Genomic DNA, 138577 nt, shown 5'->3' with positions numbered 1-138577 from the left:
CCTCATGTGGGCCCGGACGTCGTACTCCTCGCCATTTTCCTCTTTTCCTCTCCTCTCGTGTGGCCTGGACTCTCCTCTCCTCAGCCTCTCAGTCCGCCTCCGGACACAGGGCACCAGATTGGGAGAGGGAGACTGGGAGCATCTCTTCTCAAAGTCAATTAAGAACTCATTAGAGTGTCCATTAGCGCACACTGGCCCTCGAGGCTCCCTCTCTTCCCCATCAGCTCCCTCTTTTCTCCCTCTCTCCACTCAGTCCCCCCCTCTCTCTATAGCCTCTCCATCATCTCGGGTCTCAACGCCATCATCCCTTTCCATTCTCTCTCCCTACTTCCTCATTGCCAGCTCTCTATATCTCTGTCCCCTCTCCGATGGATGTCTTTCCCTAGCTCACTGACCCAAAACTTGGAAAGAGCAGCCTTGACAAGAGCCCCTTCAGCCACAACGAGCCAGGGATAGTGATGGTTTACAAGAAACATTATTGGAACCAAGAACTATATTTTGGTCTGCTTTGGCTAAAAAGGCGGTTGGTTCTCTTTGCAATTACCTGAGGACAGTATCAGAAAGTGGACAGATGGTGAGAGGTAGTGCATAGTAGTCAGGTGTATATGACTTAACAGTAGCTTTACGAACCTGGTCCATGTGGGTGGGCCCTAGACTGTGTTGTAATTGGCTAACTGACTCCTCAATGGAGGTAGCCCATCAATCCTCCACTCCCTGCCCCGCTCTGAGAGCTCAGGCACGGGCTCTGAGACGTCCAGCTGTGCCGAGGCTCCACTTCAATGGAGAAGCTTTATCTAACAGCTCCAGTCCAGCGCAGGGTGAAGTCCTGTCTCTCTCTGTCTCTCTCTGTCTCTCTCTGTCTCTCTCTGTCTCTCTCTGTCTCTCTCTCTCTCTCTCTCTCTCTCTCTCTCTCTCTCTCTCTCTCTCTCTCTCTCTCTCTCTCTCTCTCTCTCTGTCTCTCTCTCTGTCTCTCTCTCTCTCTCTCTCTCTCTCTCTCTCTCTCTCTCTCTCTCTCTCTCTCTCTCTCTCTCTCTTCTTCCCACTCCTTCTTCCTTCCACTCCTCCGTTGCATCACTGCCTCCCTTACATTCATCTTCTCTCACTGCCCACTCCCCCATGCCCCCCTGTCCACACTTTTCCCTCCGCTGTGTCTCCCTCTTCCTCTCTTCCTACTCCCCCTCCATCGTGCCCTCTCCTCCTCTGCTCTCCTCGGCTCCTGTCCTCCCACTCCCACGCTGTGTGTTGGCTGCTGGGCCAGAGGGGCGGAGGGGTATTTTTAGCCAGAGCACCGTGTGCTGTAACAGCAGAGGGCCCAGTGCCCTAGCAAGGACAAACCCACCATCCGGAAGAGGGAGGGAGAGAGAGGAGGAAATTGAGGAGGGAAAGGGGGAATATGAGGAGAGAGAGAGCGAGAGCGAGAGCGAGAGAGAGAGAGAGAGAGAGAGAGAGAGAGAGAGAGAGAAGGGTGACAGGGATGGTGGAAGAGACCGTGGGAGAAAGGTAAGATGAGAAGGTAGAGAACGGAGAGGGGGGGGGAGCACAGATAAGACATTTTGTGAATAAAATGACATTTCTTTAGCCCCAGTAGAAAAAGGGTTTGTAGAAGGGCACTCTCTGAGTCAGGTCTTGAGATTGCCAGACAAAGACACATTTATCTGTAATGTATTGCAGCCCAGGCAGCTGTGGGAGTGAATTTCATCTTCGAAGAACATTACAATCATTATCCTATGCCTTTGACTCTTATTATGAAAAGTTTTTTTTGTACCGTGCCATCTAAAAGGGAGTCATGCTGTCGAAAATATATTTGAGCTAATGGTGAAACACAAAGAAAGTTATACACAAAAGCCTTCAGATTAAAAGCATCATTCGGCATGAATCTCAAGCAACCTTTCTTGTCCAATTATAGGGTTTTTGTCAGCAGCCATATGACAAGGTAAGTAGCTACCCAGCCAGACTTGACTGAGCTTTCATCAGTTTCGAGCTAGCCTAGCCTGTCACTAATGTGTGTCAGTGTGCTAATCTCTGTGCGAGGGAGGGTAGAGATGATGGGATAACAGCCCCTTAACTTCAACCTGCGGCCAGAGCTCATGGCTGACAGGACAAAAACAATACTAAAACCAATTAAATACTGCATGTGTTCAGACAGGGCAAACACTGGTTTTACATATAAATTATATCAACTCTTACCTACATATGGCCCATAGACAAGCTGTGGCACCACAGTGTCTTTGTGTCTGTATAATAACTAGGCACTCAGGAGAGAGGGAGAATGTGCACATTGTCCTCATTTTCAATTCTGGACTCTTCTGAAACCAATCTGTCGATGAACAATGGGTTCCTTAACAATGGGTTGGGAACAATGAGGATGGTCAGAGATGAGGGGAGGGGAAGTGTGTGGACATGTTGCTGGCTAGTCTGTATTATAAGTTAGCTTAGCTCGGCTATTCTCAAAACTAGAAACCTAGTCAGGGTGTGTGAGCGTGTGAGACCAAAAGGGAGGGAGAGAGACAGAGACAGAGAGAGAGACAGAGAGAGAGACAGAGAAATAGAGAGAGAGACAGAGAGAGAGACAGAGAAATAGAGAGAGAGACAGAGAAATAGAGAGAGAGAGAGAGAGAGAGAGAGAGAGAGAGAGAGAGAGAGAGAGAGAGAGAGAGAGAGAGAGAGAGAGAGGGAGAGAGAATAAGGCAGCCTTTGACTGTGTGACTTGAGCCACTCCAGATGTTATCAACCCTGGGGCTAATGCTAGTAAGACTGGTTAAGAAGCACGAGGTTGGCCCTCTCTTCTGAAGGTACTCTTAAACTCCCCTTTCTCTCTCTCCCTCTCCTTTTATCCCCACAGTGTGTATTAGAGGCCGGCGGCTGTTTGTGGTACAGGTTTAGACACACTCTGCATTTTGGTCCTTCATTTGTCATCTAAAAGAATAGTCCGCTTTAACACACAGGCTACACCGTTGAGAAGACATTCGCTTGGAACAGGAACTCAAAACAGACACTCGCTCAACACACTCGTCACGACAATCACATCCTACGTAGCCAGACAACAACAGCTGAAAACTGCTTTGCCGTATTCGTAGATCTTTCGAGCCAAGATCCCAAATCGAGCCCAGACGGACAAACTCCTTCGACAACGACGGCTTACAGAACTGTCCTTCCCTCAGTGTGTCCTCCACAATCAGAATAAACGCTGCATACCTCCACAGTGAAGTGAGGTTGCGGAGTGCTGCCATGCTGACAGGCAGAGACAGATGGAGCCTCGTCCTGCAAGTGTGCGGTTCAGCGGGTCGGTCAGCTCATTCTGGACGGCGGCGCTGCTGGCGGACGGACGGACGGACGGAGCGCCCGGCTGCAGAATCAGCATATCCCGTCGGCTCTGACGCGGCCGACATCATAAAGCACAGATGAAATAAATAAAGGAGATCGATCACTGGCTGCAGCTCTGGGGCTTTTCAGCCACCCTCCAGGGGCTTTCTGGTTGGCTACCAACTGTCTGTCTGAGGCCAGGATGAAGGATAATCACTGGGGCTTACTGATCCACCGCAGAGGCCCCCCACCCAGACCCAACCCCAGCAGCTACCCAGGAGAATTCCCTGTTCAAGGTTAAAGAGGACAGGGTAAGGAGAACAGCTTTACTGTCTTTTTCATGCAAACTTTTCAATTTCCTTGACCATGACCAGACTTAAGAACGTGTACACGATCTGAGTAAAGTGGGATGTGTGGAGGCGGGATCATCCTATCGCAGCAGCCTTGGAGGGTGTGGAACAGATTCAGGACAGAGAGGGGGAGAGAAAAGGAGGCATACAATATTATTGGCTGTCATTGCCTGTTCGGATGTGTCAAAACGATTAAAAGATTAAAGTAATTTGGAACTGGGCATTGTCCCTTCTTTCTCCACCTCTCTCTCTCTATCTCTCTCTCTCTCTCTCTCTCTCCACCTCTCTCTCTCTCTCTCTCTATCTCTCTCTCTCTCTCTCACACTCTCTAGTCTCTACTCTCCCTGGAGCCCATCCCTGCTCAGAAGCAGATCTCTGCTGTGAGACGTGAAGCCAGAGTGACTGGGCTCTCCCTATCACTGACAGCTCTCAAGGAGTGAAATAGCTCACCTCTGAGGGTTCAGGGTATGAGAAAAAGAGAGAGAGAGAGCGTGCGAGAGACAGAGAGACAGAAAGAGAGAGAGAGCGAGAGGTTGGGGAGGATGGGTGTGGAAAGAGATCTGGAGGAGGAGGGTGAAAGGGAGATGAAGGCCCAGAGAGAGAATGGAGCAGCCGGGAGAAAGTGAGGAAGCAGAGATCAGAAGACAAGACTAATGTAGGTGTGTACGGAGAGGACGGTAGTTTGAAGCAGATTCCAGGAAGCGGCCATGCAGCAGCCGGGAGTAACGACATGATGATTTATCTGAGGTGGGCTGCAGAGAAGGAGGCGGGATTTGGCCAGCTTGCTAGGTGCGTTCTCTTATCAGCCAGTGTCTCCTGCACGTAGAGCACATTGCTTCACGCACACAATAAGGCATCCTACAGACTCAACCTACAGATCTAAGAGCTTAAGTCTGCAATATGACACTCTACAAATAATGGCCTACCATTTCAATCGTGGGCCCGCGTGGTGTGGTTCAAGTTGTGATACATGTACCCTGTACATGTCCTAAGCCTGTGCCCTGTAGGTTGCAATGGTACATTCTCTTCTACGATCTTTCTTCCGACTGCTTGCTTTGCCCCAGGACTCACAGTCCTAGCAGGAGCGACGGGCTGCAGACCTCTTTCAGCAGGACAGGCAAGTTACACTCTGGCAGTTATCTTTAATCACACCACAAGTGGCCTTCATCGATCTGAGAAAAACCAGAAATGTGCCACAGGGAACTCTCCAGTCCCGGCAAAGCCACTACTACTGATCCACCAAACGAGAGGAGGGAGGGAGGACTCAGACAGACTGATTGGGAAATGATCGGAAATTTCTCCAGAGCTGAATGAAGGTTGATTGGGAGTTGATTAGAAAGTGCTTCAGGGCCTCGTTCCCCAAGGGCCCAGAAGATAGGAATCAGAGCTGACGAGGTCAGAGGAGGAGCTTGTTATCTCACACTGCTGTTCCAGCTCTTTCTGGGATCGTCGAAACCTGCTAGCCTAAGACGTGCTAGCTTAGCATCCGCAGCGAAACTAGATGTAATAACCTCAGTTGAGGGTGGAGATTCCCATTGTGATAAGACATTCTCATACCAGACCTGCTAGCGTGTCAGATCTGCTAGCGGACTGTAGAATCCGCTAGAATAGCTGAGGCACAGTTGAGATCCCTGGCTGTGATAACCGCTACGTCCGCTACGGCTAAAGAAACTCTTTTTCTCCAGATGTGTCCTCCAAGGTCAAGGCCTGGAGAAAACAAGAGTGACTACATGGTTCAGGCCTTCCCACTGACAGTGATGTCATCCAGTCATACACTCTCACAAAGCTTTTGTTCGCGTTTCACTGAAGTCAATCCAATTCTATCGGACTTAAATGTTGTTTTCGTTCCCGAAGCGTGCTTCACGCTTCTGCTGATTTAATCTCCGCTCTCTGGATCGCTTGCTTTGTTTTCCATTGTATCCAATTAAATTTAGTATAACTTCACCCCCCTCAGACCAACAATAATGACAGCCACTCAGGCCTTTTCGACACCATCCTTTTCAAATGACAGTAAAAGTGTTCCGTCATGTAGGCCTACTTCCGTTTCCCTGTTCACAGGAGTAATGTATTACATGTTTATATTACTACTACCCTGTTATTAATCTTTTCTTTCCCTCCGCATGTGACAGATAACTTCAGATAAAGCAGCAGCTCTTTCATAGGCAGCGTGGGATAAACAATGGTGTCTTTGTGCTGCTGTGCGCCATCCAGAACCAGGCAGAGGAGAGTAAACACTGAGGCTGCATCTGTCTAATCTAGGAGTAGAAGACACACCCTGCAACAGGAACAGGTGTGACACACACACACACACACTCTCACACACACACACACACACACACAGACGGCAGTTCCTCTTGCGTAAACACCTGGTGAGCACGTCAGGATGGTGTTCATGCCTCGGGCTACCTGCAGCTCCAACTGTGAACCAGAGTGTCTCATTGTTTGATTCAGAGCTGGATTCTCAAGCAGGAAACAACAACAAGGAAGAGGCAGCACTTCAGGATCCTCTTTGTGAACATGAGCCAGCATACAGTCTATCTGCTTCCCTATTAGCTACATGACATGAAATCCACAGCCAAGCACTCTGCTACATGGATCTCCATCCACCTCCTTCCCTCTCAGGTTATTCTCTTCCTTCGACTACTCTCCCTCTCCCTCTCTTTATTTTCCTCTCTCCCTGTCTCTGATTTCCCTTTGGCTTGCTTTTTCTACACCCTTATTGTATTTCTTTCCTAGCTCTATTATTTGCCTACTCTCTCTCTCTCTCTGTGTCTCTCTTTCGCTGCTTCTCTGTCTCTCCCCTTCCTCGCCCGCCCTCCGTCTCTCCTCCTCTCTGAGTGGGTATTGGGTGCAGGCTCCCTCCCTGTCTCTGGCATTTTTTTCAGTCCAGGCCTTTCTCATTAATTATACAGCAGTGTGCAGGCATCCACTGGCCCCACAGTAGGAGGTCATCATCCTCCTCCTCCTCATCCTCCTCCTCATCCTCCTCCTCATCCTCCCCCCCCCCCATTGTCTCACCAAAGAAATTGTCCTAATAAGGGCAAGCCATTATACTCTCTCACTGAAGTACAAATATGCCACAGCATGAGGTATGGCCTTACAATAGCCTATGCATGTGTTGCATATCTTTTTTTTAATCTAGTGTAAAGTGTACAGTCCTAGATGGGAGTGCTAAAAATGGAAAACAAAGGTTTCTTAAAAAAGATTCTCTCTCTTTCTCCCCCTCCCTCCCTCCCTCCCTCCCCGCCACCTCCTTCTTCCTCCTCTCTCTTTCTGCGTTTCTCTTGCGCTATCAGCGTCATTGATGTGTTGAGATTTTCACCACCAGATCCTTCTTCCTTCTTGCGTCTCCAGCGGAAGCGACAGAATGGGGACGTGCTGAAAGCCAGCCCCCCCCCCACCACCACCCTCCACTGAATAAACCTGCATAATAAACAGTGCTTGTTGGTCACATGGGCTGGCTGGAGGAGGTTCAAAGTCACTGATCACTGCATGCTTATGGAACGATAGGCCTTTAGGGAGCAGATGAGAAAAGGGAGTCGGGGGGGGGGGGGGGTGCTAGGGTTGCTGGCATAATGTGTGTGATAGCGAGCTGATGAGAAACGTATGGACGGGAGACTGTATGCACAGGGGAGAGAGGCTAGTGCTATTAGCTCAGTAATGGGCAGAGAGGAGGCTGGGGGGAGGGGGCAGGTAGCCAATGCATTTGGACACAGTCTAGTATAGTAGCATTGTACTAATGCTTTTCAGCAGCCATTTCATCTCTGTGGACTACACACACACACACACACACACACACACATTAGGCAGATGTGGGACACATACACAGCATAACCATCCATTCTAAACAACCGCATTGGAAGGGCACCATCCAGCCATTAGGTTCAGTGCCAAAGTGAGCCACTAAACCCTAAAAGTGGGTTGGCTCAGAGGAAAATCCATCGACATCACTGAAGCCGACTCGAATTGGCTTCGTCTTTTATTTCAGTGATTTTGTGTTCAGCGTGTGGGCCTACCTGCAGACCACCGCACACGTCTCAGCAGAGAGGAACAGTCCGATGGAGATTCTTTTCTCTTTATGATGCTATCCTTGAGGGAACCAGTAAATCAACATGTCGGTGCTACTGCAAGCTCAAACAGCTGTCTGTCTGGAGATGGTGTCTCTCTTCTATTATCAGCAAAGGAAACAGATGTCTGCTGCTAAAAAAGAGATATGGCCATTGATCTGTAAAAGAGGAGCCATGGCTGTCATTTCACTGAAAAAAAACTGCGTCGTTTTCTTACTTACAATCTTCAAAGGAGTAGTTAAAAGGTTGGTATAAGTCAAGGTGACAACATTTTTGTGATACAGTTTACACCTTTTTTACTGGAGCACAACCAAGCATAGTTCATACACCATAGACCAAAAGTCTTAGAAATCAAGCAAAACGAAATGACTCTCGGGATTAAAATGTATTTCATCTATTCAATCAAGTATTTTGCCTTTGTTCTACATGCCAATGACCACAATGGAAGTCTGTTACCCTCTCTGGCAAGCAGGGTGAAAGGTTACAGGACAGACATGTTGTAAAAATGGCAATAACTGTCAACTGTTACTGATGGGAAAGATGTGAGGCCGAAAGACAACTGTCTTCTTTGTCACCTCCCTGAATCCCCTTTGTGCAGAGTTCAGAGTTCAACCAGACCATTTCTCTGGCAGCAGTTTGCGGCATTTCAGCACAGAAACAGTTAAGTATGGAGCTCATCATTCTTTCTCTTTCACAAAAGCAGGAAGTGGTGCTGGCTCTGGATTCGTATCTGGTGGTGAAAGACACAGGGGCTAGGAAATGGTACGGAAAACACAGAGATGAATAATACTGGCCAGCCATGTTGGAACAGCGGGAAAATTGTAGCCGAGCTTTTGAACTCTCTTGCCCTCTGGCCAAACTGTCCATCACATACGGTCACTGTCTTCCCAGTGCCGGACGACCAGGAACGTCTGTTTCTGTGGATGTTTCCTATCACTCTGTCCCTCCCTACATGTCTGTCTGCCGCCCTACAGAGCAATGACAGGAATACAAACAGGGAGGGGGTGTGGACTGCCCACTCTCATTCAAGAATAACAGGAATTCATACTGTTTGATGGCGTCTGTCGAGTCCAGGGCGACACACGGCATCATGCCACCAGGGTTGTAATGAGAAACGGAGCTCAGGGGTGAGTGGGCGGGCGAGGAGAGAGAGGAGTGGTTCAAACTGCCTTCACCCATCTTTAGAGAGGACAGTGGTTAGGGCACCCTGCACATTACACTCCCCAAACACAGACCGGGCTGGATCGGACAACACTGGAGTTACCAAAAGATGCCATGGTCTCCTTGAGGCTCCTGCCTGTCATGGAGCTGCTGGATCAGATGACTGCCAGTACTCCTGGTCCACAGTTGCAGGCAAAACATAGGAAATAAGGCACAGTGTGATGTTTTTCAATTTCAGAAAAAGTTAAATCACCATTATTTTCCCTCATCCTCCTTGCCGAGATACTGTGACACATTGACGTGGCTGAATCACCACCCCGTCCGGCGAGTCCACAAGCCCCGATGCTGGTTGGCTTGCACTCATCCTCCCCTGATAACATTCAGGACGGATGACAAATCCACTCCATTAGGCAAACGATGCGGCCCAGTGAGAATGAGTGGCATGTCTGTTATGTCTCGTCTCCCAGGTGCACAGCGGGTGACACATTGCTGTGGTTACTGGACGGTTGTGTTGTTTGTTCAGTCGTCCGTTTCAATTAAACTGCTGTGCAACTGCATAAAATACACAGAGAGAAAAATGTATTTCTCCAGGATGAATCCTGAAACTGCAGATTGTGATGCTCCAACAGGCCTGGAGGCCTGACGCTCACAAAAAGCTGTTGTTTCCCCCTTCGTACCCCAGCTGTGGAGAGTGTCTTTGTGTTGTTGAGAAAACACCGCCACATCAAAAAGCCATAGATCATAGTGTCTACGATGTAGGAAGTGCTCGATAGTCAGTTCAAACACACAGCCTCATGAACTAGCATCCATTGTGGTCTAGGACTTGGTCTGGTGGGGACTTTTAGTACAAAATGTGAACTGAAAGTAAATATTCGCCAGGTATAATGTGGGATTACTAATGTTAAAATGATTAGTAAACACCATCTCATGTGGCACTAAGCAACTCTTCAGGGAGTGAACGAGCGATTGGCTTTGATCTTATCTTATTATTGCAGGGGAGGGGCACTGGCTGTGTGCTTTGGTAACCTCGCTTATCTAAACAGTCTCTCTGTGGATGGAGACTCTGGTTTCAATATCGGTTCTCAAAACAGGCAACAATACTGTGTTGCGACAAAATGGCTCATCTGTTTCTGCTCTGAAGGACCAGATCAGCAATGGCCTACATAGAAAAAACAACAAACGGAAGACATACAGTACAAGCACACACACACACAGGCACAAAACACTAACCCAACACACGCACACACACGCGTGAAGCCAATACAAACAGGCCATCTGCACCCAAATCCCTACGTGTGGTCTCGTGTCCCCCAGAACATCCAGGCTCCTTGTTAGTATTTTATGTTATTAGCCAAGCTGAGTGGTTCTGACAAGTAATTAAAAGTTGCCCACAGGAATGCTGCTTCGATGAGAGGAAAAAGTGAAAGATGCCAAACACACACACACACACAAACACACACAACACAGCTCACACACTGCATTCTTCCTCTACATCTTCCTGTCCTTTCCAGTCTGTCTGCCAGGCCAGCTGAATTGTGTCCTGAGGGATTGTGGGTAGTAGAATTGGTTCTGCTGGCCCCCTCTGGGTGAGGAGATAAGCGCCAGGCAGCCGCAGAGGGAGACCACCTGCAGGGGGTTGTGGGTAATTGAGGGTCAAGAAAGTGGGGCTGTCGCACAACCTCTCAGACACTGGCAGGAGTCCCTTCACTCCAGAAACTTCTAAATGTCTAAGTAGATGAGAACAGATCAAACGTAGTAAAGTTTTAGATAACTACCCCAGCTACAATTGTGGTTAATTCAGCCATTCAACACAATGTTCAAAGTGAGAGAGGTCAAATGTGTTTCCCCATGTCTTTGAACGTGAGCCGCTTTGAAGGAGGCCTTGCAGACACTGTAGAAAAAGATTGTCTGGTATAACTATAATAGCTTTCCAAACATACGGAAAGTCCATTTAGATGGATCTGAAAGCCCAACATGCAACTTACATGTGAGTCACCCTACATCACTGAGCTTAGCACGGCAACTCACAGTGTAATGCTTCTGGCAAACAAGGTAAATTCAAGCACAGAAAGCAAAGTCGGTTAGATGTTCCCCAACACAGACCAATATTTAGGCCATCCTGTGTCATTGGACTAGTGGCAAGTACAAATAAAAATTCCCAAATATCATAACCACTTCAAAGAAATAAATCAATCAAATATTTGTCAGCATGGGGGTCATAGGTTCATCCCAGTCGCATTAGTCTTCATGAACAATAGGTTGAAGACAGATTTGCCTGTAGATAATCCCAACCAGGTCAGTCTGTGTGTTTACTCTGGCAGCTGCTGAGCCACTGAGCAGCCAGATAATCTGAGCACATGCCAGGAGACGAGAGTGCAATAAAGGAGTCAGAGGACGAACATTGGACCAAAGACCGTTCAGACGTAGGCTATAAAAGCACTGCGGTGGAGGTTATAGGCTTAACCACACCGCCACATGAAGCACACTTCTGGTGTTTGAAAAAGGTGTCTGGTCTTTCAAAAATGAACCCTATAATAGGTAACAGTAACGCAGTAGACAGCAACACCTCATGTAATTTCAATAAACAAGTTCTGGAGCAAGAAGCATGATTGATCCCTGCAGTTTAAGCCATGCTTACACCTGAAGAGCCAACAAAGTCGTCAGAGAAGGACAGTGGCAGGTGTTTGTAGCATGTCGTTGATAAATGCAGCTCCTTCTATCTTATATTGGCCAGGCAGTAAACACACACACACACGGTAGATTATATCTTAAATGGGAACTGAAGGTGAGGCTATGGTGGTGGATGAGGGTGAGCTTTGCTGGGCATGCAACTTGCTGGGCATGCCATGCAGCAGGTAAATAAACACAGATAGAAAGCGCTCTGAATTTACAAAGATTCCCTGAATCTGAAAATCAGTATGGCAAACTGTGTTTATGCTTTAATTACTTTAAGCCCGCCAGTTATCCAAACCATTCCTAAGCACACTGAGTGAAGCATGAAAGGGCTGAGTGGTGGTTGCTCAACGGGACAGTTCTAAGTGGGAACAGCAACAACACCAGTCTAAATGCCTTTTTTGCTGACATCATTATTGCTATCAAAATCCATTGCAACAGCCTGAAATGTTACATCTATGAATTAAAGAAATTCGAAGGGATTCTATGACTGGAGTTATCATGGGAAATCTTTTGGGGGGTTTTTTTACCACTGAAGAGCTTGTTAGTTTAGACGAGCTGTGTGTTTTTCTATAAATCCGCCTTGACCAGAGCTGCATTGAAGCCTGCATTAGTGAAGCATCAAAACTGGCTACTGCAGTAAGGTTTTGGAGGAACGGGATAGCTAACCATTTTCAGGACTGCTGACTATGAAAGTAGGCTAGTTGCCAAAATCCCATTTATTCTTCATCAGATCTAATTAGCTTCCTTCTGCAGCCTGTAAATCCTTTATTCTTCCAAATCTTTTCACTCATTACAGGTTAGAAAGCAGAATTAGGCTTCCAAAGTAAGTAAATGTCATAAACCCATATGGCCTCTTGCCTGCTGTTTTAGTAAGGTCCCACCAGACCTATTCATCATAAGGATTCAACCACCCCAGCACAGCCGCTAAATCAATTGGCCGGACTTAATTATGATTTGGTTATTTCCTCGACAGACAACCCAATCCTAGATGATTCCATCATCATGATGCCCTGCTTGCCCGACGAGGCTGCTGAGGGAGACAGTTAAATAATTTGGGCGGTAGAGTACCTTGCTGAAGCCCTCAACCCCAGACCGCACATCCATTCCCCTAATCACTTTTCCACAGCTGCCCCAAGGCGTGTAAATGAAAGTTTGGTAGAAATGGCTGAGCGTCAGTCATAAAAATCTCACCCTTGGGCACGAGCCCCACTGTGATTATTTAAGTTGAGTGGGTCTAGCTAGTGGTATTAGCTACCACTTACTCACTTTCCTGTTTAAGGGTATTAGAATCATGACCTGGCTATATTTAGGGTTTTCTGCTAATCTTAAGGCTACATTGAAAGTCTGTGTAATTACAATGTAGTAATTATTCATGCTGACTCTTATTAGCTGTGCGGCATTTAGCCAATAGAGCAGTTTGCTCCGCAGAGCCCTTTCAATACGAGATAGACACGTTTCCAAATGGTAACCCCGTAGAGGGAACATTACGGCAGCCAACTGCATGAAGACACCGCATGAGCATGGTTGCTTCCCTGCTTCCTCCACCTCACCTGTCATACAGTCAGACATTCTAACATGTCTACCTCCGCTTGGCGCTAATGGCAAAGTGATAAGCCGAGTAATGATGATTGCATCCCGTCAGTGAACATGGGTCGTGTGAGATAAACCACTCAACCCGCACCCGTGCTCTAAAATCTGTGCGGGATCATTCAATTATTGCATAGCGATTCAAGGCCGGTTATAATAATATGCAAGGTGACAAAAAACGATTTGAGTTTTATCACCATGCACTTTACAGAAACAATAACCCAGTATTGACAGGATGCTGTTACAAACGTTCCTAGACTAGCCACACAGCTACTAAGCCGAGCAATCAGTCTGGACATTGGGCTTATCAGGGCGACATGATCGTCATATATTGGAGGCTTAATAACAAGTAAAATGCGCATACTATATTTTCTTATATGCAGCTATGAATATTGGCAGCAATGTGGACGACAGAAAACAGGTCAATGTCAAAAAGCTACAACTAACGTTAGGTAAGCTACTGGTACTGCAGTTAACTAGATAGCTAGACAAGATCCAGCCAGGGTAGAATACCTAATTGCGGATAGCTGGCAAGGAAACAGCTACTGCCTGGCGTAAGGTCGGACTCATCACGTCAAGGTGTAAACAAAACGACGGCGCATTGCCTACACACAGCACGTACCTTTCGTTTCCTCCTCCACTCCTGTAAATTTCCCGTTACAAGAAATGTCCAACAATCAACCGAACTGAACGTCCGGAGAAGGCAAATGGAGCTTAATACACAACCGTTGGCTGGCTTATCGAGGGCAGCTGTGTCTCAACAGAGCCTTCCCGAGCGTTGCTTGACTGAATGGGATACTGCACGCGAGTGTCCCTCTTCGCCTGCTCCAGCCTCCAAACAAAAAATAAATTTCAATTTGATGTAAAGTTCTAATAGCCACAAAGGAAAAGAAAACGTAGCACTGAATTGTACCTAACAAAACCGCATCAGTCTACAGGGACCTACTCAATTCCACGACCGAACAGTGCTGATCGAGTGCTCTACGGTGGCATGAGGTTTCTTCGGCGGGAGGTGCTTAATTATACATTATGGAGGCGGGCGCTCGACCTCGTTTGTATCCTAATGTAGCCTACAGACAGGGAAGATGCAGGTCAATAATGTGTTGTCTTCTGTTTACGGGATTTTTAGCATTTCATGCTGTAGCCTACACACTTAAAAATAAAATTACAAGTCATATAATAGCCTAAGTAACATCAAGATATCCTATCTGTGCATATAGGTTTACTTCACATCCACAACTGGTCTTTGCTTTATATTCCATTGGAAATGTAAGATATGATGTAATCTAATCTTTGAAAATAATTTTAGCACATTTGATGGATAGCCCATACACCTCAACACTAGAAGATATAGGCTATCACAAACCTAAGTCATTAAAATGCTTTTGCAGGTGGGGGTCTGTCAAAACTTCATGAATCAAGGGTCCTGTCACTTAAGGAACAGTCTATTCCAAGTTGACTATCCTACTAATCTATCGTCTGTACCAGGAACACATGCCTGTAGGGTTGTTTTGTCTAAGATTCTTGAGAAATAATGGCTTATCTTCTTGGCTACATGGTCATCACACATCCATGTTGTGACTTGTCCTGAAGATTATCAGAAGGTTGATGATAGTATCTGTCTAGCATACTCATGCCTTTCGTACATGAGCTTATCTCAATTACAGTTCAAACATTATTTTAAGGAATGGCAGTGCACACAAGGGAGTTTGTAGCCTAATTGATAAATTGTTTTATAATGACAAATGCAGACATACATCCCATTTCCCTCTCCTAATACCTTTCTATGGTTATGTTATCAGAACATGTGATAAGGGCATAAGAAATTACATCTTGCAACAACAACAAAAAACGCTTTGAATGTAAGAGAGAATGCAAACATCTGGGCCATTCTGAGGGTTGATCAAACAAGGCTGTTTTTTAGAAGTCTGCACCCGGACAGTCAGGGTTAAGGAGAGACAGATAGGCAGGCTACCAGATATAGATATCAGTCTCTCCTGGGCTACATGGGAGGTTATCCGTTGTTGGGAGTTAAGCAATCACTCCAAGGGAGAACCATTCCTTCTAAACCAGAGAAAGAGTAATGATGGATATTATGTTTTTGTTAACAAAAATTCTGCAGGTCTGCAGTTCCACACAGATATACAAACCCACACTTGCACACACTTGCACACACAGCCCATCCCCAAAAATAGACACCAGCTTATTGTTGTCAGACTTGTGGACCCGCCAAACCAGTCTTTCACACACAACCAAATCATGGTGTACCTTACCCCACACATTCTGTGTGAGTCAAATGAGTCACATGACAAGTCTCATCAAAGCTTTTACAAACACACACCCCCCTCCCCCCATCTGTGTCATTTATGTGTCTACACAAGAACAAAGAAGAGATGCTGTTTCTTCCAAATGCACAGATGTAGATTTAGCTCTGGCCTCAGAAGACACTGCATGGTCAAAGTAGTGAACCAAGTAGTAAAGAGGCCTAACACAAAATAGATTCAATTCCCAGTTGTTCAGTGCCAATGTTTAATTGAATAAGAGCCTAACAGATGTGATTGATAAGTTGCCATGGCCAGTTAGCTGGCCAGGGCTGAGAGCAGAGCCATACAAAGCAATGACCTAAGAAAAGGGATAGGTTTTAATGCCTTAACACTGAGTTTCCAGAACCAATAACCCTCTTAAGGTCAATGGCCGGTCCATCTTTGTGAAAGTCCCCCAAACCGGCTCAATGTACGCAATGTGCCATGTTAATGGAAATGTGTTTTGAACATAAGGATGTGATATTGATGAACAAAAGTGGATCATTTACACACACACACACCCTTACACACCAAATTGATGCATAAGGACCCTGGAAGTTTCATGGCTTGGTGAGAGGCTGCCTTTGCTGACTGTCTGCTTTTCAGTCCAGGTGTCAGGTCTGCATGAGGGGTGCAATATTGATCAATAACAAGTCACAGACAACACTGACAAGGTGCCATTTAAAACATATAGCCGTATGATTACCACTTGACAATAGAGCTTTTATGTTTATTCATATGCAATGTAATGAATGTAAATACTTTATGAATGCATTGTCATGTAGTCATGTGTACAGTATTCTTTCATCCTTCAGTAGGGCTGAAAGCCATTTCCAAATAGGAAAGTTACGACCAGTAAACAAATCCTTTTCTTTTGGCAGCAGCTTTGTGCTATGGAAGCACTCAAAAGCCAAACCGCCATATGCTTTCATTTTATCATGAACTGAACTCTAACCTGTAAACAAAGAACACACAGAGCGAATGGAAAAGAGGAACACTCAAGAGAGGTAGCCTTGTTATGATAAAAAAAAGAAAAACCCACATGATAAATAAATCTCATCCCAGCTGCACTGGGATGTGATTGATGAAAAATAATTATAAAAACACCCCCTTGCGTCCAAAGGCTAACGTTATACATTTTTTCATCTGAGAAAAGGTGACAGATGTGACTGAAATTATGTACTATTGCCAGGTGAAATTGAGGGACGTTTTCTCAATTTGGTTCTATAAGCTTTGCAATTCATGCAGTCTTGATTGTATATTGATGCTAGCATCCCCTGGAGGATCCTCTCTATTCAGCAGACACTGTCTGCCATCATGCAGCAGACAGCCATTCCATCACCGTCAGGCAGTCGACATTGACTCACCGTTCAAGTTGCTCCTCTTAATACAATTCATACCTGAGAAGGTCACAGGTTCCCATTTGCCTAGTTAAGGAGAGCCTTAACAACAGTCATTGCTCAGATGTGTGGGAAGAGAAAGCAGTCCTAATGAAAAATAGAATGGGATGTTTGAGGGATCTTCGACCCGTTCCTCCTACGTCAATACAACCTGAAGCCAAATTGAATTAACCTTCCTCACTATCAAGCATACAATAGACAGCACCTACAGATGTCACACAGGTGTTTGTTTTCTATGTGCTGGCTTTATGATGAAGCTGTCGCAAATCTCAATACTTCCCAGTTATACAGTTTGGTTTGACAAGTTGAACCATAGGGATTTGGGTTCAAAACTGCTCGATCATCTCAGATATGTAGCCTCTAGCGGGAAGAGATCAATGGGACATTATTGTGGAACACTGAAGCTTTTAAGCCTTGGTGTGAATGGCTTTGAACCCTAACTGTCTGTCTCTTTCTCACACACACACACACACACACAGACACACGCACACACACACGGGCACACAGGCATAAGCACATGTACAGCATGTATCCAACTCCTCAGCCACAGCCTCTGGAACAAAACAAACACATCTGGAAGGAGAACAGAGATTAGGTTGTTTGTGAGGTTGTGTTGATGACAGGACAGATTAGTCTTACTGCAGAGGCTCTGGACCCCTTGTGCCATTACGCACACATTTTTAACTTCACAAGCGCTATGATTTTTGAGCAATTCAATTTTTACTGGTTTTGTCGTCCCATGGGTAGGTATTTAGCCTTGTGAACCCCTCAATAATCTCAATTGGATTTCCTTTCTGCAAGGCCGTACATTTCCTTCCCTTGTCCATGTCAGATCTCTCTCCTGTCCGTCTATCTATTAATCTAGCACACCCTGTTCATTTATTCTATCTTGCTCTCTGGAGGGGGAGTGAGGTGAAAGACGCCTCCCCTGGAAGGAGGCAGCCATGCGTAACAGTGGAGAGGTTTGCTGTTTCTGCTAACTACATGTTGCTCCCCTCTTGGGTGCATGAGTAAACAGCACAGTGGCAATGTGCAGTGCAGCTGGGGATCATAAACAAACACACCCCGTTGTGTTCTGGGCACAGCAAGCACTGGAGGTTGCATACTCCTTCACTGTATGTACAGGATGCATGATGCTTGTTTCAAACTAAGGGGCCACTCAATACATGTGCATCATCCTCCAGTCTCCTACTATCCACAGTGAGTGAAACCTTACACTCCCGTGAAGGATGACTTACATTTACGTTTATGCATTAAGCAGACACTTTTATTCAAAGCGACTTCCAAAAGAAAGCTTTACAAAAGAGCATAGGTCACTGATCATAACAACGAGGTAGTCCCAAACACTGCAAGCAGCCAAAACATGAAGCATACAATGTGACAAATTAAACAAGTGCCAAAGGGAAGACACATAAGAGCATGCAGTTATACAAGTTACAAATCAAAACAACATGAACCCCAAAAAGTGCAAGAACGTACCTGTAGATTTGTTGAGATAGGTGTGGTTCTGTGGTTCTGTAGCAGTATACACACTCGGGACTGGAGCAACACATGGATGAATGTGGAGGGGATGCAGGGAGGTAAGGGGGGGCAGGGGGGGGAATGAGGCGGATGAGAGGGTGGGGAGTTGATAGGGCGGAGGGGGGGAGGCCACATTGGGGTTCAGAAGGGGCTGAGATGCCATTGGTGGAGTCCTTCTTTGTGGGGGAAAGAGATAGGAGGCTTATTGTGAGCCCCAAGCAGCATCTCCCCTATTGGCTCCTGGCAGCTAAGCACTGTCAGAATCCCAGAACATGCTGATTGATCCTGTTAATCGTTTTATCCTGTTCTGCTGTATTTGAAGAATTTGGGCCAGGCATCACTGTCAAATCAGCTACATGACTGAGACTGTGGGTCTTCCAGGGTGCCAAACGTTTGCCCAGTCTGTTGAATATTCCACCCTTCTCATTTAAACTGGTCAGGTGTCGCAAGTGTGTGCACGTGACACTTTGTAAAGGGCATAGTGGACTTATTGATTGTTTGATTAGCTGAATGAGTGATAGATGCAGAGTTTTCTTGACAGCCTCATTTCACACTGCTAAGTAGGGAATATGACTCTATTATTATTAAAACATTCAATGTGGAACGCCTGGGAGGGCTTCAAATGAGGAGAAAGGTATTTGAAGACTGCTGGCTGAGGTTACTGTGTCTACTGAACCATAACATTCTCTCACAGAAAGCTCTCACTTTGTGTCATGTCACCTTGAGCCAGAGCTTAGCTGCCCTGTCAGAGACAGGACAATTGCTAGAATCTGAAGTCTGTGAGCGTGCGTTCTGAGTGTGTCCGTAAATGTACATCTGGGTTGGGTGGACTCAACACTAGATCACCACCCACTCAAAAAGCATGGCACTCCCCACATGGTAACTGAACAGCATAGCAACCGGTTGCTAGGGAGTGGGGTTATGCCGAGCTCCCCCCCACCCCTCCTCCCCCCACCCCCCCGCTGGGCAGACGTGGCTGGTTGGCGAGTGCAACGCTAACGGGAGGAATTCCCCTGTGACTGAGGCTATCGCATGCATGTCACCTCCCCTGGTTGCCATGGTGACCGTGTGGAGGTTGGCTGTAAAGTGTACCGGTTGGTGTCGGGGTGCTGTAAGGCTGCTAGCTTCAATGGTTAAGAAGAGGGTGTCTCATTGGAGACATGGATGCCAGCTCCCACACACAGACATGGGTGTTCTGATGGATTTCCCTCCCCGATGTTAGATATTTCATACAGTACATGTTTGGAGTTAAACCACGATCAATTCAATGACAATGATATATGTACATATTAGAGGAAAAAAAGTATCAATCTATTGATAGGTTTCGCATGATAGGTTTTATAACTGAATTTCTGCTGCAAGATGTAGAATAAGGAGGCTGTCAATTGTATCAGGACTAGAAGTAGTTACACTTTACTGACCTCCACTGGTCTGAGGTGGAACACATTCAAACTCTACAAGGGGCTTTTAATGTACTCAAAACTGATGTATGCTATTCATTCATGCTAGCCATATGTTGTTAAATGTGTTATCTAGTTTTCACATATTATTCATGAAAGGCTCATTAGATCTCATGTTTAACATGCTGTGTCCACCTTTTCAGTGTGTTTTCAGATCAGGGCAGATGAGGGGAAGCAGACAAGAGGAGCTCACCTCTTCAGCCCGCTGAGACGCATATATACCCATCACGTCAGGGAGGCAAGAAAGCTCTCGTAACCAGAATATGCAGGACCTCATCATCCGTGTCCAAACATGGTGCTCTGTTTGAGAAAAACCACCAGTTATTTTGGGATGTAGGGCATTGTGTGCAGACTCGAAACTAGAGAAAACAAAACAGCAACGATTACCTTCCAGGGGAAGAATGTTGCTTTTGGCCAGCAAGCAGGTAATTGATTTACTACACCGAGAGCCCCCCGGTGCTGTAGAAGACAGCGAAAGGTAATAGTGTGCATGTGGCCTCTTATCAACTATACAATGAATGACTTGACCTGCCTTAGGAAAACAATGAAGTCTAAACGAAGCATGGTCACTGCCAGCATCTGTACCTGGGAAAACCAGAGGGTCAGCACAGGGCTTATGTAAGTACCCCCACAGCTGGCAGGGCTTCTGCCTCTGCTGTACAATACACCCAGCTCTTTGAAGCATCTTGGGAATGCAGGCTGTTATAAATAGGTGCTACTTGATGCAAAGCAGAACATTCCTGACCTATAAAAAGCCTGACAGAGAATATCAGAAAGATGGACCTGATGGCATATGCCCATCTGGCACGTGTGTCTATGAGGTGAATGTGTATGAGAGGCACATACGAGTGCTTTCATTATTATATAAAGACTCAAAGGTTCTGCTAAAGACAGAAGGTTTATACTTGGAGTTCACATTTAGAATGTTCAACCGTGCAAGAACTATCCTTACATGGACATGGTACAATTCTTCGCCAAAAGATTTCGACCTTAGACGTACCATCAAACCTAGTTGCTTCATCTCTAGCATTTCTTTTATTCGATTAAATTAGACAGAACTCTATTCATCCATGCAGGGAAATTCAGAAACCTAATCTACAACACAAGAACCTCTGTCAAAGCTACTATGTAATTATTTGTGTGTTTTTGTCAGGCAAGTGAATATGGCTCATTAGGTTAACGCACCAGTATGCAGCCACTCTCTGCCTCACTGGGGTCAAGGGCAGTTTGAGCCAAATGTATGCCTATTTGTAGCGGCTTCGCCTCAATTATATAGCTCTATTCCGTCCGCGTAAACAAAATGCCACGTAAACAAATGTATATATTTAGCCCCAAGAAAATAACTTGCTGGAATCCACATAAGTTGTGGATTTGCACTGTACTTTTTCTACTAATAAATAACTAAACTCACTGACTGATAGGACTTACAATTAATTTAATCTCTGTGATTTATGAAATATGATTTGAGTATCGATAGACAAAGCCGTATTGATGTGTGATCACTCTTTGGTAACCAGCTATCTGCTCTTATGAGGCCATTTTAAATATGCTGGGCTGCTAGACTTAATAACATAATGCTCCAACAGCACTAGACCCATCACATGCTGTGCATATACAATTCTTCATAGTCTTTGTGTCAATATTTAATTTGCATTTAAAATGATCAAAGACATATTATTATATTGTATTCTGTACACTCAAAGACAATTAACTGTTAAGGACATTTTGTTATTGCACATCAAGTTTAAGATACACGGTAATGTAAAGATTAATGTAGCAGCACTATAAATATCACTATTGTCATTAAATAAAACTATAAACAGGCTAAACTGGACCTGAGGCCTATTCTACAAGGCAAGTTTATTATTACACCGTTGCTGTTGCCAAAGGAAAGCTGGCAAATACATTGTGTAGCCTATTCCATTAAATTAGTGTGTTCCTTACATGTATTATTATGCTGTTAAGCCCCATTCTTTCAGCTGCATGACATTGTTAAAAAACTCTTGGTAACAAATACAGAAAACTTAATTCAAACCGCTAAATAGGCTAACTTACTAATCTTATAAGGTCAACAAGTACAAGGCTTTTGATGTTTTAATCAGTCTCTGTTTCAGGAGGACTCATCTGATCATTTAACCCAGGGTTAAATCTGTAGTTCCTTCGCTAACCCTAAATCCTGCTTCGTAGTATAGGCCCCTGAAGTCACAAGTAGTACATAACTATTAGCAGGAATCATTATTTTGTTCTTGACAACCAACAGTATAATCAGTAGAACTAGCTCAGTGAGGCATTGTAATGCTGCCCTCTAGTGGTTACAATCAAATAAATTGATACGGTATCCCGTCGACTGACTACCAACTCACAAACTGAACACAAGAGGTTAAACCAGCCCTTCGTTGAGCAGCATGATGTGTTCCACGGCGTTCATACTCAGACAACTCCTCCTCTTATTGAACACCTCCCCAGCCTTAGTGAAGAGGCGGTGGCAGGGCAGGGCTGAGGCGGGCACGCTCAGGTATTTCCTGGCAAGGCTGAAGAGGTGGGGGTACACCTTGCTGTGCCTCTCCCAGTAGTGCATGGGGTTCTCCCCGCGGTGCAGGTAGGTGTCGCTCAGGTAGCGCTGCACTTCCACCGCCGCGTCGGCCGTGCTGCTCTGCACGCTCTGCGTCTCGCCGACCTTGCTGTCGAACATCTCCCACAACCCCCCGCTTTGGCAAGCGGCGGCGCCACCGAGCTCGCTCGCGAGCCTCGCTGGCGTCGCCGTGGTGTCGTCCGCGGCCGTCTCCATCGACCAGGCGGCAGTGTGTTTGGCGGCGGGTGAAGCGGGAGAGGCGGAAGCCTTGGACGGGGACGACTGGGACTTGACAGAGTTGACCCTGATCAGGGCGGCACACTCGGAAGTCAGCTGCTTGACGGCATCTTGAGCACAGCCGGGGCTCCCGAACGCCAGCACTTTAAACCGCGGGTCCAGGAGGGTGGCCAGGGCCAGCACGGGCTCCGACTCTACTGAACCGCAGCTGGTCTGCAGTGCCCTCTGCAGGTGGGAGGACAGCTGTGCAGCTGTGGGGTGGCTGGGAACAGAGGCGGAGCGCTTCTCCATCAGGATGACCCTCAGCATGCGGACCAGAGGGATGATCTTGGAGGCAGAGACGCGCCTCTCTGAGGCCAGCTCTCCAGTGGCCTGGTGGAAGGGGTCCAGCACGCCCAGACACTGGTGGATGACCTCGTAGTCAGCCGAGCCCAGGGGGCTGATGTCTGTGTCCAGAGTGCTGAGGGATGCTGCCACAGCCTCGCGCTGGTGGAACAGGCACTGCAGCATGGAGAAGGAGCTGTTCCACCTGAACAAAGTCAAGCAAATACATAAACATACTTTTCAAGCATCTCCATCTAGGGATTTTAACCAGCAGACTGGGCTAGCTTAGCTGAGGCAAGCTACATCAATTAAACCTACCTCCCGGCACAAGACCTACTAACCTAACCTATCCGAGGCCTACCTTCCTGCAGTAGACCTAGGCTACCAACCAACGCAAGGCCTATGAACTTACCTGGACTCCACCTCCAGTAGCAGCTTCTGGCCAGGGCGATTAAGTTGTTTCTGCACCGCAGCTAGGCGCTCCTTGGCCACGGGGTTGGATTTGAAGAACGCCACGATAGTCCGAGCCTGCGACCGGATTTCCTGCAGCTCTGTGGTGGCCTCCATGGACATCTTCACCACCTGGTTCAGCACGTGAGCAAAAGAGGGCAGCAGAAGGACACCTAGCTTCTGCAGCATTGTGGACATGTTATCGCCGGTCTCTGTGACAAAGGCGGCTACTTTGCTGTGGAGTCCCCTGCTGGCCACCAGTTGGTTCCTAGCCTCTTCCAGGTGGACAGCCTTGTGGTTGTCTGGCAGCCTGCAGACCCCCAGGAGGAAGGTGCAGAGCTGGGAAGCCTCTGTCACTAGGTGGCCCGTTACTGAGACATAGGTGTTCATGCTTGTGGACGTCCAGGTGTCTGATGTCAGACTGATGAAGTCAGCACGCTCCACCTCTGATGCCACACTGTCATTGATGATGTCACACTGTGAAGCCACCCGAGTCTTCAGGGCCTTCTTAGTGGGGAGGACATAATCTGGGTCAAGCTTCATAACAAAAGCAGAGAACCCTTCATCTTCCACCAATGAGCATGGCTGGCAGTCTTTGATTAGCATGTTGATGAGGGCGTCATCCAAGTCCTCTTGTCTGGTGGAAAAGGCTGAGACAATCAAGGAATACATAAAAATAAAAAAAGTGTCAACTGTCAATTAATATATATTTTTTGAGAAAGTAAACATTTTAATGTTTTTGTTTCACTTGAAACAGGACATACCTAAGCCACCGTGTGCTGTCAAACTGTTGGGACTTAACGTTGGGTTAATCCCAGTTGAACTGGTCAATGGTGAGCTGAGTCCTATTGCGGTATTTGAGAACGTTGTGAAGGTTCCAGAGCTGTTAGAGAGCACAGGGAGGGTTCCAGAACCACTAGGGAATGTGGAGAGGGTTCCAGAACAGTTGGGGAACATGGCCAGGACTCCAGAACTAGGATTACTGGTGTTGTACCAAGCCTCACTGGGGTGTCTAGACCGCAGATGTCTGAGCATGGCCGAGGTATTCTTATTAAAGCTGAGGCACTGAGAGCAAAGGGAGCACTGGACTTTCCTGGGGTTCACCAGGGTGAAATGGTCCCACACCAGTGAGAAGGCTCTCTTAGCTTCAGTCATATTTTAGCCTGCAAAGCAAACAACAAAAAGCTACATTTGCAAATGTAATTAACTACCAATAGGGGAAACACAACGGGATACTAGATAGCTAGCTCTTTCGTTAGCTTTAAAAACAAAGCAAAGGAAGCGTTTACACTGTGATACGACGACGTTTGATTGAATGCTGCAGGTATGACAAGTCAGTACAGTTAAACGATTTATATTACATAACTGGAATAGGACAATCACTGACCTTAGCGTTAATAATTATTGTGAAACACCTAGCTGAGCTGTTCCAGAGAATGGTTGTTCATTCATAAGCAAACACAGCGCGGTTTGATGACGTATGTTTGAATATGGAATTCAATGGGTCACGGCCTAACTCTATGGTCACGGCAGACAGATTGGCCAACATTGTCTCCGTTTTACAGTACTTCTATCTGCGTAAACGCGTGAAACAATCATATTTGGGGTTAAATAAATAAATATAAAAAATCGGTAGGCTCCTTATTATAGAACAAGTCTACCTTTGATATTGACTAGCACTGGTGATGACCAACCATACAGGGACTAACCCTAAATATGACCTCTGTCTGACCGCCTGTTAGAATTCCTCAACAATGTAAAATATAATTATATAAACTGTGATTTTGCTGTGTTGTAAAAGAAGCGATTGTGGTAGGCGACAAATATTGCAGATGTCGGAACCTTTATTTTGAAAACCAACCATATCCGGGCTGCCACTTCAATTCTACGCGCGCACGTTGTTAGATACCGTCTGAAAAGTATGGATAAAGAAAAATACCTAGTAGATAAAAAACGAGCTTTCCCAGTCAAAGTTTTTTCGAGTCAACTAAGAGATGGTCAATGTTGCTACGGATACCAAGGAAAAATGGAATGTAATATAAAAAACCTGGGGCAAGCCAAAAGTAGTACACTTGTAGTGTCTGTTGTTTGGATGCAAGGAACAGTGCTAGAAATTAATTCGGAGAACTCGGCGCGCCTTTTGGATGAGACGGGGACTTTTGTTGTGAACGGAGTCAGAAATATTCCCAAAGGCAAATCATGTTTATGTCAAGGTGAGATTATCTTTTGCTTGCCTCTCTGCTGTTTAACAAGCAACGTAGCTAGTTTGGTGATCTTTCTCTTCCAGGGGAGTATTTTATGGTGATGGGTGTCATCCAAGCACTTTCTCCCGAACCTGTTTTGCGTGGAGTTAAGATGGCTAACCTTGGTGGACTTTCGGAGATTCACAGAAGAATGTGGAAGTTTGAGGTGGAAGACATTCAGAAAGTGCTTACACAATGATGCCTTTGTTGGGAGTTTTCTGCTAGACAATTTACATGTATGTAACTAGATTTTGTAACATATCATTAGTATGTGCTGTATTATGTGCTGTATATGTATTAGTGATCTTAACATAACTTGTCTCAGAAAAAAATATTAAGACACAGACATAAATGTATATGTAAACTATGTAAATTTATTTGTGCTTATCAGAGTTACATCATAATAAAATCTGAACAATTTGTATACTCATTTTTGTTCCATTTATGGCAATTGACACAATCGCAAAATGGGTTATTATACATTTGTCTTTTGGTGGTTAAGGAGGCCAAACATAAAAAGTACTATAACTTAAGACTATTACCGTTTAAGCTTGTATATGGCAATAACTGTATTGCTAGAAAAGACAGACATGACTTCAACTATGTACAGTCTTTTGTAATTAAATAAAAAGACAACAAAAATAATGTCCACAACACGAATTACAATGATTGGCTTACAGTGAATTATGATTATACATTCTCATCCCTATCATGCTACACATTTGGACTCAAATGACTCATTTAAGTAAACAATTATTTAAGGTGAGTCGACTTCAGCCGAGATGTGCTGTTGGATCTTAAAAACATGTTTTCAAAGTCGCTTGTAGACCCCAAGGGGTTTGCTGCAGCTGGGACACCGATGTGTCACATCTTTCAAACCATCCAGACAGAAAGGAATCAGGCAACATCCGTAGATACAACTACAAAAATAGAAGATTGCATTATACATCGTTGCACACGTCAAATGAAAAACACTTCAGAAGATCACAGTGCAACAAACTGCAGTGCAAGCTCATTATAAGTTCTGTAGCAGGACTTGTGTGTGTGGACATTGTTAACCCTACCCGAAAATGAACAGACCAGCACAAGTGAGCCAGGCCATTGTTCCAGGGTTGTGTTCCAAGCGAGTGACAACCATTTGGGCACATGCAGGACAGTATGTCTGCACTGGAAGATCCCCATACACCACACCAGGCTGCACGTAAATGGTCTGTACTGACACTAGGGAACAAAGAGTGTTAAACATACAGGCTTACAATGGGACACTGCTCCCATTAACATGTCAAATAGTTAATTTTTAATAGTTCAATATCCAGAGACAGGTAACACAACATATGTGAGTCAAGAGGACTGGCCATGATAAGCTCTAATGGTCTGAAAGGTCCAGACTATGGAAGGAGGATTACCTATTGGACTAATAGGACTATGGGCTGGTGGTGGATATGCTTGACTATGCACTTGTGTTGGGTATTGTTGGTGTGCCGTCTTGGTGTAGGCTGGAGGAAGCCCAGGACCATGTGTATACTGAGGAGTCATTGCTTCTTCATAAGAGGGTGGCTGAAGGTGGCCCCCAAATTCAGCTGTCTCCAGCGGTGGTGCACTTGCCATGTTTACAGGAGCTATGAGAACAAGATTTCCAAGAGAGAAAAACAAATGGCCTGAGGTATAAATATATGTAAATCAATGAGGCTAGGATATTCGTACCCGACAACTGTGACCAGTTTTTAACCTGAAACGAAACTAAAGATCCATGTAACAATTTCCTAATAACCAGCTGGCTCCTACTAGCCTACTGTACTATATATTAACTACAACATTATCAAATGTTAAGCCAACCATATGTATAAGACTCAGCAAACTAGTTTAAGGTAAAAAAAAATGCTAGCTAGCTAATGTTAGCTAGCCAGGCATTATGTTTTAAGGTATCGTTTGCTAGCTAGCGTTATTGTTAACTTCGTCAAAGGAAAATCTAGTACTGTCAAAGGCAATCAGCTATCACTAGAATTTAGCTACAATTTTGTTAGAATTAGCCATAGCTTGACTTGCCTTAAAACTCCGTTCCGATGGCTGCTACACTTCCTTTCCTTGACAAGTATTTGTTTTGCTAAAACAGTGGATCAAAAGCTCGACGTGGAATGAAGAGGTTCTCATTTACCAACTTCCTCTTTGCTTGACAAGAACGTCCCAAGCCTGCTTGCTTTCTTCAAAATCATTGGAGTAGAAGGTTCATGGGGTGTTTACTTTGATCTGATCATCCAATCATGTATTTCAAGTACAGTTGCAAGAGAACAATAAGTACACTCGGTTTGAAACCTTGAGAGAGCCAGTTCCAAGGAGTTGGACTTTTAATTATTTTAAGTTGGCAAGAGCAATTAACAGCCGTGCGATGAAAAACGGCGAAAGACATCAGTCTTTGTCGGCTAATGCTAAGTTGCAGTCCAAATATAAACCCCAGTTTAGTTTCAACAGTTTTGGCCAACGATTTTGTTAAATTGATGTTCACCCAGTGTGCCGCCCGCGAGCTCTACTCTCACATAAGAAAAGCCGCTGGCAGCATTGACATGTCAATGCGCACCTGTAAAATAGTAGACCGTGCTGTGAATGGTCTCACGATGTCTACATAAGTATTTTACTTCCCGTCAGATATCTACGCTATATTAAGGTCATTTCCTGCACACTGTAAGATTGTCTTAATTCTGCTACAGTCAGACATTCACACGGAGACGCATAATAGACCAGCTGGGATGCATAAAAGGGCAAGTACGAATTCGGAGAAGCTCTCGCAGTCATGAAATATCAGTATACTTGTTAAACACGTCGACTTACCAGATTTATCGATGCAAGACCACCGTTAATGGTAAGCAGTGCTGTTTTTCATAGGCTATTCTAAGTAATAAGCTATGGCTCACTCTTATTGATAATACTTGATTACTAGCATAGTGGTGCTCAAACCTGGTCCTCAGTCAGGGACCCCCTGTCCTGCACGGTTTATGTTTCCCTCTTCCAACACACCTCTACAAATGAATGGTCGTTAGGCTTTTGCTGAGATAATAACAATCCATTCATTAAAATCAGGGGTGTTGGAAGTGGGAAACATCTAAAACACGCAGGAAAGGGGATCCCTGAGGACCAGGGTGTTTTATGGGAATGAAACAAATAGGGCCTATGAAATCAATCATCTTATAGTGATTTTATTCACTTGCTTGCTTGATGTCTTTCTTTTGCTAATTCAGACAATCCGAAATATGTTGTGCAACGTGTGGTAAAACCGGCTAAGGTAATTCATGTTTAATACTCTGTTTTAGGGTTCCGAGGTCACTCTGAATTAGCTACCTACCTAGCAACCTTTCTGATAACGACATGCCCATCGTCGATCACAGGCCTACCACTGGGGTGGTTACAGTCCTCGTAATCCTCATAGCTGTCGCTGCTTTGGGAGCTCTCATCTGTGGATGTTGGTGCTATTTGCGCTTGCAACGTATTGGCCAGTCTGAGGATGAAGAAAGCATAGTGGGTGAGGGTGAGACTAAAGAGCCCTTTCTCATGGTACAGTACTCAAGAGACCCTCACGTTGAGCGCAAATCAAAGCTCAATCCTAATGGTGAGAGTCACAGCTAACTGAGCCAAAACAATTAACAATGACAAGCCATGCGTTTCCTTGTTTGTCTTTATTGTCTTTGTATCGCAGGCTATAAACTGAATTCATTGAATCATGTGAAGTAACGTTTGACAGTTGAGTTTGTGGTGATTTCCAAAATGACTTTTAAATTGTGAGACTTCTGATAGGCCAATGAAGTGAACACACGGCCAATGTGTATCACTCGAACCTAACACATACGATGAGTTAAATGCCATGCCTTGATTTTATAATGGTTTGCCTTTTATCAATAATTAATCTGTGAATATGTGTACAGTTATGACACACTACATAGTTTATGTGTAGAATACTTGCACTAGTCTATTGTTTACAAGCATTGTTTATCTCTAGTATAACCTAACGTGGGCTATTGCATGCATTATAAGAGCTTTCAAGTTGATGCAACTGTAAATTCCTATTTATGTTTCTCTGCATGTTGTGTTTACAAATAATGCATATTATTTCACTTGTTTGAAGCAGTTTGCCTGACAAAAAAAACATCCAGAAATTAAAGTTCTTAAATGGTTGGGTTTCAGTCATCTATGAAATAAATACATATAGTTTATAAAATAAAGCAAAGCAAGTGTTTAATGTTAGGCTTTATGTTTGGTTGGTAATTGGATTCCTTTTCTACAAATGGCATAATGCCTTACACAAAGTGTAATTACATGGACAGAATAGTGTGACAGGATGCATATAACTCAACACTTTATAGTACAAAACAATTACAGTATTTAGCTGTCAAAAAAAAGGAATACATTCTCAAATATATTTTCCATATTGTCCTGTAATACCTGCGCTGATTTGTCTGAACTTTAGCTTCTCCAAGTTTATCACACCTTTTATTTTGATAAGCAATCTTTGCAATAATTCAGTTTTCTAACAAAATGCTGCAGTCTTGTGTGTTTGAAGGTGCCATAGCTCTGTTAAGCTCAAAGCTGTGTTCTGAATCTCCATTTATTGCATTGACCAGTTCAAGGCTTGTTTTTTCTAGCCTTGTAACAGACAGCGCATGTGATTATCCAATTAATTGATGTCCTTAAGCAGAAAACTATATTTGCCAAAGTCATTATCATTTGGAGCTATAAGATGGTCTTTCCTTGCTTTGGCCAATTTCATCAATAGAAACTCCCTGCGTTCCTTCCATTCCTTTAGTTCTTCATTACCATGAGCCAGCTTACACATATCTTCCTCCATGCAGGTGCCTTTGCTGTACCTGTGGAAAATGTGTCAACCATCAGTACACCATACACAGAAAAACTTGAATTCAAGATGTAATGGATTGCCACCATCTTACCTCTCACAAACTCTAAAAGTGCCAGTGGGAAAGCGATACTGCCAACAGTTTTGCTCGTCTTCAGAGTTAAACATCTTGTCTTTGTGTTTATCTGACGTGATGTGCTGTTGCCACTGTTTATCACTGTTGCAATTTTTACCACATAGCCAACAGTGGTTCCCCGCCTTTAAAAAAGGAAAATTTAAATTGTAAAAGTTTATACAGTGGGATTGATTAATTTTATTTGAGAAGTAATATCACTAATAACATTTAAGTTTCCAAAATGAGTTTCCCTGGCAAACTTCTTGTCAAAGCCCATTGCACATCACTGTACACAGCAGTCATTCACAGTTGTCTCATGATGGAGAAGCAAGCATAACCCTGCATGGCTGTACTTTTGAATGTAAAAATTCTTAAATAAGGAACTGATATCAAAAGCCTCCAGATAAAACAATAATACTGTATGACCATGGCTGGATGCACCCATTTGGTGGACCATTTGCACAAATTTCCCTAAGGTGTTCTGGAGGCAAACTCAATTTGATAAATTTTTAACTGGAGACTAGACTTAAATTTTGATAAACCCCTCTGAGGTTTTCTTAAAAGGCTCTCACGGTTGTCTGCGACCTTCTGCAATTTTTGCAGTTGGGATTGTCTGCCATGCATAAATTAAAGATGAGAGCATCAGGGGCTTATGCATGTAAATACTTAAAATTCCACATAATAATTTTGCATTAATTTATAATCCTCTAAAAGTAAAATCATTTTAAAAGAAGACACATCCCCACTCCTAGGATGCAATCAAGCTTGTCAAGGATCATCATTAGAAAGATCAGGAATTACAAGTGTGACATTTTAAGTTTATCCACTATATTCCTTACCACTTCCTCAGCATAGTCTGTGGGCATGTGAATTGGCTTTCCGTTCTCTCTGGCACTGCTAGTTTCCTCGCTCCAACCAGGCTTCTGAGACAGCAGCCACTGCTCATACAACTGTTCCATGTCTGTAACTAAATGGTGAGGAATAATAAGTGCCTTTATTAACAGGTGCTAATGTCTGATTTACCGTTCCCATCCTTTGAATAAGGCCATTACACTAATCTGGTAACTAATGCCCTTTAAGAAATCCATTGCTTAACCTACTGTTATTATCCTTCATGTATGTCCAAATGTCTTTTTCCTCCGTACTGTGTGCAAATGTGCAGTTTCCGATATATTGGCACTTCTTGCCAGCTGTCACATGTATGCATATCTGTAGAAGGGGGGGGAAAAGTGTTTCATTAACTGTACAGGGAACTTCCATGAGTCACAAGTGCTGACATTGTGGTAAAACAGGTTGGTCATAATTTAGTAGCTAAATTTAGTACATATGAATGTGAGGAACACCTACGTCAAACTGAGATGGGATGGGCTTCTTTGTCGGAAGAGGTCGAATCGTCATCCACTTCTTGCGTTCAATGGAACTGACCAGTACCACTCGTCTGTCTTTCGCCCACCTGCACCAAATATCAGATGCAAATCAATATGCATGCAAGGCTCACCTGATTTTTTTTTACAAGGACTTAAGAGAAGCAGTCACTCACATATGCCTGGCCTTGGCAGTGCAATACTTCTTGCTTTTGTCAGCTTCACTTTGTTGGCCATTTCTCCAACACTGACCACAAACAAAGAGGATCTTCAGATTTGGTGGCCCAAATGTTTTTGGTGCATTAGAAAATGTCTGCAGAGACAATAGAGGTTATTGTTACAACATATAAAACAGAAAAGGCTTAAATCCTTGTACATCCAAATGTGATCTGAGACTCATGTAAAATAAGGAAGGTTGAGGGTTTTACATTATACTAATGTGCCAAATTTTACCTGGGTCTCCTGGGAGCTGGTCTCCATGCACCAAAACATATTTGCCTCCTGTACAATACTTTCATGTGTGATGCCTGTAAAAGCACCCCCAAATTAAATAAAAATAAGGAAATCAGATTATGTTGATAAGTCATGTAAAAATCACACAGATCATCCAAAAATCATTCATTTAAACATCTAAATGATAATCAAATTATATTACTACTTTTATTCGTTCTCTCACCAAACTCATTCTGCATCCTCCAGACCTTCAGCTCAACCAGGCTATGGGCAAAGAAGCACTCATCTTCCCGAACACAGCCATAGCGCACCTCGTGGCGACAGAGATCCATCTGGCAATGCTGAGTGTAAGGGCGGATTTTGGAGTAACGTACGGTGTTCTCCCTCAATACGTGGACCAGGCATCTAAAAAGCGACATGATTAGGAATCTTAAATGTGATGGAGAGATGATACATGCTGGCAGTGCTGATCCTCTCAATACTTCCAAATAAATAATTCAACAAACTTACTTATGATCTTCAAAGTCATGCTTTGTCACAGAGTGGGAGCAAAGAGAGGAGTTGTCCTTGTTGGTTTTGCTGATTATTCGTGGTTTATGATCAAAACACACCTAGATAAGATCATAGATGTCATATGTTGGAAATGCACATTTTAGATGCAGTGTTTCACATGTATATTGTTGTGATGATGTTCAATCGGTGAGTGAGGAATAGAGAGAAAGAGATGTTTGAAGTTCACCAAGTGACCTATTGACTTTGGAAAGAGAGATGGGAAGTCTCACTGAAAACTCATCCTATCATATAGGGTGAAAAGTACCAAGTAGGGTAACCTTCTGATATTGTTTAATGTTTAAGTCAATGTTGCATGAGAACAGGAGCAAGAAGGTGAGATAATTAACATCATTCAGAACCTGTAACCATGGTATTAAATATTAAGGCAGAACTTACGCCACAGAGGAACATGAACGTCCCGTGGTGTTCTTGTAAGATCTTTGGGACAGTCAGACTAATCTTTGGGACACGCCCAAATGGATCAAAAAGCTGATCTCTGCAGATGAAACCTTTGCGCTCCAGTGTCCAAACATCAATCTCCTCTTGGCAGTATGCAAAAGTGCAATGTCCAGGGTATCGGCACTCCCCTCCGTTGGAAACATCTATAAAGAGATAATACCAATTTACATTGCCACGTTAAACAAGAAAACCACGACCAATTCCACCAGTGACTAACTTTTGCCTGTCATTATGTCATCATTATATCTACATTCCTTAAATACAGATAATACAAAAATCTCATTACCCTTGCAGATATAGTATGGTCCAACATACTGAGTCTTGATGGGCTTAGGCCGAATAAGCTTCCATGTTTGGTCGTGGGTGTGCTTATACCGACCAAGTAACACATCCTTTTTGCATTTGTGATCCTCAGTAACGAGCTTGTAATCCAACACACCCTGCCCTGTGGACATTGAAAAACCATTTTATTTACATTAACTCTTTACGATAAAATCAGTGTTAAAACCTCCATGACAAGGAGTAAAGAAGAAAAAAACATCTTACCGGTTTTGATGAAGCATTGTAAGCATGCTTGTTTAAACTCGTGTGTTTCAACCAATGGATTTTTGGCTAAATCCAGAGCAGAGTAATTCATACCGGGCATACCCACAGCCATTCCCATTGGCTTGTCATCATTGCTCACCTTGAGGATTTAAAAAATATGAACAAATGTATCAATATGGTTCCAGATTGAAATAGTGAAAAAGTGAAATAACTAGAAAGACATACCTGCTTTATGAAGGAATGGTGAGCATATCCTGAATTTGAAAAAATAAAAAATGGTCAACTTAAAGGTACCCCATTTCAACAATTTATATAATGTCTGTAAACAGTATTAGCTACATGAACACTGATACCTGTTTGGGGTTCTGATATGGAAAGACTGTCCAGTGAATCCAAGGGCGAAGCAAAGGAATCCAAACCTAAAGAATATCCACTTGATCCTGCCTTGTGGTAAGGGGGAGGCAGATTGACGGTGCACTGAGGCACAATATGTAGGAACGGGCTGATGTGAGACGGCATCAGGAATGGACTAGGCATGGAATGAACTGAGGCAACGCTAGTCGGTAAAGGAATAGGTCCCTTTACTGTGGGAATGCCCTGAAAGAGAGTTTTCAGATCAAATGTGAAACTTTAAATGAGATTAAATGTTTGGGAAAAAACAGAAATAATTTAATTAATGGTGAACATTTCAGTTCACTGCTGACAACTTACAATGGAAGTGTCCGAGGGACCAGCTTGGTCCAGAAGATCATCAAGATCATCTCCAATAATTTCTGGATCATAGTCCAAGTGTGATTCTGGCACTGGATAGGAGTCACTGGCTCTAATACCATTCACCATTGGCATGGACACAGACACTGAGATGGGCTTCAGGTCATGTGCCTTAGTGGGTGAGACTGAAGAAACTCTGACAGGTACAGATTCAGCATCCACTTTCTTGTTACCGGAAGGATGAACCACCGGGGCTGCAACTGAGACTGGTACTGGACTCCTTTTGTTTGTTTCCTGAGTGCCTTGAGATAATTCTAGAGTAGATGGTAAAATGTTGTTGATTGAGCAGCATGTTGCATTTCCAGATAATTGTCTTAGATAGGAAAGAAATTCAAAGTTTAACGAAATTAGAATTCTAGATAATCTTACCCATCTCTATGTCTTCCACAGATGTAGAGTCATGCGAAAACTGAAAATATAATAATAATACTTAAAACATATTTGAGTGAGAAAAAAAAAAGCATTTTTGGGGGGTTATAAAACATGTGCACGTACCTTATCATTGGAGGCACCCGGATAGGTTGCCCCAGGCAAGGCATTTAAGGCAGGCTGTTGAAAGAAATTACATGTTTATTAACAGTATTTAATGATGTGTACTGTGTCATCAATGTGTTACACTTTTATTTAAAAGTAAAGCAAATACTAAATGTGAAAAAGTTTACATTTGTCAAACATGGAAATGAAAACAGTCGACAGCATGAGGAACGTCTTTGTGATAGGGCCTGTCACACGCTCACCTTGCTTCTGACATAGGCTTTACGTATTTTCAATCCCAACATTTTGGCGAGGTCCTGAGTCAACTGTATGACATTGGGATCCTGAAAAACCAATGCAGTGTTCATAGTAGCAGTTAGGTATGAATACAGGTAATAAGCAAAGTTTACAAAGCAAATATGACCAAAAGATAGCACTGTTTTCACCTGAGGCACTGCAAGAGAGCACTTAGCAACAGCTTCGTAGGCCTCTCGATGCCTTCCCATCTCCTTTAAGGATCTGGCTTTCCTGTACAGAGCTCTATAGTTTCCTTCATTCAATTGAAGGGCTTTCTCACAGTCCTCAAATGCTTGGTCATGGAGCCCCTGAGGAAAGAACCCCAAGTCTCATTCAAGGAATCAACATGTAACTCACTGTTCAACCCAATCACAATAATTTGATTTACTTTACTTACAATATTTAGGTATGCAGCAGCACGATTGGCATAAAGGCTTTCCAATATTCCCCCAGAGACAGTGATGTCTTCAGAGTCTGCATATTCTGCTATGCTCAAGGCCTCTGTGTACATTTCAATAGATTTTGTCCACTCTCCTTCTTTGAAAACATCGTTGCCCTCACCGAACAGATTTCTGACAAGGTCCTGAATGAACACCTGATGAAGCAACATGTAAAATTCTATGTAACATTTGAGATGTATACATAATCGACTTTGTTTGTGTTGCTTTCTGGAATGGCTAATCACCTCATATTGATCCTGTGATCCAGGAAAGGGGAGAGTTGACCTAGACACAAATAAAATGGTGCATGATGACAAACAGAACACGACAAAATCAAATATCATAATTTCAAAAAGTCGTCAAACTGATTTAATGTAGTACATGAGCAGTCTAGAATCCTAAAACTTAATTAGCTGATTGTGGAATTGTTAGGATAATTTCTCAAGTAATGCACAGAGTCGTCGGATTCAAAGAAAGTACAGCGAGGAGACAAAGTCTGATCGCAATACAAAGTTTGTCTGCTAGCATGTTGTGCTAGCTACCTATTTAAGCAGCCCCGCTCTTCACAGTCATTGGTTAAGACAAGGCATGCAAATGTTCCATAGCTTTCCTTCATTGGCTCCTAGCATAAACCTGGCGCGCGTGCGTGCGTGTCTACAACATCAACCCTGATTGAAACACAATAACAGGATCTCCTGATGTTGTAAAAGCTCCTTCACAAACGTGTCAAGCAGATGGTCAGACCTTGCGTCTCCACCTTAGTCCTTGTCACACAGCATCTCATTAAAACGAACAAACCCCCAACATCTTCTAGTCTTTAACAAATGCTCACCCTTCCCAGGGTGATAAGAGAGCCCAGAGTCTAGTTTGGGGGCTCTTATCTGCTGACAAAGAATGCTAAACATCTGTATTATTCAGTATAAAACATCACATTCTTAATTTCTCCGACAGGAATTACCGACATGTGCAGACAGACAAATGTGGATCTGACTACTGATGAAACATTACATAATCATCACTACTCCCTCGGGTCATGACCTGATGGAGGATCCTGACAATACTTACTGGATAAACTGCAGCCCGTTCTGAATACTTTGCCACCGACTGCTTCTGTCTAGACACACTGTAGCCATGTCTCATGTGTTATCAAGTTCTGATGTCAGCACCTATAAAACACAGGAATCATGTTATCTTTTGGTCTGTGTATTGGTCACCGGGCCTTAAAATGTAAATATTCATTAACTTGACAATAGTAATGAAGAAAAAACGTTTGTCTAACAGCGCAAGACAGTGCCCCAAGCAAGAATTGAACCCAGAGCCTCATTGTTGTGAGGCGACATTGCAAGGCGCTGTGCCACCATGCCTTTTGTTTCAGTGACCATTCATGATTAGCCACTGGTAGAATCTGTCCATGAGAAGACAGAAACAACAATATTTCGCCAGTGAGGTCACTTAAACTCCTTGATCCACAGAAGGGATCAAAATATAGACGAGTGACAATATTGAAATAACCAGTTATTACCCCTTTTACTTGCGTAATGACTGCAGCATGTACAACATTTTTACTGAATCTTAAATTAATTTAATGAGTCTTTAAACCATTAAAATACCCTCCCGGTTTTCTTCATGTTTGATTCTTGAACATCACTAGAATCCAAACAATATCCACCATTCGCAAACATATCTTCCACACATTTTATCTGTTGGACAGCAAACTTACTAAGCTAGCTAGCTAACTGACTAACCAGCAGCACAATACCAACATGATACTTCCTTAGCAAACTAGTCATGCATAGCTAGATTGCCAGAATGGAATCAATTCATGTGTACAGTTCATCGCAACATTGTTAGGTGTAAGACATATTTATCACTATAGATAATTTAAAAAAACCTTCACCAGCGAAGTTTAGCTACTAAAATATGCGTAACAGTGTAACAAGGAAGCACGAGGTTGTGGAGTTTGTTCACATACTGTAGTGCTAGATAGGTTAGCTAGGGCTAGCTGAAGTGTAGTCGAAGTAGCTTTTTAGCCATTTTAGCTTTAGATGGCATAGAACACCATTATTCGCATGCACTTTACAAAAGCTTACTTACATGGAATGTATTGGCTTAACATTTGCGACTGTATGTGGTCAGTCTGATCTTTCTGTTATCCAGCCGCGTGCACTTAGCTTTGGTAGTGTCAGCTTCATGATCGATCATTGATTTTATATTAGTGTAGGCCTGCCCTGTAGCGAAATGAGAAACAGTGCCTCCTGTCGTAGGCTGTTGAAAAACTGGTCAAACCACCATAAAAAGAAAAAGTCAAAAACATTTGAATAGTTTTTAAACAAACAACACAAAAAATGTGGTTAACGTTCATGGCATGGTCGCAAATGAAAAACAACAGTTTATCCCCTACCGCTAGCATTTGAAAGATAATTAAAGTTTGAGAGTGAAGCAATGTAAAGTTTAATCAATTAGGATCAGGATGCTACATTTTGTTAATTTATATCATTCCTAAAAGATACATTGCCACTGTCAATCTTTGCTCATGGATTAGGCTAAAGCGTCCTCGAGTGAGGGAGTGATGCTCAAGGGATTATTCAAGACAGTATCTAAAAAAAGATGCCAACTGAATGTTCACCAGACTGTAGGCCTAAATAAGGGGCATGCAGTAGTAGCCTGTTGCAGATTTTACCTAGCCTGTCTTCCAGCCCAAATTAACCCCGCCCACAACAAAAAGGAAGTTGGGTCTGGAGCATAGAGTTGGTCTGGAGGGGCTGTATTCGGGCCAACTATATAAAACCAGGAGCTGGGCGGACCAATGAAATTGCCAGGGCGGGCTTTGTATGATGATGGACAGATGATCAATTTAAGCATTCTAAAACTGGTTGTTCCCATCTTTGATTGTGATTGGCTATATCGCGTTCCATGCCATTGTAAAATCCAACATAACCTTACAGGTTGTCCTCATAACATTCTATAAAATTCCATATTACTGGTCATCGAATATTTCAAATAAAAAAAAACACTGCAAAGGTGTCCATCTGGCTGTTGTGTGGCAACGATTTGTGTAGGAACTATACTTTGTAGTGGCGGAATGACGGTTTATTATTAAACTATTTTGTTTCTAATTGTTTTTATTTACGAAATCAAATATTTGTAGTAACAGTTTTAGAAAAGCAATAAGCCCCGCAAGTCGTGCCTAACAACTCGCCTTAGGCCTACCTGTTCTAAAATCAGCGCAAACCACGGCCTCTTGGGGCTTAGGCCTATTGCTTAAGCATGATTGGTTGTAGGTTATCCAATTGAGCGAAGAGCCATTTGTTTTACGAGTTCGGTTGAAACACGCCCCATAGTCACAGCCCAACTGAGAGTTATCAGACTCATATTCTGACTAAAATTATGAGTATGAAAACGTCAGGCTAGATCTTACCATGACTACGCTTTATCGTGCGCTTCTTCTGTTGAGTGGTAAGTAGTCGCTCTTCTATTTAGTAGGGTGATTTCAGGTAATGTGGGACACTTTTTGGTAGAGGCTCCAGCAAACTTAAAAAAATAACTGTTAACTCACCCCAGTGGTGTGTCTGTAAATCGTTTTAGGGCTTAGGAACAGTTTCATGTTGGAATAAAATGGGAATACACAATATTTTAAAACTATACACACTTTCATAACATGTAGAGTCCCTCTCTCACTCAGGCAGCATTTTCAGGTAATGTGGAACAGCTTGTCTGGTAAAGTGGGACAGTCATCGTCTGTCACCCTAGTCTGCTTGTATAATTTGTTTATATACAACAATGCTACTGTAGGTGCAGGGGTGTGGCAATTAAGCAATAAGCCCCAAGAGGCCGTGGTTTTTGCGTCGTGCCGAAAACCCCCTTACCTGTTCTAAAATCAGCGCAAAACACGGACTCGCTGGGCTTATTGCTTTTCTAAAACTGTTACTACAAATATTTGATATGGTTTCGTAAATAAAAACAATTAGAAACAAAATAGTTTCATAATAAACTGTCATTCTTCCGCCACTACAAAGTATAGTTCCTACATAAATCGTTGCCACGCAACAGCCAGATGGACACCTTTGCAGTGTTTTTTTATTTGAAATATTCGATGCGCAGTAATATGGAATATTAACGAATGTCATGAGGACAACCTGTAAAGCTATGCTGGATTTTACAATGGCATGGAATGCGATATAGCCAATCACAATCAAGGATGGGAACAACCAGTTTTAGAATATTTAGTTGGCAATTTAAGCCGCTGCACACTGCTCAGACAATCCCCAACTAGCCCCAACATTCTAAATTGGCAGTAGTTGGTTGCAGTCTTTGGCATGTTCAGAAAACCAACTGCCAGTTCCACACTGCCCAGACTTTATCCAATTGTAAACAACTAGACACGTTTGTTGCCTATTTTTTTAAAGACAACAGGTTGCCTTGTTTGACATGGACGAAGTAAAGGGATTAATCAATGTTGTTAAAGTAGTCATGGTCGACCTGATGGCTTTCAAAGCTGTTGGGCGTGTACAGGAGATCAGCGATCAAGACAAGCCAGGAGGAGGCTGTGGAGTAAACCGTGGCTAATGCGACGTGAAACATAGCTGGGGCATATCTTAATATATGCAAAGAGCTAAACTCAGAAAATGCCCCAGCTTTTGCAAACATTTTGCGCCTCCATCTTTTAAGCGTGTATTGACAATGGTTACTCAACTAATTGCTAGAAAAAATACACATTTCAGAGACTGCATTTCTCCTGGTGAACGCCTTATGGTTACTTTAAGATTCTCGCCAACAGATGAGGGGCTACATTGTGTCAATATAGTCTAATGTATTTGTACAAATTACAATACACTTTAGATAGGAAAAATGATTGCAGTATGATGCATTGGTATTAAACATTTGAGAACTGTCGAATTAAATTACTTTTATAGCATAAACACAGCATTACTAGATGTCCCACTTTACCTGAAAAATGCTGTCCCACATTACCTGACATGATCAGGTAATGTGGGACAGTCACATAAAACGTTTTTTTTCTAACAAAAAAAATCTAACAAAGCATTATTTTACACATTTTTGTGTGTTTGAATCAGTGGTTAAACCCCTTCAATATGCTGCAATAGTACTCATTGTATCTTCATTTCAATTCCTTTGCCAGCCTTATCATTGAGAAATATAATGTCATATGCCGCTGAACTTTAGATTCATTTTTTCTGTATAAACCTCTTGTTAAGCCAGATCACGCATACTCTGATGATGTCAGACAAATAAAAACCACTGCATAGTGACTAGAAGTGTTGTATTTACGAGTCAAGATCAACTCTGGTGATTGGATGTCGGTTTTGCACATATTAAATAATCAAAATGCATAACTGTCCTACTTTACGTGATGTCCCACATCACAAATTGACATTCAAGGTAGCCTACCATACAGAGAGAATCCATGAAGGGTAACTTATGAATAAAAACACAAGTTAAAGTTCACACTATGCAACAGTACCATAATACAAATGATGTAATGACTTGCTACCCTACAGCTTTTGCAGACTGCTGTGGATTAAAATGTATTTATTTTAGGAGAATCTTCTGATATTGAGTAAGAACGAGTGATAAACTAATCGCAAACTTGTCTTTTTCATATTTTCTTTAGTCGGGGTAGCATGCCTGGCACAGCAGAGGACCCCACGAACCAAGAGAGGTCTGCTAGAATTGGCAGGGGTCATCAAGTGTAGCACAGGGAGATCTGCCCTGTCTTACATGATGTACGGTTGCTACTGTGGACTGGGTGGTCAGGGCTGGCCCAGAGATAGGGCAGACTGGTGAGGCAAAAGGACCTAATCATTTGACAGTGCCACATATAATTTGAGTGTGATTATAGATACTACTCCTAACGGCTCCTTAATATAAGATGATATGCATGCTATAATTTCAACATCACATACTATGAGTGCATGACTATAGGGGACTGGGATATTATGACCACTTTAGTCTGTAAAGGCCACAAGATATGCAAGATTCTACCTTTCCCTTAATTTGCCATTTGAAAATAGACACAGCCAGTTTCTCACCAAATTGTAGTGCATTGCTTCCTTCCTCCTCTAATCACAGACAAGCTCTACACCACAAACAATTTTAGCTACAACTCCAACTGCTTCATCCAATCCCAGGATTTCCGCTTTACACCAGCAGTGATATTGCTCTCCATGCATATACCCATTCATCCTCTACAATTATTAAATAGTACAGTATTCATCAGTAGTAAATGTACTTTACCGCAAACTGTATACTACATTTCTGAGCCATAGAGCTATACAGCTTGTGTTTTGTCATTTTCTAATATGTTAAAACCTTGGTTATTAAGATAACTATCTGAAAATGTGTTCAATTAAGGCTCTTTTGTGTTCCTTTATAAAGGTGTTGCCACAAACACGATTGTTGCTATGGAGATGCAGAACTTGCTGGCTGCCAGACCAAAACAGACAAGTATCGTTGGACGTGTGATGACAAGAAAGCAGAGTGTGGTATGCTATCTCTATTGAGATCAATTAAAATAAGTCAAGGCAGATAGTATGGTATGTTATTAGTGCATAATAGCCATTGTGTTTACAGTGTTACTTTATTGTTCATTTAAAACCTATGTGAAATCCCTGTGCTCTGACCCAAGTGGTGTGAACACTCTTGACACATTTTGACACATTTTTACTGTCTGAAGATCACTAACACTGTAACACAACACATTGGCACAACATGGTTTCCCCTTAATGTCATTTTAAAGATGTGTGATCTCCAAGTGCGCGTGTTGCAGTAAAAATATATACATAAACAATAACAGTGCACATACTGTGGGAGAGTTAGAAGGGGATGGGCAGGAAAGGGATAGTTTCCAACCCATATTTGGATGTATTTTAAGCTGTTTTGAACCACAGTAATTGCTCCGTTTAAAAACACGTGGCTAGGAACACCCTTGCAGTGTTTATTTAAACACCAGACATTAACTCATGTTTTTAAGCTTCAGCTAAACTAGCTTACTTCAAATACCACCCCAGTCACTGAAGGAACCTTCTCTTCTTTTTTATGTTCCAGATGATCTAAAAGACAAATGTGAGAAGATTCTCTGCAGGTGTGACAGAGAGGCAGCCAAATGTTTGCGAAAGGCACCTTTCATTCAGAAATATGCCTTGTGGCCGGATTTCCTCTGTGGATGTGATCAACCAACATGCAATATTTACTGACTCAATAAATGTACATGGACATGTGTAGCTCTTTGTTATTTGTGTTAGATGTGAACACGAATGATAAGCTTGTTCTGTATAGCTTTTGCTGTATAGAATGTAAAAATGAACACAGAATTTGCTATTGAAAGAGGGTTTGATACCGTGGTAGAAACGTATTTCACCAGATTTCACCTTCACAGACCATTGACTGCTCTCTATTGAAAGGGAGAGGGTGAAATGTTTCTCTGAGAAGGTAATATCCGGTGGCTCTAGTCTTCACAATAGTTTCCTTATCTACCCAGTTGTAGTGCCTTACCTGTTATTCCCACAGGGTCTACTCACATTCCCTAAACCTCACTGAGACCCATGTTGAATAGTAGTTCTCACTCCAACCTGTTTATATGCATGTACTTTTCTTAGTGTTGTCTCCACAGGTTTTTGTGATTTAATAATCTATTACATTATGCTGTAGTGTCAGTTAAATACTTAAAAAATCAATTCCATCATCAAATATTATATTACATATTACTTTAGTTTTAGGATACTTTCTGGTGATACTTTATTTGGTAATTGTATTTCTGCTCTGTGTGTCAGATTTATAACCTCAGCTGACTCATGTTTTGGGAATTTATGGTATGTTTTCCTTCCTTCATATTCTGAATGAACACATTTTTGCTCCAAGGACCTTGCATTTTCCTGGAATACAAAAAGTATTATCAATCCTTATCAGGAAAAAAAGTGTCCTGCATAAATTTGATGTTGTATCAGTCGCTAATCTACATGAATCTTGGAGCTATTTCTTGTATCCCATGTGTGTAATGTTGTTTAAATGTTCAGAACGAGATAGCTGGCAGAGGAAATGTTGTTCCTTAGGAGTCTGGCTCCCCCTGTGGGCACAGGTTGACAGGCCTGCCATCTAGTCCTACAGTTGCCATGGTTAAAAAAGTTTAGAGCATGCCAAAACACAAATCTTTTTCTCACATTGTTTGTGTGAAATTCTCTTTCCCTTATCATATTCTTATCTTAGGGTACTTTTTATAGACGGGTTTATAACATACTTATACTTATAAAGTCACCTTACCTCATATCATAATTTGGGTAGCAATGCTGTGAATTCCATTTGCATTTCCACACTGCATGTCCAAATGTAAATAATATAAATGTATTTATACTAGCTTCTGATGTACTTTCAGTTGAGGTTCTTCACAAAGTCCTCCTCAGATTATCCTCTGTGTATGTAGTAGGTTGTCAACAAAGACAATGTATCTAAAGGGTTCCAAAGCCTAGTTGGATCTGCATCCCATGACATCTATGCATTGTTATCTACAAGACTGGGATTGGATGTTTCTAAAAGCAGAAAAAAATATTGTGGATGTTTTTGACTGAAGACTAAAAACAGTTTTCTTTCAAGTCTTGTCTGCTCATTGGATGTCACCTTGGTTATTCATCATGCCAAAGAAGTCATAGACTTGATCCCAAAAATCTTGGTTAAAAGTGACCCACCTGATTGTCGCTTTATTGTTTTGCACACTATCAGAAAGTGCTTCCCACCAGCAGGTGGTGTCAAACGCTTAGTTATTCACTCGTTCAATCATTGAAACTCATGCATCAGAAACAATAAATAGAGGCAACACAATGCGGATGTTTGTCAAGCTGGGAAATGCATGATCAATCTTTCAAAACCATAATAATGTCTTCATCACATCCGATGTGTAAAAGTGAGTGCGGCCAAGTCATTTTACCCACCCCATTTTACTAATATTGCACATTAATTTTCAGTCATAGTATTATGTGATAGATGTGATATGATGTTAAGAATGCCAATGCTTCCTATGAGTTTATCTAAAAAATAACTTTTTAAAACGACGGAGACTACAAATAGACTTCCCCTATCACAGGGAAAATTGTGGTATTAAGTCTCTGCCCCATTTTTCAGCTCACATGGGATTCTCATGTGAAACTCCTCACAGCCTGTAGCGTAGCAATGTTGAGTTGGCCTGAAATGGGAGAGGATGCTGTTGCGCAGTGGACAGAGCTCAGAACTGGGAAACAAGTATCTAGGGCATGGCCCACAAACACTTGCTCAATTGTGTCCAGCCTTCACTGGGTAATGAGCAATGAAGTTATGGAAGTCATATGCTGTAGCTGTCACATGGCAGGAGAAGAGAGAGGGCTTTTAATCCTTTATTTTCCATTTACTTGTTTTCTTCCTTTTGGAAATTCTTTAATTTGAATGGGATGAGGGTTAGCTTTGCTTGATTCCTAAAATTATTTCCTAGGCCTCTTTTTCGATATACTGGTATACATTTTACTGTTCACTGTACATGGTATATCATATCATATACACAATTAACAACACATTTCAACTCAACAAAACATTTAGGTCAGCATTTTTTAATCTACACAGTACAGATCTACACATAACAAACCACAAAACTGACTAAACCATACAATGTATTAGCCATGTTTCAGTCTTATATTCTATTTTAATATGTGTGATGTGCAAGGAAAATGTCTTGACGTGTATAAGAAAGTGTAATCACTTTGGAGCATTTGAAGTGCAGGGACACATGTCTTGGCCTGTCTTGTCTTGTGGAATTGGTCTTGTGGGATTCATTTTGTGCTTAGTAAGAACATTCTTCATCTGATTTAAAATGAATCAATTAATTTAGCCCAATACCAATTTTTTTAATAGTTTTATTTACATTTTAACCTTACCCAAATTCTCGCTTACCTCGGGATAATTTTTATTTTATTTCGTATCACAACAAATGCAGTAACATAGTTATTCTTCAAATATAGTTTTCAGACGTATTAAAAATTGATATTTGTTCTGTTGTGGATGCAGGGGGCCCGCCTACATGTGCTTGTAGTTCTGGCCCAGGCTGCACTGCTGTGATCAGGTGAGGAGGCGTATTTCAGCTCTGCCTGACGTGTTTACCCCCTCCCTCCTCCTTAACTCTATGACTCATGTGAATAAGTATAGGTTTCTGTGAGAACAAGCAATGATATGCTTATACTTAAGTTATTACACAGCAAAAATATGCTCACTATTGAAACACAACATCATCATTATATAAATCAGATGGAAGTCTTCATTCATGAGAAATAAATTGTGACTCATGTCAGCAACCATTTCTTTAGCGAGACGATTATCCTCTTTTTTGGTCAGTCAGCTGAATGTTTAGATTCACTGATGACTTATTATTCTTTCCTTTCCCTTTTTCTACATGGAATTAGTTCAACTGACTACTAGCTGTTTATTTTACGAATATTCTTCAACAGAAATCACGTTTTCCCCTGTTTGAATCAAAACACAATCTCACATTCCACAATACAACTCAGAGATAAGATGTCAGTAAGGACCTCACCTGAACAGTTTTTTTTTTTTATCAAAACTTCTCTCAGGACAGCACATACATGACCTGGGTCTGCAGGGACAGGATACACCACTGACTGCAGTCATAAGCAAGTTAGTCAGTTAACAAAGTCCTGCACTTATGTGACAAATGTCTGCAGTGGATTTAACAGTTGATAAGTGAAATAAATCTGTAATTGAGCATGGACGATACTCTTAAGAGTTCAGTGAACTTAAAAAAAAAAAAAGTAAAATGGCTTAAGAAGTCCAGAGGCTCTTTCCTTTAAATACCCTTTGACTTAGGGTTTTCAGGGTTTTCCAGTGAAAGAAACAAAGGCCTCCTAAAGGCTTAATAATATGTTTCCTAAACGCATAATGACGTCTTCTGTTTAACGGTTGTGCTGAAGATCTAAATATAACTGTAGACGCAGAAAGGGTATATGTATCCCTTCTCACAGTGTGAGGTTGTGGCTTGTCATGTGAGATTTTTCAATATCCTTTACCCTGCAGAGGTCCCCTCCAAGCTACTGTATCTGTAGCTCTCCCTTTCTCTATGACTAGGCACTACAGTGGCATTCACACCATGTTTGCCTCAGTGACTGTCAAAGCATTTAAAATGTTAATGTAAAGCAGACTTTGTCTCATGAGAATATTTACACCATGCTTTTATCTTCAAAGCTTTTAACTTAAGGATATGGGATTTAGGACTCAATGACTTAAAGAAAATGCCTTGCGCAATAAGTGATGCTTTTGTTACGTTGCGTGGGGGGTAAGACCCATACGCGGGAGAGGTAGCCAGTCATAGTATGAAAAAAGGGTTTATGCTTCTAAACGGGAAAACAGACAGGGTACTCACGGTAACAAAGTTAAGGACAAGACAAAGACTGGACACAAAACAGGAACCTAAATACACAGAACCAAACAAGACACAGGTGGACATGATAAGACAAACGAGAACTGAAACCACTGAACAAGACCCAGGTGAAGACAGTGACAGACACAGGGAAACAGTAGGGCAGGGTAAAACCAAAAACAGGGGGGGCACGGCTGTGGCCGTGACAGGTTTCATCACTTTTAGCTCAACATTATACATTTTGTTACAATACCTGACTTATACCTGTAAAACTCAACAGGTTATTGTGAGAGAGAAAGAGAGACAGAGAAAGAGAGACTCTTCCAACCTCAAATGGTCATATCTAGCTGCTTGTCAGCATTGAAGCCAGCCAGACAACATGATTAAACAGCTATTGGGGCTTTGGTGCGCTCCTCTTCCTCCTCTAGGATCTAAAAACTATGGGCAAACTCAATTCCTGCAAATGTCATAAGTCAACATTATGCTTCTTTGGTTGTACCAGCTGTTCTATCTTGTAGTCCCCTAATGTTTTAGAGATCATTGTGAGGGCTTTAGGAGTAACAAAACAGGATAATAAATAGACATGTCTTTTAAAGAAAGTTAAAAGATGTTGAAACAAAATTTGAAAGTTAACCAAAATGTATGCAGTAGTCAAAGGAACGGTTGTGGAGGGGGATAAATGAGTTGATGCAAAGGCAGGTGCACAATTCAGAAACACACCTAGGAATGCAGTGCCTAAGTTATAATGGTCACATCTGGAATCTAAACAGTGGCTGTGAGAATCCAAACCATTTAGAAGGAGGCTGATAATTACTTAATTAAGTGCAAATGATCTGCCGCATACTTCTCTGAAGGGCTTAAGCCGTTATCAGTATTGACCCATTTGTTTTTATTCTCTCTCATATCATGTTTCTGTCATAATACATTTTTTATTGACTTGGTTCAACTTGTTAGGAACCAGAATGCCTTTTAGGTCATTTTGGTTGAAGCACAGCACTTCCATGTTACTGAGGTTCAGGTCATTTTGGAGTGTTCTTGTTGTTCTGCAGAAAGCATGAGTTGACAGAAAGGTTCCAACTGGCCTTTTCCCCCCAGTTATTACGGTGACAAACATGACATCTACAGATCTGTTGAAAAACTGGTTACAATCATATGTTGGGTTGAAAATGCTCTTAAGTTATTTAGTGAGCATGTGTCAAGTAAAGTCTTAACAGTGGAGTGTCATGTAAGACCAGTACACAAACTCCAGTGCAAAACCACTTAATAGGGCACTAAATCTAAACTGTGATGAGCAAATGCATAAACCCTCTACCAACACCTTGTTTGGAGAAAACCAGTGCTGGTATGAATGTTGATAGCTTTTGTTGTGCTACATGCTTCCACACTAACGTGTGTGAAAATACACGTTTTGGTGTTTGCCTCAAGATTAGGATGGAACACAGTGGGCTTTGAATTGAAACACATGGCTTTTTCATTGCAGAACCACATTAAGAAACCCCCTGATGGACCCAGAAAAACACGCTGTAATTTGTCATTAATGTCTTTACAATTCTACAGCCATGCAGTTACATGAGACATGTTCATCAATAGACATGTATTTAAATAAACACAACTTCAAGCACCACCCTTTGTAATAAAGACTACAGGATGTTGTAATACTTTGGAGAAGTTGTTACACACACAAACACATACAAAGTATTATTAAAATAGACTTGCATTTATTCAGCCTGTAAAGTGTTAGATGAATTGACATCGGATCCCATTTTTATCCCCCACAGCCAAATCACCACACATAGGAGATCAATGCAAGAGCAATAAGGATTTTTAGGGGCATTATGACTGTGAAACTAAAACACACGTGCCCCCAAAAGCCCCTCATTCTCCGTGCTGTGTTTAAACAATTCTTAGTCTATAGTATTGCTTAGTTAATAGTATTTGTATTTCAGTAGTTCAATAGAGAACTACGTTGGCCTTCACATTTTAGACGATAGCGTGCATGCCAGAAGCGGGACTTTGTGGGCCAGTTGGATTTTTATCAACTCATCTTGCCCCCAATATCCCGTCACTGAGACCACTATAAGCCACTTGATGTAGACTGCTAAAATAGAGCATGAATACTCAGTCTTTGTCCTCTGATTTTGTGTACTAATAGCACATTGCTATTTCACTTTAGCATTGGATAAAAATAATGTTGTAATAGCCTAAATTGTGTCTATACTTCTGTTCATTAAAAGGAAGAAGAAGAACAAAGTCTTTAGAACAGTTTTATTATACAAGATTCAGTGCATTTAATGAATCGTTTTCTAATCTTTAAAACACAATTGATCAATAATTTTACTACCAACTAAACGTACACATTCCATATTAGACTGTAAAAGAAGACAAAAAGACGAAAAGAACACGACCTGTTCTATTGCGCATTTAGTAAAGTGACTCGAGTCTGCAGTACGAGACGCTGTCAACTGATCTATGGAGAGTTCAGGTACTCTCAGACACAATCTGTCTGGTGCTCAGACAGACCACCCTGGGAAATATAACGACGGATGATAACTACCACCCATTGATTATTAATACTTCCTGCGATATAATGCAACTTATATGCACAGACAAATAACACGTTACATCCTCACAAAAATGATTTAGGACGGACTGATAAAGACCACTGGACACCTAACACCTGCGTGCCCAGCCCTGCAAGAAAGACGACGTAAAACGCTCAGATTTACCGTATCAATGTTAAGAACAAACTCTTGAACAACCTCCTGTATACAATAATATTGCTTTAAACTTACCTTGATGAAAATCAAATCAGTCAGCTGGGCATCAATGACCATCTTGTCGGATTTTATCTGTTGTTGTTTCTTTAAGTAGGCTATAGCCTACGTGCTCCTAGTGGTGAGATCAGCAGTGCTTCGTAGATTTGCCTCAGTGCATTCTAACATCTCAATAGCAGTTCCCCAAACAGCGTTCATGGTTTACGCCACGAGGCATGAGAGGCCGAGAGGGGGTAAGATTTCGTTTCCAAAGTAAACAACACAAATGAAATTGGCATCAAACATTTGAGTTCTTAATGGATTAACGAGTTCTGTTGCCTCAACCATTGTCAATAAGAGACAAGTTTGGACATGTGTAGGCCTGCAATGTGACCCATTTCCGTTAGGCTACCAAATCTCCCAACATAGGACATTCATACAAATATGTGGATCTGATATTGACAAATAGTCAGGATTTTTCTGAATTGTGTACACTCAAATGACATTCGCAAATTCCTCTCAAAAAATGTGTCAATTCAAAATTAAACATTTTTCATGGTAAACTCTTTATTGAAAAATATAGGATCATGCAGATAATTATTTTTTATAAGATAGTGGATATGTCGCCCTCTGTCTACTCGAATAGCTACTTTTAAAATTCAAGGAGGAAGGTTGTTGCTTGCTTTGTCGGTCTGCATTGAGTTTTTTTTGTATCTATTATGAGCGTAAGCGAGGAAATGCATATCATATTTTAATGAATCCCAATTATATATGCTAATGAACTGCACTTCAAAAGGCACGGACGGGGTTCGAACCCGCGATCTTCGGTTTACGAGACCGACGCCTTACCACTTGGCCACCGCGCCTGCGCTTTTGCCGCCGAATCTTGAGCATTTGAATATAAAATTCCATTGACAAAATAGAGCGTTGATGTAAATCATGATTTTGGCTTTCAAACCTAAACCAATTACAATGTCAAGTAGCCTATGCACAAAATGACTACCACGAAATATATTTTGATTGGTTAATAGGTTTGCTAAAGGGACTAAGCAATGTGAAAACATTTGAAAGAAAGATCTATAATTTTAAAATGGTAGCCTAAATTTTGTATGTAAACAAATGCTCGAAAATGTGTTTTTGAACCACAAGGGGAAGCTGTTACACAATATTATTTATGTTTCCCCCACGTTATGTCTGGCTCTCTTTTCTCGTTCACGTTTTTTCTCTCGCTCTTACACACTTCCTTTCCATCTTCATTCTCTTTCTTTCGTTCTTTCTCTGTCTCCCTCCTCGTCAAACATTCAGTGTACAGTTGGTAAAAAATATTATCTTCAATTGAATACCACGTTGTCTTTTGAATGTGCTAGTCTTGTGCATGTGAAGTACAGATGGCTGGGTCAGCTGAGTTACTACTACCCCAGTTGTTTTCTGTGTCCTTTAATCTTCTCTTTCAAAATGTTCTTTGACGGCGAGTTTGGGGTTTGGTCTTGTGGCCTGGAGGGAGGAATAAACAAACACCTTTGGGAGAGAAGAGGGGGTGAGGGCTAGTGGTGTTGTTGATTGGGGGATGGGCTCACAGGACAAAGAATATTGTGGAAACGTGAGTAAAGAAGTAACTCTGGACAGTGGGATTAACGTCTGTACTTATTAGTTGAATTAAGATGTCATAATTCCTAATGTCATAATCGCAATCCCATTATCACATGATTAATATTTCTTGATTATTTATGAGAAATGTATTACACCTTAAAACTGAGTAGCAATGAGAAATTGATACATGCTATAATCAGTATATTTGCCTTGCCTTTCCATTTTGTGATACAATATGCATGAGTCTGGCAATGCTTTTTTTAATGTCTTTTTTCTAAACATCACAGAAAAATGCTTGCCTTGGGGTCTTTTATTTGATCAGATATCCTAAGGGCTGTTTCAAAGGGTTTCAAAAATGAATAAGACTCATTACCATTGGGAATGAGACTGTGAAAACCACAGATGTTTTGTACGAAACCTTGACCTGCTTATCCCTAATCATCAACACGTAGAGGAATAAAATCTGTCTCTTTTTTTATAGAAGCCTCAGAAGTATCTTACTTAGTAACCACAAGAGATACAAATGTTCTAACAAAATCTATTCCCATTGTACAAACCTACCATCTCCTGCAGAAGGAGAACAATAAGCATGCATAACAGGCGTTCCCATGCACATATAAAAAAAAACTGCTAGGTGACATGAGAAGCAGTTATTTTGTTTGCTTTATATGCTTGTTGTTTAATGGCATGATTATATTTTCAGTCAGACATAACTGCTGAGGCTTTGTTTATCTCAGAGGTCCATGTTTGGGGCCTGGGAACACTGATAACTGAAGTGCAGCCCAGTCACTGAAACAATGGGGAAACAATGAGAGTAGCTCATTGGATATCACTACTTTCTTATCCCCTAAAAATGACTCATTCATTCTAAGAAATTGGAGGGAAATACAGATTTTGGAAGAACACATTTAGTTTTTAACTGAGTCTACAGGGCATGCACATAGAATGCAATATTTGCACAAATTGAATCTATGCAAATTCACTGCTTCAAAGTTGATTTAACTGGTACTAATAGTCAGAAGAATACAATTTTTGTAATTACATTGTAGCTATTGTTAAAAATGTGACTTTCCAAAATGTAAAATGTCCTCCTTTTGTGGAATGACCCAGTCACACATATAGATTGCATTGAAAAGTTAAACAAAGTCCCCCAAAATACGCAAAATTTGAACCAGGCAGTTGTAACCCTGAAGATATGGAGTGGATAGCCTAACCCTATCCTTACCCTAACCTTAACCTTAACCCTAACCTAAATATATTAAAAATATTCTACTAAAATTCACTGGTGCCAACATGTGTGTAATGGGTAATTGAGCAGGGGCTTGTGGTGGATAATGCTTCCCAATGCCTGGAAATTATACAGTGTTGGATGAGCTCATTGGGCCACTTCCTTATCTCATGTTTGTGTATAGTGCTTAGATGCTGTAACAAGAGCAGCAAAATGAAACACAATATGACGAACACACCCAGACTGTCCTCGGCTAAACTCTAAGATCTTAGTATCCTGTATTAGCCACACCCTCCAGATGAACTGTACTGAAAAATGAGACCACAGTCTCTCTGGTTTTGTGCAAACTAACATCATGAGTCAATATAGCATTGTATCCTTCCCTGATATTAAATACATGTTACGTTTTAGTACAGTATCACCTTTTCGTATACAGTTTAAGATTTTTTCTGTGCCACCAAAAGTGAGATGTATGTTATTTTATAGTTTAAATGATTTCCAATTTTTTTGACTGCACAATAATTGTCATACAATGAGGTGTCAAGAGGAGTCATATAGATATAACACAAATATAAATCATAAAGTCACAAGTTATAAATAACTTTGTGTTAATAAATAACTTTGTGTTTCAGCACATCTGCATTCTTCTGCAAAAAAAAAGATGTATGTGATGATGACAACTGTAGGTAAGTTGCTTATTAAGATCTATCTTGCCATTCCAAACTTTGACTGCTCTCTTCCCTACAATGGACAAACTAATTATTTGACTTTTGAGGGGCCTGTCTTTGCTACTTGCCTTGTTGTGTCTTGCTCTATCCACCTCTAAAAATCCCTTGCATCTGAGTGTGGCTGGAGTGTAGGAGTCCAAAGTGTTCCTTTTTTCCTAAAGGGACTACTGACAAGTGAAAATCTGTTCGTATAATTTGTGTTGGTATGTCAAAATCTAGGCCAAATGCAAGTGGCAGGCGACACTATGGATATTCGCTGCTGTAGTGAGAATGAAAAAACAGTCATTGTGGGAATGGTTTGCTTGGTCTGACCCTGGTTGCTGCACGACAAGCAAGTGTGAAATCTATATGAAATGTAAGCAGCCTATAACGCTACACAACAAAGGCAATATGATCTCTCCCCCCTTTCCCCAATTTTCTTTTTTAGCTCTAATCAACAAACGTTTGGATTTTTTTTTTCTGAATCCTAATTAATCCTGCAACTGCATTAGTTTAAATACAAACAAAAATTCAACTAAATATTACTTTAGTATTAATGTCAAACACCCCAGAATTCAGTGGGTAACATTAGCTACGTTTAATGCTGGAGAGTTTCTTTTTTCTCAATGAGTGAAGGAAACTGAATGGATTGCTTACTGAACTATCCATTCAGCTGTCTTTTTGCTATTGGTTTTAAAGTCAGTTTAATTTCTGGATTAGTCACTCGTAAGTCTTTTAACACAATGTGATTGTATCCACTGTTAGCTGGTGTTATCGGTCTCAAATTTGACCAGCAATTAAGAAAAGATCATACATGCCTGCGGGGTCTGTTGCCATAGTTACGATACGATTCTGCAGACTATCCTCTAGTTCTTGCATCCTCCAATAGGATTGCAGAGCTGGGGCTGCAACATAAAGTAAAGATGCTCATCTTTCAGCAACACACTAGTAAGAAACAGAAACAGGTTCATGAGTATAAGAAAGTACTCTACTCTAGAGTAGCAAGAAGGGGACTGCACCCAGTCATGGCGGACCACAGAAAGCAGATCCGACGACACACTCAGCAGGAGAGGCAGGTGAGAGCGTCGCCCATTTTGAAACTTAACTCTTGTTATTGTTCATTGAAAGTGCTCCACTGAACAATATAATTGACAGTAAACAGCCTTAACATTCAATGTGGGACCATAAAAGAGGCAAAAGCCTAATAAAAGGGTGGTGTCAGTATAAATGAAATGCACTGGCAGGATGAAAGCGTAGGAAAAGGAGTGTGTTTGTACTTTTAACAAATGAAGTAGTCAAAGGCCACTCAAATCACATTTGATTTCAAGTGGCACCATCAAAGAAGTCCAGCTGAGCTCTTGTTTACTTGGAATATATTTCTTAATTTACCCAGCAAGAATCTACAATGAAGTCGTATTGGTTGGATAACGGTTCAGAAAGAAATTGTGTATCATAAAATATATCCAATGTGATTGTGTTTAAAGCGTTTGGTTATACAAAATTGAGCACGATCAATCAAAGCTAAATCTCATTACTCAGACCATCTCAGAGACGGATATTTCAATGGGCTCAATGGAGAAGCTTTGAGGCTGACCTCCCTGAGATCAAAGGCCTCAGTTTTGAGATTCATTTTTGTTTGTAATCCCATATGATTTTGAGAAAACTAAATGTGGTCAGTAAATCTGAGGCGTGAAAAAAGGACAACCGCCAATGCTGCATGTTCGTGCTACCCTCCTACCAGGCGGGCCATGAGCCTGTCGATATGGCGGTTTGATGTCAGTCAGAAAAGATGAACCCCCCACAACAAACACAGAGGGGGCTGGCACATAGAGAAGAACAGAGAAAGAAAGAGGATAAAGGGAAGAACCATCGACAGATGAACTCAGTTGTGATTAAAGATGGCGGCCGTGCATACTGCAGACTGCGTAGTGCGAGATGTGATCCATAGAAAGACAGTTTTGGCGGTCTACATTTCAGCACAACAAAAACAATTGATACATAGGAAGGCACCTTCAAATGGTAGGTATCCTGTCTTTATAGTTTTGAACCTTTGACGGTGAAGGAGGCTGCGATTGCCTTTCTTTTGAAGTTGCGTTGTTTGTCGATTCATTTTTTGCTTTCTTTATGTTTTAACAGCGTACATGATCTGGTTTTAAAAGCTAACCTCAAAACCAAAGCACATCAATTGTTTTGACTGTTTGAAGTGCATCCCAAGCTCAGACTGTCTGAGATAATAACAAGACTTCATGCCATATTTGTGTGCATTTGTTCAACCCAACAGATCTACAATCAGCGACTTTCGCCATTGGACACATCGCTACAATTGGCATGTCACCAATGGTCCATTTAAAATTGAATCAAAATATGTGCTGAAGATAGTTTATCCTTTCAAAACCATGAATAGAACTATGAAAAACAGTCATAGGAACTCAAATCGGCACATCACTTAATCCGCTGTGCCTAATCCACTCCTGGGTTTGTTAGTCCCAGCATATTCAGTAAGGACAAAGAACATCAGTAGGACTCCAGAATACATTTTCTGACAGTCTTTTGGTGTTGCCCTTTTAAGACCTTCAAGGACCTAAAAGAGCAGCATATCAATTCACCAAACACACACTTTCTTAGGTCTCTTTAGTCAAAAAACTCTTTAGTCAGTGTTGTTCAGGCTGTCTAGACATTGTCTAAACACCCAGCCTCATCTGTCCATTTGACTGATAATTTGTCTGAGTTTATTAATTTGTCACTGAAAGAATCATCTCATCTTTGATTCTGTGATTTAATGAATCATTTTATTCTCAATACTTGAATGTGTTTGTCCGTCAAACTTTCAGTAAATCATTTTAACACGCTCTTTAGTGTGGCTAATGACAATGCATACACTTTTATGTCTAGGGGGGGTATTGTTGAAGAGGTCTCACCCGAGATAATCCTATTTGAAGCAAGGCCAACTAAATATTTCAAATACACATTGACAAGTGGAACAAAACACAATATAAAAGAAAGTGAGAAATATGAAGTTGTATATATACTCTCACAAAAAGCACATCACAAAGTGTTTCTTTTTAAAGTTCAGGAATAGTTTTCAATTTAGTTGATAATACTTCTTTAACATATTAATTTGAAAATAATTACTTAACTTGAATTAACATCTGTTGACTGATATCCAAAGCCCCAACTACCAACAGTGCAATGCTTAATCTGGAATTGTCTGTAAAATTTACATAGTACAGTATTTTATTTGCATGATAAGAACAGGGAATTGCATTCTTATATAGTTTACCTTTATAAATGCTTTATAAATCTAATATTAAACTAAAAGTATCCTGTATAAAATGTAAGTACAGTACAAGCTACATTATTTATTATCTTGTGACATAAGGTCTGTTTTGTCACACTTTTGCAGTAACGTGTATCCTGCAGAACCATTTCAACAACATTAACGGCTAGACTCCTTACCAATTTTTTGTCGACGTTGTGGCATACTATTTTGTCAAAGCCTTTATAATAGTTATACTGTAATATACATTGGACATGTGCATTGGCGACACATAACAAAGAGTGGAAAAAAACGAATTTGTTCTCAAAGACATGGAAGGAATATATCTAAGTAAGCTGAAAATTATACATTTAGCTAAACTTATAGGAGTCTTTTAAAGTAATATTAAAATAATTCCTGATTACTGTAAAAAGAGAAGAGATGGAAGATGTTATTGAAATACCACTGGCTATGCAGATGTCCATCTCCTTAGGGTCCAAGACAGTGTAGAAGTCCATTTGCTCAGGTTTCATTCTTTTACGATTGCCTAAATCCCACTGGAGGAATTCCCTTGGAAGCTCTTACATGCCGTTGAGAGTGCAGATGGCTGGGTCACAGACAATGGATAACAGAAAACATTTCTGGAGGGTTGGTGTAAGTTGCCTTATCATCTTCACCAGCTGTGAATTGTAGCAGAGGACTCATGCACACCTTTGGTGGCCCATGTTTTAGCTGGTGCTAAAACATTTGACTTCTTAATTAAACATGATTTCCTTCGTGTTTCTGAGACAAAAATCATGATTGCATGTGTTCTGTTCAGTTAATTGGATGATAGATGTTTCTGCTTTAGAGGTTCAAACACAGCTTTGTAATTAATGCACCCATACCTTTTAAAGTCTACAGAATGCAGGGTCATTGGTTTAAGATGTTATGGTTAGAGGTAAAAAATGTATGAACTAGGTCAGAGCCAGTTATGTGAATTAGGCATGACATTCATAGGCTAATTGGTTTGTTAAATGTACAGTGTAAACCACAATACGGAACAAAGCGAAATAAAAAGATCCAAATTCTTGGGTAAAATCTGCCTGTAGATTTAGTTTTGCCTTTAAACACTACTGGCTATATGGAGTTTTACATAAACTTTGATGTAATCCAAACTTTACTTTGAAACCTGCGTCATCATGCTTATGAGTGGCACGATACAATTAAAGAATCATCATGTGAAAATCAAGGTTAAGTAAATAAAGCTTTGCCTAGGATGAAGACAGTGAAACTAAACCTATTTAGATATATAGCTGTACTTTGGCATTATGCTAGACTTCACCTTTGATAGTGTTGGCCTGTAAAGTGTTAGTAGTGGTAGTCTGTCGAACTGCTCTTCCTCTGGGACTTACTTTTGGTTCGCTGTGGGGGGCCCTGCGATCAAAGCCAGAACTCATGGAGGACAGGAGGAAGCCTGTGTATGCAGCTGCTGGTGAGGATGGTACCTCTGGCTGAGAGTCTCCTCTAGACTACCGGAGCCTTGTGGCAAACATTCTGTCACATCACACAATTATAGTGTAGGACATTATTTATATGACCATAATGAGAAGAGTATCATAAAGTGTTTATCATCAAGACTGCTTTAATTTGACAAAACAAGCCAATCAAGTTTAAATACATGTCATGCAGTGTGTGCATGCTAAAATATTAGTGGGGTGTTAGTAAATTGTGAGGTATGAACTCAAATCGTTTTCTCTTTTTCTCATTCAGGACCGAATGGATAGTGAAGAAAATGTGTCATGGCAACATTGCTCATTGGCTTGGAGGTATCATTCAGTTGTACTACAAATAATGCTCTCATTACTGACACTTCATTCCTCCAATGACCTTGCGATGGAAACCTCAGCAAGTGGATGTGTTGTTGGAGAAGACCTATCCAGGCCCCAATGGAATAACTTCTCATTGAAGGTAAAAGCATATTATTAATCATGGCTTCATAGTGTTCTTATTTTAGAAGACAGGGAATTGTTTAATATCATGTCAAGACTTAAAAATTGCACTCCCAAATGGAAGAAATCTAAAACACAGTGGCCTTAAGTTTAATTTCAAAAGTAGGCTTTCCTAAATCAGAAATAAATCAGACAAAATGAAACAATGAAACAAAGAAGTAGTTCAAATTTAGCCGAAGACAATGAATCTTTTCACCCTCTGCAATAACTGCATAAGATATGCATTCAAAGGAATGCTGCACATTCATGGCATAATGCAGGTGGTTCAGGTTTGCAAAATAACATGGCAGCTGGTTCTTGTTGTCAGAACTTCAATGCCATTAGAAGGTCTACAGTATGCAAAGATCATGGGTGAAAGATCGTATGGTTAATATGAACAACGCTTGCAGAATAATGTGTTTTATTGCAGATAACATGCACTTCTGCTGTCTCTGAGAAGGGACAAGCTTGTGACTGACAAGACTGACATTTAATTTGGCAAGAAAAATGCGACTGTGATTTACTGAGTTAATAAAGGGGATGATGTCATGCTAATTTATTCAAATAATATGGCTGTAGGCCAATTAGAAATGAAAGATGATTTATGAATAACCAATTACATAAAACTTTCATTAGTCAGTTGAGTATGATTCATTAAGTTTTGAGGCAGGTACGTTTATACGCACAGACCTATGTTCTTTTTGAGTGATCGAATCTCATAAAATAATCAAGTCTGTTCTACATTCCAGTTGCCTTTTATCTCTGTACAGCAAACACCCTGATTGTTTGCAGGTGTGAAATATAGAGGAGGTCTAGAACATTCAAAGAAACATTCAAAAATGTCTCTTATCTCTTTTCCCATACATATTCCAGTCCAGATATATGTCCATGCATCTTTCATATTTCTTTTTAGACAAGCTATATGGATGAATGGGGTACAGCAAACTGAACAGCAGCTTGATTCATTCAACATTATCTTAGCAAGATTCTGTGTGGTGAGGAGAATAAAAAATGGATCTGTATATCTAAAAGCTGCGAGAAGACAGCCAGTGGCCAATAGTTGCCATAAACGCCGGACCTAGCCAATCCAATCATTTCCTGTAGTGTTATCAAAATGTGATATGCAAATTGCCTGCATTCCTTTTTGTGGAGTCTGTTCACCAACTGTGTCCCACACCAATCCCTGGATCAAATGCTGTTAGGCGTGCTGTAGGATGTTCCAATGTTTTTGTTTTAATGTTTTACCAGCATCAAGAATGGTAGGCTACAGAAAACATTTCCCAAATTACTATTATTCATCGTAAAAACAAATATGTTATTTTTTACTGTACTCAAATCTTAATTATGATGATACATTTTCTCAATCAAGCCACGGCTCTGTACTCATGCTATCATACGAATAGATAATAGCCACTGTCCATTGATATCAGACGGCAGGGGAATTCGACTTGTTTGTAACGGAAACATATCGTCTGGCCACATAGGCGTACGTCACTTTTAATGAGACAATATGTTGGTCAAAGCTTCTATCAGGGAGGGTGATTAGTCAAAACTGTTTTCTACTCTGATGAAATTTTGAAAATGATCTTTGTAGAAATATAGCCTAACCTACCCACTCCCCATTCATTTTTTCTCGAGGCGTCAGTGTTTTTTCTGAACGCGCGTGGCGCTGTATATCCTCTGTTCCGCAAAGCTACACAGACTGGAGTGAGAGACAGCCATGGAAAGGTGGAGAGCGGACTGTTTTCTTTGTTATTTTTAAACTCTTTCTATTCGCATCAATGACACGATTCTTAGTGAGCTGTGCACGCCACAATTTCCGATGCACTCGAAAACGGCAAGTAGGTGTTCACAGGTAAGATATAGACCACTTTTTTTCCTGCTCAAGGAATGGGATTGCGGTAGCTGGAGATATGTGCCATCGCTTTGCTGTAAGGGAGTCTATGCTGTATGTGGGATCGCGTTCTCTAACCACCACTTAGTGTTTTTCAATTGCGAAAATGTTTGGCTTGTCGGTTGTCAGTGTGAGTGAATATTCATTAGCGTACACGTGCAAAATATAGCAGGTGAATAGTGTTGCAAAGTTGTGTACTTGTCGGTTGGCTGCGGAAGGGCCTGGCAGTGTGTACGGAGTTTGTTTCTGCCTCCCCTCCCCCACAAGCTTCTGCTGCTGTGCTGCTCATACTCAGAGGCCAAGACATGAATGCAATGAATGTGGGGCTCACTTCAAAGCGTTAGGGAGGGTAGAAAAGGGGTATAGTAATACGTTCGTAATACCGTTGTAGCGACATAGTAACGGTTTAACGGTAAATAGATCAATAGAATATCACAAATCGGTGTATTATTAAAACAAGATGTGCTTGATCGTGTTTGAATCTCATTTTAGGGCATTTCAGTACTTTTTGGTGTACTCTTTAGGATCAGGAAAATCTTTGTTTAAATAATGATTTATTTCCATCACAGTATGAACTTCACCTTACTATTTTGTAATTGGAAGTGTCTCCAGGACAAATTAGATTGGTCTAGCAAGTAGTCACGTGGTTGGTACTGTGACAGTAAGTTTATTAAGTTGGCCTCTTGTAATAAAACACTTGCTATACAACAGTAGGTTATCGATTAGGTTAAAGTTTTAAATCTGACTTGCAATCTAGGTATAGTATCAGTTTAGGCCATTAGTCACAGAGTTGTCGAAGTTTGACTTGTCATGTTATCACATTATCATGTTTTATGATTCTGCTGTGAAAGTATGAAAGGTAACCCACCAGAGAAGTGCTTTAGATCCATTATCTGTTCCTAGTAACAGTAGATGAGGTTAGATTATTTTCGGTGTTGCTGGTTTTCTGCAGCTAGGCAGAAAGTGTACAAGCCTCTGTCATAGTTCTCTGATGCCCTGCTCAGCAGGGGCAAAAATATTTGACTCAAGGTCGTCCAGTGATATGATCAGTCAGGGTGCCCAGCCCTCACCACAGCAGCAGTCGTCACAGTCATGGCAGATTGTGCTCTGCCGGCACCCCGCAGTGCTTCTTTTAACCTTGAGAACTGTCTGCCCTTGGATGACTGCTTCATGCACAGTCAGCTGCAGCAAAAGCATTTTGCAAAGATTTGGGTCTTGTCCTTTACGTGCTTAAGACGCTCCAACGTTTGAAAGTTAAGAAAAGTTGACACACGCCTCTCCTTACAGGAAAAGCCAAAACGATGGGTTTAACAGGCAGTTCTGTATTTTATAAAATTGACTTCATTCATATGTATGTAGGTCAGACACCTAACAAGACACCTTCTCTGATGATGAAGCAGACTTTGTGATGTGGAGAGGTAGATGTAGAATATGTGAAGGACTGTGTTCACTTTTTTCTGAAAGCGTCAATTTTATTCAGGGCCTCAACATGTTATTTTTGTATTTAAATGAGTTGTGTACTTTTCAATCATAGCTTGTACACTGATCGTGTTTTCTTTCTTTCTCCTTACAGGACAAACTCTTTCATAGTGGCATAAATAAAGGCCAGGATCTTATTGTTTTGTGGAGTGGGCAGTGTTGGGACGGGGTGTATGGACGCTGTGAATATGAGCTTGAGCGACAAGGGGGGTTACCTGGTGGACCTGGGAGGCAGTTTCACTGAGGATGCCCCCAGACCCCCGGTCCCTGGGGAAGAGGGAGAGCTGGTGTCCAGCGATGGACGCCAATACAGCCACATCTTCTGCTCCTCCAAGAATGAGAGCCTCAAGAGTGAGGCCTCTACGGCAACCCCCAGGCGCCCTGACCAGGATCTGGGCTATGAGCCAGAGGGCAGCGCCTCCCCCACACCTCCCTACCTGAAGTGGGCCGAGTCTCTTCATTCCCTCCTGGATGACCAGGACGGGATCCACCTTTTTAGAACATTTCTCAAGCAAGAAGAGTGTGCCGACATGTTGGACTTCTGGTTCGCCTGCAGCGGCTTCCGCAAGCTCGAGGCCAACGAGGGTCACGAGGAGAAGAAGCTAAAACTGGCAAAAGCCATTTATAAAAAGTACATTCTGGACAGCAATGGAATAGTGTCCAGACAGATCAAACCAGCAACTAAGAGCTTCATCAAAGCCTGTGTGATGAAGCTTCACATCGATCCAGCCATGTTTGACCAGGCTCAGACTGAGATCCAGACTATGATGGAGGAGAACACCTACCCTTTGTTCCTGAAGTCAGACATCTATTTGGAATACACCAGGACTGGGGGAGAGAGCCCTAAGTTGTACAGTGACCAAAGCTCAGTTTCTGGCAATGGGAAGGTTCTACCAGGGTATCTGCCAACATTGAATGAGGATGAAGAGTGGACATGTGACCAGGACCCGGAGGAGCAGGCCGAGTGTGATCCCACCCCTAGCAACAGGCTCACTCAGAAGCTGCTCCTGGAGACCGCTCCTGTGCGTGTTGCCAGCAGCAAGAGATTCCAGGACGGTCACGAGTACAGGTAAATCCACCCAGCCATCTACCCCCCCCCCCCCCCTGTCTGTTCTAGCCCCATAACTACCCGGCTTCTCTGTGCTGAATTAGAAATAAACTTTTGCCCACCCCCCACCGCACCCCTTCTGTGCGAGTGCTACCTGAAGTTGGAGATGAAAAGAGGTTTAGCACAGCGGACAGCTTAAGATGAGAGGAATGCCGTGTAGGCAGAGACTCCTAAGTACCTGTGACTGTGATGGTAAGGTACTGGCAGGGGTCGGAGGAGCGCCTTTGCTGCCTGTTAAAAGGTTGAGGCAGAAGCTCTTTGTGGTCCCTGTGCAGGTGTCCTGTGAATGGCAGGCTTTTCTAGTAGAAGAAAGAGTTTTTTTCTCCCCTCAGAGAAGCTCAACATGATTTTTCTCTTTCGACTGAGGGAAAAAGGAAAACCGCAGAAGACAGTAGAAGGAAGCATTCCCCATCTGATGGAATGGACTAAGATCTCAACTAAAGAAAGCACTATGAGACGTCTTAAATTTGAAACCTCAAACTTGATCTTCATCAGAATTCACACACACACACACTGCTGTGTATACAGTATACGCACTAAGGTATTCTATCTGCACTGCAGCATGTCTTCCATTTTTATCAACAGTTGTATGAGGATACTAATGTGTTCTGTCCGTTCAATTCCAATCAGTTTTTCACAGCTTCACGTTCTTCCCAATGAGCAGAATGGGATTTTGAGATGTGGCTGCTTAAAACTCAAATCCTTGCCCTTTTGGAACTGAAGCTGTCCATCTGGGATTTTAGCCTTTTCTGTTAAGTGATTAACATGCTATTCTGTATCCGTCTGTGTATATGAACTGAAGTCTGTAAATATGAATTTATGAAAATATACCTAATTCATGAGATAATTGAATTCAATGCTGCTATTCCCAAATTGTGGTGAATTGAGGGCACATTTTGTAGATGTGGATTTTCTTGGTGTTGAATGGATGTAGAGACTTTGGCAAGACAATTTATTTTACACTGGGAGATACGTAATTGGTAGGGGTGCTTGACTTTTGTGGATTTGTTGTACCATCTGGAAAGATAGCGTTTTAGACTCAGTTTTGCATGGCAAACATTGTGGGAGTGATCATTTCTTCACATTCAGAAGAAATATTTGCATCATTGAGTCTGGTATATGTTGTCGCGCTGGACTGGGTCAAAAACGTGTCAGTTCAGAAATATGTAAGAATACGTTAATGTTGTGTAGTTTTTATATTTTAGGACACCCTGTTCACTATTGGCAAACACTGGTGCAGAGATAGCTGATTGCAGAATTCTATCCCTAGAAGGTGACCCATTTTTCTTTCACAGTCTTAGAAAACCCTTGACATATTGGAGATGCAGTAATAAAATGACTATGAAAGAGAAGCTGCTCGAACACGGTTTGTGGTTACAGGGTTTATAAAACAGTGACTTGAAGTATCTGGTTTACAAGCCATTTACCGTTTTTGCTTCTCCCTTTGGCTGCACTTGAGACAGTTGTTGCTTGAGGTAAGACTGTTTTTGTTTGATGGGGCTATCTTATTGTAGTGCTCAGGTTATACAATCATCACTGCAGAGTCCAGTAACATGATTTGGCCGTGGCTTATCCTACCTCAGGCCTACTTCTTGCACTGAAGACTTTTTGTGATAGCAGAAAACAAAACAAAACCCCTCTGCTCCACCCTACTTGCACACTGAATAGCCCCTGGACAATATTGAATATAATTACCCAGAACTTACTAAGAGCTAACATGGATGTTTTCAAATGATTATTTTAGTAGATTTCACTATTTGGCTGGAATTACAAAGAGACACTTCATTTTTAAATAGCCTTTTAGCATCACCCTTTGGGTTCTGTAAAACTAAATTTTACATCAGTCATATGTCTGCTAATGTCTTCAAAGAGGGGATTACAAACAAGGCACAACGATGGATCAAACAAATTCTTGAAGAATATTTTTCCCTCTTGTATTTTGAAGAACAACAATGTGATTATATTCAGCTTTCAGAAATTCCTTTGTTGTCATCAATTGAAGTCATGTTTCTTTTCAAATCACACCGTGTTTAGTTTTCAAATGTGAATAGAATTATTTCGACAACAATCATTTTGACTTCAGTCAGGTACCTTGGCACTGTTCTCTCTATCAGGCCTATAGATTGTCCACTAATGGATTTTTTTGTGGGGATTTTCTGGTTTAAAGAATGTTCTCTTCTGGCGCTTGCAAAGTGTAATGTGCCGGCCTGGCTCGTTCCCTCCACCTGTGTTCCTGTTTATGAGCAAGCCTTTGAGACATCAATCACAGATCATCCAGAGGCGGCTGTAGTCTGATGTAAAAGTGAAGCAAAGGAGTTTGGAGCCATTCTTTCGGTGGAAACAAATTCACTCATCAGTGCTGCAGCTATACAGCTCATCAAAGTAGAATGCATGCATTGAACTTTTCATACATGAAGTGCTTGCTTGTTGAAAACTTCAATCTTTACCCTAGACTAAACTATAGGACAGGCTGGATTATATTGATGTGCAGGTTAAGGTTTAAGGGCTTCTTTTCAAAGAAGAGTATTTGTTGCCATGCAGGTAAATGGCCTTTGCGATATCAACTTTTAAGTAATAAGTAACTTTTTAAGTAAGGATTTGCCACATAGGCCTACTAGTTTTCCATAATCAAATGAATGTAGTGAGTGTATGAAACATCATACTCCTTTATGACAAAATATGACCCATTTATAGCTGTGCATTTATGTTACATGAAATGGAGCAGAAGACGATACTGCTGGTTACTCATCTCTATGTTGATCTGAAAGCATCTTTCCCCAGGCTCCCTCCCTTCTGTGTGTCTCTGTGATTTCGAGAACGTTCTGATGCCTGCTGCTGAGGTCTGAATCATTAGATGATTCTGGATGGCTCGAGTACAGGGAATTATCATCAGAAGATGAAGTAATCTGAGGACTGCCTCTTTCCAGCTCCCTCTCTGCCGTGGGTTTACAAGCTTACCAACAGATGCCACACTTTCAGAGGAATGTCCAAGGCTCAGGTAGCAAGGAGTCTGCTGTTTCCCCTATTGTGCCTTTGAGAGAAGGGTTTGGGAAATCTACAGACAGGCAGGCGGGCCGTCGGGGAGTTCCTAGGTCAAAGGGGAAGCTGGGTTTAAAGAGGACTTCCTGCTTGGCGCGTGCTCCCTGCTGTGTTCTTCAGCAGCTTGATGCAGCTTCCATGTCAGCTTCTCTTCACATGTTTAAGGAATTTCTTACATTAAACATTATGTGCATGTTCACTCGTGATAAACGGTATGGGCTGGGTAGCTGCCGGTAGCTGTATGTTGATATAGCCGAGGATTTGTGTGGGTGATATGTATGAATGGACTTTCTTTAAGTCATCAGTGGAACTTGTTTTTGTTGCATTTATCTCAAAAGATGAAGCTAAACCCCTAAATCCTCAGCCATTTTCTTTTGTTGCAATATGTTAAGCATACAGTTGTCTAGATTTCAGATGGATGTAAGCTACTGTAAAAAGAGCAGATAACAACATATTTTCAATACTTTGTACATTACAAACCAGTCTATTTCTGATGTTCTGGTATCTAATCTCTTTCAGCTTTAGTAAGCTAAGGGCAGATGTCAAGCATTTTCACCATGGATAATTTAATTCCCTAGAAGACTAGATAGATTATGTAATGGCATGGTTGCAATATCCATGAATAGAGCAAGCTATACTCCAGACTCCAACTCCAGAGTGATATTAAACTCCTAATCTGTTATGGAGTGATAAATGCTGGGATGGCTTAGGCATTAGGGGTGTTGGAGAGGACAGGCTGCTGTACATAGATATCCACGCTACAAATGCAGTGTTGAGCATAAAGTGAAGTGTTTTTCTTGTTGGCTGCCTGTGTTTGATGAATAGCTGTTTTTCAAATAACGATTGTTTTATTTAACGTTTGTGTAGTTTGTCACAGATGGCACAGATTTTCTTCAGACAAAGCTTTACAAAAATTATCCAATGGATTTTTGAATCTAAATCCAGCCAAACAGGAAGTGAGGTCATGTTGTAGCAACTCTTTGACGCATCGACACCAACCTTGTTATGTTGTTTCATTTGGCCACTAGGGCGATGCTGCAATAAGCAAAAAATTGTTTTGGCTATTAACTTGTTTTGCCTTATAAAAGTGATAATTTTATATGGAGAATGCGTAGTTATATGTCTCTGGCAATATTCTTTTTTCTGCCCTGCTGGACCGCTAGGCCCCTCATTACTGCCTGGCAACCATGATTTAATTTAGATAACCCAATATTTAAGATATCCCTTTAGATTGGCTTTTCATGTACAATGCCTATTCCTGGCCTTGTCTTATGTGTGTAACATCTAAAACACCTTTTTTGGAAACTAACCTCCTGTCTTCTCTTGAAAAAAAGCCAAAGTCATTTATAGAGTCAAAGTTTAAATGATATCATCATTGCCGTAGAACACGGATGACAAGTTTTAGTTAGTACACTTGGAGGTACCCACTTCCTATTCAGGGAGAGAACTCATCGTGAGCACTTCAGGGAGCCTCAGTTTAAAGATGGAAGAAAACAGAGGCCTTCCAAGATCTATAATTCATGTGCAGGGAACAGTTTGAGGAGTGTGTTGAGGGAGGTTGAGAATGATGGGAGCTGCATCGATGCACCGGATTAAGAATTAATTATGCCTCCCTACCTATCCATAGACATCCCTCTAAAGGATGGCCAGTAGGATCCTTCGGGTGTTTGATGGGAACTGGGATGTTTTTATGTATGCATTTTCACAGGGCTGCACAGTCAGCATTTTCGTTTTCTTTGTATCTGAATTGTATACACTATGCACACTCCCAATACATTTGTCATGATTGAGAACATTTTAACTGTTGTTAAAATGACATGGTGTCAATTAAATCCGTCACTCAGTCGGAGGGCTTACTGTGCTCCATCAATGATAGTATTTCTTACATAACGACATGCATATTTTCAGTAGTTGTAATGGCTTTTGTCTATCCTTCGTTCCTAGACATGCCCCCTGGCGGGAGCCTGTCAACCCATACTACGTCAACACTGGCTATGCCATGGCCCCTGCTACCAGCGCCAACGACAGCGAGCAGCAGAGCATGTCTAGCGATGCAGACACTCTCTCCCTCACCGACAGCAGTGTGTATGTATCCTGACTATCTCCTCCCCCCCACACACACACACACACACACCACAAAACAAAACTGAAGTGTTTTCCAACGACCTGGTGATCTCTTGTGTTGATGCCACCCCCAATTGTCAAGGAAATAAAAATTAGCGTATGTTTATGACTATACCATTACTATAAACAGTGCAACATCAGAATGGTGCCATGATACGGACAAATTCCAACCGTGGTTCTTCAGCATAAAACAAAGACATTCTTCAGAATCATTTTCAGATAATGGAGGTAGGGAAATGGGCGCAGTACGAGAGCTGGTTATTGTCAGCTGAGCTCAGCTTCTGTAGAATCCACCTGGTCTCAGTGTAAAAGCTGCTGCGTCCAAATTAGTCCATTCCCCTGCTCTCCCTGCGCCAGGAACAAATCTCTGCTCCTCCGAGTCCAACTGTCAGCTCATTAGCCACACCAATGAAAGCTTCTAAATGTCATTACTTATGGTAATTATGGATCTTTAAACAGGGAGTTATGAGAAGGCTGTATAGTAAGAGATGTAAGAACACGGACATTTACCCCAAGTTAAAGAGTGTTTCTCCCAAATTGAAAGACGACAGGGACGCTATTCACCATTATTGGGGGAAAAGATTCTTGTCAAAAGCTAACCAGAGGATTGGAAAAAAAGTAGTCGTGTGACACAAGCTGTTTGTTTGCTTTATTAGGCCTTTTGCTGTCTTTGAACTAGAACGTGTTGGCAGAAATAAAACAAGAGCTCTCCAAGTTCGGAGATTGCACTGGGGAATCGTGTTTAAGAAACATCAAAGACCGCACGGCAGGACAAAAAACATGTGTTTGAAGCAGGATAGATTAGAGGCCATTATCTGCTATTTGCTCCCGAGCTCCTGGCACAGGAGAGAGCAGCACTGCAGGGCCACCACCACTTGGGATTAAACACATTCATAGCAATGGTGTCAATGTGCAAATTCTCACTGGCAGCCTCCAAACGGGAACAGAGAGAAGAGGACAAGAGGCTGGATCCTCCTGCGTTGTGTTCCGCCCCCCCTACCCCTCCTTCCGTTGATCATAACCTTACATTTACAGGAGGTGCGTTGGAGCCTAAAATGGTTTTACATTATTGTGCATGGGTCCTTATGGATTATGTTTGTGTTGCAGAGATGGGGTCCCACCGTACAGATATCGTAAGCAGCACAGACGGGAGATGCACGAAAGTGCCAAAGCAAACGGCCGAGTGCCTCTACCTCATATTCCTGTAAGTCAGCCTTCGTTTTTTTTTCTTCCCTCCTTTAATGTATTTCCTACATATTCTCATCCCCCATCCTTGTTGTACCATCTCCTCTCTTCCTCTGCTGTGAAAGAGCTGCATTTGTAATCCCTGCTGCGTCTCTGGGCCTGTGATGATGTGTGTGTGTGTGAATAGCTGATGGTGTGTGTGTGTATAGTATATGGGTGAAGAGCTGTGGGTGTGCACGCGCGCGTGTGTGTGTGTGTTTTCTGCCTATCCGCTGACAGATGCCCTCCTCAGTTGTGTGTGTTGAAGCCCAGCAGACACGAGTGATCCTCCCTGTGATGGACGGCCCCATGCCTCCCTCTGCTGCTCTCTGTCTGCAGGAGAAATCCAGCCCTAATTGGGCCTTAGAGTCAAGAGTGAAATTAAAACTGTGCACTTTTCCTCACATTAGGATGCATACATGGAATGTGTGTAGAGTTCCATCAGGGTCTAGGGTTTTCCCGTGACTAGGAATACCAGGATCTTCTGGTATCAGAAGGTGTTTTATACCTATTACATTATACGTTTTAAAGGAAGTGTTGCACACTTCCTTGAGTGTGTTTGGTGTCTATCTTATGCATAGTCTATGTCTCGTTCAGTTAACACAGAGCGAGAGTGAGCCGGCCATCCTTGTACATCCATAACACATAGGCAAGGCCACTCAGTTGAATCTGGTACTGCAGCATGCAGACGTTTTGTGTGAGAGTCAGGGGAAAGTGGAGCACTTGGAATGGATAAGACTGGAGAAAGGGTAGATTATCTTGTATAACAGTACTGCACCTTGAGTGTTTCTCTGAGAACAGATTCTTCCCTGTCTTTGTCAGAATACTATATTAACGTAGCTCTCGGGCTGTACTGGGAATAGCAGCTCAAAACTGAATATAACATTGAGGCCCTTTGATCTAAATTTACTGCACTGAATGCCACCATTTCAACATGCACGAAAAGTCAACTTTTTTTATATGACTCCATGTTAGCTCAGTGAACTCAGTGCCCACTGCACCTTTGCACCTTTTCTTTTTTAAATGGTTACCTTACCTCATACAACGTGACCAAGCTACAAACACAGACGTGAAGGTGAAAGTCAACCATATACAACCTGACGTTTAAGGTTATCATTCCGGCATTGGTTCAAAGTGATCTTGTAAGCTCTTTATTAGCGTTGGCGTGCTAAACTCTGTCCTTGATAAGATATGAACTGCTGTACCACTTTCGACATTACATAATTCATTCAACTGGTTTACAGGGAATGGGTTTTGCAGACGTAGCAACTGGTAACATTTAATGTGAATCGTATGTTTCTACTCCCAGCGCACGAACCGGATGCCAAAGGATATTCATGTGGAGCCAGAGAAGTTTGCAGCAGAGCTCATCAGCAAACTGGAGGGCGTACTGAGGGAGAGAGAGGCCCAGGAGAAGCTGGAGGAGAAGCTGAAGAGAGTACGACTGGTGAGCCCAGAACACAGACATCTCACCTCATGCCCTCACCAAGCGCAACATATCCTGCATCGTATCAGTATGTCGGGAGTCAGGTGGCTGAGCGGTTAGGGAATCGGGCTAGTAATCAGAAGGTCGCCGGATTGATTCCCCGCCTTGCCAAATGACGTTGTGTCCTTGGGCAAAGCACTTCACCCTACTTGTCTTGGGGGCAATGTCCCTGTACTTACTGTAAGTCGCTCTGGATAAGAGCGTCTGCTAAATGTATCGTGTCGTTGGTGATCTGTTGGTCACAGTCTTTCGATGCATTTAAGATATCCAGTCTACCAGGAAATGGAATGGGGCTCATTATATTTCATGGGAGGGGAAATCGACCATTATGGAGAGAACTCTATCACAGGGCTATCAAGGATCTGGCTCCGTTTGAAACTTCTTTGTTTCCAGCATCAGATGGTACACCTGCAGACGGAGGCGCTTGTGAGGCTGGCGCAGTGTAATGACTTTGTTTGATGTCAGTTGGAGCGTGAAGAAATGCCTGTATGCTCTGAAAATGGATTCTCTTTCAGTACACAAAGCCAGGTGTTAAGTCTCAAGGCAGATCATTTACATAGTTTGGCCCCTCCGTCAGAGAAGCTGCCATAATTCCACTTATTAAAAACTGGGGAGAAGAGAGGAGAGACACTGTCTATGAGCTGATATTACTCTCTCTCCCACAGCCATATACAGTTATTGTGCTATAATGACGACCTCTTTATGACGAAACTACCTTTGTTCCCTCAGAGATATTTATTACACAAAGCAAACAAAAGGTAGGTGAAAATGAAAAGAAGTTAAAGCGCTCAATTTAAGCTCTCGACAGCCCTACTTCAACAATAACGGTGTCTGTAACAGAGACAACACAGTCATTTCTGCTCTCCTAGCTACACTTAATGTGAATGAGTCTTAACATCGGGTGAATCCCACTTCAGGTATATTGTTTTACAGCCACGGTTCTTTCTGTGAAAGTTTGAGAGAATTCGTCACTTTCATTAGCAGGTGCCTTTTAGCAAGAGGGTCTGGTACAGTCCTCTCTTTTGGTCATTGGGAGTATCATGTCTGCACAGCTGCTCATAGAAGGAGAAAAACAGGCCAATATCAGCATGCCCCTGGCCCTCATCAAAACGTCTGAGCTCTTGTGCTGGAATCCTCAACCTGGGGGAGCATCAAAGGATTTGTACATAAATTGCCCACTGTTTTTTTGCCAAGGTTTTCTGTGTTGAAATACCATCAAAGCATTGGGACAGTGTGGGGCATTGGTTATCATGGATGATTTGTAGGTTGGGAGAGAAGGTGTGGTTGGTTCAACACAATAGTCCATTTTAGCAGAAAGAGACCTTATGGAATGTGGGTTTGATGATATTCACAGCTTAGAACCTTAGTATCTTGGAACCCAAAATGGAGGGTTCTGTGGAACCCTATATGAAGTTGTGCTGACTGATTTTGGGCACATTGATAGCTTTGAATCAGAGAAGTTTCCTTTGCCGTAAAACACACATTTAAGCACAAGACTGTCATCTGCTGGTCAAACTGAGGCGATGTCACATCACTGTGTACTTTGACATGACTTCAGCTCGCAATTAAAACGTGTCAAAAATTATTATAAAATGCTGCATCAGTTTCTGTCAAAGAGCGTGCTCAGCAATTTAAACGGAATTGTTCTGCCAGTTGACAAAATTAGGGCAGCACTGTTGTTTGAGTGACTAGAACCATGCATCTTGCAGCATCTTTTCCTCAATGATCACGTTTTTGTTTTTCCTTGTTTCCTTTTTCCAGGAGGAAGAAGGGGATGATGCTGACGTTTCCACAGCAACATCATTGTTCAGTCACAGACTGCCTCCTGGTGCTCATCCCCAGCACTACAACTCCCGCTACGCTGACATCAGCTACAACGGCCTCCTGAGAGACGCTCACGAGGAGAACCCAGAGAGCATCCTGGACGACCACGTCCAGCGTGTCATGAAGACGCCCGGCTGTCAGTCCCCAGGCACGGGACGCCACTCCCCCAAGTCCCGCTCGCCCGAGGGAGGCAAGGGGCCTGGTGTTGCGATGCCACTGCCCCCGGGCCCTGCCAAACACCTCTCCCGGCAGGGGCCCAAGGGGGACAACAGCCACTTGTACCACCACAAACACGTTCACCACATCCACCATCCGGCGGGAGGGAAGCCCAAAGAGCAGGTGGAGGCTGAGGCAGCCATGAGGGTGCAGCACGGTAGCTTCCCCTGGGGCATGGAGCAGCACCACTACGGGCCCAAGTCTCGCAACTACGCCGATGGCATGAGCCCCAACCCCATGGAGCCCATGGCTAACAGGTATGTGGAACACCGGCAGGCCCGGCATGTGTATGCCATGAATACTTTGACCTGTTCTTCACAATGAGCCTTGGGTGCTTTTTCTTTTCGCCTCATGTCTTCAGTAGCAAAGGTTGCACTCTGTCGAAAAGGCCCTTCAAGAAAGGGGAGGAGGCGCGACCCTATGAGATGCCGGTGCCTCCGGACGATGTGGAGAGGAACCAGAAGATCCTCCTGTGGATGATGGAGGGAGAGAAGGAGGCTGTCCGTCACAAGAAGAGCCCCTATGGGTGAGGAAAGATTCCATGCCGGACATTTTGACCCAACCCGAACACAAGGGACATGTGCATCCAGGTCCATCAGTTTAGTCAGGGGAGGCAGGTGGCTGAGCGGTTAGGAGGGGTTAGGGTTATTAATCCAAAGGTTGCTGGTTCGATTCTCGTCCGTGCCAAATGACGTTGTATCCATGGGCAAGACACTTCACCCTACTTGCCTCGGGGGGGGGGATGTCCCTGTACTTACTGTAAGTCGCTCTGGATAAGAGCGTCTGCTAAATGAAGTCTGAGAGGAAACCAGCCAATGTGTCTTCTTTCCCTTTGGGTCACACTTACCTTTTTGTTTCTCAGGAGCATCACAGGGTCGAAGAAGGCCCCAAGCCACGAGGCGTCTCGGCCCAGCTCAGTGGAGAGACCTGGGGCAGTGCACCCGTGGGTCAGCGCCCAGCTCCGCAACAACGTGCAGCCCTCCCACCCCTTCATCCAGGACCCCACCATGCCCCCCAACCCAGCCCCCAACCCCCTCACCCAGCTGGAGGAGGCTCGCAGGCGGCTTGAGGAGGAGAAAAAGAAATCCGGCACCTTACAGACAAAGCAGAGGTAAGACAACCTTGCCGGGCAGCGGCTAGATGTTTTCCTGTTTCTATGTCAATGTTTTTTTAACAGTATCATAGGAAGGCAGCCAAATGTGGCCTCCTTGGTGGTGCACGTATCTGGTAATTGAATCGTTGGGTGGGGTGTCGTGCGGGGGGATTAGCGTGTATGGTGGGCAGCCTGCGTGGCCCAGCAACCAGTGTGTGTCTAACCCTCCGGGGGTGGTTGGGTCCCCCAGGTATGTGATGGAGGTGATCCAGAGGGGTCGCGCTGCCGTCAGGCCCGCTCTGTTCCCACCCCTCAGCGCGGTGCCTGCCGTGTCCGACACGGAGCTCTCCGAGCCCGAGTAGGTTCCTCGTGTGAGCCCAGTCCCTCCACCCCCCCCTCCATCCCCTAGGTCACAGCACCCCCATCTCACCCCATGTCCACCACCCCGGCAGTGTATCCACTGCTCTTGTGTCTGCACGGCCTTGTTGGTCCATGTGTGTGTGTGTGTGTTCTGTCGAGTCATGCATCCATGCATTAGAAACCCAGAAAATAGGCTATTTCGTGCTGCCTTGGACTCAATCAATCCTGTTTGATTGCTTTCACTAATACCCTTTGTCCTGTTATTGGTAGTACTATCCTGTATCCCAAACGTGTTTCGGTTTGCTGTCTTTTATGTGGGACTGAAGATTACTGTTAGAGTTCTGTGTGTGTGTGTGTGTGTGCGTGCGTGTGACATTAGAGAGATGTGATGACTCCTACTTACCTCCACTTGTCTCTTATCAGCGACAGACAGTAATCCATGACAGGTTGAGTGGAGGTGGAGGACCGGATAGGAGGAGACTGGCAAGTTAAAACCTTGAGAATCAGTCAGTCAGGGATGTGGAGCTGATGATGAATGATACTTAGCTTCTGAATGGGAGTTAATGGGCGACACTTGGAATGATAAGGACTGAAACATTGGACAAAGAGTGAAGGATGCGTTTGGTCGGCCTTTTGGTATGTCTTTGTTTGGCAGCAAGACATGGTGTTGTTGCATGTAGAGCAGGGAGAGCTTTGATGTTTACTGGAGCCATAGTTTCTTTGATATCCTGTAAGCTGTTCTTCCGGCTGTATAGTGATGGAAGAGGACAGTTAGAGATGGAAGAGGACAGGAGAGCTCCAGTGAAGAGTAGATGAAAGGCTGTCTTCCTGGTATTGCCACTAGGCACACTGCTCCAACAGACTCTCTTGGCCTGGGGCTGGGTACTTGGAAGGTACTTGGATCACTGCTGCCCGCAACCTTCTGGCTACTTTGACTAGAAACATTATAATCTCATGGAACTGCTTTTGGCCGTACGTTTCAGCTAGCTAGTTAGTGGATAAAACATTGCCTATATGTTTTTTTACGACATTTACTTTCAGTCAAAATAGACGCTGTTGCCTTTTGATATGCGTTAATGAAAGGCGTTACGTTTGCATTGGCAGTCTATAGACTCAACAGGATAGACTGACTAGACAGGTACTTTTACGCAGAGATGGAGAGGAACTTTAATTGTTTTCGTTTCTGTTACAGAAGGAAATTGTGAGTCGGAATATTTGGGGGTCATACAGTTCAGAGATTTCATTTCACTGACCATATGTTTTGGTATACTCAATGTAATCTCACTCACCTGGTGAAAACGTCTAGCCATACTCTTTTACTGACACCAAATGTCATAAATTCATTAACAGCCCTTGTATTGATCTGTTTCAGACACAAGGCCACTAAGAAGCTGCCCTGTGAGAACATCACGGTGGCCTACTACTTCTGCGGAGAACCTATTCCGTACAGGACATCTGTCAAAGGGAGGATTGTCACACTGGGCCAGTTCAAGGAGCTGCTGACTAAGAAAGGGAGCTACAGGTATTCTTGCCTTTACATTTCAACAATCGCGTAAACATTTTAAGAACACCACATTCCAATCCATAATGTCCATCAACTAACATCTGTCGTCCCCCCCCCACTCCAACTTGTCTAACTTTAGGTATTATTTCAAGAAGGTAAGCGATGAGTTTGACTGTGGGGTGGTGTTTGAAGAGGTACGTGAAGATGACGCAATCCTGCCCATCTTTGAAGAGAAGATCATTGGGAAAGTAGAAAAAATTGATTGACACTAAAGGTTGAAGAGGAAGGCGTTCAAGCGGATGGACTGATAAGCTGCTGGATGGAAACAGAGGTGTTAGAGTGGAGAGGCAAGTGGCAGGAAAGGCATGGCACCAGATAAGTGGAGCTCCAGGTGAAAGTGGATGAGAAGAGGAAGGGCTTGTTGTAGTCAGACTGTGGGAGGCTATTGATTCTGTTCAGCCCCACTGAGTAGGAAAGGCATTGGACTAAACCAGGAAGACGATGTTCTCTCCTTCAGTGTCCAGAGTGTAATGTAGCATTGTCAAATTAGAGTAGAAGAAAAAGTACTATGAATCTGCTTACTAAAGCTGCATATTTTTGATATGACGTATCAGAAGGTATCCTTTCTAATGTAACCATGCTTGTAATTTTTATATGTACTGGTACCAGATATGTACAGATTGTCTGTTTTAAAACATAACAAGAAAGTTTTATATCTATTTAAATATTTAAAAGCTATCTGTTTGACCTTAAAGCAGGGGCACTGTTCAAATTTGACATGATCAAGATTTTTTAAAGGGCTGTTTTTTAAAGTATTTTAAAGCCCTCATGGGGAACTACAAAGCCCATGTTAAACCAAGTGCTTTTAATCTTAACACTCAATCTACTAGAGCTCTTGTCATGTGGTATTCTGTCATAATGCCCCTTCTACTGGATTGGGTATCAGTGTCAATAGTAACATCAAAACAATCTCATAAGATGTCCTTATCTGACGAAGCCTTTGTGTCTTTTACTTTCCTTACTTATTAGCTCTGTAAGTGGTGCTGATGTTTTACTCCCAGTGGTGTTTAATGTTACCCCTACTACTTCTAGACATTGTCCACGGAAGGCCATTCTCACAGACAGTACTCAGTAGCATACTGCAACAGGCAAAGCCAGTAGATTTGATCAGAAGTGCCAACAGTTCAAATGTGTGGGCAGGTGAGGACTTAAATCTTTTATTGATTTTCTCTGTAATGAAAGGGTCAGTACGTGGGTTTATTTACACGCTGTAAAGCTAAATAGAGTATTGATCCTGTGATTGGTGCAGTCACATGCTCTGGGGATGCTGTTGGATCACCCAGTGTCACTGAACAATAACACCACAACCCTAATGTTTACACCCACTTGCTTCCATCACAAACGGAACTGAATTACTACTTCTAGCCTTCCATAGCTTACTATAGCTATAATTGGTGCCTGGCAGGAACGAATTGTTAAAAAAAAAATATATATATATATATATCAGTATGAAATGATCTACGTTTTGCGAGGTCACACTACACCAAAGAGAACTGTAGGAACAAGTTATCATGTCCGTCATTCTTGGAGTCTTTTATTTACCCTTCCACACGCATGCGTCTTTTCATCGATGGATGTATTAGTATTTGATCTCTTAGCTTCCAAATCCTTGTGTGAAAGCGGGAGCTCTTGCACAGAATCTCAGAATGTCGGGAATGTTAGAGAATGGTGCTGGAGTCAGTGCATGGAGGAAAGTGCTAATCACCTTTGTTCCTAGGAGGATGAGGACTAGTAGGCATTATAAGGACCTTTTAATCAGAGTGCTGTATTGTTGGGTATTGTGTCACATATATACCCTGTGTAAGGAAGATATCCTTTCTGAGGTGCTGGTTTTTGTATTTATTTAGATGGATATTTTTTAAAGCCTGTATAAAGTTAACATATCTAGTGCATTACCCTCTGTTGCACCCGTTAAAGAAGTGAATAACCATATTTTGTTATGTTTTTATAATAATGGGATATTGACTCTATCCGCAACAATATTGGTACTTCATGGTCCGTGACTATAACTATAATGTAAAGTTTGATTATCTGTAGAATGATGATTAATATAAAATATTTTCATTTGTTTCAAATGGAGGACATCAACTCTTAAATGATTCTTGCTGTGAAAGCCCCAAAGTGAACTTTCCCCACTTAAGATCAATGAAATGTATATAATACACATCACAGAGTGCCTTTATATCCATCCTCCACTGTCTACCATGTGATTTTTAAATATCTGACATTCAAGCATTTATGTTTTTGGTTAGTCTCTGATTAAGAACATTTTGGTTTAAGTGTTTTCCAGTCATATCACTTTGGATAAGCCTTTTCCATGTAAATATGTACAATTTTAAATGTCTTCAACCAGCAATTCTTTTTGAACTTTCAGTACCCTGGACCCATGTCTTTGTGGTGACCCGTGCTGTTATCATTTAAAGGTACTTGGACAATAAATTCATGTAATAAACCAGAGCTGGAGCACTATGCGTCGTATTTTTTTCGTATTCCTAAATCAGCATTTGGCAAACATGTGTCCTAATAATCTTAGAACCATTTCTTAATTACTGATTCTTTTAATCTGATAAAGCAATTTTACAGTATACTAATACTAGTTTTAGTCTATTAATGACTATAGCTAAGTTAACCAGTTTGAAGAAAAAATTTGACACATCCTGTTCCAAGAAATAAGCTGTTTCACCAGCTCAGACAGAAGATGGCAGCCTAATCTACAGATGGTGTAGAGTGTAACATATACATACATAGTGTACACCATGATATAGCAAATGAAAGAAAGTGAGATATTTAGAGGGAAAAAAAATGGTATGGAAAATGTGTACAGTTTCATACTAGCATGGAATTAATGTTCTTAGAAGGGCAGGATAAAGCCTCCATTATTGATTGTTCTGATCTGTGGAAGAATCGTGAGTACAGCACACTTATGATTCACTGTTGAAAGCAACATTTGGTGTTGAATAATTGATAAGGCCCCAGCAATGTGTGCTGTGGTGACACATCATTAACTTTTTGTCAGATTATTTTACAAATATAATTTGATGTAGACTTGAGAGAATGCTCTTCGACCTAATGCAATGACAGAAAAATAACAATATCTCAAAATCTGGCATGGCATCATATTTAATCATATCTGTTTATCTGGTTTAGCTAATATTTAAAAATATGTGAAACCAAACATTCCATCGACATCGATTAACATTTCATTGGACATTACTTGACTATCACTGTTGATGATGTGTTTGCCATTTTCATGTTCCACCATCACACTTCATATCCATCTACCAGCTCTGTCAGTTCTGGATATAGCACCTTAAGTAGGAAGACAAGGAAGACAACTTAACTGTCATTTGGGGCAGGTAGTTTATGTTTAAGGCCTGGTCTAAGGCAGATTTAAGACATGCTTGAACTATAACAGAAGTCTATATAGGAGTCAGATGGCTGAGCGGTGAGGGAGTCGGGCTAGTAATCAGAAGGTTGCCAGATCGATGCCGTGCTAAATGATGTTGTGTCCTCGGGCAAGGTACTTCACCCTACTTGCCTCGGGGGGAACGTCCCTGTACTTTCTGTAAGTCGTTCTGGATGAGAGCGTCTGCTAAATGACTAAATGTAAATAACAACACTGCCTAGAATGCTGTGTAGCTTATTCATTCCCTTTCATCCAAACCTTTTGTAGCTTCTACTCTCTCAGCCCATAGGCTCTCACATTGCACTTGTAATTAAATCTGGAACACGGTGTTGGACTCCATTTAAAGAACCAAGCAGCCTAATTGAAAAGGGAAGATCATTAGCATGTTCTCCAGCTGAGTCTAAAACAAGCGAGAAGGATCCAATCAAAAGAAATAGACATTCATTAGCGGATGGCACAGCTAGCTCCAAGATAAATATATATACAAAACAACCTCGCGCTCCATCTCCATAGAATTCAATCGAACCACTACAGATATGAGCATGTAGACTGTGCTAATTAAATAAGGCCTAGTGCAATTCCTACTCCTGAGAGAAACAATGTTACTAGCTTTGCCTGGCCATCCTGTTAGCTTTCTCTCACATGGGTGTTAATAGTTTTTGGACCATGCTGTGTTATCCATTGCCAAAAACAGCAGACAAATAAATAAAGGATGTTGCCCAGAGAACACAATAATATGTAACACAGAAGTACATCCAGGAGTCCCACCATTGAAACAACAGGATATTGTTTGCGGTTTTTCTAGCTTTTATGCTTTGAGGCTGCCACGCATTTTCATCACAAGGTTGTGGAGGCTATGAATAGATTTGATCAACGTGAATGTTTCTTTGCTGTAGCTTTCTCACCTGTGTTAATATAAAACAACGTACTGTATGCTTGGGTGTGGGTGCATACATGGAAGAGGGTGTGGAGACGTATTGGAAGATGTCCTTGAAAACATGAGCATCCATATTCAACAGTATTTGTGTGTTGGATTGCAATGTGTTAAATAGAACTGACCCTGAGAACCTTGTTTTCATGGTGATTGAATCAAAACATGATGATTTTCTCACCTCTTTTTGCTCAGGTTTCAAGACATAGTGAAAGTAATTACTATTTACTGCATATTTGGGTAATTAGGCAAATGTTTTGGTAAACACACATTGGGCATTTCAGTCTAGAATTTCATACATCCATTATAGTAATAATGGCTATACTGTAGTGTAACTACTGTTTGTTCCTATTTACAAGTCAACAGAACCATGCGGATGTTACGCCTGGGATTGCAAACACTAATGGATCATTAATTACTGAAAAAAATAGCTGGTAATGATGACCTGAAAAGTGTTCCCAAAAAAGTGTTTACATGTAATTGACTTGTGTGAAGAATGTATTTTACTATGTAAATAGGTGTCTGAAGGACTAGAGTTAAAGGGTATAACATATATGTTGCTCAATAAAACAATACAATGAGAATGTAAAAGAACAGGAAAACAAACAACAATGAAAGCATGCTTATTACAAGGAGATATTTCTCAATTGTTTGGACAATATTAACCTGAAATAACCCATGTAACTAATGAGTTTGAGCTTGCATTGTTCGTGAGTGATCTGTCACCAAATATTAGTTATGGTCCTGTTTTGGTTGAGGATACAACTAATTTTCTCAAATTAGGCACAGAAAAGTACTCCTCGATCCGTTTGCTCTCAGATAATGATTCAGGAGACTTATCATTTAGAGTTGTTAGTAGGGACTTACTTTTGAAGTAAAAAAGGTCACAAGTAGCTCCATGAGAAATGATCTGACTTCAGATCTTGCTAGCAAGTTGTCAGGTCCTAAACAAAACTCCCCATTGTGACACCTCCTTCCCTTGATCCCTCTTGGTATGAGTGGTCCGTCAGCATCGCTACAGCTAATTTGCTAAAGCTTTTTTTTGCTTTCATTCAGCCTTGAATGTACCTCAGGTGTTAGTGTTCTCCTGTGGTAGAGACATACATTCAAGTTGCCACATCTGAGCCTTGTAAGTAGGTTTTGTTCACTCGTATGACTAATCCCTTTACAATATGACTTACCACTTTTCCTTGTACGCAGCCTTGAGGTTTGTGCCCTCGGTATATTAGTGTCCTACTGTGGAGGAGAGAAACATCTAGTGCACTTGTGCAATGAATTTCATTTTATTACTGTATGTGCTCCTAAAGTATGTGCTTTTTCAACGTTTGCGAAAATAACAATGACATAACATGCACAAAGTGTCGTACACTTAATCTCTGTCTCAGGCAAGACGCTTCCCACTGATCCAAAGATCTGGACAGAGAGTAATCAAAGACCCTGAATACGAACTGTGCTATAACAAAGAAGTTTAGATTCTAAGAACATCTTGCAATCAAGCTGACTTGGAACCAGATTTTCTTTTGTTGCAAACAAAATGAATAGTTAAGTATCATTAAAAAAAAAGAAAGAAAAAAAAAATGCTTCACCTTTATCCTCACTTTCTCTGAATGTAACCTTGATTTCAATGGCTTGCATGTTTCTAATTACAGCTGTTGTAGTGGTAGAAGGTGGAATTTATGGAAAATGGAATGTGTGGGCAGGGATTGTATCGTGTACTGAGAGCCCAGCCCTGAGCTGGAATTTCTAATAAATAGCTATAATGTGCATCGAGTCTCCAATATGAAACGGATGAAAAGGACTTATGACATGCAGCAATACTGTTGCTGTATTAGTGGTCTTCAGGTGATATAAGTAAAAATGTATGAATTAGTAGTTGGGTTAGCATGTACGTGTGTATGTGCGTGCGTGCTTCTTCATTATAATGTATTGTACTTCAGGACATTCCCCATGGGGATAAGTCCTGCCTACCTACCGACCGACCCACCTAATATAATGTTCTGAACATAACTGCCTCAAAGAACTATGAGGGATATTTATGCTGATCATTCATTTTCTGATTGTGAATAACAATAAATTGTGTAATTTTCAGCCAAAGGTATTGTGTTTCATAGTGTTTAATGCATAGTTACACACTGAGTTTGACCTCAGCTGACCGCTAATCAGAATATGAATATAAATCCTAGGTTTATACAGCCTGTTCATCACCCCACTCTGGTCCCAGTGTTCTAGTATGGGGTGTCAGCCAATCATGTTTCGAGTATGACGCATGAGGGTTCTGGAGGCATGAAAGATGTGTTCTATAACTGTTGAATCATCAATGCCTCAAACCATGTTCAACCATGTTTTAGCTTGAAAACTGCAGCCGTTAATACTGATGGGGACAGTCCATTTCAGACCACAGACACACATCTCTTTCCCACTTTAGGTCAGACCCACATCGTATCATTTTGCAGTGGATGAAGTGGATGAAAAAAAATCCTGATTCAAGGGTGAAATCAATGAGGGTAGTTGGTTGAATATTGTGCATACTGTGTCGTAGTGTGGTTTCTAAATGTTTTGGTGTCTAGGTTAGGAGATCCCAGTCCTATAGACTGTGACATGTCATCTAGTCTAAATTTAAAAAGTAATCAACCTGTCCAATCAGCATTGCTGGCCCTGTTTATTAGAGTAAAGACAACAATACTAGTCCAGATGATAGAAAGCACAATTACATTTACGGCTCACATATTTTTCACTACAACTCTCTAGGTTTCGTACTCATGAAAACACTTTGTTTTAGCCTAGAGCTCATGCCACTAAATAAATAAACCCTTTGCTTTTTATTTGTTTGGTGGTTGTTGCTGCATACCTAAAGACACTGGATATTTTGTCAGGCTACTTCAGTCATTGATGGTAGCCATGTTTCTAAAGATACTAGACAGAATCATTTTTTTCAAACTACATTAACAAAGTGCAGCACACATTACCAGCATGGACTAATTGCTTGCTTTGGGATTTTGCTTGATGTGCAGCTTTTAAAACGAAACGGTTTTGAGCATGACTCAACTGGAACATGATTAAACCTCTCACCATGTTGAAACACTTTTGACTAATTATGTCCTGTTCATGCATGGAGTTGGTTCAGGTTAGTAGACGGTTGGTAGGTCTGTAATATCCATGACATAGAATTATATCTGGGAGAAATCTATGCCAAGTTAAATTAATTAATCAGCATCTCCTTCAAAATGCAGTAAGACCCAACAATGTATGCAAATTCAATCTCTGCTCTGCACTCACATTCCAGAGATGCAAGGGTCTCTGGGGCAATCGCTGTCTTGTACTGTTCTCATTGATATTCTGCACCATGAGGTTCTAAAGCAGAAGGAAGTAACATCATCTTAAATCAATCTGCTGAGAACAGCATGTTTATCAGGTCAAATATATTCAAATTTGAATGATTTTATGTGTGGAATATGTAGGGAACACAACATGGTTGTTTCTATTGACCAGGTCAGATGTTGAGAGTATACAATGTCTGATAGCAAGGGAAACATGAGTTGGTAGGAGGAGGCCAGAGGAGGTTGAAGGATGAGGTGGGAGGAGAAGGAGGAGGAGGTTGAAGGATGAGGTGGGAGGAGAAGGAGGAGGAGGTTGAAGGATGAGGTGGGAGGAGAAGGAGGAGGAGGTTGAAGGATGAGGTAAGAGGAGAAGGAGGAGGAAGGAAGAGTAAAGTGTATCACAATGGTTATTTTTTGCTTTTTAGAGATGTTTGTAAAGTACCGCGGTTTAACCAAAGCCTAGATAACCCATTTCATTTTAATTTTCAAATACGTTCAAAATGTATCTTTACTTTGTTGATTGCTTCTTTGAATGAAATGTCAGATGACAAAGACACAGTGCTCATGGGAGAAATTGATTAACACGTACAATGGAGAAAATCAATGATGTGGGTGTACTGTATTGACCCAGTAGCGTGGAATAAATTATCATTCTCTATTGAAGAGTGTGGCAGACTAAGGTATAAACTATATCGCACCATAGATAAGACTATAGCTGTGGTAATATGATGAACAGGGTGATTAGTATTTAATTGAAGCACTTTAATCGAAGCACTTCTTTGCATTGTAAGTGAATCCTACACTGTGCATGATAATGACTGCTCTCTTCCCTGAATATCTGGAGTGGTCCTTTCAATGTTTAAGTATCAAACATTATTAGCGTACACTCTGCAGCTAGAAATGTCAGACAGTTCAGATGAATATGCTCTTAGTAAGTAATCGATTCATATATTGATAATTTTTCATAAATGTTAAAGATGCAACATATAATATGTTTGTTACATTTTTCTTCATGCATATCAAGATTAAATTGAATATCTCTTTACCATGTTATCCTGATGACATTTATTCTGCATGAGTTCTCGTCATGGACCATACCTTGAAAGTTGGCCATAAAGATACACCAAGGAACATACAGTAGATGTTAGTGGATTTTATTGCAGTACCCACCATGATTCAAAGGAATGTGTCATTTAACAACGTTTTAATTAGATGTTTTGAATGTATTTGTATGCACATACAGTATTGAAATACTTTTGACTAATATAGTAATCAAGTGCCAAATTTAATCACATATGTACACCAAAAATATGATTTATATAAGTTCAAATCCATTATATATAGACATACCGTTACAAAAGAATAACATACTATTACAAAGAACACCTCATGACAAAATTGCAGACAGTGCTAGACAGTATAAAGGAGTATTATTTCCCAATATTGGCTAAATAATTTTGCAGGAGAACAGTTCTTCTGAATCTAGTTAATAATAAATAGCATATTAATGAGGTAGCACACATCTTATATCGGGCACTAGATAGGGAAAGTATTTGAGAGAACAAACAAGTAAACCAAAGCAATAAATTATAACAATGCTTGTAGTATTTATAGTACAACATCAACACAATTCTAAAATGTACCCATTACTCTTCTTCCTATCACAAACAGATTTTAAATGTACTTAATTATTTAATATACAAAGAAATGCATGCAAGTATACGCAAATTCTAAAGTAAAATCCATAGCAACAAAACGTAATCCTTTTAGAGGTTTATGACTCAAACTGCATACTTGAAAACATATTTTCCATCCAGATAACATCAAATATCCCGCTTTGGAGGGATAATAAGGCAATAAGCACATAACTCTTTAACAATTAGGGTTGCTTTTGAAATGGCAAGTTTAAAGTCATTGTGGCCTCCCGAGGTTCAGCGATGGGCCTGTTAGTCATTTCACAATCGTTCTGTCGTATGTTTTCCTCATTCATCTGAGACACTTCTGTTGACCCTGCTTCAAATCCAGGCACAGTGTTGGCCACATGAACCACATGAACTTTGTTCCTTCCATTCTTGCTGAGGATACAGCTGAACACTTTCTTAAAGCCTTTGCGAAAATGCTTGGATACCAAAGCATACACAATGGGATTGAGGCAGGAGTTAGCATAAGCCATGCAGTGAGACAATATCCTAAAGGCGTATGTGGTCTGGTTGAAGGGAAAATCTCCATAGAGGTAACAAAGTATGACTACATGGTACGGCAGCCAGCATATGCAGAAAAGCACAGTAACAATGATGATCATTTTTGTCACCTTGCGCTTGGCTCTTTTTGACTCTGACATTCCGTCCAACGGGTCCACAGCTGTCCACAAGTACTTGATGGTTCTGGTATAGGACAGGCTTACGATGAGCACAGGGATCACATAACCAAACACAAAGGTGCATGTGTCAAGCACCTTACGGTTGTGCTCTTGCCAGCCAGGGACACACACGTTGCTATTGGCAAAATCAATGAGGTCATAGTAGCTTAGATACGGTCCCGCAAAGATCAGCGAGAGACCCCAGATGACTACCATGGCAACCACAGCATTACAGGGTGTTCTTAGTTCTCGGGAACGCAGAGGGTAGCGAATGGCCAGATACCTACCAAACACAAAGACTGGTCAGACTTACAATTAATTTCACTAAGATTTTCTGAAAACTATATTGTATCCTTTACAAACCCAAATACAATTTGTGCAGTTCATTCAACCATTGGAACTCTAACTAATAACAAATGATTTGTAAACGTACAAAAAGGAGAGTTATTAGGTCGATGCAGGAACCAATTCCATAAATGGTTTATAAATGTTTCACAAGGGATTGCAGTTAAAGTGTTATTGTTGGTGCATGTAATTATTTTGTTATGCTTTATTAGTAGAATGGTGTTTTTAGCTGGATGTTCAGCAAGGATTTGACTACGTAAACAAGAATTTGATTATACTTCAGTCCAATGTCAAACTACCACTTCTTAAATGGATTAAATAGTTTTTTATCTGAAAACATATTTAAGGCTTATAGACAAAAAACGATTTGATCTGCCTTTGGGGTTAATAGATGAGCGGCAAATTTAGAGCTGCAAATGTGTTTGTTGTTCATCCTGCCTGCCTGGGAAATAATTGCTTCTGGGGGTTCTAGGTCTCAACCACACTCGCTGCAGATGTTCATTTTTCACATGGAGGAAATATATTGAATTAATGGCACCGTCGAAAAGGTAAACAATCACGTTGTGTGTTGAGGTGTCGGCTCTCCCCACAGATTGAGACCAACTATTTTCATCAGGCTCAGAATGTGGCCCCACAGAATCAATGGGATCCTATTTGAAGGAAGAGAACAAATGCATTGTGCAAGGAAAGCACTCATGCTGAAGTCCATGATGATGATTCAAATTCAAAGGTCAGGATTATTTGGATGTTTTTATCCTTTAGCTTCTCGTCCTAACATTACCGATGTGCCTCTTTTATTCTGGCCAGACAGGTAGCTATCAGGGACGAGAGAAGGTTTGTCTGGACTGCCAGGCTAATAAAAACACTGTGAAAGAATAGGTGTTTGAAAGTGTGAGTGCCATATCTGAACAGCATAGGCTTCTGACAATGCCTGTGATCATCTTTCTGCCTATTATTATACAATAGATAATAGGACCAAGTATTTTTGCAGAGAAGAAGTGTGAACTCTGATGAGATAAACTATAGACATCTTGGTTTAGCCATAGAAATCCATTCGTTTTAATTGGGCAAGTTGACCTTTGGATTCACAAACCAATGATGAATGTGTACTACATGTAAGAGTACATTTATTTTTTTAAAGGATATGAGGCACTGGGACTGTTCAACTTTACGTATATGAAAACATTTGACAGCCCTGACAGTAGCTTGGAAAATGGTTGAGAAACAGAAACATACCTATCGACCGACACTGCAGCAAGCGTGAAACTGCTGGCGTACATGGTGAGGTTGATAAAGAAGTGGACCACCTTGCACATGAAAGAGCCAAACACCCAACCTTCCAGGGAGTAAATGGTGGCTTGGAAAGGCACACAGAAGATGATGAAGAAGAAGTCGGCCACGCTCAGGTTGAGGATAAACAGGTTGGTGGTGTTGTATCCCACCTGACCACTGCGTAGTAGCACCGCCAACACAAGGCTGTTCCCAATGGTGCCCAGTAGGAAAATGAGGGAGAAGACCACCGACACGATCACACTGGTTGGGTTCACCTGGTAACTGTCTGATGTATTTCCCTGTCCTCCTGTCCTACTGAAGTCTTCCAGGTCAGACATTTTTAACAGCAGTTTGTGTTCTGGAAGAAAAGAGATATAAATCTGAATAAAGTTGGGCTGCAACAATATGAGTGATGCCTGGTTAGTTTACAACCCTATGATAATGGTGTTCACGAAAAAAGCATGTGCTTCAGAATGTCAAGTAAGGATGATGAATTGTTTTGATGAGTCACCCAGTTTTAATACTCATATCATACTGACAGCAGACAAAACCTAATCGAGTAGCTAACATGTTTGCTGTGGGCTTTCGTTCAATATATCTGCCTAATTATTTTCTATGGAACAAAGTAGGCCCAAGGAAAAATCATTTTGTATGTGTTGACATTACTGGAAAAAATACAATACCTTATGGATGAAACCATTTATAAAATAATTGGATACCAACTTACAACACTACAGCGAGAATCAGATCGATATAGACATATTTGGTATGCATTAATCTGAACATGTGTCAGCCTCTCTACCTTTGGTATAGCCACCATCCTCAATGATCATAGTGTAGCAGAGGGAAAAGGAGGTATCGATTTTCATCTGTACAGCTTTGAAAGGAAGTGTTGCTGTTACATGTGGAAGACCAAGGAAAGGAGCCATCCTGACATTCAATATATGATGTCATCTACCTAGCCTTGTGTATTATAGCTAGTACACTCAAACACCCGCCCACTTGGTCAAGCAACTTACTTGTTACTTGACCAAGTAACAAGAAATTCTATTATATTGATGGAATCCCAGTTTCAGCCCTTCAATCTGATTACAGGCTTGACATAGCTTTAAAGTGTCTCAGTAATTGAAAGATGGTGTTCTCTTTGATGTAGTTGCAACTTTCCAACTGAGGAGAAATGACTAACCAATAGATCCGGAACACTCCAAGACACAGACTGATTGATTGCCACAGACTACCACTTGCAGAAAATGAATCAGTAAAACTTCAACGGGGACTGCACTGTAAACAATTAATTGTAATTAATAAGTTGTAATTAACAAGGCAGTTACCATGACAAAAAGCATAGCACCACATCTATATATATTCCTAAGGTTTAAACCAAAGGATGGTTTGTATTCACTGATCCTGTAACAGACAATGGCAACAGCAGTAATGCCCAAATTCTGAAGTGTAGCAATCTCTTGTCAGTTAAGATACAACCAAGCGTCCTATCACACAACATGCTGGCTGGCACACATCCTACAGACAGTCCATCCCTGTGGTACAGACCTGTAACAACCTCATCAGGCAAGATTCCAACATTTGGTGATACATTTTTGTTTTGCCACACAAAACACAGCTGGATCGAACCATTCAACGTTTTTGGAATGCAAGTCCTTTCAAAAAGGTCTGTAATTCCCCAAATGCAGAATTGGCCAACAACTTCAATTTAAATTGGACTTGTAGTGGCTTGTGACACATTTTGTTCATAAAAACACATGGCATAGACCTTGTACACACTGGCTACTGAACTATTTAAAATAGACCTACACTATATGCTTTTTGTTGTGGCTGTGGTTTATGCATAGTGACGTCAGCGCAGCAATTGATCCAAGATTTCACTTAGCCTGTGGGAGAAAAAGTAGTTTTTTGCCAAAAGATGAGAGTGAGAAAATTGCACACTTTCAGTAAAGTGGCACAGCTTGGCTAGTTTTAGTTGGTGTATGTGTTGAGACACACAGGCCTACCAAATATCTCAGTCCAAAACTAGACATGCTGTCAGAAGCTATGTTCTCTGTAGAATTTTAGTCTGTTGCTATAGGTATTTAGTGCATGCAACTGATGTACATAAACTAAAAATGCATACACTAGGATGGGAGTGTTTAATTTATCTAATGTGGGAAACAGAACACATTGAATCAAGGAGACTGAGAGGAAAGAAAATTATTCTTCTACAGCATTGTTTCCCCAAATAATTACCTTTAGAATATGTTGTGTATGTATTCATTGTACCTGTATTGTACATTTAACAAGATATATTGCATCCCCTCTTGAAACCCACGAAACAACGATGGTTAGTCTTGGCACTTGATTGATAACACTTAAAATACCCAAATTCTGTTGTCATGGAGATGTCATGTCATCCAAACGAGACATCTGGCTATTGGTCGTGGTTGGACAGCTACTGAGGCAGTTATGTCTAACCCTTAGCTAATTGGTTAGTAGGTAGTGGCTATCTGTGAGTGACAACCTTTTTAGATTTTTGGTGCAGCTTTTATTGTGTGGTTAAGATTTAAAATTTTATTTTAGGCTGGAACATAATGTCAACAATGTAATAGATACTTCTAAAAGAGCTACATGACTAAAATAATTATAAGCTCAGTTAAACTGTTCTGAAACAAATTACAGCCCTCAGTGTTGAGCTTCACAATCATTCCTCAACTGGCTTTCCTTCTTTCACCCATGGAACATGCACAATTATGTTATCTTCCTTTTCTCTCCAAAATGGCTGATTCACCAAGTGCACTCTGACTCAAAAGCGTAAGTCAAAAGAAATTCTGTCACACATTCACACCAATTTGCCCTCACATCAATTATTTTTAAAGAAACCTTCCGACCCAAATGTTTCCTTAAACCCATATCAGTGTATTAAACAAAAGTACAATGTCTGAACACAGCAGGCAGCAGGGTAAAATCTCTTATCTAACACTGCTGTACAGATTTTTAAATGATTTTTATACACCAGACACATATAATCTTATTTCGGACTTCAGTAGCTTCCAGGCTCTTTAATCCCTGGGCATGCTCACCAGAGGAAATTATTTTGACATGGGTCACATATCTGTCCTGACAGCTAAGCTTCAGGAACCGGCTGCTATTGTAGCTTGCAGAGATAATTTGGAAGTGTCTAAAGGGTGACCAGTGAGCACCTAAAGAGCAAGAAGAAGTGCTATTATAAGTAAATGCTTTAGCCAGTGTAAGGTCTTAAGGAGAAAAAAAAATGAATTTGTGTAGAGGGATGGGTTGGAAAAAATAACAGCAGTAACGGGAAAATATAAGTATAAATGCCGGAAAATACAATAATAAAATAGACTTTGGAGCGCTACACATGGATTAGACAACATGCATTTTTATTATTAAATATGGCATAAGATCACCAAGTATGTCACAATGTATAGTAAAAACTACTTCTGAAAAACATTACCAATTGGATGTTTGCATTATGTCCAATCAGCATCCCAAATTCCTCTACTCAGATGCTGTGCTCCTGGAATGGCTTTAGGATTAGAAATGAAAACAGAAACTCCAGAACTGCACAGTAAATAATGTGATATGGTCTCTGCATGGATATGCATGTTAACATAAGATAAATCAGGTGAACCTACCAGGTTTATTGGTCAACAGTATCTGCAGTTGAAATGTACTGTTTTTCTGTTTTCCTAATACTCCGGAATAAAATATATTACTCTAACAAAACGTATCTTTCCTCCATTCTACCGTTTCTGCCTTCCAACACACTGATTTTGTTCTGTGCTTGTATCTCTCTCACGCTCTCTACCTCTGCCCACCCACTCTTCAACCCCCTCTTTCTTTCTCTCTCACACTCTCTGGTCCAATCCCTCTCCCACCCTGACAAAAGGCTCCTCCTCCACAGCTTAATGTCCTCTCTTTACTGCAGCAGAGCATTGCGGAGCAGAGGTGTGGTGTTGGGCTCAATACCATGTTGTGGAACGAGGTTAAGCAACTGCTACTTAATCATCTGGAGTAAGGATAGACAATTGGCCTGGGGAAACATGTATTTAGCATACTGAGAAACAGCTCAGGTGCCTAATCAATCGTGAGCGAGACCATCGACCCAATCTTTGTATTCATACACTATTTACATTGTGTCACAATGTTTCCTGCAAATTACATATCATTACATATCATGACAGACAAAAGACATTAAAAAAATACTTAACTATTACATGGTTGACTTGCACTCTTGTAGGTGCTGAATATAAAAACATGTAAATAAAAGATGTCAGCCTACTCAAAGTCTAGATTCATAATTAATTACAAGTTGACAAGTTTGGGGAACTGTGAAAGTGTAGAAATTGCTTTGACTAGCTATATCAGCATCTAGCAGCTTTTGAGATGCTAAATAAAAGCAGTTCAGTGTTTCTTGTTTGCTTAAAGGTTTATTTCAAGGTCATTGTCACCACCATAGATTTTTAATAATTAAAGTAGTAGTCTTCTATTCCAATTCCCAAAGGAACAACTTGTTGTTTTTATTGTTGGACCTTCAAAGCAAATACTATACAGTAAATACTTACTGTAAAACAAAGTTTGATGTTTTACATTTTAAACTGAAAATGACTTCTGCTACAACGACATCCTGCTTTCTGACCCTATTACATGAAGTGGGACTTTCCAGTTGAACAGGAATCTTGTAACTTCTCAAAATTCTATTTTAACTCGTCAAGGTAGTAGGTTGATTTAGGCTTGGCTTTACTGCAAACAAAGCATTGCTAAACATATCACTGTACCTTTGATCATCATAAAAACAGAAGGGGAACGTAATGCAATCTGTAACTGCCAATAAATCTATTTGCTTCTTCTGACCTACAATTTATTTTCATTATATCCTATTGACCATATAATCAGCAATCTTAGATGTGCTAGGATTCAGACTAATAAAAGGCAATTGTACACAAACATTTTAACTTTAAATGACCCATCATCAGGGTTATCTTCTTACAGTGACGTTTATTGATGTAAGCCTGTAGGGTATTTCCCAATGGACAAAAAGCTATTGATCTGCTCTTTTTGATATTATTCCCATGTGTCAAGTGGTTCCTTGGTTGAAATAAGAACGTAATAACGTGAAAATATCAAATAGTATGACAATAAAAAAGTCCATCATGACATATGAAGTTCAGAAGCCAGTGAAAAGAGTTTTTCTGCCTTGCTCTCCTGGGTTTATTTTTTGAGAACGTTTCCATAGCAACCAAAGACTGTTCATTTTTACAGGACACTGATCAGATCCTCCACTGTTGCTGTGACTGGAGACAGGGGGATTCAATTGACACTTGCACGATCATAAATTTAAATGTGACATGCGTTTGCAAAGATGAGCTGTCAGGTGAAACATTTCTTCACGTGCATGACTGACACACACTGCTTTTGATATTTTCAATGTAAGATTATGTGGGTAATTGATAACAATAATATTCCAACATTTATAACTCCACAAGGAGGAGATTTTGTGGGAAATAATAACAGTGTTTTACCACACCCTTTTTTGTTAAAGGGGAGTCTATTCCTCCATGATGAGTCAGGGATGTAGAAGCAATGTGGATGTCCTGGCTGAAAATTAAAGAAAGGAAGAAAAACATATCTGGCAGCGATCCAGAATGTGAATCAAACACAAACAAATTCTGTTGTTCTGTTTTAGCTTCAGAGCTATGGGGAGTGTATTTCTCCTGATGTGTGTCATTGCATTTCCTTCCATGTCTGTCAACATGCCATTGAACATAATGACCTCAGGGGTGATCCATGGTGTGATCTGACCTAGGATCACTTCATTCATTACTGTCAGGAGGCCGGATTTACAGACCAGGCTTATTTGAAGAGTTTTTTATATTTATTTTTAATTTAAGAGTGTGTGTTGACAGATATGTGAAAAAGAACCAGTTCTCTGGAAACTCCCAACCACCCATGAGCATTCTATTAGCCTCTTAAGGAAAGCCAAGGTCTTCCTACTGAAGCACTAAGACATGAAACGTTGAAATATTCACCAGCCTCTTTAAAAGATTCAAGCAATACTCTCTCACTGCAAGGTCATCACCAACCAAGCCTGCAGCCTCCACAAGTTGGCACTTCAGGATTTTCAGAGAAGTAGTCAGTTTTTTAAGGTACATAATGCAAGGTGCAAGGTTCCCTGTAACCCTAGGTAAAAAAAAAACTTGCCTCTTACTTACCTGTTCAATGGAGTAATATGTCAAAAACAGCCCCAGAGTAGAATCACTAATGAACTTTGATAGTTTTATTGCGTAGGTAGTAGTAATTTAACGTTCTTATGACATAGTGTCTGTATGTTTCTATTTTCAATTCTCAAGTTCACACATTAGACAGCTTCCAAGCTTTCCACTGTTGTCATGGAAACACATGCAGTTGATGTTGTTAGTTTCTACGCTGCTATGTTTTTGACTGATAGTAATTCGCATGGTTCAATTATTAACTGAATAAAGCTCCGATCAAACTTCTAGTTTTTCTTCAACATTAATAAAAGTGTAATGTACGGTTAACGTATGTCCAAACCAATACAGTCTAACTCCAACAGTCATAAAAGCATAAAACAACAGTGTTGCAGTAGTGTGCTCCTTAACATTTATGCAGATGTCTCTGTTTTCAATTATCTAAATTGGATCCAGACTGCTTTATGGTGATGTAATAGACAATCACAACGTAATATAATTAGAAATTTGGCTGCTGAAAGATTCATGTCTCTTTAAAGATTCAGGTTACTGCACCTTTTGTTGTTGGCTCAGAGATGTTCTTTAATCTTTGATTGATGAGATGTAGCTTCTCTCTGTCTTTTAAAAAACATATTATTGCAGCCTCATAGCTTCATAGCTGAACACTAAAAGAACACCCAGAGCCTATGGCTGTGTGAATGTCATGTCCTGGAGTCCAAGACAATCTGTTTTAATTCCTGCAGGTACCCTTCCTTTGGACTGCAACTTACACTAAAAAAGTTCCACTTCCCTTTTCCAGTATTGGAGCACCCCCTTGAACATTCATGGTGGGAGTCAAATGGCTGAGCGGTGAGGGAGTCAGGCTGGTAATCAGAAGGTTGCAGGATCGATTCCCTGCCGTACTAAATGTCGTTGTGTCCTTGGGCAAGGCACTTCACCCTACTTGCCTCGGGGGGAATGTCCCTGTACTTACTGTAAGTCGCCCTGGATAAGAGAGTCTGCTAAATGAATACATGTAAATGTAAACATTCCCCACGTACCCTTGAAAAATCCCCAGTGTTTTGTGTGACACATTGTGATAAACCAGACAGCACTCCTGCTATTTTGTTGATCACCTGGTCTAATTTCAGCTTGTTAAGGTAAAGCTTCATCAGTTTAAAGGTAATAATAGCCTATAGTCTGTAGTTTTTTTCTATGAAGGAACAATGCCAGAGTATACCAGCAATAATTTATCTTCGAGTTATTATCACAGACACAGAAAAAACACAACTTTAACCACTTATATGGTAATGTATAGAATGGTTACAAATGCATCTCAGTACCACAAAAGGAAATAAGAGTTGTGATGGGAGACTGTTGAAACAGACTGTATAGGATAATTTCTATAATGGTACGTCAAATAGAGGACCCATATTTGTCACGTTTGTGGGTTCACTTTTATTTTAGATACATTTAAATGTTTGTGTAAGACTATGAGGTTGATTTTCCCACATGCAAATAGGCTTTTGGTTACAGAAAGCACCAACACTAACTGTGATTGCTTTTTTGCTAGCCATGCAAACAATCAAGGAACATCGCCCTTGTGAGAAGGCACGCATGGGCCATGTCTTATGAAGTCTGTAAGGTTGTCGTATGTGCACTTGTCTTATCAGTAGCACAGTACTGTTTGCCAGTTGTAGCAAACACGTCTCAGTCAAACACTCGTAAGCTCCAAGTAGTACAGAACAGAGCCTGCAGATTGTTGTTGAAATGCTCACTAGACACGCCAGTTGAACAAATGCATGTAGATCTGGGTTGGCCCATTGTAAGAGATAGATTCGCCCCCACACATTTTCAACTAGATTATCCAATTCCTACAGTTTCAAAAGCAAACTCCAAAAAGAGAACCTTTCTCTGCCGTGCCGTCAACCTTTGGAACACCCTACCACCAAACATCTAGTCTCGCAAATTTCAAAAAGGTAATTGACCATTTGTTTGCAAACTAGATTAATAGTTATGGGAATTTTTTAACTGTATTTTATGTGACGATTACGTATGACTATGTTTCTTTGATCTGTAATCTGTATATATATATGTCTGCATGTGTGTATTTGTTAATTGTTCAAACCCTGGAAGATTAGACCTTCTATGGCTAAAGGGTATCGCAATAAACCAATTTCACTTTAAAATATATAAGTTGTTGTGAAACAGTAATAGCATTATGAATGTATGTGGTTTTTGGTTAACAGTGATATGATTCTCGGCAAATGCAAATACCCCACATATAGTAATATACAGAAAGGTATATAGAGAAAGGTGTCACAAATGTAAAGGTGAAATTAGTCTGAAGCCTGAAAAAGAATGAGATTCGTCTGTTAAAAAAATTTAACATTGACTTAAAGCACAGTGTTGACCAGACTGTCAACACTGTGCTGACTGACTATATGAACATCATATAGTCCATGAAAACCCAGTACAATAGGTAGGAACCCTGACACAGAACAAACAATGTGAAATTACAATATAGGCTGTTGTCAGAGTGTGCTTGTGGATGGTGGAAAGTATGTGTCTGACAAAACACTGACTACACACTGTATTTTTCTTTGAGTTCTGAGGGATCTTGTCTAGAATATAAATGGATTCCAGGTGAAGCTCCCCTCACTGAACCTTGGCATCACATACATAAATCAGTGGAAAAGTCCATAAGATATCTTCTGCTAAAACAGTCATTTTCACTTTAAAAAAAAACAAACAAACTTTGCAATAGCATGCCATGAAACATTGTCAAGATCATGAAACAATGTCTAAACAGGCTCATCATGTGAGTTGAGAAAATGCATTACCTCTCACACGCTTCTCTTGTAGCAACCTACACTGCTGGTGGTACAGGTGCAGCTGGCAACCATGGGAACATGCTTCACAGCCACTGTGAAAGAGACGATAGTAGACAGTAAGCAATAAGAATTGAGCTTTCTGTCACTCCAAGGAAAAACACACCTGAGAAAACATGCATGTCATCGTTAGCAACATCTGACTTCACAGAACATGAAGTCAACAAACCATACCCTACCAGCGATCAGTGTAGTGACAAAACTTATTACCATGGATAATGACATAGAATCATTAGCTGTAAATTAACATTGTCCCTTAACATATAACGAGATTTTGTAATTATTTGATGCTTCGTGTGCAGGGTATTTTAGTACTTTCACATTAAATAGCATGAAAGGTTGGTTCAGAGATAACTATCCAGCAATCATCTCTGATGTTCCCTCATTACTACTCACAATTATGTGTCATTTCCCTCTTGTAGGGGGATGAAGAGGTCTAGTGTAACAGTGAGTAACCTACATCCAGGTGACTAACCAATCCATTACATAAGTGCCCTTACCTTGCCAACATGACTCTTCTTTGTTAGCTGAGACATAATGATAGGCACTGTCCTTTCAGAAGAATAAAAAGAATCTTTGATATTAAGTTATTTAAAATACATTCTAAAATCACAGTGAACCCATTCTTGCATGTGACATGTGCAATAATCTTGGGTTATGACAGGCCAAACATTAGACAAACAAGAAACCAGTGCCTCTTTTTTTTTTTCCTTCTTCTTTCATAAATACATTCACAGAAGGAATACCATTCTCCAGTGTCTCTTGTCTGAGAACAAACGTGGAACTTAATCTACCTGACCTTAGAGACACCATGTGGTAGAAGGAAACAACTACAACTACACACACATTGCTGTTAAAGTTGACCCATGTTTCATGTTCTGACTCTTACATTACAATAATGTAACTTTCATCACATATAACAAAGATTTGTCAACACACACTTTTTAATATTATACATTGTATTCTGTAGATACATTAGATATATTGACAACAAAGGGGCAATAGGGTGGTCTTTATAATAATTTATTTAGGATACAATTATGCTATGGTTACATTTCATGATCAATAATATATAAAATATGTACAATGTCTCATCAGTAAAAATTAGGAGAGAGTATTGAAAAGCCAGTGAGCCACTCTTAGCTGGTGGGATTTCCTGAATGCTAATTTGGTACAATCAGTGATGCTTAGCTACTGGGCATAAGTGTTCAAGAGATGTGCTGTCGCTTGTTGTCGACTAGTGGAAGCCTTGGTCCGGGCTGAGTGATCCAGGTTTACGACAGGCTGCAGGTGGACTGCTTGGACTCTCTGCCCTGTGAACAAAGGGGATCATGCTGGGTCAGGCAATTCACTGAAACTTAGTTACAAGGTTTGTGTCTTCAAACTATACGGCGCTCTAATTATTTGTATGATCAATTTCCTTTAGTCCACTTCGTATAACATACTGAGTGAGTAAGTTGAGAGTGAGTGAGGATTTCCAAGAAGCCATGTACCTAGGTATGATCCTGCAAGTATTTTACTGACGGCTAAGCCTTCTGGATACCTGTTGTCTCTGCTGCTGACGCCTGTATTCCTCTTCACTAGCAGCGAGGGCCTGAGCCAGGGCCAGATCCTCCTGCTCCTGAGGACTGAGGCACAAACACTTATTGAAGACGTTTCACAGTCAACATGACATAACACTAACACATAACAGTAGAGGGGGGGGTGGGTGGGGTTAAATCCACTAGTCCCTAGTCCACACCTAGTCCCTCCTCACAAAAAATACATCACGCACACACACACACACCACACACACCACACACACCACACACACCACACACACCACACACACCACACACACCCCACACACCCCACACACCCCACACACCCCACACACCCCACACACACCACACACACCACACACACCACACACACCACACACACCACACACACCACACACACACACACACACACACCTCAGGAATATTTTAATTTTGAATCACAGCATATCCCTAGTTATCATGCAGAGGAGCTACTATACGAGTTGGTGTGAAGAAAAGAACAAATCACACTCCCTAGACAGGAGAGTTGATCATTTGCTCACGCCCTCAGCCACATAAGACATTTAGACCAGGCACAGTCATTACAGTCAATAGGCAGGGTTGATTAGAGGCTCTGAAATGTGTGCAGTATCAGAATTCCTCATTAGGACTCCATACCTAAGGGCTGGCTGAACACCACGGCCCGACTCCGCCAGGGACATCTCCAGCGCTCTCTGTAATGCCTGCTCCTCGGTCTGCAAGAACAAAGACAGATTAGCAAACACATGATTCAGGTTGAGGGTTAGGGCCACTCGGTTAAGTCCAGTTAAACACATTTAGGGCAAGAACCCTAACATTGTTATGGCAAGGGGTGACTAGAATGACTCAAGAGTGTAGAATGCAATCAACATACGAAGGAGGCAAGGAGTGGGAAGTGGTGGAATTACACAGCACCACACCAACAATCATATTGCTTGCAAAAACTACTTCAAGCACATCAGTTTCCATGGTCTGATTTATTTGGAGAATGCAGGTAAAAGCCCTTAGCCTGGTCCTAACCAGACTCTCGTACATTTCATTTGTACAGACAGTCTGGGCTCGCTCCATTGACAAGCATTGACTTCCTTGTAGGCGGGTACTCTGTTGAAGTTTAAAACTATTGGATCTGCCTAGAGCAGAAGTAGAACATAACATAGACAACAGGACAAAACATACCTTCTAAAATTAAAGTGATATTGAATTATTTAGAAGGTACTATTGGTTAAGGGCCAGGGCTTTGGTACTATAAAAAGGTCAGCTAAATATTTGCAGTTTAGTTGCCAGCAGCACCTCGCTTTGTCGATTCACAAATGTCCCTGGTTGTTTGCAGCTACTGCAAATCTGCCCTCACTTAAATGTTACTGTTCATTCCCAGTAGTTTTCTGTTTGAGTCATCTACATAGCTCGTCTACACACTGTACAAAGCAGTAATGGTTTGGTTGGTCTAATTCGGCACTGTCATTTTACCTCTGGTGGTACCTCCTAGTCAGACATTTTCTTTCTTACACCAATCCTAGTAAACAGCCAACAGAATAATGTGCATAGTGTCGTTTCACTGAGCCCCGGACCAACATTTTAATGCAAACATCAATAAAGTAGTGACTATTGAGGTCTAAACAAGGTGCTTGAATAAAAGACTACCTATTCAGCAACACTTAACAGCTATGTCATAACAGTTGTATGCATACCAGGCCAGCCTGAAAGGATGCTGATGCAGGTATTATATTCTGAGCTGGAGGGGCCATTGTGGCAGGAGCTGGAACAGACATCCTTGTACTGTTGATTTACAGAGAGAAAAACAGAAGGTTCAGGTGTAGTAAACAACACATTATTTAATACAGTTTGGTACATACCACGGTTTTGGAGTCACTGCAGCATTTTCACTCATTTAATCTGATCTACCTCAAAGTAGAAATGCCTATGACTGACTCAGATATACTCTTCATCTGACTGAATACATGTATTCAGGCCTAAAATTAAGATTTTGTTAAACGGCGCTATAGGTCTTTTTTAGGTTAGGAAAAATTTATTAAAAGATCCTTACCTACTGCTGTGGGTCCTGCTGTTGACACTCACACCATTAGGAACAGTGCGAGAGCTCCCTCTACTGGCCGAACTGCAAGATGCACTAGAGGAAGCACCTTGGGACCGTATTAAAGCAGCATGTCTGAAAGAAACAAATGTCGAAATCATCCTCATTGTGAACAAGCCTTTAACATTATGTCAACTCTACCGCTTTTATTTGTGTTGATATTTCTGCTCTTTAACAAATTAAGATGGCTTAATCCAGTGGTTTCGATCTGTTTTAATGGTGCCCATTAAAGTCTGAAAGTACTTACCCCGATTTGGACACAGGTTTCCCATCTGTCTTACAGTCATGATCTAATGGATGTCGGTGTTTAAGACAGAAATTCAAGTGGCAATCATCACATGTCACCTTGATCATTTCTTTCTGCTTACAGCCTCCCTTCGAGCATTTGTTTGTAAATACCTGCAAAACAGACACTTTGACATTACTTATCCAAATTAACATAGCACATCAATATAAGTCCTAAGGGGTATGAGATGATACATAGGCATAATGATGACAGCAGAATTGTCACTTCATATACCTTTCTCTTTCTCTGTGCAGGATCTGATTTGCAGTCCCGATCAATGTGCTCTCCAACTTTGATGTCAGGCATTTCTCCCCTCTTGATGGGAATAGGAGTGTTGCACAGAGGACAAACCGGGACCTGGACATCCTAAAAGAACAGACAGAACTATTGTTACTTTACCTGTAACCCCAAATAGTTCAATTTATTAGCCAAGCTCAACCACCATTGAACTACAAACATTAGGCTACCTTAAGTTCATGTCTAGGGCAAGAGCATAAGGAAAATAAAGATCAATCACAAATTACATACCTTCTTGTAGGATGACATGCATTTGTGATTTGCATAGGATACGTGATCTTTACAGAAGATCTCTTCACATGCATCACATTTCATTGGTAGGAAATCTGTAAGACATAAGAACACCAGCTGGTTGATGCCATAACAAATTTGTCATATGCTCGTCTCCTAATACAGTTACAATGTATAGTACTGCTGACTACTTAAACTCAACAGTTCCAAAAAGAGAGGACCAATAACATTATGAGGTACAGGGGTGCTGGGCGTACTAGGTAAGTTACCCTGTGACAACTCACCCAGGCGCTTGCAGGACTTCTCAGAGCAATGCTCTCCAAGATCAGGAAACTCCATGGCACTATGGTGATAACCTGTATCTAATTCTTGTTTCTATTTATTAGTAGAACACAAGGAATAAAATCAATGACACAATCCACAATACTGACCCCACCCAGTACAGCCCCCCATATACAGTACACCGAAATAATGGAATGACCGATAGACTATAGCTACAATAAAGATTAGGGCTAGCTAGAAACCATTGGCTGGATTTGTTTGTTTTTTGGTGCTGCCTAGGCTAGTGCTAGATAATTATGCAACAGGCTTAGCGGGTTGCTAACGTCCATGCCTAATTAATTTGACGACAATCACAGTCAAAAGCAGATTGTTCAATACCATCTAGCTAACTACAGTAGCTAAGCAGCCAGAGTTGGCCTCCATGCTAAGCCATGCTATAACTAGGTTAGTAAGTTGTTAGCTAGTTACATGACTGTGTGACACTAATAATGATATTGCTAGCCCCACCCGATTGGCTAATAGATTCAAGAAACATTTAGCCTAGGTAATCACGTTTATCTAGCTACATTAATGTAATTTCAGTTACTGTATAATTAGAGGTAGCTACATTTTGTAGGTGCTGTATCCACTGCCAGAATACCTAGAGCTAGCTATCACACAGTACTAACTAACTGTCCAGTTAGCCATAGATAGCTGGCTAGCACTTATCGAACTGGTATACAAGTTATCAACTGTTTACTTGGTGAAAACAGTCAAATATGATGGCTAACGTCTAACGGCCTCTGGACAACGTTGAATATAAGAACTGATATATCTTGCATTTATTTCACGTTCAATCTGCTAATGTAGCGAGCTCTAGCACTATCTCTAGCGCTATGCTCGAGTAGCTAGCTAGCGTCTAGCCATCTGACACAAAATCATTGATTTAATCGATGTTATAATCATAGTGCTGTGTTAGCTGGCTTTGACCAACAACGATTAATCGCATTAGCTAGCACTAGGTAGTTTGAAATACAGGATATGAACACGTTAGCGTTGAATGTTCTAGAAAAGGCATCCGAAAGATTATACGAGTATGGCTAACACCCATCCTACTGTCGGGCTTGACTGGCTAACCAAGCTAATGAGTTAATGTGTTAAAGTACAAATATTTATCTAGGAAACTGCAATATGAATGCAAACATCTCTAGCATGCTACTTACCTAGAAAATACCCTTATATCGATAGCTTCTTCTCCCAGCGATTGATTTAAAGAGCAAGATCCTTCTTGATTGAGTACAGGATGAGAAAGCAATTTCAGTTGTTGTGACAGCTATTTTAAAGTCGGTCAGCGTTCATGCTCCTCCTCAATGACTCAAGTGGAAGTATCATGCTAGTAAATTCCAGAAAGTACCACATGAGGCAGTGATACAGCACTTTTACTAAGTTAGTTCAATCAACATCTGTAACAGGAAGCGACCTACGCAAACCCAACATGTTGGTAGCTGTTTCCCAAACTAGTTTCAACGCTAATTGTTTGAGTTTCTTATGCCACAAATGTGTTAGCCTAGTATCCCACTGCAACCCCTAAACTACATTAAGAAATAAGGTAGCTTATCCCTCAGTGTAGAATCGATGTAGGTTAAGTATGTGTCGGCGCTAGTATTTGTTTTATTGAAACAATTTGTTATCGTTGAACTGGGGATTGTTTTTTAGGGTGATATTGCCTCTTTGGGAATAAAGTGGAAAAAAACGCATGGCCTTTCAATCTAACGCAGCACTGTCTACCTGCCAGAGGATGGAGACAAAGTTCTTCAATAGCCTACTTTGTTCAAAATCTGGGATAATTCTGTTTTAGATCGGCTCAAATGTCATCGAATGTCTTTTAATGAGAATTGTAAAGGCCTACGCTTGGTGAGTTTGAGCTTTTACGTCAAATTAAATAGCTCTACATCAATAGCCAAATCGTAATGACGTTAGGTAGGACCTAAGATAGCCTATTACAGGCTATTCAACCAAGAAAAGCTTTAGGGTTTACAGTTGGCCTAGTTGTTATATTATAGAAAATACAATTTAAAAGTGGCAACTAAAACTAGACAAACTGCAGTCAAGAGCCTAGCGATCAATAATAGGCTATTTCTCTTGGCTACTCGATTGTTTCATATTCGACATTCGTCTCACATTCGGAAGACACTACTTGGCAGCGTCGCGTTAGGGACCGGGTGAAAACTACCCATACCATTCTGAAAAATGATGACTTTTATAATATTTTTATGAATATACAACCTCAAACGGACACCAGAGTATTCCGAAAAATGTCTGGTATACTTCTACATATGAAATAAAATTGCTATGGAAATAGCACGAAATTCTCGCTAATCTACATACATCAAAAACCTGCTTAACTACTTGACTAATTCACACTTGACTTACCTGTAGTGGCCGCGTTTCCCAGATTTGTTAAGAAGCTCGCGGTCATTGTAACTCTAAATTGTCACTTTGCATTTTCTAATTATACTTTCTTCTCTCTGTTGCTCACCTAACCTCCCCTGTGGTGTGGGGGGGTTGAGCTTTAAACATTGGCCTGGTTGCTGGTGTGACAATGTTGGACCTAGTCCCCAAGTGGACTTTGGTCTGCTATGACGGACCATACAGAGTTCCTGGTCTCTTCCAGTCCATCTCCCTGGCTGTCCTGCGATGCATTTGGTAGAAAGCATATTGGTGCAAATACATGTTGGTTATCCTGTCCCAATCAAACCACAGACTAGCTCCTGGTTCCTCTGCAGCTGTGTGGTCATTGGTCAGAATTTAGTTTAGCACGGCTTTTATGCTGTTTTCAGAGATTAGAAATGTCTTTATTTAAAAAAAAAAGACTGAAAAAGTCAAGGCTATGGAAGTAGTCCAGACATTTACAGAATACTTTGGTGTCAAGTTTGAGGTTTTTCAATCCAATTTTGAAAAAATTAATAAGATGTTTTCAATGTTTTTCTACTAAATTGAAAAAGTGAATGGTGTGGAAGTAGGCTTGACATTATTAGAATAAAGTGGTGTATATTTGAGATTTTTCATTACAATTTTGAAAAAGTTATTGAGTTTATTTAGGATTTCATGCTATTTTCAGAGCTTAGCTAGCCTGACGTTGTCATACTCATAATTCTAGTCAGAATATGAGACTGATAACTCTCCGTTGGGCTGTGAGTATGGGGGTTTTTTCAACCGAACTCGTAAAACAAATGCCTCTTCGCTCAATTGGATAGACCTACAACCAATCAGAGTAACATAATATGTTGTTTGTTGAAAACAAATTCAACCCAAGCGCTCTTTGGTGACGTGCTTGATTACGTTACTGTTGATAATCTGTCCATCATCGTATATAAAGCCCTCCCTGACAATTTCATTGGTCTGAACAGCTCCTGTTCGGGTATAGTTTTTCCGCAACCAAGCTACTCCAGACCAAACTTCCTGATCAATTTTTTTGTGGGCGGGGCTAAATTGGGCTGGCGGCCAGGCTACAGCTTAGCTATTTTCTATTATTTTGTTTGAAACTTAATAGAGCTCCGGACGTCACGTGACTTTACTGTTTACGTCGCCATTTTGGCAGGACAGTGGCGGCTAAAATGAACGGCCCCGGCACGGATTTCAAACTGTCCGAGTTCACTGCGCACTTTAATTCAAAAGTCATAGGTAGCTATGAAGCAAAACTTGATTGACTAAACATCAGTGATCCATATAAGGCTCCCGGAGTTATTTTTACGACCTTTACGAGTGAAACAGAAATTATATTTACAACTCTCTAATCAACTTTCCTTTGTCCTACTCTGGAGAGTCTTTGAAAGCCTATAAAAGCCTGGAGGGATATGGATGGAGGCAATCAGCTGGATTAGTGATGAATATTCAGCTTTGAAGTCTACCGGCTGCAAATTGCCATGTGTGTAACGTTAATGCAGTCAGTTTTATAACTTGTATAGCTAGCTAGCGTTAGCTAGTCTGTAACATTTGTCAACGGTTAGTAACAACGTTGGCTAACGAACATTACATCAGTGCATTGTTCATCTAAAAAAAAGCCATTACATAGTTATTACATATAAGTCATTCCAAGAGACTAAATGATCCTCAGTTGAAGCCATGGGTGTTTGTCAGGAATTTTATGGGGTTCTTCTCTCTGAATCTTAGGAATCCTATCCAGCTATCCACCATGTTAAATCAACGTTTATTGAAATAGGCAGCAAATTAAACTATGTATTATATGTATGTAAGTATATATGTATGTACACTCCACTTGGTTCTCCACTTTACTGCCAAAATGGCGATGACAGGTGCATGCTGGGATTGCGTGTGTCAACTCCCGGAGCTCTATGGAAGAGGGAAAGGGTGTGGAAGTAGGCCAGACATGATTAGAATATTCTGGTGTCAATTTGAGATTTATTATTACAATTTCGAAAAAGTTATTAAGATTAGCATGGATTTCATGCTATTTTCAGAGATATGCGATTTTTTTTAGGGTGATTTCAGGTAGTATGGGACACTTTTTGGTAGAGGCTCCAGTAGACTTACAAAATAACTGTTAACTTGCCCCAGTGGTGTTTCTGTAATTCGTTTTAGGGCTTAGGAACATTTTCATGTTGGAATGAAATGGGAATACACAATATTTTAGAAGCTACACACTTTCAAACATAACATGACCCCCTCTCTCACTCAGGCAGCATTTTCAGGTACAGATGTGGGACAGCTTGTTTTTTCCTCTTCTAACAAAGCATTATTTTACACATTTTTGTGTGTGTTTCAATCAGTGGTTAAACCCATTCAATATGCTGCAATAGTACTCATTGTAACTTAATTTAAATTCCTTTGCCAGCCTTATAATTGAGAAATATAATGTAATATGCCGCTGAACTTTCGATGCGTTTTTTCTGTATAGACCTCTTGTCAAGCCAGATCACGCTTACTCTGATGATGTCAGACAAATAAAAACCACTGCATAGTGACTAGAAGTGTTGTATTTACAAGTCAAGATCAGCTTTGGTGATTGGATGTCAGTTTTGCACATATTAAATCATCAAAATGCATAACTGTCCCACTTAACCTGTTGTCCCACATTACCTGAACTCATCCTAATTTTTTAAAAACTTTTTTTGAAAATTAAAAGGTTGTGGAAGTAGGCCAGACTTTATTAGAACAATCTGGTGTATATTTGAGATTTTACAATACAATTCTGAAAATGTTATTAAGATAAGCAAGGATTTCATGCTATTTTCTTATCATTTTGTTTGAAACTTAATTGAAAAGGTAAAAGGCTGTGGAAGTATACCAGACATTGTTATAATAGTCTGGTATCCGTTTGAGGTTTTATATTCATAAAATTATTATAAAGGTTGTAATTTTTCTAAAATCTATGGGTAGTTTAAACACGGTCCCTGACGCGACGCTTCAAACTAGCGTTTCCCGAATGTGAGACGAATGTTGAATGTCGAATAAGAAAGTAACTTCACTCCGTTAATTCTGATGGCTATGTCACTGCTTCGATAAGATTGGTTTATCATTTATCTTCTTTCTAACTCACAAACACGAGTAGCCTAGTATGACTATAGTCATTAATGGAAATGACAAGCAGAATTAGGTCCCCATCATTTCTGTTAATTAATGCTGAGCCTTTTTTTTACGTGGTTTCTATATTGCAAGGCCCCATGTCGGACCTTGGCCAGTTTGTTGCAGATTTCAGTGACATGGATTCTCTTTGAGGCATTTATTTGTTCCAAAATAATCTGCTATAATAAATAGAAACCCGTTTTTAATAAATTAATTCAGACTAAATCAAATTCAGCCACAAGTCGGCGCCACATGCCTGCTATTTAAACCTTCTGTGACACATAACATTCATAATTTAATTTATTGACCACGTTGTTATGGCAGTTGAATGCCTATGGACTAACTTTAGCGAAGAGACAGTTCTTGGCCAATGATTTAACGATTTTCAAGGCCAGATACTGTTAGGAACTTATCACTCTCCCCATCAAACCTAGTTTCCTCCCGTTTAGGCCTATCCACGGAGGAGTGAGGGGCTTAATACAAACAAAAATGTATGTATTTATGTATTACGTAGACTAGGCTTTGACTCCTTAGCCTACTTGTATTAAAAGTCATACAAGCAAACAATGACGTGTACGTTTCAGTTCACAGTATTGATGTTACATTTGGATGCAACCTAGCCAAAGGGCGTTTACGCGAGAAAAAACTTTAACTTGCTCTAAGATAGGCCTACTCATATGTAATTTGATACATTTCTGTTAATTGTCACTTTTGTCAATCACACTTGCTTGACTGCAAACATAGGGTAGGCCTACATGCAAATTACAGACTAGCTTATTCTTTCTGACGAGAAGTTTGTCATTTCAGGAAAGTGATTGCTCTCCAATTCATTTAACAACGAGAGAACAGCACACACAATTCATTAAGCAGACGGCTTATAAATTAGCGCTAAGTTAACCTGATTTCACTTAATTAAAACATCTTTCTCGTTTACGATGTGGATATAAGTAGATCTCTTGGGGTTTGAATTTTCTACAACAGCAGATGGCGAGGGTAAGGAAAATAGTTAACGTGTGCTCTCCACCGATCTGTGTACAACGTGAGGTACCAACATAGCAGGGGATTAATACCCAGCAATCTCGTCAAATATGCTTTAACCATTTCATTATATACGAAGCCTCTTCAAATAGTCAAATGTCAATGTATGATTCCACAATGCAAAACATGTCCAATCCCTATTTTTTCTTAAAGGGTCATAGTGGCCTATCACCAAATTGAATTTTTGGATACTTTCTGTGTCACTACGTATAGGCTACGTATAGGCTACCCATAGCCTACCCGCAACCTGTAGACCATAGCCTCACTGGTTTGGCTTTGTACTGCCGCCTCCCCATTAGCATCACATTTGAAAAAACCGTGAGTTCCACACCTGTACATGTAGGCCTACAGTAAAAAAATCTCTCTCTCTCTCTCTCTCTCTCTCTCTCTCTCTCTCTCTCTCTCTCTCTCTCTCTCTCTCTCTCTCTCTCTCTCTCTCTCTCTATCTTTTTAATGCACACACACGCACGCCCACGCGCACACTTGCAGGCTACAGTGGACTATATGTGGAGTCACCTATTCACATTTACTCACATCTAAGGAACTTTAGGATTCAGGGCGTAAACTGAAGATTTTTTTTTACTGCACTGTTAAAATACTAGATTGAAGTTGAATAATAAGCAATGAGTCAAACTGCACACCCTTCATCTGCGGAGCTGTAATTAACAGGGCAAAATGCAGGCGGTGAAAAATGCAAATTATTCTCCACAAAGGCTCCTCACAAATTGGCGTCACCATTTCTCAAATTATATCATTACTATATTTTGAAAATGTTAATCTGTTGAGCGGATTTCCCGGGGGAGTTGAGTAAATTAGTTCTATTTCCGAACTGCCTCTCTGCGAAGGCACGGGAGCGACAAGCACCTCTGATTTGCTGATTACAATTAGACTCCCCAGTTTGGGCTCCTTCAAGCATTGATAATTTTCGGCATATTAAGCACGTTTTAGCAAAGGTGATAAGTCAGTTTTAATTGAAATGAAATTATTATTCTAATGGAAGTTTGGTTATTATTATTAGGAGGCATTACTCATTTTAGATTCATTTTAATATATAAATGCGGTGAGTAAAAGATTTTGAAGGGCATTAGGGTGTCAGGATTGAATGAGGTAATTTGAAGGGAATTACTTTCTCTTCTATCAGAAATGAAGTGAATTAAAAGTCCAAATCAATCGCTTTCACTTCTCCATTCTACTTTGACAGCAGCACAATTACAGATAATTAGATGGAGGAAACTTTTAATTGTGGGGATTAGGAGGGAGAGAGAATTTTCAGGATCAGAGAAAATTTTGAAGCAGAGTTTCTTGCTTAAAATCGAATCAAAGGATTTGCTAGCTTAAAATGGCAACCCATGCTTTCTACTGTTTAATTGGAATTGCATCTAGTTCATCGTATCAAATCATCCCCAACAATTAATTTAGATTTAATTCTATAATTATCATCAAATCGAATAATGTGCAACTTAATTTAGATAGTTAAAAATTAACGTGCGTGAAGTTAATTGAGTAATTAAACTTCTCAACTGCTGCCTATTAATTTACTAGCCTAATTAAAAATGAATTTGATTTTGTGTAATGTTGGTAAAGTAGGCATCAGCAATGGATGGACGGGTTGATTAGTCTGTTTGTTTGGGGTTTTACATGTGGACACCTGCTGTTAATGAGGTCAATAGTGCGTACTTGCCTCATGAACATTTTCTGTGGATTGTGAAAGTTGAAGAACTGATTTCGAATTTTCTGGAGCTTGCTATCACTGGGTGGCCAGTTGCAGTTGACATAATTGAAACACAAAGTAGAACTAAAGGCAATTTGCCAAATATTCAAAGAAGGATGCTGTGTCATTGGGCTTGAGGCGTTAAAACCTTAATAGTAGGCCTCAATATAGGAACAAGCAACTGATTCAAACGTGTCTGTAAGTTGATCATGAGCTAGAAGTCTTGATGATGGACAGTTACCATACACACGGAAACACTAGTGCCTAAGTGCTGCTGAGATGTCCAGAGACCAAATGGGACTCACATCCGCTTCTTGCTTTGCCCATCATGATGTTTGGTTTGAAGTAGGCTATTGTATCGTCATGTAGGCCCACAGAATAACGTGGCCCATGCAAAATACCTATTGGGCCTGGAATTTGTTAGTTCTAAGTCTGGGGTAAATAGCTGGTTAAATAGATAGGCAATAACAAACTATTCAGTTATAGGTGTTGTTTACAAGGCATGAGTACACGCGTTTTTTTCTTGAACCTCTTGACTGAGGCCAGTTAAATTGCGAATGAAACTCAAAAATTCTAATGAAAAGAAAACAAGACAGGCCAACAACGGGACTGAATGCACGCTTGTTCGTCTTATTATCGGGTTAATTAAAGCTAGGATCTGACAATGTCACCCGGCTGTAGAAAAAAGGATTTAAATGCAATGTCTCATGGGACAGCATGTCAAGGGTTGCTTTTCACTGAGCCCGTGTGCGTCTGGATAGGGCTATGCATGGAATTGACAAGAAGCAATTATTGAATTTTAGATGTTTAAAAAGAAATGAATGCTAGAATAATTCATACAAATTGTGTTCAGTGTGATAAACTAAGTTTAATACTACAAAGAGTAAGGCATCAAAGGCAACTCCAAGAACAGCTTTGTAGCAAAGATGGATAAAAAGGCCACATCATGAAGCATTTCTAAGAAGTTCATTAAAATGTAGGCCTACATTTTGAAATACAGAGGATTGCTATTTTGGCTTGAGGTCAAGTGACGAACGGATTATATACTTCCTCATAATAATATTAATTAAACAATTTGCATGCTAATAAGGTAACCATTATCACGGCTTCTGTTAAGAGATTCGGGTTATTACAACACGCCAATCCGGGTGCCAAGGGTCAGGGAGTGAGTGGAGAGGAACATTTCAACTAATATTAACGTTATGACAGCGTCAGACAGCGGGATAAATACATTATTCGCGGAAGCCTTAAAGAGAAACAGAACTACCCTGTAGAAACCAAGATTTCGAATGCAGCTCTCCATATTCACATATGTTTTGTTTACATGAGGCTATAGGTTAATTGGGTCAATAAACATAGTTTATTCCTTGTTTAGTCCTTGTTTTTCTGATTGATAAACAAGGACTAATGCTTAAATTAACACATTTCCACATATAGGCAAATAGAGGATGTATTGGGCTATCATTTAGGTCCACTGATGACAAGTCTAATAGGCCTATCTTATCCTGCCTACAGAAAACACACAGAATTGGCCAATGATCAATTTAATACTGCAAAAAAAACTATAATTTAAGATTGTTTGTGTGTTCCAAATGGTTTTCCAAAAATAGGCTACTTGAACGAACCAATGGAAATTACAAGTAGCCAAACCTAAACTGGTCCTCGACTAGATAAAGAAGAAAATACACGCACTACTTTTTGTTTTTCAAATGAACGTAAAGTTTGCATTCAATTTGGCTAGTTTATGATAGCTAATTTACACCTCAGTTTGCTTAAAGATGCCGATTTACAGCCTATTATCAACAAAACCATGACATGCATCAGTGTTGACGCAATACATTTAACATAAGCAATTTGGGCTATAGCTTGATGAAAGGGTCAGTTCCTCAGCTGTTTGAGCTATTTGTACAACCGTTTTAAACATCATACTCTCATCGTCGACCACAATGTAAGCATTCCTCGTCCAGGAGCGCTTCCGATAGCAAACACGATCCCGACGCTCAAGCTTTTTTTCCGGATTTCCATCTGATCACTCCCTCATGGTGGTCCCCCGTGTAGTTGTTATGTAGTTCTTATCAAAGCCCTCCTGTCTTGTTGTGACAGCTCTGATATTGTTTATTGAGGTGGATGTCAGGTTTAATTAGCAATCGATATGGAAAGCGTTTGCAGACTACGTCTCTGACGTCATTGTCGATTACCGTTTCTCATTGGTCTCAAATTCCCAAAGCCTAGGCTAATTATTGGAAGGTTCATGTTGATAAAGTACAGCTCATCCTTCCCCTCACATCATGTCCCCTCCTCGCTGGCCACACTCACTGCATGCTTTTTAAATTCACATCACCAGCCTCCAGACGTCGTTTCCTTTTGCCTGGGAGATGATGGACAGCAGGATACTGGATCCACCTCATGCCCAGTTTGGAGGCTCTCTTGGTGGGATGGTGGGCTTTCCGTACCATCTAAGCCACCATCACGTTTACGAATTAGCCGGTCATCAACTTCAATCTGCGGCCGCAGTTCCTTTTTCAATAGACGGATTACTTAATGGTTCCTGCACAGCTTCAGTGGTTAATTCTAACCCTCTCTTGTCTTCTGGCTGCGGTATGAATGGAGATAACCACCAGTACAAACTGTCAGGTAAGCAAAACGTATTGCAATACTTGACTAAATGTTGGCTGTTGATCCACCTGAAAACAAAGAACGACCGTTTCACCAACATGTTTCTCTCTAAAGCCATTCAAACCAGGAGACAAAGATGGGTCTTTCAATGCACGCTAGATAAACTGAAAACGTTAGGCAATAGCCCAACACCCTGTGTTGTGACAGTGAGAAAATAGATCAGACATGAAAACGTATCCTAATCCTTAGGCAATATGGTCTATATATCTTAGTTGTCCTTTGAATATAACATTATGAGCTTTGTTATCATAAACGGTTACTATATTGTAATACTGTAGCGTACGTGTAATAGGCTATGCTAAGATAAACATTATACAATTAAAAAAGAAAGTGTTCAACAAAGCCTATTGAATATGCTTCATATTTTATTTTCTGGTCTGTATCTTACACATGCTCTCCATTTGTTTTACTCTCATGCTAGACTCTGGAGACCCAGACAAAGATAGTCCCGGTTGTAAGAGACGACGAACTCGCACAAATTTCACTGGTTGGCAACTGGAAGAATTAGAAAAGGCTTTTAATGAGAGTCACTACCCAGACGTGTTCATGAGGGAGGCACTGGCTCTGAGATTGGATTTAATAGAATCGAGGGTGCAGGTAATATACATCATTTTCACTTTTTGTATTTTGATGTGGTTGATATTGTGGGCTATGTAAAGTCACAGGCAGGTCATATGCACACAAAACAAATCCGTGTCTGTTTAACATTGTATACTATTAGTACATTTCCTACCAAAACAAACTTCAGCATAAAATCCTCGTCAATGATTGCTCATATAGGGTGGTAGCCTAAACCCCGAGCATCATAGCACTTTCATCTATTTTAAAACGGCACCCCTAACAAAATAATTTTCGTATTCACCTGACGATGGCAATCGAAGGTGATTTTTTTTGCACGAATGAAGGTAATAAAAATATATGTGGGGCCATTATTTTGGTTCGAGCAAATTGACATGGTCTAAAAGGGCATGCTTAAAGGCATTACCAAAAACAAATAACGAGGCCTGTCATATTCTCAACACTTATTAGAGTCATAACTCATAGTACCCTTGTAGCCTACGTTATAATGAAACACACATTTTCCTTCTGTAAAGTATATGTATTGAGCTTGTAGCAGTTTTATCACAGACCTTTGATATCTTTGACAATAATAATATTTATTTTTCAATCTGATGCAAGGATTCGTATAGGCCTACTTTAGCCAAATAAATCACATACATTGAAACCTGCCAAATGTTTTGAATAAACGTAGTCATATTTAGAACAATCAATTCTAGGCTTAGGTTATACCTAACCTAAGACACGTTTTGCGTATTATTCAAATAGTTAATGATTGATAATAATTTTTTTAAAGATAGGCTACACTGTAGTAGCCTTGCCTATTTCTATTTTTAGAAATCAAGTGGTAATCCGTATTGGCATGTTTAACCGTGCTATTAAATTTTCTGCAGGTATGGTTCCAAAATCGCAGAGCCAAATGGAGGAAAAAAGAAAACACAAAAAAAGGACCAGGACGACCTGCTCATAATTCCCACCCAACGACATGCAGTGGAGAACCTATGGACGCGGAGGAAATCGCCAGGAGAGAACTTGACAGGCTAGAGAAAAAGAAGAGGAAGCAGGAACGAAGGCTGTTAAGGTCCCAGAACAAACTTCTAAACGGGGACCTGTTTCACACTCCTTGTGGATCAGACAGTGACAGCGGAGTGTCACAAGTGACGGACAGTGAGCAAACTGTACAGTGTGACTCTGCAGGCCGAAACCAAACCCAATCGAGCTGTGACCAAACTCCACACACAATCCAGAACCAAAGACACTCAAACCAAGACACTGGTGGATGCGAGCTGGACTCGTCTGACTGCAGTCAACCATCAAGCTTTTGCGCAAACGGCCGAGCGTCTACACTTCAGAAACTTAACCCTTTTAGTGTAGAAAGCCTTCTGTCTGACTCCAGACCAAGGCGCAAACCGAACGTAGATGGATTTTCTGCCTTACCCTCTTCGCGGCCTTTGATTGGAAAAGGACATTTCTTACTGTATCCTATCACACAGCCGCTTGGATTCATTGTTCCTCAAACTGCTCTGAAGACAGCGGCGCCAGGCCCCGATACAGACAATTCTGCACGTGGAGACCAAGAGTCCGAGGCTGGATATAAGAACAATGTAGAATCGAACAGCCCACAAAGCAACGAATTATCAATCAAAGTGCAGGTCAATGGAAACAAGACTAGCTCGTCACAGAGCAGCCCCAGCCAGACGTTGTCTAGTGCTAACAGTAGTCAGTCCACAGCCAATTGCAATGATACATATTTCCAAGATGAGGGTCCAAACCATGTTGATTTAAAGTCTCTGCAATCAGACAAAAAAGAGCAGTTAGTAAAAGAAATCACAGAAAGTTCAAAGTCAACCAGCTGTCCACAAGAAACAGAGACAGACTCTAAAGATGTCAATATGGAATAATCTAGGCCTAGAATCAAATGAAAATAATTCATTAGTCCAAAGCTTTATAATGTAACAACTTTGCATTTAAACTCTCATTTTACAGATGATATTCTGATGGCGTGTCATATAACAGTGTGTTTGTTTGCGAGAGTGTGTGCTTGTGTGCGCGCGTGCCTGTTTGTGTGTTGTAGGCTAGGCCTTGTAGTAGCCCCCTGTGTAACAAACTGTAAAGACATCAAAACCACAACAATCCTCAAAAGCTGTAAAAAGTATTATAATATTTATATATGTAAGGTTTTCATAAATAAATCGATTGTATACAAGAAACCCAAACCGTGTGAGACCTTAAATAGCACATACAGTGGGTATAGGAAGCGCTGTCTTAAGAAATCTCATGTTACTTTGTGTATTGCCTTAACAAATTTATTCATCTATAAGCCCCACTGAAATGAGGTTACGAGCCGGAGGCGAAAGGACCCGCTCGACTCCTGCAGAGTTTTGATATGAAAGTAATTATTTTCCCGGTGGCTACTGCAGGGATTCAGTTTATTTTAGCCCAAAGGGTTATAATACATTACCGATTTCTAGTGATATGAAATCACATAAACTTCCAAGAATAATAGAATTAGCATGAAAGGCTGGGGTGTCAAATTGAAATAGGAAAATAATAGCCCCGGCAGCTGGGAGTGTGTTTGTGCATATTGGATAGGAGATGGGAATTCGTGGGGCGGAATTTTCATGAGCTTTTCACTTTGTCATGGCCCTTGTAGCGGGCTATATTAAGATAGATGTTCGATGATATCCCTCATTGTTCTGTCGCTTACATTGATGTTTGTGTGTTATCAGCCTATTGATCATGCGTCGGCTGTAATAGGACGGGCGAAGAAAACGTGCCTATTTACAATAGGAGAACACATTTGTTCTAATAGGGCTGGCGGTCCCCAGGGATGCTGTGCAGGCCCTGGGACATCTGCGCCACGGCAATATTAGCAATGTTGACTTGACCAGACCTAACGTTGAGGTAAGAAAAGAAGAACGTTGACATGGCACCCCTGTTTAACTGCCAGTAAATGTCACGAAAACAAAGCTATATTAAATATCCAAATCATTATTTGCAGTATGGTGTAGTTGTCTTTTTATCCTTCTTAAATATCCTCAAACCCTCCTATTCTCGTTGGGTCTTGATTTGCAAATAAATTGAAAATAATCAGTGGGGCAGATTTACGTCTCAGCCGGAGCAAATTAATTTCTGAGCCAGTGTCCCTTTCTAAATATTTACATAATTCTGAACCAATGACTGTTGTTTGCTCTGAAAAAGCAATGACTTATTGGGTGGGGGGTAGGAGTATGCCAATAATGTGGATAAGGGAAAGAATGAATAAATTGTAACCTAATCCAAACTTTCAAAGAAAAAGTACAAAAAGGACAACATATTGTCTTGTCGTGACTGGTCAGTTAAACCACTTCTGGTGTTCATATTTAAGAATAGCCAATTCGAAAGGAGGATGAAGGTGTCCTTGAGTATATCCCAATGTTGATTTAAACCGACTGTTATTTGCAGTTTATGGGGTGTTCATGTATTATTCATTAGAGGACTGAATAGGAGTATCGCTGGCTGCACAGTGGTGGCCTAAAGGTGAAATTAGCGATTTGCTTAAGTAGTTAAGCTTTTTTTGCCTGAGAGCTGCGCGCTGTATGATTCAAGACCAACTATCAATCGATGTGCCCAGGCAGCCTCCAGGAGATGTGTCCTCCATGAATCATACTTTATGAATTCAATTTCTACCCGGAGAAATTTTCAATTTGAACGCTGGATCATTATGGGAGAGTGTAAATTGTTTTTGCTCTATTATGCATCGGACGCCATCATTTTTCTTTCTAATTATGGAGGTGTCAGGTCGGGCTGTCATGCAGGCGCTGATTTTCAATTTAACTGATCATCATGCATTCATTTTCCCATTTGATAAATCTGCTATCTCGACGCGTCTCCATGCCTAGAATGCTAAAAGAGAGGCACAGATTGGCAAAGTAATAGGGGCGTATATGCAGCAATAAGTGCAGATCAGGCAGCTAATTTAGCACCTCCTGATATTCCATTTCCATTTCTCATTTTCAACTCTCAAAGGAGGGAAAAGCTGCCCAAAGGCAGCAAGCTCGTATTCACCAGCTGAGTAGAAAAGGCTCTCCGAAAACGCTTGTTTTCAACGACACATTTTCCAAATTAGGATATCAAGCTTAATTAATGCTAATTAGGTTTTGCAATACGTGTTACTTTTATTTAATAGAAACAAATTTGCGCAATTAATTATGGGCGTGATATCTTAAGCCTCATTTGCAACGTTCCATGTGCCTCAGCTTGGAGTTCTTCAGCAATTTCAGAATTTTCTGTGAGACAAGTGCACTAACAAAACAACAACAGGATGAACTTAGTCATTACCGGTTTTCATGACGTTACCCCTGGTGTCTGTCTCACATGTATTTAAAAATAACAGCATGTCATTTCAGCCAACCACAATAGCTACAACATCTTTCATAGTCCACATGCACCCAAACTATATTGAACCTACTCATATGGATTATTTAGCTTTGTATAACTGTGGGGTTGTATTTCAGGGCCAGCTGCAAATTTGATATTTATAATTAAGCATATCATACAAGAACTACCTATATTGTGGAAAAACCTTGGCAAAGAATGCAAGTGACTTAAATTCAATTTAGGAATTGAGCGTAAAACAATGCACAGGCCTATCATAATTATATCCCACGTTTGCACCACCATGATAAGAGAGATTAGGTCCACCAGTGCATTAATAAGCATCCAATGTAAAGTAATCCTAAAAAGCATGACTGAGTTGCAGCAGGATATAAGCCAAATGTCAAGTGCCATATGACGAAGAGATCCAAGTGCCAGTGTTTACATGAGTCTGAATGAGTCTTGTATGGTTCTTAGCCATCGTAGTCTTATACTGACTAAATGAAAATAATTTGTAGCCGATCTGACAGAATAATGAAACCTAGTTATTTAACAACTTAATAAAGTGCTTTTAGGATGGATTGTAGAACACACAGCCTGAGCTGCCCATCTGGGTTCAGCCGACAACATAAGATACTTGCCCTCAGAGCCAATAGTGTTTAGATATGAGGCATTTGTTGTCGATTATTTTGACCTAGAATAAATCAACATCCTAAACATGACCCTGAAATTAACACCAACTCCCTTGGTCACTGTGGTTATTAAATAGGCTATCTAACAGCCTGTGACTGCATCCTTGCTCTTCTTTGCTAATTATCACCTAGTGAAAAGTGTTTCATTATTCTTTTTCATTTAATAATAAGTTGTGAATCTGGGCCAAATAACTAATGAGGGGTCTTCCTCACAAAGGTCTGTACCACTTATCCAAAATCAACCAATTTCAACCCATAGGTGGATCTTCCATTGTATTCACACACGGATCATGTGTAACATATACTACTGCCACTCCCTCATATAAAGTATTTTCTTTTGAATATGCTAACAATGCAATTTTCTAATCCACAAAAATATTTTAGACTGAACGCACAATGTTATAACTGATAAATGGCAATTAAATCAATTAAGACCACCAGGTTGATTGCTTATATTTTAGGATTACATAGTTTTAATGCAGTTCAAATTCCGTACAGTCTGGGTAGCTTCCCCTGTCTCCGGGTAAAAATAGTGAAATATATGAATCTCAAGAGACTGAGTTTCCGCACCACATGCTTTTCACCTGTGTTGATATGCCACAATGAGGACTTACACTTGGTAGTGATTCATATAAAGAGAGATGGTGTAAACTGGCACTTTCTTTTCCCGGCTTCCCAGGGAATCTGTGCCCTGGAGGTTAATGCAGCGTGAAGTGTGAAAACTTCCTGAGATGGGATGAGTTAAACAGTGTCCTCAGATGTTAAAGCAACACTGTCCAAATCTATTTGTGGATGTCAGCTCCATTTGTGCCTCAAACAAGACAAACTAACTCTTGTCTCGACCATCTGTTAGCTCTGTTCAGTGTTAAACTTTCTCTTATACTTGTGTTGAAAGGTATGTACATTACGTGTTTGGGTGATATCTTTAATACACACATGCAAACAATGTGATCTCATAGTCTTTGGCAACTGATGACAGAAAGGACACAGACTGGTTCTCATAAAGATATTGTAATAAATTAATGTTCTAAATGTTTCAAATTCTAACACTTGATCCACATTACAATAATATTTAGGTACATTCCAAACTCTACAGTAATATACAGAATGTGTATATTTTCAAATTCTCCAGCAAGCTTTTCACCATAATTGCAATCTGTAACTACCATAACTATTTCTGCTAATTATTTCAGAAGGCATCTACCAAGTCAAAGATTTCTCTAATACAACAGGAGTATGAAAGAACAATTTAAGAGGTGACACAATGCATATTTATGTCCAGTGTTTAGATTTAAACATTATAAAACTGCTTTAGAACTATAAGGGAAAGTTGCAACAACAAGCCAAAACATTAATCATTAGACCAAGAGGACTTCCTCATTATCTGCTTACAAGCAAAACAGTGTAACATCCTCTTAACCATGTCAGTTACATCTAAATAACTACCACACTGTAAACAAATTACATCTCAACCTGTCCTTTATCCAAACCATGATATTGGTCAGACGCTGCTAGGTATTAGGATTGATTGGTTGAAAGATTTGAAAAATAACTTTTATTGATTTGGGCAATCATACAGTATTAGACCATGAAACAAATTGCCATGGGATGCCCTAACCACACAGATAATTGTTATGATTTCAGCTGCATAAACGTCTATTTTATGTCCTGAAGGGATCACACATGATCACACAATTAGGTGGCCTTCCCATTTTCCAACAGAAATGAGTCTCAAATATCACCACCCAGAAGACCTTAACAAAGACCTTTCCTGAGTTAGTACAGTCTATGTATTACTGTTTTTCACAATAACACATATAGTATACAATTTTCCTAACTATTTGACCTTGAAAAGTGGAAAAACGTTTGTCTAAAATATATACTTGCCTCTTTCTTTCCATTAGGGAGACAGAGAAGCCCGTTGAAAACAGGAACATCACAAGATTATATTAAGGGGTGCGTTTCTCCTATTATATTTCTTCATGAGCACATTTTTTCATATATAGGTAAACTAATAATCAATATTTACTTATTCAGAGAAAATGACCTTGAAGGAATTGTATCCTTCACAATCCTAACCTTATAGTAGGCAGTATTATAGATCTCAGATTAGCCTAATGGAGTAGTTGCTCATGGGCATTTCTAGTTGCAATTAAAATGATTAGCGTGAAGATCTTAACATTTCTTGTTGTAGCAAAATCACCAACTCCTTGCTCTCTCCTTTTGTTATTTAAGGGGTATTGAAAATGTTCTCAACACTTTAAGGCCAGGACCTCAGATTTCCCTATAACATGCACATTATTTAATCCTTGGACTCCCTGGTTGTACTGACATGTACAATTTCTGTCATTAATGCACCTGGAAGCTCAGGGGTGCACCAGACACAGGGATCCACTTGAAGCCCAGTTTTTCATTTAATGGCCCTGGGGAAATAGGGTCTAACTGGGCCTGAAATGTCACTATCAAAGTGTCCTGTAGAGGAGCATGTTATGGCTCTGTCGCTAGCCCGATCGATCACATTAGAGCAAAGGAAGTGGGGAGATCTGACAGCAGAGAAACACTTCAATACCGACACGGTCTGTCTGAGAGCTCGAGGCACACTTCCTTAAAATAAGAAAGCCTTGTACCAGTCCAGTAAGTGGGTGTGATTAGTCATAAAGGATCTCATTGTGCAAAGACTGGAAAGAAAATTAGAGGTGATAGTGGGACAGAATCAATGCAGTTTACCTCTTGGAGGTGTGACCATATCCATCAACAGTACGGAGATGACTGAGGATCGCTTTCCCCCCAAACACGTTATTGACAGTTTGAGGAGAACCTGAGGAAGGAACATTTTAAGACATAACATTCATTTCCCTGCTATCGATGGGAAGTCAAACTGTTCAAAATAAACGATTTAGGCTTAGAAGAAATAATTAAACTACCATCAATTGCTTTTCAAACCTGATATATATACAGGCCATGTCTCCAATGAACAAACTGATGCTCTCTCCAACAGCTAAGTACCTGAAAAGCAATGAAATGATTATGTGAAGCAGAAAATGGTTGGACGTTTAATGTACATTTAGCTGTGAAAACATGAATATAATCATATTGCTATAGTTTGTATTCAAAGAGGCACCATCTGCCAATTTACAAGCCAAACTAACTCTCCAATGAATGACAGGCATTATGACCAAATATGCAACTGTGTTGGTGCTCCTCATTCTTCTTTTTGTGTTATGCACCAGAGTTAGTTTAGGCTGGGCAGGGCAGCAGTAAGAGTGACTCAGTAATCCCATGTGTTTGCTTGCTTGGGGCCAGTCTCTGTCCAGGAGGTACTGTAATCCTTGGTAATACTGTTGGAAGAGGCAGAGAGCAAGAAGACTTCTAATAATTTGTCACCTATTCTCTGGACCGACAGTGTTTGATCTATAAACAAACACAGATAATGACTCCAACTCAACTGACAATAGATCCAATACAGAATTGACAACAAATATGTATCAATTGATTGTTTTTGAGTTTCTTTTTTTTTTTTTTACACAATATTTGAACATGGTATTTCCCACAGTACTGGATCATGGTATTTTCTAAGATGAAGAACGTTCCAGTGAGTGGACAATGCCATGGGTCTTACCCTGTTCCTATCTCCAATCTAGCTTCTGCGGCTTCTTCACATGGCTCAAGTTTACTGAGCCACTGAGTCCTCTTATTAAATGACATTTTCCCAAAAATATTTATGTGTTTAAATGGTTGCATTGGGGAAAATTCTATGCTCGTTGTAGTATCACCAAAGTCTGCATTGTCGTAGATGCCAATGAGCAAACTATATCTACAAAGGCACATTTCTAGTAATGAATAGAATAAAAGAAGGATAAATTGTTCATGGAATTTCTTTGGTGAGATTCTTATCTATATCAGCAGTTAATCTTCTAAGGTCAAGATTAAAGTGAAATGTGATGTGAACCCCCTGTGTCCCCAATTATAAAACAGAAAGAATAAAGAGCGATACCGAGAGGGGGAAAGCGCAGGCAGAGTTTATGCAATAGATAATCCTTCACTCTGGTCCCTTAAGTACTGCAGAGAAATAGAAAACAACACAATTAAATTATGACACCTGACACTTAGACCTCACTTCAGTGGAAACCATAATGGACTCACTGTGGAATGTGAGATCTTGTCAGACGATTAATGTGTGATCACACACATTAGCACCTCTCCAACATGACATTTTTGGATGGCTTTTTTGATACAAATGGACATTAACTATGATCTGCTATAAAATATATATTTTCACAAGCTTTGGCTAACTATATTAAGTTAGCTAGACTAAGCCATCCACTGATTAGTAACATACGTAATGAAGAAAGTAATTCAAGAAATACAAGTCACCATTTCCAGGGAGCCAGAACAAAATCATAATAAGTTTGTTAAGAATGGTGGACAACTTTTTGAAATGTCCAGCATGGAATTAGTTTCAATTCTTGTACATTTATACCAACGGTAAGAAGTCAAAAGGAACTGGAAACGAATTGAATAAATCAGGTGATTGTGAATTCATTTGAAGAATCACAATAAATCACAGTTTATACACCGTGAAAAAGAGAGAAAGAAGAAAAAGCATATTTGACCATCCAATAAATGCACCCACTCGATACTGGAATACAAACAACACCTACACATCTGAAGCCCACTCAGCATAACAGTGGGCACTTTGATAAAGCATGAACATGAGGAATGATTCAAACTGTATTCCGTGTGAACTCAAGACAGTACAACACATTTAATTGCTATTGCTGAAAGTCACAAAATAAACAAGAATATTTCTTAGCCCCCCCAAGAATAGCCCCTCCCAGAGGCTTCATGTGGCGGGTCTCTAACATTGCCATTTGGTATCATAACTTTGTTGCTTTGCAAAAGAAAAAATAGACGTAACATTCCACTACTACTTAGATACACTATTGTCCAAACTCAAAAGTTACTGTCGGTTTTAAAATTAAATGACATGAACCGGGGGGGGGGGGGGGGGGGGTAAAGAACTATGTAATACATATGTGGTAACAATCACTTGATAATTTGTTCACTACTTTGCACTTTTGATCACTAACACTGTATACTTGAATATATTAACTTAATAGCCTAGTTAAAACCTGGCATATCTCATACAGTACCTTTGAGTGCACATAAGCAAAATACTGTGGAGTGAGCAAGTAGGAGCTGTCATTACTGCTCACTTAAGATAAGCCTTCCAATGTGATAGAATCACGGCTGGAGATTGAAATACGCAGGGAGTGGAGAAATGTGTTTTAGGGTACCAAGGCCTACCACAGAAAGAAATGTTAATTACAGCTTATTCTCACTATCATAAAATTAGCTTTGCTAAAATTGTGGAAAAGTGAAAGGAATCAATTTGCATGCCAAATGTAACCCTGCAAATTTGATGAAGGATGGTGTAGTAATATTTTCCTAATAAAGATGAATGGGGGACACTGCTGGCTATATGGGCCTGACAAGATCTTTAAAAAAAAAATAATATATATATATATATATATATAAATACATACACACACACACACATAAAATATATTTATATTGATTCCAAATGTTGCATTGGCTTCGACTGGCTGGCTGCAATCCTTTGAGGTTGTTTCAAAACCCAGGAGGGCTAAAACAACATGACAAGTATAGCTCTTTCAAAAACACAACTGCCTGATGTAATTAAGATAATAACACCTCAGCTGCCATATTGCTTTGCATGTTTCAAACTGTAAATAGTGGCTCTGGGTCTCTGATTCAAAGGAAGCCGAGTAAATGGTAAAGTAGTGAAGCTGAAGCTGTCATTGAGCGAGACATTTTTAGTCACAGACAGTTTATTGTGCTTAAGAGTCTGATGTATCCCTGTATAAAGCCGAGCTAGAGACTAACACATGAGAGAACGTGGAAGCAATCCCCCTGCTCCATTGGTCCATGGCAGATGGATGATTCCTCAAGGTAGATTTTTTTAGTTCAGTTGAGCTGCATTGATTTGGCAGCATCGGGTGGATGTCACACATGCACTGAACAATGCTCAATGACTTTGCCATCCTATTCCCATTTAAATTGCCTCTACTTTTCCTTTCTGACACCTGTTTAAATCAATGTCTTCCTCTGCAGGTCATGGGCTGAATGTGCTAAGGCGCACACCGTCCGCCTCTCAAATCCACTAAAATCAACACAATAATTGAAATATTTTCAAGCTGATTACACCGAGGCCTGGGGCTCGGCTGGTTGCTAAGAGTACGCTCCCCGGTTGCTAGGGGGAGTAAATCATCTTGCATTATTTGATTTTTGTTACTGATATGAAACCGCTAGTCCCTCGATTAAATGTCTCACAGTCAAACACCCAGGGGACGGAGAGGAGAGACAAAATAAAATAGTCACTGTGAACCTGTCAAATAGCATCTCTAACTTCTTCTACCTAAGGCTTTCAGCACAAATCTACCTGCTTGTTTATGTTTGTTTCAGTGAAAATAACAAAGCTCTATTCCGACTCTGATTGAGCTAAAACAGACCAGACCATGAAATGTCAAGCTATTACCCACCAATCTTAGGTTTGGTAAGATCATGAGTGGTGTTTGCCTTCTATCTAAACACATTGCATAGTCTAAATAACAAGATATTTACCAGTTATCTTTTTCACACAATATATGTAGCCTCACCCAAAACACATCGTAAGTCAATCCAAATGAATCCATAGTTAAATCATGTTTTTTTTGCAACACATTCTAAATATGTCGACAAGGTCGTAAAAGAGCTTTGTTCATCTGTCTTTATGACAACAAACATGGGAGCATACCCAATCAGAAAGCATATTTGAATCTAATGCCCATATTATCATCCTGTTTGATGGAAATGAATAGTGTGGAGGGGAGTCAGGGATTAGAAATTAACATATTTTAATAGAAAAACTTGAACTCAATTCCTAAGCAGCAGAATCTTGAATCTTGTGAATAGTAACACAGAGACTTGGACCCTATTGAGTTTCTTTCCCTATAAAGGCCTCACCATGCTGCTGAATTTAGCAAGCACTAATATATTTCTATGATGCAATTACCATGGATTATTGCAGTGTCTTGAAATTGACTTTATCATCCATCAAAATGAATGAGAGAGGAACTACATTCCTCACCCTTAGATCTGATGCCCTGCGATTACCATTAGAAATTCACTTTTATTCCATCTTCCCTATTAGCTCTGCATAGAGGAGGATTTGCTGCAAAGACATGTCAGACATTGAGGGCTGCTCCAGCCTGCCTTGCCAAATGAGATCAGTGCTCACTATAATGGTGAGGTCAAGTGGAGGGACAGCCTCTCAACTCCATGGCAAGCTGACAGCAAGCAACACAGTGAGCTGTCTAAATGAGTGCATGTAGCACATATGTAGCGAGGGGCTACATATGTGTTCATGCTCAGCTAAATCAGGCAGCATTGGGTTGTTCTTCCACAATGGCTGTTGAAAACGACTCATTTAAATTTAGCCTGAATGTCGCTTACTACCCAAACTATCGAACATAACTGCCGTTTCCATGAGCATGCTGTTCAATGAGGAAATTGGTCTACAATGTTGAAGTGTCAAAGCACCAACCCTGCCATTAACCTCTTTGAAAAGAATCAAGGTATTTAACTGGATTTGTTGACCTCTATTTGGATAAGAACATCCCCCACAGTTTTCTCTTTCCTAAACATCTTCAGTACAAGCCATGCTTCTCAGATGGGGTTTGGGGGTGGGGGGGTCACCAGTAATCAGAGACTGGCCTCTAAATAAACATGACGCCTAGCTTCTGACTGGGGTCCCTTCATTAGCCTGCAGTCAGAGCTGGCGTGTGGCAGTTGGATCGATAAGACAGTCCTGCTCCTTTTATTTACCAACTAGCACATTTCCTGTGGCTGAGTTGTCCTTTAACTGGGCCGCTGTTTAACTGGTTTATTCGGACTCTGTATGAGACCATCTGGTCCCCTGTCCTGTAAGTCTCTCCTAAAGCCCAGGCCTGACAAGCAAGAGATATGTCAATGCAGTCCTCAGCACAAAGCAACATCTGCCATGCCTGACGCCCACTATTGTATGGCCATTTAATCTGTCCCCCTCCTCCCCTTAACGGCCCACAACAGCTCCTGGTATTATGTTTTGCCACTCAATTAGCATTATCATCCCGCTGAAATAGAAGCCAATTTACCTTTAATGACATCATTGTTAGATGAGTGACAGTGGTTGGTGTAGCAACTATCGCTAGATAAACGGAGGCCTGCCCCTGTTTCCTCAACTGGTCGTGGCAAAGGCTGGGAAGCTACAGCCAGCCAATCACGATGGCCTCACCTCACCCCTTCACCACCAACATTGTTTCCTCCAGTTCACAGAGGCAGTGTGGTGGAAAATTGAGTCCAGATTCATTAGGTTTCCAGTGTGCCGCTCGAGTCAGTTAAATTGATACATTTCCTAACAAAATTGAAGTGCTTTTGTGGCGCCTGCGGATGGCTGGTGACCCCACTCGGCCCACTGAGCAGCCGAAGCAAGCTGATGGATCCATTAGACCGCTTAGACTGCTTATTCCTCTCCCTCCATCTCTGACTGACACTGTAAATCTGAACCAATTTCAGACTCTAATCACCATTACAAACCCCTTCCACTGTCCATTTGTTACTCTGCAATTCGAATACACTGCCCAGATTGGTCCAGAAATACAGGTTTAAAGGAGCCCTTCCGCTTCCTCTGGTTAAATGGTTCATGACTGGTCCCCTCTCTCTGCTGACAGAGAAAGACCAGCTCCGTTAGAAGAAGGAGGAATTCTACCAATACACAGTGAAACAAAAGGCCTTGAAAAGTCCCAAAAGATCCATTGGTATTAGAAAAAAAGATAAATAAAGGAATAACCACACATGGAAAAAAAAGATGTGTGAAATTCAGAAAGATGACAGACAGGCCTCAAGGCCAGACTACCAGCATTGGTAGGAGGGTGTCCCTTGAATAACAATCACTGTTACACCTCCAAAACATTTCCTCATACACTGGCCATTTTTACCCTGCTTTTATCTGCTCACTCAAGCGCACAGCGCTAGCGAAGCGACTGGAGGATATTATTTCCCTGTTGGGCCCAGTCATATAACTCTGCTTAATATGCACTCTATAATTTAAGAAACTCAAATTATAAGCAAAATGTGGCTCTGGTTTATTTTGTCTAACCTTCAACTTTGGTCAACTTTGAATTAGTGACTGAACATTTATACATCACAGGTAAAACACTCGAGTGGTCTGAAAGTAAAGCTTTGCATGCATTATTTATGCACTTAAATCATAGTAGTTCGATGGAAGGATTTATATTTGAAAATCTCTGAGCAAACCTGTCAGTCTCTGTATCTAATTACCGTTGCTCCTCATATCCTCTAAGTGCAGTGGAAACACGTTTTAATTGATATTGAGATGTTTATGCCCTTAGAAAGTAATTAAGATTTTCAATTAATCCTGTCTAATTTCTGGACGTCTTGGCTCTGTGTCCTTGAGCGTCCAACGATTAATTCCCCAAACCTCCACCAATGAAAGAACTTCAATTACTTTGCATTGAATCACAACCCTGTAAATGACCTCATCCAAGGCGGCATCACCATTTAAATTAAAACCGATACAAACTCAATTAAATCAAATCAAGGTGGTACAATCAACCTCCTTGAATGGGTCATTGATGATATTGCTGTTTTTATGGCCCTCATATGGTCGCACAGGTGCTCTAAAACTAGTACCTCATTGCTCATAATGGTGTGAAGACCCAGGGTTGGTGGGCTTCAAGTCTCTCGCTTAAGACCCATGGCTCTTAAGTGATCAATCTTTTGGTTCTATAAGAATCAATTAAAATAGCCCACTCAGAAAAAGTTGTGCTTCCTCTGGGACTGGAGAAGTAATACGTGCACTGACCTATCCTTCCTACTATACCGTCATTTGTTTGTTTACTGAAATAGGTTGAACTGTGCACAGTATTACACTACCTAAATGTCAGTCTAGATCAACAGGGAAATAAGAGTGGTGAGACCTTTTACCGACTAAAAAGGGGACATCCGGTCAATAGCAGTCAAAATGTTCACTGTAGTATAGATAACTTTATTGGAGCAAAATGGTCAGGGAAGTATTAGTTGAAATTTTAAATCAATAGAAAGGTTGGATGAATACAGGTGGAAAAATACTGCAGAGTGTACAAATAGCTACAAATCGAAAGTCAAAATTCTCATGGAATACTAAGAACATTTACAATTGAATAGGTAAATATCTGTTGTGATTAAGATGTAGTGGTGTGTATGTAGTGAGAGTACCATTGAGAGGGAGTTGCAGTGTGACTGCACCATCAAGCATACTGTATCTAAAATACAGTAGATGGAAAGGCTGATGTACAGTAAATCAAAGGAAAAAATGGATTGAAGGGGAGAATGAGATGAATGAGAATGACAAAAGGTGAGTGAATGAATCACCATAGAGACAATCAGCAGCTGTAGAACGCCTAGGGAGGTCTAACGTTTTCAAACTTCTGATTTGAAACTGACTCAACCATGCCTAGTATGGAATGGTGAGGATATTGAATGAATAGTCTATGGGGTATTTAAGAGCAATAAGAAGATCATAGTATTATTTACAAGAGAAGCATGGAATCCAGAATTTTGATATAGCTTCCATAGCTCAAACTGTTGGAAACCAATAATATATTAAAGCAAACACACTTCAACCAGCACACTTAAATATATGTACAGAATACAGTATGCCCTGCTTCCTGCCCAGCTCACCCTCAACCTAATATAAAAAGGTGGGTCGTGTTCTGCTCCTGATATGAAGACATAATCTATCCTCTACAGTAGTTTTCTTGCCTTTGGAATTACATCTCCCAAAACCCAAATGTGTACATGGAATATGACAACACGTTGACTGTCCAAACCTCTGTTGCCATGCCAAGAATAAATAACAATTCTTCCTTGCTGCCCTTGCGGTGCTGTTTTGCTCACACATAGAATCACCTGCCCATCTAGGCAACAAAACGCCTGCTTAGGGATTATGGTGACATAATCTTAACAGTGGCCTGTGAGTGGGGGCCTGAATGGATTTGAACCCTCTATGCCACGCTGAGATAACATTTGTCACTGGGGCTCCTGGGCTCCCCATTCATAGATTAGTGGACTGCCGCTTTTCAGAATATGAAATGGCTTTGGCACTGCGGCATGTTTATTTTCAAAACCCGTGCCTCTAAGGACGAAGGGAGCATCTTGTTGCTTTCTTGAGAGCACCATTGCATGGCCTCATCCCACCGCGGTACATCTAGATCAGCAGCTTCCTTTGTCTAGGTCCTCTTAAGGTCCGACTGCGAGCACCACTACGTCCACTGCCAAAACACTGAGTTTTCACCTCAGTGTTGCGCAATGACCTATCCTGTGTAAATGAATATACAGGACCAAGCTAGAAAGAGCTTTTACCTCTAACATCTTTGCAAAAATGAGAAAATGAAACATACGTGAGGACTGAATCTGGAAGGATTTAGCATGAAAAAAAATGTTTAGATTAAGACAGCATTATTTTACATGAGGACTGTTATAAGAGTTAGTTCACACAAAAACATTACTGTAGATTTGCCTTCAAAGTCTACTTTGGGTTTTGGTAATTTTCTTAAGTTTAGCCATTTCCTGAACTGTGAGTCTTCATATATACATTTTCCTTGACAACAAACATTCATAGAAAAGTTGTCAGGTTGGGAACTGATTTCTTGCTGTCAAGTCAGAGAGACAAACACAAACGTGTTTTCTGGTAAAATTAGTCAACCTGACAGGACAGATGATGTGGGATGGGATGCTATAAACATCCACACCAGTTACTATCTGGCTTCTTTTCAAGAGGCTTTAATCAGCAGCACTACTCCCCATAGCCCTGATAGAAACAGAATTTTTGCATTACAAAGGGCAAGAAGTGTAAATGAGATGTGACATTTTATTTGTGCATGGCGATGCAGCAAACAAATAAATATTGGGCCATGACAGACAGAGGCTGCTAGGATCCTGTCTACACTGAACTCGACGGTTAACTGTCACACCATTAAATTGTCTTGCGAGTTGACATGTCGCCCTCCAATCCGTTAGCAGATGTAAAATGAGGGAGCACTTGCCAAACAGTTAACAAAAGCATGAAATTGATATTGTGAATCACATGTGACACAGTGACTCCTCTGCCCTATAATTGTTTTACATTTAGGCTACAAGGCTAAATCTTATGAATGGAGAGCAAGGCACATCATGAGCCACAATGGGTCCCACTTCCTAGCAAAGGCAGTCAGAGCAGTATTTTCTTCCTTTGGACTGATTACATCTTCAATTTTACCTGGAGTGTATAGACCTCAGTGGGCCACAAGATATCTCGTAAGTGGGACTTTAGTTATTGCCCTTTCATGTGGTGGATCTATCCGTCCACTCTAATTAAATTGAGTTTTTTAATCTGACTCTTTTAATCCGGAGTCTTGTGTGCTGGGACTTGGGTTATGTGATTTTGAAAGGGAATACTTTTGATTCCCAGAAACATTCTTATCTCTTCTTTACTATTGAAATAAAACTTGAGAATAAGGTTTGAGCATTTAAGCACTGAACAATAGAAGGACCTGGGCCATGTGCTTTAGAGGGGGAGGAGTACAAAGTCATCCAGAATGATGGAAAGAAATGCAAAAGGTTCTCATCAACTGCCTCTCCAAAGAATGTGTTCAATTTTCACCCCAGTAGAACACAGTTTCAAAGCAAAGCTGTTCCACAGACATTGGTCTTGCTGTATGGTCTCTCAGAGAGCTGCTACTGTACAGTATGTCTTATATTCCGTGACTCTGCGTTCCAACTAATTCTACTTGATCTCCCTTGGCAAACGGAAGAAAACATTTTGAGCCAAATCTCTCAGAAAGAGGTGGAATGACCAATAAATAAATAAATAAAGAAACAATATTTGTCAGACCTGAGTGACCACTGTTGCCAATCCCAGAGTCCATCAGGGCACTGGTAAGCCTACAATTTCAAATGCAGTAAAGCATCCACATCCTTCTCTCTCTGCTGGGGGAATTCATGCAGTTTGGTCTTTAAGATCCAGATCAGGACCAGGGTTGATAAGGCTTGTTCTAGCTGGGTATCCAGAGATAGGGGTCTTACCTAGGAGTCATTTTCAGCATGATCGCCCTTATCTGTGCTGAGCTGGGCTCCCCTGGCCACCCAGGCCTCTGTTTAACTCTGGCTCCTCTTACTGCTCCACAACCAAACACAAAAGCACTCTCAGCCAAAGATGCTTGTTTGTCAGGGATTAACATATTTTCTGTCTCTGTCGCAGCATCCTTGTTTGGCCTCAACAGTGCTATGATTCAGCTCTAGTGCCATCACTCTCATCAACATAGGCCTCTTGCCAAATTATATTAGCTCACTTAAACCTGTGCAAACCAGGTTGAGCAAACAACAGAGTACTCAACCATCCCAGAAGGAAAACACATCTGATGTTGAAAAAAAAGTGATGGAAAAAGTGTACATTTGCAGTTTTAAATGAGTACATTCTTTACAAAAAAAAAAGAGAAGAAGGTTGGGATCAAAGCTAGGAGAGTTATGTTACTTGGGTATGACTGAAAAGAATGGAACAATGAATTTATTTTAAGCAATTACCTCATTATATTGAGAGCAGAGTTCCATAATTTATCAGGCAGACGAGATAAAAGTAATCCACAACATAGAAACTTAAGAGCTGATCTCATAATGGCTATTTTAATCATGTCCCTAGAAAAGAAGGAAGAGCCTATTAACTTCCAATTTCAATTTATGAATAAAGAAATGATTTTGCACCTCACTGAAATTACCAAACCATCCCACAAGATGTTTTGCTGGATTATATTGATACTGTAGAACAAATTGAACCAGAAACACTCAGAGAGCTAACAATATTTCTGTACGGATGTAATTTAACACACATTTTTCCAACACTTAAAAATATAGATAAGATATTCTGAAATAAAGAAAGCCTACTCTAACATGTTGCCGCAGGAAAGGGATGTATAATTATGGTCCTCTAATACAGTACATATGAGAAAAGTTATTTTATAATTCATATTTAAAATAGATTGTGTATAAAAAAAAAAGGTTAACATCAATATTTTAGCGAGGTGTGGGAAACTTGATAAGGTTTATATAGTTGGAAGAGTTGTCCCCATGGTAACAACAGAAGTTTATCCAGCATATTTACATCTTTGCCTCACGGGAGCATGCATGAGCATAGTACTACAGTCCCCTCAAGGAATATCACTGTAGGCTAATCACCAAGCTCTGACACCAGCATCTCTCACACCCCTGTCTTTCTGACACTCTGGAATACTCTCTACCAGGCTAATTGCCAACATTAACAGCCCAATGTGCATCCACTGAGACAAGACTCAAAGTGTCTTTCCCACTCTATTAACGTTTATGATGAAGAGAAACGTTATCACGGTTTCGTTTCGTATTTTTTTATTTAATTTTTTTGGCCACATTTCATCTGTTAGTCTCATCTGTCAGAGTAAACAATCCCAGGGCTTCATTTGGATAAACAAGAACACCAATTCAGCCTACCTGTATCCATCTATGTGTATACACTGAGGCACATTACGTCTCAAATAGGCTAAATGAGTGGGTAAACACCAGCCTATTGAATCCAACCTGCAGCAAACAAACAACAGCGGGTGGGAATGACTTCAGCTAAACCTCGCAGCACCACACTCCAGGGGGTTGAGGCAGAGACCTCTCCATAGTGACAGGATAGGATCTGGGTAGTCCCTGCTGAAATATGTCCAGGTTACAATATTTCACAGCATGCAAGACGGAAAACCTGAACTGTGGAGGCAGCAGGTTTTTATGTAAGAAAAGGACTATAAAGCTCCTTCCATAACTAAGAGTTTGACCATTTGACCTGATATCCAGTACCTGTTATGAGGACCAAAAGTAGCATTTTTGAAAACAGGACAAGGCCTTAGAGGATGTTATGTGTGTGCTGGGCTATGTGGACCACAGAGAAAAAGAGATAGAGGGAATGACAAAGTGAGGGGAAATAAGTATTGGGGTCATACTGATAGGCACCAAATTGTGTTGTGAATGAAATGATCTCATCTCTAAAAGGCTACAGTGGATTTTTTCCTTTATTGAGAGAATAGCCATATTATCATCCTATTCTCTATGTGAAGTCCAAGTCATATCCGATGATGATTGGGTTTGGAAGACGTTCTGATGGAAAAGTAGAGCCCATTGCATCCCCATCACCATCTCACACCGCATTGGCATATGCGGCTCACCGCTCCCCAGTTTTGGCCAAAATTGAAGAGCTTACACAGAGGAAAATAAATAGATGGTTGAATAGCAATGGCCTGTGCCACTGAACCTTTTATCAGTGGGAATCTAACAGCCGTGCTGTTTCAGAATTTCAGTTTAGCTTCCGATTAGGGTATGTCCCGCCATTTTATTCCCTACATCTCTATGCTTCATAGCTTTCAAACACTTCTGGGTAACTGCCTATTATCCAACAGTTCCACTCCACTGACCCTGCCAATAAAACTTTTCATATCCTTATAAATGAACTCGATTGCAGCGTTCTAAACATTTACACTGCACTAACAGATCATCTCCACACCTTGGAATTGGCTAAATTCCCTTTTCCTGATGAATATATAGGAGGAGATTAGATATGTGATAGCTTTTCAGATTGGTGCACCCAGAGAAATTAGTTTAGTGAGCGTTTACAGAGGCTAAATTGGAACCATTAAATAGCGGATTGAATTGATGGCACATTCATTGTCTCTCCATCGGTATCACTGTAAAATCAATTAGCCGTCACTTTTCCATTCTCAATAAAGTATGATTGTCAGCCACGGATGAATACAGAAGACCCTGACAGCTACTCAGAGCAGAACACACCATGTGAAAACAAATTTGTGTGCAGGGCACAGGATGGTAAACGTGACCTGTAATTGTGTGGGGAACTGCAGTTCTTCATCAAAAGGCCAATGTGCACAGCATGGGCTATTAACTCCAGACTCTTCTTCTCACATCTAGCTGATATGGTGTTCATGAAAATCCTTAAAAAATCTTTTAAATGTATGGGCTAAATAAATGGGATGTTTATTGAATCTTTATTGTTCATGTCAATGTTGTGTTCATCTGGTAATCTACTGGTCACTATACTCACTACACAAAAAAAAAAATCACCAACAACCTGTACATTAATGCATGTACGATAAGCATCAAACCGATTACAGATATTCAATTTTTACATTAAATGAAATTACCCACAATTAAAAAAGACATTTGTAACATTGATTTTGTCTTGTTAATAGCTCAAAATGTACATCCACGCAACCCCGAGTCATGACGATTCTTTTCACTAACTGTAGGATGCTTCATATGTAAACTTTAGAAAGCGACAGCCAATTACTATTTTAAGAGTGTATGTTAATGTACCAGTAGTCCATGCCTGCCCATAGACCAATCAGCAGTCTGTGTGCCATGCAGATACAACCAGCTTTTTCTCATTTCATCATTTTTTTCTTATCAGCTGGTGAGGTATCATCTGCTCCCTAATAACTTGAAACAATCTGTTTTGGAAATATATTCAACATTGGTCAGCTGCAGTTTCGGTTGCAAATCAAACAGCATTATGCCTGTCAATTTGCCAGAAGCGTTGCTAAGTGTCCTCTGAGATCAAGACTTTCATCTAATTCTGTTTTCTAATCAAATCAAAAAGGGGCCCCCAATATCCCTTCTTCTTTGCTACGAAGTCTGATCACCATGAATGGGCTTCTGCTCCAAACAGCTGAAATCCTCCCCCCTTATTTGCTATGTATGACACGTGAGCCCGCATATAAAGAAGACCTTGGGTCGCAGTATCACATATGCCATGAAATCATAAATGATGCAATGACACAATGCCAGATCCAATTTGGCCCATTTTGTTGATTTGTTGAAATGACATAAATATTTTGCAATATATGCCAAAAATAGATACACACTGGTGAAAGAATATACAGCCAATCGTCTGGAAATGGCTCAAACAACATCCTGCTATGAGTTGTGTTTTTAATTGATGTGCTGCTAATATGTTTGCATTTAGATTTTGCACAGCGCTCCAAAGCTTTAAATCTAATCTCTTCATTTGTATGACATCTAAAATGCAAGGCATCTTGAGTTTAGGATTACAATTAAAGAAGCTGTGGTAGCATTTACATGTAGGTGCTAAATCCATTTCCATTGCAATCCTTCCATATTAATAATTCCCCATCTCTATATTACTGCTGTGTATTTGCTGTCTATTGGTGAGGGATTGGTTATCTCAGACAAAGTGAAGGGCTTTGGGATTCTCTGATGAAAGGTGATATGGAAATGGAATCCATGATTATTACTTCATGTTATCAACACTTGAGCTTTCACTATAGGCATGATACATAGTAGATGCTCACCTCAGAGGTAAATGTTTTGATTTCATGAATACAAATGGCAGCCCTACAAATGGCAAGATATATTCAATCTGATTCTGTATTCTTTTCAAGATCCTTTAAAAAAGAATGACAGGATCTAAGAAAACCTAACAGGTACAGGATTTGGGTTTGGTGGGGAAAAGGGGGGGGTGGGGTAGTAAACTGCCTGTTGTGTTTTACTGTCCCAGGGCTGTGGGGTTGGGGGTTTGGTGTGAGATTGACGATGTTTTGGTAGGGTGGGCAGGGCAGCATCAGGGTCACAGAATGTCCCAGGCAGCGGATCATCCTCACACCAGCTGAAGAGCTCTTTAATGTTAGGAAGGTGGGCTGGTGAAACAAGGTGAGAAGAGCAGAGTGGGATCTTTCTCATGAACCTGGCTGACCTGGGGGGAGAGGCAGTGGGGGACACCCAGGGCCCAGGCTCTGCTGCTGGGTAGACAGATGACGTCTGGGAGCAGGAGGAGTGCTGATCTGTCCACAGGTGCTGCACAGATGCCTCCGTAGCAGAGTGGCACCAGTCACCCAGGGACTTAGAGGAGGTGGGACAGCGAGGCTGGAGCTCCACACCAGAGACTGCCTGGTCCTGTCCAAGCCTTAGCCCTCACATCTGCTGTTGCCTGACTGGGAGTGATTACCCATGGCAGAGCGCAGGCTGGTGGTAAATGCAACAAAACAAGAACAGACCACAACATGATTGTTTTGGTTTAACACAAATAATTGCAATCTCTGAAATGTTGTGTGATAAGTTAGGAGAAATGACTCATTTAGCATACCCTGATCTGTTTTCATCTTGATTTAAAATGTATTTTGTGGGAAGTCATTGCCATTTTTAAAACAATCTGTTCAGTATTCTCATAATTTTGCCTTTAAGGGAATATCTCAAGGAGTCTTTGAATGCCATCAAGATGAATAAATGAAATGTATAAAGAAATGCAGTCCAATTGGTGTCATGATTGCTGTTTGGAGGATTCATAATTACAGTGGCCCACTATCAGATACAAAGAGTGGAGATAAAAAGAGTCAGACTGGTAATGGAAATCTGTTTGGAGAGGGATGGACTCTAATAACTAATTTTGCCTAATAAACTATAACCGATTTAATCTTCACCTTATCAGGCCAAGATTTCACCACTTTCCTTTTTAATTGGCTATTTTGTAATCCCGATTCCCAACAGGGCAGACGATCTGTCTCCCTCTCCTGAGAGTTAGCATGAAATCAGTTTGAAACACTGTGTCAATCTCATTCTGAAGTGGCCATCTGGCCAGTGGACAGGAGCCGGAGATGGCATGCTGAACCATGGGGTCTCTGTGAGGCAATCATCAGCAGATTTACACAATGTGTTAATGCAAATTTAATAGAGATTTCCTATCAGCCACTTTCATCCTCCCGGTCCTTAGTGTCAGGCTGACTGAAGCCTTAACCATAGTGGGGAACTCATACCAATCACCTGGAGAGAACATATTGAGCTGGTGTGCTTCACTAGACTGGCTTATGCATGTGTGCTGTTGTTCATATGCATGGATAAAGATATTGAAAATGGTGACCAAAATGTTACACACCGGCTACACAGAACATCTTCTTATGTTCAATGCAATCTATGATGTTTGTTATGCATTTACATATGCTCATATATACAACTTTATTCATTTTCAACTCTTGGACTGACCTAAAATTCACAATAGACTGAGGTAGAATTGAATTGGATTTTATAATAAGGCTTGCGCACCATATTAGAATTTCCAATATCAATATGAACATATGAAAATATACCAATAAGTCATTTAAATATATAACACTTTGTAATCATATTTCTTAGGATATTGATGGTATTGTTTTCATACACCAAAGTGGTATGTAACAGTAAAGGTTCATATCTTAATCTCTTCAAGTGGGCCAATGAACTCTTTGAAGAAATAGTTTTGTTTTAAAATTTTGAGCACACAGTTTTATATTATTTACTACAGTTAGCTTTTGGTCTTCCATATTATTTGTCATGCCAAATTCCAAAGCAATTAAACATTTTAGCAGGGGCACACAGAACAACTCAGAAAGTTTTACTGTCATATCTACATAAGACAGGAAACTGAATTTATATGAAAGGTTGACAGCAGTTCTATGCAAACCTTTGATTTCATTTCAGCATGAATGTTTCTTCACAAAAGCAAAGAGGTGACCAAAGAAATAGGAAAATGGATATCGTAATGGAAATTTTCCCTGTCTATTTAATTGGGCTGGTGCTTTTACTTCACTTGAATAGAGAGGCAGGCTACAGATAAGTTAAGTGAGCTGTTCAGCTTAGAGGAAAAATACAGACTGCTTCTTTTTCAGTTCAAAAGGCTATGATTTATGGCATTTAGGTAAGATGGACTGCAACAGTGGAAACAAGTTTGACAATAAGCACTGTCCTCTCTAAACCTTGCATGTGACCATTGGGTCTGTTGGCTAGCTGACCTATACCAACATATCAATTTACTTGTTTTACAACAAACAAATGTCATTCGAGATCACACTCAATTAAAAAAGGTTATACCATATCAAATGTCTGTTTTTATTTATAGCTTAGAAATGATTCTGCCAATATGAGGCACAGTCCCCGAAGAGACTCTGTAAGTAAGTCAATATGACATGAATCATGATGGAGGACAGTTTAAATGGTGCACAGTTACATTTTTACCACCATCGTGGTGAGGTGAGTTAAGAGCAAATATTTTCATCCTGTATAGCTTCAAAATAATGG

General features: G+C 40.9%; 10 protein-coding genes and 1 non-coding gene across 16 annotated transcripts; 5 read left to right on the top strand and 6 right to left on the bottom strand.

Annotated features, from left to right (window-relative positions):
• Nucleotides 1-21658: 21658 nt before the first annotated feature.
• LOC146253142 (E3 SUMO-protein ligase ZBED1-like) lies at nucleotides 21659-24873 on the bottom strand. Its single transcript, XM_084676622.1, has 4 exons — nucleotides 24799-24873; nucleotides 24176-24574; nucleotides 23374-24061; nucleotides 21659-23166 (listed from the first exon to the last, which is right to left on the bottom strand). Exons 2-4 carry the CDS (start codon nucleotides 24564-24566, stop codon nucleotides 22209-22211), a joined length of 2037 nt encoding a protein of 678 aa, XP_084532748.1. The 5' UTR covers nucleotides 24567-24574; nucleotides 24799-24873; the 3' UTR covers nucleotides 21659-22208.
• A 392-nt stretch (nucleotides 24874-25265) lies between these two features.
• On the top strand, nucleotides 25266-26084 carry rmi2 (RecQ mediated genome instability 2). The gene is made up of 2 exons (XM_084677779.1): nucleotides 25266-25624; nucleotides 25699-26084. The coding sequence occupies exons 1-2, from the start codon at nucleotides 25333-25335 to the stop codon at nucleotides 25851-25853; spliced, it is 447 nt and encodes a 148-aa protein (XP_084533905.1). The 5' UTR covers nucleotides 25266-25332; the 3' UTR covers nucleotides 25854-26084.
• litaf (lipopolysaccharide-induced TNF factor) lies at nucleotides 26007-28011 on the bottom strand. Of its 2 annotated transcripts, none has more exons than XM_084677778.1 (4): nucleotides 27810-28011; nucleotides 27061-27273; nucleotides 26719-26875; nucleotides 26007-26574 (listed from the first exon to the last, which is right to left on the bottom strand). In XM_084677778.1, the coding sequence occupies exons 1-4, from the start codon at nucleotides 27865-27867 to the stop codon at nucleotides 26466-26468; spliced, it is 537 nt and encodes a 178-aa protein (XP_084533904.1). In that variant the 5' UTR covers nucleotides 27868-28011; the 3' UTR covers nucleotides 26007-26465. The 2 variants fall into 2 exon arrangements, with proteins under 2 accessions (XP_084533904.1, XP_084533903.1); XM_084677777.1 differs by having other exon boundaries at nucleotides 27701-27880.
• A 156-nt stretch (nucleotides 28012-28167) lies between these two features.
• snn (stannin) lies at nucleotides 28168-29291 on the top strand. Its single transcript, XM_084677780.1, has 2 exons — nucleotides 28168-28511; nucleotides 28960-29291. The coding sequence occupies exon 2, from the start codon at nucleotides 29015-29017 to the stop codon at nucleotides 29270-29272; it is 258 nt and encodes an 85-aa protein (XP_084533906.1). The 5' UTR covers nucleotides 28168-28511; nucleotides 28960-29014; the 3' UTR covers nucleotides 29273-29291.
• A 693-nt stretch (nucleotides 29292-29984) lies between these two features.
• On the bottom strand, nucleotides 29985-38566 carry zc3h7a (zinc finger CCCH-type containing 7A). Its single transcript, XM_084677776.1, has 23 exons — nucleotides 38060-38566; nucleotides 37031-37131; nucleotides 36211-36250; nucleotides 35923-36120; nucleotides 35675-35833; nucleotides 35492-35572; nucleotides 35250-35303; nucleotides 35124-35163; nucleotides 34695-35008; nucleotides 34337-34580; nucleotides 34209-34237; nucleotides 33984-34122; nucleotides 33724-33882; nucleotides 33375-33580; nucleotides 32937-33037; nucleotides 32650-32831; nucleotides 32427-32500; nucleotides 32150-32286; nucleotides 31957-32062; nucleotides 31710-31818; nucleotides 31449-31576; nucleotides 30589-30752; nucleotides 29985-30507 (listed from the first exon to the last, which is right to left on the bottom strand). Exons 2-23 carry the CDS (start codon nucleotides 37096-37098, stop codon nucleotides 30318-30320), a joined length of 2922 nt encoding a protein of 973 aa, XP_084533902.1. The 5' UTR covers nucleotides 37099-37131; nucleotides 38060-38566; the 3' UTR covers nucleotides 29985-30317.
• Nucleotides 38567-39201: 635 nt separating this feature from the next.
• pla2g10 (phospholipase A2 group X) lies at nucleotides 39202-43206 on the top strand. The gene is made up of 4 exons (XM_084678227.1): nucleotides 39202-39421; nucleotides 41598-41766; nucleotides 42362-42468; nucleotides 43031-43206. The coding sequence occupies exons 1-4, from the start codon at nucleotides 39385-39387 to the stop codon at nucleotides 43177-43179; spliced, it is 462 nt and encodes a 153-aa protein (XP_084534353.1). The 5' UTR covers nucleotides 39202-39384; the 3' UTR covers nucleotides 43180-43206.
• A 7713-nt stretch (nucleotides 43207-50919) lies between these two features.
• Nucleotides 50920-50991, bottom strand: trnat-cgu (transfer RNA threonine (anticodon CGU)). Its single transcript has one exon. It is a non-coding gene; the product is annotated as a tRNA-Thr (tRNA).
• A 9402-nt stretch (nucleotides 50992-60393) lies between these two features.
• Nucleotides 60394-78765, top strand: axin1 (axin 1). Of its 4 annotated transcripts, XR_014731806.1 has the most exons (12): nucleotides 60394-60731; nucleotides 62344-63318; nucleotides 68341-68481; nucleotides 69628-69724; nucleotides 71054-71191; nucleotides 72992-73527; nucleotides 73632-73796; nucleotides 74133-74381; nucleotides 74614-74721; nucleotides 76096-76245; nucleotides 76367-77427; nucleotides 78662-78765. XR_014731806.1 is itself a non-coding variant. In XM_084678117.1 (11 exons), exons 2-11 carry the CDS (start codon nucleotides 62423-62425, stop codon nucleotides 76491-76493), a joined length of 2604 nt encoding a protein of 867 aa, XP_084534243.1. In that variant the 5' UTR covers nucleotides 60394-60731; nucleotides 62344-62422; the 3' UTR covers nucleotides 76494-78765. The 4 variants fall into 4 exon arrangements, 3 of the variants coding, with proteins under 3 accessions (XP_084534243.1, XP_084534242.1, XP_084534244.1); XM_084678117.1 differs by having other exon boundaries at nucleotides 73635-73796; nucleotides 76367-78765; XM_084678116.1 differs by having other exon boundaries at nucleotides 76367-78765.
• Nucleotides 78766-85820: 7055 nt separating this feature from the next.
• galr2b (galanin receptor 2b) lies at nucleotides 85821-88255 on the bottom strand. The gene is made up of 2 exons (XM_084678067.1): nucleotides 87882-88255; nucleotides 85821-86583 (listed from the first exon to the last, which is right to left on the bottom strand). The coding sequence occupies exons 1-2, from the start codon at nucleotides 88253-88255 to the stop codon at nucleotides 85821-85823; spliced, it is 1137 nt and encodes a 378-aa protein (XP_084534193.1).
• Nucleotides 88256-98015: 9760 nt separating this feature from the next.
• On the bottom strand, nucleotides 98016-103119 carry zfand2a (zinc finger, AN1-type domain 2A). Of its 2 annotated transcripts, none has more exons than XM_084678582.1 (10): nucleotides 102958-103119; nucleotides 101758-101848; nucleotides 101474-101568; nucleotides 101180-101311; nucleotides 100907-101058; nucleotides 100612-100734; nucleotides 100256-100343; nucleotides 99207-99283; nucleotides 98502-98636; nucleotides 98016-98321 (listed from the first exon to the last, which is right to left on the bottom strand). In XM_084678582.1, exons 2-9 carry the CDS (start codon nucleotides 101810-101812, stop codon nucleotides 98525-98527), a joined length of 834 nt encoding a protein of 277 aa, XP_084534708.1. In that variant the 5' UTR covers nucleotides 101813-101848; nucleotides 102958-103119; the 3' UTR covers nucleotides 98016-98321; nucleotides 98502-98524. The 2 variants fall into 2 exon arrangements, with proteins under 2 accessions (XP_084534708.1, XP_084534707.1); XM_084678581.1 differs by having other exon boundaries at nucleotides 98552-98636; nucleotides 102958-103114.
• A 9325-nt stretch (nucleotides 103120-112444) lies between these two features.
• Nucleotides 112445-115442, top strand: uncx (UNC homeobox). The gene is made up of 3 exons (XM_084678335.1): nucleotides 112445-112703; nucleotides 113167-113342; nucleotides 114197-115442. Exons 1-3 carry the CDS (start codon nucleotides 112445-112447, stop codon nucleotides 115202-115204), a joined length of 1443 nt encoding a protein of 480 aa, XP_084534461.1. The 3' UTR covers nucleotides 115205-115442.
• The last annotated feature ends 23135 nt before the right edge of the window (nucleotides 115443-138577 follow it).

This window comes from Hypomesus nipponensis, chromosome 17, assembly GCF_054491055.1.
Source record: "Hypomesus nipponensis isolate SF chromosome 17, ASM5449105v1, whole genome shotgun sequence".
In the NCBI taxonomy this organism is placed as follows: domain Eukaryota; kingdom Metazoa; phylum Chordata; class Actinopteri; order Osmeriformes; family Osmeridae; genus Hypomesus; species Hypomesus nipponensis.
This window is presented reverse-complemented; position numbering and strand designations above follow the sequence as displayed.

What these genes read in the sequence shown, in the direction of transcription:
- rmi2 (XM_084677779.1), top strand. Translation starts at nt 25,333, where the DNA reads ATGGATAAAGAAAAATACCTAGTAGATAAAAAACGAGCTTTCCCAGTC. An exon ending in CAAATCATGTTTATGTCAAG is followed by an intron (nt 25,625 to 25,698) that starts GTGAGATTATCT and finishes TTTCTCTTCCAG; the next exon opens with GGGAGTATTTTATGGTGATG.
- axin1 (XM_084678116.1), top strand. Translation starts at nt 62,423, where the DNA reads ATGGACGCTGTGAATATGAGCTTGAGCGACAAGGGGGGTTACCTGGTG. An exon ending in AGCTGAAGAGAGTACGACTG is followed by an intron (nt 71,192 to 72,991) that starts GTGAGCCCAGAA and finishes TCCTTTTTCCAG; the next exon opens with GAGGAAGAAGGGGATGATGC. An exon ending in ATGGAGCCCATGGCTAACAG is followed by an intron (nt 73,528 to 73,631) that starts GTATGTGGAACA and finishes TCATGTCTTCAG; the next exon opens with TAGCAAAGGTTGCACTCTGT.
- zfand2a (XM_084678581.1), bottom strand. Translation starts at nt 101,812, where the DNA reads ATGGAGTTTCCTGATCTTGGAGAGCATTGCTCTGAGAAGTCCTGCAAG. An exon ending in AGCAGGACCCACAGCAGTAG is followed by an intron (nt 100,344 to 100,611) that starts GTAAGGATCTTT and finishes GTAAATCAACAG; the next exon opens with TACAAGGATGTCTGTTCCAG. An exon ending in GTCAGCAGCAGAGACAACAG is followed by an intron (nt 98,322 to 98,551) that starts GTATCCAGAAGG and finishes CTTTGTTCACAG; the next exon opens with GGCAGAGAGTCCAAGCAGTC.
- zc3h7a (XM_084677776.1), bottom strand. Translation starts at nt 37,098, where the DNA reads ATGGCTACAGTGTGTCTAGACAGAAGCAGTCGGTGGCAAAGTATTCAG. An exon ending in GATCACAGGATCAATATGAG is followed by an intron (nt 36,121 to 36,210) that starts GTGATTAGCCAT and finishes TTGCTTCATCAG; the next exon opens with GTGTTCATTCAGGACCTTGT. An exon ending in ACCATACTATATCTGCAAGG is followed by an intron (nt 33,581 to 33,723) that starts GTAATGAGATTT and finishes ATCTCTTTATAG; the next exon opens with ATGTTTCCAACGGAGGGGAG.
- snn (XM_084677780.1), top strand. Translation starts at nt 29,015, where the DNA reads ATGCCCATCGTCGATCACAGGCCTACCACTGGGGTGGTTACAGTCCTC.
- uncx (XM_084678335.1), top strand. Translation starts at nt 112,445, where the DNA reads ATGATGGACAGCAGGATACTGGATCCACCTCATGCCCAGTTTGGAGGC. An exon ending in CCACCAGTACAAACTGTCAG is followed by an intron (nt 112,704 to 113,166) that starts GTAAGCAAAACG and finishes CTCTCATGCTAG; the next exon opens with ACTCTGGAGACCCAGACAAA. An exon ending in TAATAGAATCGAGGGTGCAG is followed by an intron (nt 113,343 to 114,196) that starts GTAATATACATC and finishes AATTTTCTGCAG; the next exon opens with GTATGGTTCCAAAATCGCAG.
- litaf (XM_084677778.1), bottom strand. Translation starts at nt 27,867, where the DNA reads ATGATTTTGAAGAAAGCAAGCAGGCTTGGGACGTTCTTGTCAAGCAAA. An exon ending in GTCAAGCAAAGAGGAAGTTG is followed by an intron (nt 27,274 to 27,809) that starts GTAAATGAGAAC and finishes TTGTTCTCATAG; the next exon opens with CTCCTGTAAACATGGCAAGT. An exon ending in GCTGGTCTGTTCATTTTCGG is followed by an intron (nt 26,575 to 26,718) that starts GTAGGGTTAACA and finishes CTATTTTTGTAG; the next exon opens with TTGTATCTACGGATGTTGCC.
- pla2g10 (XM_084678227.1), top strand. Translation starts at nt 39,385, where the DNA reads ATGACTACGCTTTATCGTGCGCTTCTTCTGTTGAGTG. An exon ending in TGCGCTTCTTCTGTTGAGTG is followed by an intron (nt 39,422 to 41,597) that starts GTAAGTAGTCGC and finishes TATTTTCTTTAG; the next exon opens with TCGGGGTAGCATGCCTGGCA. An exon ending in TGACAAGAAAGCAGAGTGTG is followed by an intron (nt 42,469 to 43,030) that starts GTATGCTATCTC and finishes TTTATGTTCCAG; the next exon opens with ATGATCTAAAAGACAAATGT.
- galr2b (XM_084678067.1), bottom strand. Translation starts at nt 88,255, where the DNA reads ATGTCTGACCTGGAAGACTTCAGTAGGACAGGAGGACAGGGAAATACA. An exon ending in GCTGCAGTGTCGGTCGATAG is followed by an intron (nt 86,584 to 87,881) that starts GTATGTTTCTGT and finishes TGTGTTTGGTAG; the next exon opens with GTATCTGGCCATTCGCTACC.
- LOC146253142 (XM_084676622.1), bottom strand. Translation starts at nt 24,566, where the DNA reads ATGACTGAAGCTAAGAGAGCCTTCTCACTGGTGTGGGACCATTTCACC. An exon ending in GACAGCACACGGTGGCTTAG is followed by an intron (nt 24,062 to 24,175) that starts GTATGTCCTGTT and finishes TGATTGTCTCAG; the next exon opens with CCTTTTCCACCAGACAAGAG. An exon ending in CTACTGGAGGTGGAGTCCAG is followed by an intron (nt 23,167 to 23,373) that starts GTAAGTTCATAG and finishes GACTTTGTTCAG; the next exon opens with GTGGAACAGCTCCTTCTCCA.